This window comes from Oncorhynchus masou, chromosome 10, assembly GCF_036934945.1.
Source record: "Oncorhynchus masou masou isolate Uvic2021 chromosome 10, UVic_Omas_1.1, whole genome shotgun sequence".
Taxonomy (NCBI): Eukaryota; Metazoa; Chordata; class Actinopteri; order Salmoniformes; family Salmonidae; genus Oncorhynchus; species Oncorhynchus masou.
This window is the reverse complement of record NC_088221.1, coordinates 28771230-28915408: the sequence shown is the minus strand read 5'-3', so window position 1 is coordinate 28915408 and position 144179 is coordinate 28771230. Positions and strand designations below refer to the sequence as shown.

At 42.6% G+C, this 144179-nt stretch overlaps 4 protein-coding genes across 9 annotated transcripts in view; 3 read left to right on the top strand and 1 right to left on the bottom strand.

The window, feature by feature from the left end:
* Positions 1–6249, top strand: part of LOC135547479 (macrophage receptor MARCO-like) — an 8170-nt gene extending 1921 nt beyond the window's left edge. For both annotated transcript variants that reach the window (XM_064976526.1, XM_064976525.1), the window contains 12 exons: positions 1–171; positions 760–786; positions 907–960; positions 2265–2345; positions 2564–2608; positions 3976–4053; positions 4510–4554; positions 4726–4815; positions 5056–5100; positions 5234–5308; positions 5620–5784; positions 5966–6249. The exon at positions 1–171 is cut by the window's left edge and continues 120 nt beyond it. In XM_064976526.1, coding sequence (XP_064832598.1) covers positions 1–171; positions 760–786; positions 907–960; positions 2265–2345; positions 2564–2608; positions 3976–4053; positions 4510–4554; positions 4726–4815; positions 5056–5100; positions 5234–5308; positions 5620–5784; positions 5966–6096 — 1007 coding nt within the window. In that variant the 3' untranslated portion in view covers positions 6097–6249. The remainder of the gene's footprint in view (positions 172–759; positions 787–906; positions 961–2264; positions 2346–2563; positions 2609–3975; positions 4054–4509; positions 4555–4725; positions 4816–5055; positions 5101–5233; positions 5309–5619; positions 5785–5965) is intronic.
* Positions 6250–27865: 21616 nt separating this feature from the next.
* Positions 27866–29861, bottom strand: LOC135546969 (complement C1q-like protein 2). The gene is made up of 2 exons (XM_064975530.1): positions 28943–29861; positions 27866–28435 (listed from the first exon to the last, which is right to left on the bottom strand). Exons 1-2 carry the CDS (start codon positions 29549–29551, stop codon positions 28256–28258), a joined length of 789 nt encoding a protein of 262 aa, XP_064831602.1. The 5' UTR covers positions 29552–29861; the 3' UTR covers positions 27866–28255.
* Positions 29862–80179: 50318 nt separating this feature from the next.
* LOC135547478 (acyl-CoA-binding protein-like) lies at positions 80180–84370 on the top strand. Its single transcript, XM_064976524.1, has 4 exons — positions 80180–80308; positions 83347–83464; positions 83564–83626; positions 83834–84370. Exons 1-4 carry the CDS (start codon positions 80300–80302, stop codon positions 83905–83907), a joined length of 264 nt encoding a protein of 87 aa, XP_064832596.1. The 5' UTR covers positions 80180–80299; the 3' UTR covers positions 83908–84370.
* A 17593-nt stretch (positions 84371–101963) lies between these two features.
* LOC135547477 (M-phase phosphoprotein 8-like) lies at positions 101964–143159 on the top strand. 5 transcript variants are annotated; one of them, XM_064976523.1, is made up of 14 exons: positions 101964–102265; positions 111661–111822; positions 112747–113733; positions 113861–113948; positions 115660–115896; positions 118154–118276; positions 120118–120206; positions 138641–138781; positions 138919–139005; positions 139203–139357; positions 141195–141352; positions 141472–141596; positions 141726–141809; positions 141958–143159. In XM_064976523.1, exons 1-14 carry the CDS (start codon positions 102176–102178, stop codon positions 141997–141999), a joined length of 2568 nt encoding a protein of 855 aa, XP_064832595.1. In that variant the 5' UTR covers positions 101964–102175; the 3' UTR covers positions 142000–143159. The 5 variants fall into 5 exon arrangements, 3 of the variants coding, with proteins under 3 accessions (XP_064832595.1, XP_064832593.1, XP_064832592.1); XR_010456720.1 differs by lacking the exon at positions 141958–143159 and having other exon boundaries at positions 139189–139357; XR_010456719.1 differs by lacking the exons at positions 139203–139357; positions 141195–141352; positions 141472–141596; positions 141726–141809; positions 141958–143159 and adding exons at positions 129182–131462; positions 131703–132746.
* Positions 143160–144179: the final 1020 nt, after the last annotated feature.

Here is a 144179-nt window from a genome sequence, read left to right as displayed (position 1 = left end):
CCAGCCTGGAGTCCAACTCTCTCAGAGGAGACCTGGGGAGGTTACAGACCCAGATCAGCAGCCTATGTGGGGAGGATGGACAGCTGGGCCAGCTGAGGACAGACCTGGGTGTGGTCAATGCCAGCACCACTCTCCTTCAGGACACAGTGAAAACACTCAGATTCCTCAAAGGTAGCTACTGTAAGAAATGTCACCATGTCCAGGTTGATAGACTTGATGTTTTATATAAAATATGGTTACACATGGACGTAGGTATACACCCATATTTTGACATTATGCTTTGCAAAGTATAAAATACAAGAGTGTCAGGCTCTGTCGCAGCCGGCCGTGACCGGGAGGTCCATGGGGCGACGCACAATTGGCCTAGCGTCGTCCGGGTTAGGGAGGGCTTGGCCGGTAGAGATGTCCTTGTCTCATCGCGCACCAGCAACTCCTGTGGCGAGCCGGGTGCGGTGCGTGCTAACCAGGTTGCCAGGTGCACTGTGTTTCCTCCGACACATTGGTGCGGCTGGCTTCCGGGCAGGATGCGCACTGTGTTAAGAAGCAGTGCGGCTTGGTTGGGTTGTGTTTCGGAGGACGCAAGTCTTTCAACCTTCGTCTCTCCCGAGCCCGTACGGGAGTTGTAGCGATGAGACAAGATAGTAACTACTAACAATTCGATATCACGAAATTGGGGAGAAAAGGGGGTAAAATTCAAAATAAAAATAAAAATACAAGAGTGTATCTGGTGTAATAATGCAGGTTATTTTTGCACTGCAGCTTCACCAGGCCCACAGGGACCTATTGGTAAGTCCCCTCATCCTTAGTGCAAAATCAACAACCACAGAAGAAAATAAGAGAGCAATCAATGCCCCTTACACCACAAGCTTGTAATTCCCATGTCATTTGATGCTATGGTTTCCCTAGGTCCACCTGGTGCGAGGGGGGCAACTGGTGTGAGGGGGGAGAAGGGAGACACAGGTGAGTCCATCTAAAGCGCTACATTGCTCCATTGTAGTGGCATCACCGTGTCACTGCAACAACCAATGTTAGCTCAGCACCAATCTAACTCTACCACACATCGGAGGGTTGTAGGAGAGGAAATATGCAGCATTAGCATTTAGCTTCTCATCTGTCCAGTAATGATGAACTGATGACCTCCAGTCAGGATCAGAGAAAGTGAAGTTTGAATGATCTGCCTGCCTCTCCATTTCATAATAACCCACTGCTTAGTCAATGCATTTACCCCTGTATGAAGTCTCAATCAGGGATGGACTTTCACACAAGCTAACATATTATCATTAGAGTCTGAGTCAGGCGTTTTCCAATAGGTTGTCCTACCAAAATGCCATCCTTCATCACACTATAAAGTGGATGCTAACTACTCCCGTTTAGTGAGCAGGCAGACAGTTTCAGTCAGCTAACATGGATAAGTGCCTTTTTTTGAGGCAATGATTGTATTTTTCACAATAACCTAATTCATCAAAGAAAAATTAAGAATCCATCAGACTCAATATCAATAATGTTTCATACAGACCTTTCTCTGTCAAGTGATCTGTGACCGTTCTATGTAAAGCTGATTTGATGTAATTCGTAATTCACTCAGTAACATTTAATGTTTGCTTTTGTATATAAGTAGATAGTGAAAGGGTTACTGTGTTCCACGTGAGACAGTAGATAGTGAGAGGGTTACTGTGTTCCAGGTGAGACAGTAGATAGTGAGAGGGTTACTGTGTGTTCCAGGTGAGACAGTAGATAGTGAGAGGGTTACTGTGTGTTCCAGGTGAGACAGTAGATAGTGAGAGGGTTACTGTGTTCCAGGTGAGACAGTAGATAGTGAGAGGGTTACTGTGTTCCAGGTGAGTAGATAGTGAGAGGGTTACTGTGTGTTCCAGGTGAGACAGTAGATAGTGAGAGGGTTACTGTGTGTTCCAGGTGAGACAGTAGATAGTGAGAGGGTTACTGCGTTCCAGGTGAGACAGTAGATAGTGAGAGGGTTACTGTGTTCCAGGTGAGACAGTAGATAGTGAGAGGGTTACTGTGTGTTCCGGGTGAGACAGTAGATAGTGAGAGGGTTACTGTGTGTTCCAGGTGAGACAGTAGATAGTGAGAGGGTTACTGTGTTCCAGGTGAGACAGTAGATAGTGAGAGGGTTACTGTGTGTTCCAGGTGAGACCGTAGATAGTGAGAGGGTTACTGTGTTCCAGGTGAGACAGTAGATAGTGAGAGGGTTACTGTGTTCCAGGTGAGACAGTAGATAGTGAGAGGGTTACTGTGTGTTCCAGGTGAGACAGGACATAAAGGAGACCCTGGAGTTGATGGCCAGACTGGTGCCAAGGGATATCCAGGGGAACCAGGACCCAAAGGTGATTCACCTTACTCCTACTGATATCAAACATTAACCTCAATCTAAACCCCAATAGGAAATGTGACATTATTACTGATCTTTTATGTCATAACAATGCATTTAGTAGTCTGTGGTTCTTAAAGCTCATATCCACCGGCTCATACAGAGTTCACTTGTGGTTATATCACTATTGATCTTCATTCAGTACCTCAACTCTATAACATGTCAATGTTTTAGGTGAAGATGGTGCCACTGGACCACAAGGACCAGCTGGTGCACCCGGTAAGTCCATTATTACTAACATAGAACCAGTCCAGTAGTACTAACATGGTATAGAAGTCAAGCAGTAGAGTTGTGGAGAACATGGTGGATAAGTTGACTGTTTACCACGACAATTACTCATGCATCAACACTATCTTTATACAGCTCCCTAGTGGACAGGCTGGGAATATTTCACCATAGTTTGGTTGAAGTACTGCGGTATTAGTGAGCTCTTTTAGTCTAAGAGACATTCGGAGGCTAGATTAATTATTGACAGTTTCACAGGGGCCGGGTCTGCAGGTGGAGTAGGCAAATTGTGTCAGGAATACTGAATATTCCCCCCTTTTCCTTCTGACTCCACCTCTCTCCCTCGCTCTCACCCCATCTGTCACAGAGTAAATGTGTGTCGTGCACTTGATGTCCCACAGCCCAATCAAAATAAATATGCTCTTGATTCATATTTGATTGGCTGAACTTGCTCCAGGATTTTGCTTTTTTTTATAGCTGAAAAACTAGCTCTGACTCTTCAAAAGCTTTCGAGGGGTGACATTAATGTATTTTAAAAAGTGTAGGTTAGATGGTTAAAGCTACTGCTGCTGCTGCCCAGGCAGATACTATTCTTTCTCTCCATGAAAGGAAATGTATATTTTGACTTAATCGCGATCACTGTTAATAGTCTTAACAGCCTGGTGAGCACAAGGATCTATTTCCTTCCGCCCTTGAATAGGTAGGAGATTGGCTCCTGACAATACACTCAAACTCCACTTTTGGGGTTAACAGTCATAAATATAAATATTCCCCACTAAATGTATCTTTTATATTATCCTATATTATGAGTTATCATAAATATGATGTCATCATGACTTGCTCAAATGAACTTGTGATCTTTTCATCCAGTAGTTCCATTTCCATTTCAGCCTTCTCAGTTTCTGTTCCTGTTGTCACATTAATACGGAAACCATATCAGCAGATAGTTATTGTGAAATCTGTCCATTTTATGTCCTCTGAATTGAAATTAGAAGTGCTGAGTGAATGCATTCTTTAAACAAAGGTAGTTTGGAGTTCTGCTTGCTTCAGCACAAATACAGTACATTTTTCTTAACATAGCCACTTCACAACAAGTAGCCACTGCTGTGGTGCCGGAGAAGATGTATATGATGTATAAAAGGGTTGAAGTTCCCCTGTGTTAAGTGTTTTAATGTGCATGTGTTTGATTACCTTTAGTGGATAGTCTGTTTGTGTGTGTGTGTGTGTGTGTGTGTGTGTGTGTGTGTGTGTGTGTGTGTGTGTGTGTGTGTGTGTGTGTGTGTGTGTGTGTGTGTGTGTGTGTGTGTGTGTGTGTGTGTGTGTGTGTGTGTGTACAGTAACTCTGACTATGTGTCATACAGACAGTGCAGCCACTAATTGTTCAGGACCCCCTGGGCTGCCAGGACCACAGGGACCAAAGGGGGATATGGGACACATTGGTGAGTCTGCATGGGCTTAAATGGATACTTTGGGATTTTTGCAATGAGGCCCTTTATCTACTTCCTCTCTACTTCCTCAGTGTCAGATGAACTTGTGGATACCATTTTTATGTCTCTGTGTCCAGTATGAAGTAAGTTGTGGTAGTTGCGTGAGCCATTGCTAACTAGCGTTAGTGCAATGACTGGAAGTCTATCACAATGGCTGGAATAGCATGCTAGCAGATACCCATAGATTTTCTGTCATTGTGCAAATGCTAGTTATCCTTGGCTCGCAAAACTAACTCTAACTTCCTTCGTACTGTACACAGAGATATACTTCTCTGTGCATATTTGCATATTTGAAGTGCTTACTTCTTAATTAACAACCTATTTTTTACTATTCAACAAAAAGCTGAACCTGGTCTACTCTTTACTCTTGTTGCCACCTCTAACCTTTACCTTCCAACCTCTTCACAGGTTTACCAGGGATATCAGGCCAGAATGGAACCAAAGGGGACACTGGTAAATAACTGTTGATGTTTAACTGTTTCATGAGGCCAAGCTTGAGGTTGCCTTTACATGTTAGCGTGTGTGAAAAAAATCTTTTCAGATTTTTGCATTTTCTTCTTTACTGTACTGTATAGCCTCCACATTGTAGAGCGAGTGTGACATAGTGTGCTGTGAATCTTCCAGGAGTTCAGGGGCGTGATGGAGTAAAAGGGGCCCGTGGTCTGAAGGGTGACACAGGGCCGACAGGAGAGCCTGGACCAATAGGACCTGAAGGTGAATTTCACCCTGTCTCTGAGCTATAGGAGCCTCATAATTTGTGCTGAAGCAAGCAGGGGCGTGATAGAGTAAAATCCCCTCCTTCAAATGACTGATTACAAGAACGACAGGTTATGTAGATTGTCTACATTTTCCCATCTATATTATATTCTCCTAACGTTAGGTGCTATTATAGTCATATGAAGTGTCATGTATGACTTTTTGTACAAATTTGTAGCTCTTGTTCTTCTTCTGCAGGACCAAGAGGACCTGCTGGTGTTAATGGAACAAGAGGACTTGCTGGTGTGTGCGTCTGTGTGTGTGTGTGCGTGCATGCGTGATGGCGTGTGAGTGTGTTTAATTTGTGTGTTTGTGCATCCGTGCGGGATTGCGTGTGAGTGTGTGTATGTTTAATTTTAACTTCTGCATATCCTAGGTCTTCCAGGGTTTCAGGGAAGTCCTGGAATTCAAGGTCCTCGTGGAGAAAAGGGTGAAAGAGCAGCTGGACCGGGTAAGTGTGTGGACCTATGGAGCCATACACACACACACACACACACACACACACACACACACACACACACACACACACACACACACACACACACACACACACACACACACACACACACACACACACACATATATGTGCTGGTGTGCATTTGTTTACGTAAAATATATACTGTATGTAAATATGATATGTATTCATTTAACTGAATATTCATGTGAATAATCATTGGACTATGGGCCTGGAATACAGTACAGTTCATTTTCAATCATTTGCTTGTATAAGGTGTTTTCAAATGTCTCTCTCTCTGGTGACAGCAAATGTGCGTATTGTTGGTGGGGGTACTCGTGGGAGAGTGGAGGTGTTGTGGTTGGGGCAGTGGGGTACGGTGTGTGACGACAGCTTCGACACAGTGGATGGGACGGTGCTCTGCAAGATGCTGGGGTACCAAAGAGCCTCTGCAGTCTTCACGGCAAGCCCTGGTGAGTCCAAGAACCTTATCACTTCCATAGATCCTCCATTTGGTTTTGTCTGTTTGTTCCTACTGAGGATGTATAGAGATCCTTTGCTGGTTGAGTTTTGTTTTACTCTATATATATTCATGAATTGCTCATTGTTGAATCTCCTGGACTTGGCCTGTGGATTCTGTTGTGATTCTTTTAGGAGTGGGTAAGATCTGGTTTGATGACCTGCGCTGCACAGGCACAGAGGCCAGTGTGTTTGACTGCCCCCACAACGGCATGGGCATCAACAATTGTCAACACAATGAGGACGCTGGGGTGCAGTGTGTGTGAGTGTGTCCTGGATCCAAAAGAGAGACTCCTGGACTCCAACAAAAAGACTGGAGGAGAGATGCATAGAGACACACACACACACACACACACACACACACACACACACACACACACACACACACACACACACACACACACACACACACACACACACACACACACACACACACACACACACTTGATGCATCTACTTTGTCTCATCTTATTAAAACAACATTAATAGGCATTTCAATAAACATGGCATTTAACTAACATGAAGCTAACTTATAATAATATAATAGTATCCTGGATGAAAGTTTATACAGAAAACAACATTAATAGGCATTTCAATAAACATGGCATTTAACTAACATGAAGCTAACTTATAATAATATAATAGTACCCTGGATAAAAGTTTATACAGAAAAAACTGAATGGCATTTTGTAAACCAGTTTCATCAGTTTGAAGTAAAACAGTGAAAAATCAGACAAAATGAGTCAGATGCTGTTTGTTTAAATGTTGTGAAATGCTGTGTGACATCTACTTTCGCCTCTTGATCCCAAATCTTCATCCACTCACCATCACCCTCCTACACATACACACATACACACAAACACACCAAGACATCATTCTGCTTAGGCAAGCATGGTTCAAGGTCCGTCTGAAGGACAAGCACTTCCTTCCTGACAGACATACAGATTTGGGGTCAACACCTCTATATGACACAGCCAGTCAGTCATGTTACATTAGATGAAGTGAAGTTAAGGGACCAAAATAACTTGAGTGTAAATATTATCTCAGGCTGGTGTCCAAATGATTAAATAAATGTATCCAAGCACATTTGGGTCCTGTGATCTAGAAAATGGCTAATAGTGTGTGACATAGGGCTTTTCACTTTGCAATAAGAAACTATTCAGTGTGAAACAAAATGTTTCACATTCAACATATGCCAACACTTTCATTTGCTGCCCAGTTAAGCAATGTCTTGTGAAAATGAAATGGTCTGTATTGTAGAATGAGGTGCTCTTAGTGTAAGACAGAAACAGCCACCTGCTTTCAGGGGAGCGACAGAGCATTTGATTCACAGCTCATTCGTCTACGACCATTCTCTTTCAGGGGACGCGAACCTGAGTCACTTCCTTAGGCACCACCATCATCCCTCCTATAAGTGGCTCGCTTCTCTCCTCATCCTTCCATCTCTCCATCCATATGCCGGGGGACCAGGCATATTAAAACACAAAGTGCTGATTATCATTCAGCAGCCTTGTCTCTGTCTCTCCCGGGACTCCTGCTCTCAGCAAAGCTGGGAAATAAACATGAGGGGGTCTGTCTCCCTCGTTCATTAGCCAGTCGAAACCGGGGTCGCCCCAGCCCGTTCCCTGACCCCTGAACCACCGAATGTATTTGAGGTCTGGCGCAGATAAATAAATTATAGGAGCGGAGGGAGGGAGGAAGGAAGGGAGAGGGGGAAAGAGGAGGGGGGCGGGCAGTGACAGAAAGGGTAATGAGCGTGACCTCCCTGTCCTCCTGACCTGTGTGAACTCAGCCACCTCAGAGCAGTCAGAGACTATGAGCAGCACAGACGTTTAGACAAATATTCATAACACATTACTGCCTATTACTACCATGGCCCTACTGTATAGAGATGTCTCAATATGTGCTAATGGAAGAGAAATATGCAGACACATCACATACAATACCGTTCTAAAGTTTGGGGTCACTTAGAAATGTCCTTGTTTTTTAAAGAAAAGTACATTTTTTGTCTATTAAAATAACATCAAATTGATCAGAAATACAGTGTAGACATTGTTAATGTTGTAAAATACTATTTTTTTATGGAATATCTACAGAGGCCCATTATCAGCAACCATCACTCCTGTGTTCCAATGCAACGTTGTGTTAGCTAATCCAAGTTTATCATTTTAAATGGCTAATTGATCATTAGAAAACCCTTTTGCAGTTATGTTAGCACAACTGAAAACTGTTGTCCTGATTAAAGAAGCAATACACCTGGCCTTCTTTAGACTAGTTGAGTATCCGGAGCATCAGCATTTGTGGGTTTGATTACAGGCTCAAAATGGCCAGAAACAAAGACCTTTCTTCTGAAACTTGTCAGGATTTTCTTGTTCTGAGAAATGAAGGCTATTCCATGCGAGAAATTGCCAAGAACCTGAAGATCTCGTACAACGCTGTGTACTACTCCCTTCACAGAACAGCGCAAACTGGCAATACCCAGAATATAAAGAGTGGGAGGCCCCGGTGCACAACTGAGCAAGAGGACAAGTACATTAGAGTGTCTAGTTTGAGAAACAGACGCTTCACAAGTCCTCAACTGGCAGCTTCAATAAATAGTACCTGCAAAACACCCGTCTCAACATCAACAGTGAAGAGGCAACTCTGGGATGCTGGCATTCTAGGCAGAGTTGCAAAGAAAAAGCCATATCTCAGACTAGCCAATAAAAATAAAAGATTAAGTTGGGCAAAAGAACACAGATGCCGGACAGCGATATGGCTTTTTCTTGAGGTCAGGGCTTTGTGATGGCCACCCCAATACCTTGACTTTGTTGTCCTTAAAGCCATTTTGCCACAACTTTGGAAGTATGCTTGGGGTCATTGTCCATTTGGAAGGCCCATTTGCAACCAAGCTTTAACTTCCTGACTGATGTCTTGAGATGTTGCTTCAATATATCCACATAATTTTCCTACCTCATGATGCCATCTATTTTGTGAAGTGCAGCAGTCCCTCCTGCAGCAAAGCACCCCCACATCATGATGCTTCCACCCCCGCGCTTCACGGTTGGGATGGTGTTCTTCAGCTTGCAAGCCTTCCCCTTTTTCCTCCAAACATAACGATGGTCATTATGGCCAAACAGTTCTATTTTTGTTTCATCAGACCAGAGGGCATTTCTCCAAAAAGTACGATCTTTGTCCCCATGTGCTGTTGCAAACCCTAGTCTGTCTTTTTATGGCGGTTTGGGAGCAGTGGCTTCTTCCTTGCTCAGCGGCCTTTCAGGTTATGTCGATATAGGATTTGTTTTACTACATATATAGGTACTTCCTGAGCGGTGTGATGGCTGCCTGGTCCCATGGTGTTTATATTTGCGTACTATTGTTTGTACAGATGAACGTGGTACCTTCAGGCGTTTGGAAATTGCTCCCACGGATGAACCAGACTTGTGGAGGTCTACAATTATTTTTTTTCTGAGGTCTTGGCTGAATTCTTTTGATTTTCCCATGATGTCAAGCAAAGAGGCACTGAGTTTGAAGGTAGGCCTTGAAATACATCCACAAGTACACCTCCAATTGAAACTTCTAAAGCCATGACATAATTTTCTGGAATTTTCCAAGCTGTTTAAAGGCACAGCCAACTTAGTGTATGTAAAGTTCCAACCCACTGGAATTGTGATACAGTGAATTATAAGTGAAATAATCTTTCTGTAAACAATTGTTGGAAAAATTACTTGTGTCATGCATAAAGTAGATGTCCTAACCAACTTGCCAAAACTATAGTCTGTTAACAAGAAGTTTGTGGAGTGCTTGAAAAACGAGATTTAATGACTTCAACCTAAGTGTATGTAAACTTCCGACTTCAACTGTAAATTCCCAGTGTTCGTCATGAGACACATTGTATTCAACAGCAGAAATTCCTGTCAAGGGTTAAGACCATTGTTTGCTGGTCTACCTTGACGTGACATTCTGCCTAAACAGCAGTGAAAAGAAAAGGCTATTATGGTGGTGTGTTTTTAGGTAACCTCTCCTGACAGCTTTTGACCTTGTTTATTATGGGGTGTCAGTGTTTTTCACTAGAGCAGGCAGCACTCCAGTCAAGGCCAGACGCTTCTTTCTGTGTTTTTATTCCATTTAGTGCCTGAAGTGCCCTCGTCATCATTCAATTTGGCACACTGCATGCCAGAGCATTTGATCCACAAATCTGTATTCTTACACCTTTCTCCCTGAGTGCCCTTTAGGAATTTGGTTTCATGCCCATTGGATTGTGTTCCGCTCCAGTATTCTCAGTGAGCATGTTTGGAAAGTCTTTCTTTGTGTTTGCCATTAAAGAACCATTAAAGCCTAACATTTTGTATTATTTCAATGAAAATAGTTTCCTTTATGTGCTAATCGTATGACCGAGTTATCACTGGCAAAGGTCATTTGCAAGAAAATTGGGGAAGTATTTGGTTATAAGACTGCATGAAACTGTAACCCTCCTCAATTTCATAAAAGTGGCAGTTTCCCTCAACTTTTGAACAATAGGCTGTCAGCATGGGGAGTGCTGAGGGGTGATGTTTGCTGTTGGTTACGCTGTCGGTGTGTCCACTCCGTGACAGGACGGCGTCCGTGGATCGAGGCCAGCTGGACGCCCCTGCTGCACCGCAACACAGCGTAGTCCAGACGACAAATCATCGATCATTCTCTTTCTCTGGCCATGGGCCTCGGACAGAAGACAGGGTCAGACCTGCTCCCTGAGACAGACTCTGCCAAGACCACTCAAAAAATTGACAGGCCTTGCCATGCCACACATGCCAAAAGATCTGCCAGCCATAGAGCCAGGGAAAGCAGTGCCACGCTTCATGAGAGAAATATATCTTATTGTATGGATCAACTGAACTTAAATTGGCTTTACTTCATCATGGTATATCACATATATTGTATTAGTTGCTGATAAGTCTATGTTTATTATGTATTCTAATACCCAGTGTTTATAGGCCATGATCTGCTTCCATTTACACAAGACGTGTCTTTTCTATGCATTGTTCAAACAACACGTCTACACTATTTTTGGATTAGTCTGAAAGTGATCAAAATAGGTTGGTCATCCTTAGTACTCGGAGAGCAGAGTAAATTAAGGTTTGCACATTTCCTGTTTATTACTCTTTTCCTGCTGTAGCAAACTGACTCAAATTAAGATCCTACATCTGTTGAAACAGAGAGATCATTTATATGATGGCTGCTGAAGAGAACTGAAGTTCCCCTGTGTTAGGTGTATGCATGTATTTGATTCTCTTTAGTGGATTGTGTGTGTGTGTGTGTGTGTGTGTGTGTGTGTGTGTGTGTGTGTGTGTGTGTGTGTGTGTGTGTGTGTGTGTGTGTGTGTGTGTGTGTGTGTGTGTGTGTGTGTGTGTGTGTGTGTGTGTGTGTGTGTGTGTGTGTGCGTGCGTGCGTGCGTGCGCGTGTGTGTATATACAGTAACTCTGACTATGTGTCATACAGACAGTGCAGCCACTAATTGTTCAGGACCCCCTGGGCTGCCAGGACCACAGGGATCAAAGGGGGATATGGGACACATTGGTGAGTCTGGATGGGCTTAAAGGGATACTTTGGTATTTTGGCAATGAGGCCCTTTATCTACTTCCCCAGAGTCAGATGAACTTGTGGATACCATTTTTATGTTTCTGTGTCCAGTATGAAGTAAGTTGTGGTAGATGCGTGAGCGATTGCTAACTAGCGAGCCATTGCTAGCATGCTTACAGACACCCATAGACTTCCAGTCATTGTGCTAACGCTAGTTAGTATTGACTTGAGAAACTACCTCTAACTTCCTTCATATGGGCACAGAGTTATGCTTCTCTGTGCATATTTGCATATTTGAAGGGCTTACTTGTAAACAACCTATTTTCACCCTCTCTGAGCTAAAGGAGCCTCATAATCACTGAAAATGTAGCTAGCTAGAATCTCTTGCCCATATACATCATGGATGGACGCTTCTCCCTGTCACGGATGTAATGGTTGCCCTTAGTTTGAAGATGTAATCTGGAGACAGGTGTTTTCCCCATCTCCTTAGCTATCATACTCTAATTCCACTGATTTCAAAACTATTCCTCCAGAAAGTGGAGAGCAACATTTATGCAGTTCTACTACGCGATACATAAAAAAATAAAGTCATTTTAGTCAGGATTACCTACACATACTGACCAGCTCAAATAGACAGAAGAATGCTATATGGCAGACCAATCCGAACTCATCTCTCAGCATGTCCAGCCCACTCATTATCTAAGCCAATAATGGCTATTAGGAAGGTTGCTGTCTTTTCTGTGGCTAAACCAACTAGGCTTGTAATTTAACAATTATTTCATATTTACAGATGATACACAATTCTGTTATTAAGGCACATGAAAGTTTACATTTCCTGTGAAGTAGTGACCGCAACATACCCCTAGTTTCCTGAAACGAGTCATATATCCACTCATGTGAGCGTGCATGATTGCTGAGGTGTGGTCCTACCACCCAGCTTTAATATCTACTAAACCTCACCGTTGCTCCTATTGAGCCTTTTTGTTTGTGTACCTGGACAGCTGAGTGGGGTCTAATTCAGCCAACCTAATAAAATGGGCTCATTAAAACGCCTCATCTGCCATGCGGTGTGCAGACGCTAACCTTTGAGAGTGGCCCCATGGGAGACATAGTTTCATTTGTATTCGGTGCGTGTCAGATGAGGTGTTAAAGGGCAAGCAAACAGCACTCTGTGTGGACGGGAGTTTAGTAACAAGGAGTGTCATTATCCATGACTGTTTCCCCTGACTTTCCAAATAGGCCTCTTAGCAGCGTTGGCTCCGACTGTGTAAGTGGTGCCAAGCCTAAATGAATACAGGAACTGTGGCTAGATGTGTGTACTCCAATATGGTAAACTGTCTAACAAATACACTATATCTACATATATATTATGATGTTGTGGATCCCTGGAAATAATCAGAATTCATGTAAACATTACAGTCTCTTGGAGCAACTTAACCCAGTTATGAGGTACAGTGTGTTCAGAAAGTATTCTTACCACTTAACTTTTTCCACATTTTGCTACATTACAGCCTTATTCTAAATTGATTAAATAAAACATTTTCCTCATCAGTCTACACACAATACCCCATAACGATGAAGCGAAACAACTTGATTGGAGTCCACCTGTGGTAAATACAATTGATTGGACATGATTTGGAAAGGCACACACCTGTCTATATAAGGTTCCACAGTTGACAGTGCATGTCAGTGACAAAACTAAGCCATGAGGTCAAAGGAACTGTCCGTTGAGCTTCGATACAGGATTGTGACGAGGCACAGATCTGGGGAAGGGTACAAAAACATTTATGCAGCATTGAAGGTCCCAAAGAGCACAGTGGCCTCCATCATTCTTAAATAGAAGAACTTTGGAACCACCAAGACTCCTCCTAGATCTATACGCCAAGCCAAACTGAGCAATTGGTGGAGAAGGGCCTTCCAGAAGGACAACCATCTCTGCAGCACTCCACCAATCATGTTTTTATGGTATAGCGGCCAAATGGAAGCCACTCCTCAGTAAAAGGCACATGACAGCCCGCTTGGAGTTTGCCAAAAGGCCTTTAAAAGATTAAAAGACTCAAGATTCTCAAGAAAAAAGATTCTCTGGTCTTATGATAACAAGATTGAATGCTTTGGCCTGAATGCCAAGCGTCACGTCTGGAGGAAACCAGGCACCGCTCAACACCTGGCCAATACCATCCCTACGGTGAAGCATGGTGGTGGCAACTGCTGTGGGGACGTTTTTTAGCGTCTGGGACTGAGAGACTAGTCAGGATCGAGGGAAAGGTGCCTGGGCCACTCAAGGACATTCAGAAACTTGTCCCTAAGCCACTCCAGCAATGTCTTGGCTGTCTGCTTAGGGTTGTTGTCCTGTTGGAAGGTAAACCTTCGCCCCAGTCTGAGATCCTGAGCGCTCTGGAGCACATTTTCATCAAGGATCTCTCTGTACTTTGCTCTGTTCATCATTCCCTCGATCCTGACTAGTCTCCCAGTCCCTGCCACTGAAAAACATCCCCACAGCACGATGCTGCCACCACCACACTTCACCATAGGGATGGTGCCAGGTTTCCTCCAGACGTGATGCTTGACATTCAAGCCAAAGAGGTCAATTTTGGTTTCATCAGACCAGAGAATCTTGTTTCTCATGGTCTGAGAGTCCTTTGGGTGCCTTTGGCATACTCCAAGCAGGCTGTCATGTGCCTTTTACTGAAGAGTGGCTTCCGTCTGGTCACTCTACCATAAAAGCCTGATTGGTGGAGTGCTGCAGAGATGGCTGTCCTTCTGGAAGGTTCTCCAATCTCAAAAGAGGAACTCTGGAACTCTGTCAGCGTGATCAAGTTCTTGGTCACCTCCCTGACATGCACTGTCAACTGTGGGACATTATATAGACAGGTGTGTGCCTTTCCAAATCATGTCCAATCAATTGAATTTACCACAGGGGACTCCAATCAAGTTGTAGAAACATCTCAAGTATGATCAATGGAGACAGGATGCACCTGAGGTCAATTTTGTGTCGCACAGCAAACGATCGGAATACTTGTGAAAATTAGGTATTTCTGTTTTCTATTTGTAATAAGTTTGCAAAAATTTCTAAAAACCTGTTTTTGCTTTGTTATTGTGGGGCTTAGTATGTAGATTGATGAGGATATTTTTTTATTTAATCAATTTTAGAATACGGCTGTAACGTAACAAAATGTGGAAAAAGGGAAGTGGTCTGAATGCTTTCCAAATTCATGAGCTCGCCTTAACTGACAGCTCTTTGAAAGGCCCTTGTGGTCGTTGCCAGATAACAAGGTAAACAATGGGCCACATGTCATGGATGACAAGGTAAACAATAGGCCACATGTCGTTCCAAACCTAAATAGTGTTCCTAACCCTATTTTTTCTGCAAAGTGCTCTCATGGTCAACAGAGCTGATCATGGACTGTTGTATATCAGACAAATAGCAGCAATACACAACTGCATTTCTATTGTTTGTAACTAATTACAGAATACTGTTCACTGAGACACTTCTTCACAGGAATTAGTAAAGCCTGAGTCACCTTAGAAGCTTAGACATGAGGGAATGGACATGAAAACAGCGTACAATAAGTGTACAGGACAATTTATTGATGCATCTGCATTATAAATGACAATATGTTCAGAATTGTATGCATTGATCAGACATTTATTTCATCATTCACAATTGGCCATCATAGCCGAAATATTGATCAACATAAACACTAATGAGACATGGGACCGAGAGACTGAAAAACAGCTTCTATCTCAAGGTCATCAGACTGTTAAGTAGCCATCACTAGCCGGCTACGATCCAGCTACTCAACCCTGCACCTTAGAGGCTGCTGCCCCACATACATAGACGTAGAATCACTGGCCACTTTAATAATGGAACACTTGTCACTTTAATAATGTCTACATACTGCTTTACACATCTCATATTTATATACTGTATTCTATTCTACTGTATTGAGTCAACGCAACTCTGACATTGATCATCGTAATATTTCTATATTTCTTAATTCCCTTCTTTTACATTTAGATTTGTGTATTGTTGTGAATTGTTAGATACTACTGCACTGTTGGAGCTCTGAACACAAGCATTTCACTTCACCCACAATAACATCTGCTAAGTATGTGTATGTGACCAATACATTTGATTTGATTTGAACACAATAAATTAATTTGACTTTGTGAAAATCCATTTTTTGGACCTGACTTGCTTACCACTTTTTCCAAGTGGTTTCTTCTTTAACACACTCTATGAAATGATGACCTCTTCCTAAATATTTGGTCAACTTATTAATTTTGTGTAAGGTGTCCCAGGAACAATGAGGGATGAGGTTACCCCTTTGGCTCAACTTACCCCACTCTCCCCTAAATCAAAGGGATATAGTGTTTTCCTCAACACCCCAAAGTCTGGCCATTTTGTAGTTTTTTAGCATTTTAATATATTTATTTAAGATTTTACAACATAATACACAAATGCACATCTTACTGTAGCCTACTCGTGATATTGCCATTGTCCCTCTCCCTTATCTCTCTCTCTCTCTCTTTCTAGAATATTAAGTGGCTGGAGCGATCGTCTGAGTGATGCCACTAAAGTGTTGAATGTCAAGGAGCGATGCTGACGTTAGCCCACTCCAGAGAGAATGATGGGACACTAGCGCTTCCCACCGTCCACTCTGATGCCCTGGGGGTGGCCATGTTGGGTGATGGATTCTCTGCCCTGTGTAGCTTCTGCATTAATCATACAGTCCATGAATAGAGATGTGACACATCTAAGAAACATGCCTGTTTCACAGGATCCTGAGTTGAAAGATATGGGAGCTGAGAAGAGACATAACTCAGCCACTATGGCTCTGTCTCAGTGATGGACACTGCCAGGACACAGTGGATACATCAGTGGATACATCTCACACACAACGCAAACCTTTTGTGTGTGAGATTAAAAGAGCATAATCATCTTTTTGTAGAGTTTGTCATATGGGCTCTGTGGCTACTGTATCAATCCCAGCTGAAGGGTTTCAGGAGATATGTTAGTGAGGTTGGAGATTATAGGACAGTGAGATTTTCATCTCCTTTGCTCACTCCACAGTCCCACATAAATGTCAGAAACTCCTACTCATGTTCTTTTTCCTCTAGGGATTTTACATCCAGCCTTTTCAATGCTGTGTCTGTTTATAGTATCACTCACCACTGAGCTTAATAGAGGACATTTTACAGTGAGGTTGGAGAATATAGGACATGCTGACTCCTATCTCTTATCTCTTCTGCTCCTCTACAGACCCACATTTTAAAGTTCAGGGACTTGAGCCTTTCTCTAGCCGTCACAGCTGATCGTTCCCACAGCGCTTCATTGAGACGACACTGAATCAAAACAGTACAAACTCAAAATAGAGACTCACAGGAGTGGACAAGCTGCCTCAGCACGACTAGTTCCACCACCAAACATGCACTGAGGCAGAATGCCCTGTGATGAACTATTACAGGTTGACCAAATATTTTCTGTGAAAGCATGTAAAGGTGGAAATATTGCATTTTTGGAACTGGGAAGGCATTTCAGCCACTGTTTTGATGCTGTAGGTTTCAAACATTCAGTATGGCCTTATGTCTTTACATTTAGGCAGAATTTGTCAAATTCATTAGAAGACTCTAAAAAATAAATAGTAATTGCCTGTATAAGCTGGTGTCTTTGGGGACTGGTCCTTTGAAAGGGGCTCAAAGCAGGGACAGCAAAGTCCAGTGGAGCCACAAAGAACCTGACAGTCACAGGACGAGGACAGTTACTGATTCCGACCATGTCTACTCTGGCATCGAGAGCAATGACTGCTGGCTTTGTTGTACCATTAGAGACTACTCCCGACCTCCCTCCCAGAAAGTGAGGTGAAAGGTAGATAGAGAACACTCAGGAGGCCAGAGCAACAATAGTTGATAAAACCTACATGAGCTGAATAAGTAATAAATGTCACAGACACAAAATATACAGATCCCACTACCTTTAGTGGTTAGCATACTGTTCATGTCTTTTATTTCCTGTTATTTTTTTGGAGAAGGAAGGATGTGACAGTGGTTGGATCTGAACATTTGTGGTGAGGGGGGAAATGAAATAATAAATGTATCTCCCATAAAATCTCATTGTGGTCTTCTGCTTTCGTAAGAATGGGACTTTTAGCAGCCTTTGAAATAAACATGGTTAACAGATAAGGGTTAAACGTTTGTTTGCTCGGATCTTATCACTCAAGTCGGTTGAGAATGTCAAGTCAGTCAGTATGCACTTAATAAAATGCAAATAGATAAAAGTGTAAGGCATTAAATAGAGATGTCATTGCTTCCAATAGCAACATGGAACCATGTTCCAGTTAGTCTTTGTAGATTCTAAAAGAAAATTAAATCTGAAAAGAGAGAGAAAACAAAAACAAATATGACAGTTCATCTATTTTCGCGATTGTTTCCTGTTATTTTGGTGGTAGAAACCCACAAAATCTACAGTACATTTGTTGCATCTGCATGATGTAGTGTTAGGTGCTCAGTGTGTCCCTCTCAGTAGAGGACATGGTCACAGTGACGGTCCGGGGACCTTGCTCAGGACAGTGATGGCACATTTGTTGCATCAAATGGCCGACAATATGTACAGAATATCCAGGCCATTGTCAGGGTGATGACACATCCCCACGTTGTTGTCGTGACTACTCAGTCACTTGACATATTCACCCATCACTCTGTTTCGAGCACTCTCAGTGAAGGTTGTGAATATTATAGGATGTGAGGTGGTAAATGGTATTGGTTGTTCAACCTTGACGCTTGGAGACATCTGGGCTTTAAGCTTCTTTCTGTTTTACATACAGTGCCTTGCGAAAGTATTCGGCCCCCTTGAACTTTGCGACCTTTTGCCACATTTCAGGATTCAAACATAAAGATTGAAAAACTGTATTTTTTTTGTGAAGAATCAACAACAAGTGGGACACAATCATGAAGTTGAACGACATTTATTGGATATTTCAAACTTTTTTAACAAATCAAAAACTGAAAAATTGGGCGTGCAAAATTATTCAGCCCCCTTACGTTAATACTTTGTAGAGCAACCTTTTGCTGTGATTACAGCTGTAATTCGCTTGGGGTGTCTCTATCAGTTTTGCACATCGAGAGACTGAATTTTTTTCCCATTCCTCCTTGCAAAACAGCTCTAGCACAGTGAGGTTGGATTGAGAGCATTTGTGAACAGCAGTCTTCAGTTCTTTCCACAGATTCTCGATTGGATTCAGGTCTGGACTTTGACTTGGCCATTCTAACACCTGGATATGTTTATTTTTGAACCATTCCATTGTAGATTTTGCTTTATGTTTTGGATCATTGTCTTGTTGGAAGACAAATCTCCGTCCCATTCTCAGGTCTTTTGCAGACTCCATCAGGTTTTCTTCCAGAATGGTCCTGTATTTGGCTCCATCCTTCTTCCCATCAATTTTAACCATCTTCCCTGTCCCTGCTGAAGAAAAGCAGGCCCAAACCATGATGCTGCCACCACCATGTTTGACAGTGGGGATGGTGTGTTCAGGGTGATGAGCTGTGTTGCTTTTACGCAAAACATAACGTTTTGCATTGTTGCCAAAAGGTTCAATTTTGGTTTCATCTGACCAGAGCACCTTCTTCCACATGTTTCGTGTGTCTCCCAGGTGGCTTGTGGCAAACTTTAAACGACACTTTTTTATGGATATCTTTAAGAAATGGCTTTCTTCTTACCACTCTTCCATAAAGGCCAGATTTGTGCAATATACGACTGATTGTTGTCCCATGGACAGAGTCTCCCACCTCAGCTGTAGATCTCTGCAGTTCATCCAGAGTGATCATGGGCCTCTTGGCTGCATCTCTGATCAGTCTTCTCCTTGTATGAGCTGAAAGTTTAGAGTGACGGCCAGGTCTTGGTAGATTTGCAGTGGTCTGATACTCCTTCCATTTCAATATTATCGCTTTCACAGTGCTCCTTGGTATGTTTAAAGCTTGGGAAATATTTTTGTATCCAAATCCGGCTTTAAACTTCTTCACAACAGTATCTCGGACCTGCCTGGTGTGTTCCTTGTTCTTCATGATGCTCTCTGCGCTTTTAACGGACCTCTGAGACTATCACAGTGCAGGTGCATTTATACGGAGACTTGATTACACACAGGTGGATTGTATTTATCATCATTAGTCATTTAGGTCAACATTGGATCATTCAGAGATACTCACTGAACTTCTGGAGAGAGTTTGCTGCACTGAAAGTAAAGGGGCTGAATAATTTTGCACGCCCAGTTTTTCAGTTTTTGATTTGTTAAAAAAGTTTGAAATATCCAATAAATGTCATTCCACTTCATGATTGTGTCCCACTTGTTTTTGATTCTTCACAAAAAAATACAGTTTTATATCTTTATGTTTGAAGCCTGAAATGTGGCAAAAGGTCGCAAAGTTCAAAGGGGCCGAATACTTTCGCAAGGCACTGTATGTACCCTTAGAGCCTGCTCAGAACTGTATTCACTCTGTCTCTTCTCTGTCGGAGATGAGGGAACGGGATGAGAGAAGACAGAGAGCTATCTTTAGTATGCATGGGCAGGAAACCCAGTAGAGCTGACCTTTGACCTCAGAGCCACACAGAGAATGCGGAAATAGGAGAGATATGAGGAAAGAAGACCAGGGAGAGGAAGGATACAGGGGAAGAAGAGGAGAAGATATGAGGACAGAAGAACAGGGAGAGGAAGGATACCGGGGAGGAAGAGGAGAAGATATGAGGACAGAAGAACAGGGAGAGGAAGAGGAGAAGATATGAGGACAAAAGAACAGGGAGAGGAAAGATACAGGGGAGGAAGAGGAGAAGATATGAGGACAGAAGAAAAGGGAGAGGAAAGATACAGGGGAGGAAGAGGAGAAGATATGAGGAAAGAAGAACAGGGAGAAGAAGGATACAGGGGAGGAAGAGGAGAAGATATGAGGACAGAAGAACAGGGAGAGGAAGGATACAGGGGAGGAAGAGGAGAAGATATGAGGACAGAAGAACAGAAGAACAGGGAGAGGAAGGATACAGGGGAGGAAGATGAGAAGATATGAGGACAAAAGAACAGGGAGAGGAAAGATACAGGGGAGGAAGAGGAGAATATATGAGGACAGAAGAACAGGGAGAGGAAAGATACAGGGGAGGAAGAGGAGAAGATATGAGGACAGAAGAACAGGGAGAGGAAAGATACAGGGGAGGAAGAGGAGAAGATATGAGGACAGAAGAACAGGGAGAGGAAAGATACAGGGGAGGAAGAGGAGAAGATATGAGGAAAGAAGAACAGGGAGAGGAAAGATACAGGGGAGGAAGAGGAGAAGATATGAGGACAGAAGAACAGGGAGAGGAAAGATACAGGGGAGGAAGAGGAGAAGATATGAGGACAGAAGAACAGGGAGAGGAAAGATACAGGGGATGAAGAGGAGAAGATATGAGGACAGAAGAACAGGGAGAGGAAGGATACAGGGGAGGAAGAGGAGAAGATATGAGGACAGAAGAACAGGGAGAGGAAAGATACAGGGGAGGAAGAGGAGAAGATATGAGGACAGAAGAACAGGGAGAGGAAGGATACAGGGGAGGAAGAGGAGAAGATATGAGGACAGAAGAACAGGGAGAGGAAAGATACAGGGGAGGAAGAGGAGAAGATAGAATAAAGGACTGTCCAATAGGAGGAAGGGAAAGAGTGAAAAAAATCTGTATTCATTCAGGGGATTTCGTCTATAAGTACAGAGCAATTAGCTAATTAGTTAGTCTGCTAATCATACACACTTGTGATAATTGGAAAAATACAATAAGCAGCTTAAGTCATTCAAGCAGATAGATGGTCAGTGTGTAAACTCACCAGGTACGGAGAAAATAATTTATCCCGGATTATAATCCGTTTATTTAGGATAACCTGATATCATCCTCAAGAGACAACATAAAGTGTAAACATGATTAAATAGATAAGCATTAGGAAGGAGAGACGAGGAGAGAATCTGAATACGTGTTAAAGGTGAGGAAACTATTTTGTGGTCAGACAATTCCAGTACACACCTATCTCTGTTTTTAGCATTTTCTGTAAAATGATTTTCAAGATGTCATGAGTCCCCTTTTCCACTTTAGCCTACTGTTATTTCCAGAAGGAGAACATTTCAGTGGGTGTTTGTGAGTGGCTATATCTGTCTTGCTGGCAGATTTATTAATATAATTGTGTTCATTAGAAGTGGCTCAGAGACAGATGAGACCATGATAAAAAGAGAAGGGTCTTACAGAAGGGACAATAGTTGAAGGGAAGGCCATCTGTTCATTGGCACAGAAAACTAAAAGAGGCATTCTCTGCACTTTCCCTCAGAAAATTATGCTTTTGCATCACACTGGAATGCACTGTGTGACCAATAAGGTAATCAGGCAAACTCTGAATGATTCTGATGAGTCAGACAGTAAGAGGAAATAACTCACTCACAACCCACTGGGCACAGATGTCACTTCAACGTCTATTCCACGTTGGGTTCAACGTAATTTCATCGAAATGATGTGGAAACAACGTTGATTCAACCAGTGTGTGCCCAGTAGGAAATCATTCATTGAGATTCAGCACCCAACTTTTACTTTTACTAGAAATGTAACCATTTTACATAATCAAATGTATGGCTTCTGAATAATCTGAAAACTGTTGAAAAAGTATTTATTGCAGGTATGCTTCTCAATCATCATGCTGCTAATTCTTGCTCTTGTCTAGCTCTGAGAATCCGTATGGCCACTACTACCTTGAACCACATCAGAATGCTGGACTGAGACTGAGATGTAGGTTTTTAATCAGTCAAAGTGACTGGGAAGCATCAGTGGCACGCTTGATGAGAAGGAACACATTCTGTTCGTTTTAGAGGGAAAACGGAGAGCAGTGTCACGCCAACTTGTTGTAAAGGGACAGTCTTTTCACTTCAGTTCACATCCCCCTCACTCTCCCCCTCCCTTTACCTCTCTCTCTCTCTCCCATTCCCTCTGTCCCTCCCATTCCCTCTCTCCCTATATACAGTAGCTCTCTCTCTTTCTTTCTTTGCCTCTCTCTCTCTCGCTCTCTCGCTCTTTCTCTTTGATTCTGTGATAATATCTCCCCACTTCTGCCTCACCCTATAGTCAAACAGCCAAAGTTTCATGCTATCTGATGCATCGCCTTGTGGAGAAACATGTATCCCAAGAACAAATAGAAGCCATGCCCATTACATTAGACTAACAATGATATAACAGCTAATGCATCAACAAGTCAACCATGGACACAGAACGGGGAGCGGTGTAAAGCATATTGTCTGTGTGAAGCAGTCACATACTACAGAATATAACAGAATATATTGTATAGCAGTAGTGTTTTGGTATTGTGTCAGTATTGCGTCAGCATTGTGGCATTGTGGCAGTATTGAGCAGCACTAACAGAAACCATGTAGTTATTTGAAGCTCAGTTAGTAGAGCATGGTGTTTGCAACGCCAGAGTAGTGGGTTCAATTCCCGGGACTACTCATCTGTATAACGTATGCATGCGTGACTCTAAGTCACTTTGGATAAAAGTGTCTGCTCAATGGAATTAACTGTTATTATATTACTATGGTGTCATTGCGCAGACACCATTGAGTCTTGTTAGTGTCTGTGGTTTAGGTGCCCTGTGTTTAAATATAAACGCCTCCTCAGGCCTACAGAAGATCACTGTGGTCTCAGCTGCAGAGCTTTAGGGACAGTCATATCACACACACAGCCAAGCAGCAGCAGACTCCATTCTTCTTTCCCTCACGAGCACAAAACATCCACTCTAACGACTGCCTCTAAACACATCAACAAGACACTCAGACACGAGTCAATAGGCATTAGAGCTTTACCTTTAGGAGTTGAGTTCTTATTTACAGTCCCAAATTAAAGCTGACATTATTCTACAAAGTAGAAATGTGTTGTATTTTAATGTAGCCCTGCATAAGGTCATGTCTAATGAATTCTAAATGAACTCAGAGATGAGCCCTGAAGAACCCTAAGTATGATATGGCACTCCCAGAATCCCATAGTGGAGTCCCCTGATAGAGAGTGTGAGTCATGGGTAAAAGCCCGTCTCTGAGTGTTTAGGACACTCCTGACCCTTCCACAGAGGGGGCTGAGGCCGCCCACAGATATGCCAATCAAACGACTCATTATGCTAATTGTTCACTAGGGAAAACAAGTTTAATCCTTCCACAGATACACAGTGTACTATGAGATATTCTCTCAGACGAAACAAATGAATGCAAAAGGATCAATTGAGATGTCCTAATCTACTATAACGTGCATGCATACATGCACATGCAAAACTATACACACACTCACAAACACAGATAGACATTCACAAACCTACCTTCCACCTTTTTGCATTTAAACTGCCTTGTTGAAGCTGCACACTTTGACTACATCCCTTGAGCACATTCTTTCCATTATTTATCAGCTCTCTGACAAATTGAGGGAGGCTGATTTCGGTTGTGTTTTAAGATGATGCGCAAATGAGAAGAGCCTGTTGCCTGACAAGGTCAGACAAGGAAATAGGAAACTGGACTCGCCTAAATGTAAAGAGACCGACTCCCACCGTTTACTGTTCAGCTGTAACTTTTCCTCTGGGATTTGGATCTTGGCTAAGTGCCGCAGGATTTATGAGTATATCCTCTGAGCTGATGTGTCAATATGGATGTCTTCCATTTTCTGTAATGCTCTAAGGGGCCCAGGGATTGAGACACAGAGATTTCTGAAAGCCATGATCAAATCAAATCAAATTTATTTGTCACATACACATGGTTAGCAGATGTTAATGCGAGTGTAGTGAAATGCTTGTGCTTCTAGTTCCGACAATGCAGTAATAACCAATGAGTAATCTAACCCAACAATTCCAAAACTACTACCTTATACACACAAGTGTAAAGGGATAAAGAATATGTACATAAAGATATATGAATGAGTGATGGTACAGAACGGCATAGGCAAGATGCAGTAGATGGTATCAAGTACAGTATATACATATGAGAAGAGTAATGTAGGGTATGTAAACATTATATTAAGTAGCATTGTTTAAAGTGGCTAGTGATATATTTTACATCAATTCCCATCAATTCCCATTATTAAAGTGTCTGGAGTTGAGTCCGTGTGTTGGCAGCAGCCACTCAATGTTAGTGGTGGCTGTTTAACAGTCTGTTGGCCTTGAGATAGAAGCTGTTTTTCAGTCTCTCGGTCCCTGCTTTGATGCACCTGTACTGACCTCGCCTTCTGGATGATAGCGGGGTGAACAGGCAGTGGCTCGGGTGGTTGTTGTCCTTGATGATCTTTATGGGCTTCCTGTGACATCAGGTGGTGTAGGTGTCCTGGAGGGCAGGTAGTTTGCCCCCAGTGATGCGTTGTGGAGACCTCACTACCCTCTGGAGAGCCTTACGGTTGTGGGCGGAGCAGTTGCCATACCAGGCGGTGATACAGCATGCAACAGGATGCTCTCGATTGTGCATCTGTAGAAGTTTGTGAGTGGTTTTGGTGACAAGCCGAATTTCTTCAGCCTCTTGAGGTTGATGAGGCGCTGCTGCGCCTTCTTCACGATGCTGTCTGTGTGGGTGGACCAATTCAGGTTGTCTGTGATGTGTACCCCGAGGAACTTAAAACTTACTACCCTCTCCACTACTGTCCCATCGATGTGGATAGGGGGGTGCTCCCTCTGCTGTTTCCTGAAGTCCACAATCATCTCATTAGTTTTGCTGACGTTGAGTGTGAGGTTATTTTCCTGACACCACACTCCGAGGGCCCTCTCCTCCTCCCTGTAGGTCGTCTCGTCATTGTTGGTAATCAAGCCTACCACTGTAGTGTCATCCGCAAACTTGATGATTGAGTTGGAGACGTGCATGGCCACACAGTCGTGGGTGAACAGGGAGTACAGGAGAGGGCTCAGAATGCAACCTTGTTGGGCCCCAGTGTTGAGGATCAGCGGGGTGGAGATGTTGTTACCTACCCTCACCACCTGGGGGCGGCCCGTCAGGAAGTCCAGTACCCAGTTGCACAGGGCGGGGTCGAGACCCAGGGTCTCGAGCTTGATGACGAATTTGAAGGGTACTATGGTGTTAAATGCTGAGCTGTAGTCGATGAACAGCATTCTCACTTAGGTATTCCTCTTTTCCAGATGGGTTAGGGCAGTGTGCAGTGTGGTTGAGATTGCATCGTCTGTGGACCTATTTGGGTGGTAAGCAAATTGGAGTGGGTCTAGGGTGTCAGGTAGGGTGGAGGTGATATGGTCCTTGACTAGTCTCTCAAAGCACTTCATGATGACGGAAGTGAGTGCTACAGGGCGGTAGTCGTTTAGCTCAGTTACCTTAGCTTTCTTGGGAACAGGAACAATGGTGGCCCTCTTGAAGCATGTGGGAACATCAGACTGGGATAAGGATTGATTGAATATGTCCGTAAACACACCAGGCAGCTGGTCTGCGCATGCTCTGAGGGCGCGGCTGGGGATGCCGTCTGGGCCTGCAGCCTTGCGAGGGTTAACACATTTAAATGTTTTACTCACGTCGGCTGCAGTGAAAGAGAGTCCGCATGTTTTGGTTGCGGGCCGTGTCAGTGGCACTGTATTGTCCTCAAAGCGGGCAAAAAAGTTATTTAGTCTGCCTGGGAGCAAGACATCCTGGTCCGTGATGGGGCTGGTCTTGATGAGGTTGCCTTCTAAAAGCAGTAGGTATTTGGATCTCATACAGCTTACATTACCATCCTATGGGGGGGGGGGGGGGGGGTTCTTACTGTGATCTGTCATCTTTTATAGGGGACAACCTCATCTCTAGGTTATTATCTAAATTACATCCCAAATTTCCTCCAGCATTTTCCAGATGTTCTCTGTTCCTTGAAAAATTATGTTGATGATTTCAGAACAGTAACCAGCACATGTCAGTATCTCACACAGACCTGGTCCCATCCCATACAACACGTCCAAATGCCAGCCCCTTGCCCCAGCCCCCAGCCTGATTGTGTGGCATGGCTTCTCATCAGACTGCTTTCCAGCTCAGATGGTGAAGGTTCTCTCTCAGCTTAGAGATCCCCCCACCCCAATTTATAACCACAGATTAAACATATTAGCTGCGTCAAACCAGTTAATGTAATCCTGTATGCTGACATTTACTGTAATTAGTACAATATGGCCTTTGAAAGAACACACTGAATCCGTGACAATTGGACTACTCGGCAATTTAACACTCTCAGTTCCTATATTAACTCCCCAACTTCTCTTTTTACAATTGTTCTCCATCATGAAAACAAGAAAACCAAAATTGCGTTGTTGTTTTTTGTTTAAGCATTTCCTGGAATATATTACTCTAGTTTTCTTCCGCAATTATTTCACAGTTCAGAGACAAGGCCACATTGCGCCCCCTAGTGGTAAGAGTAAAATATATTCGCCTTTGCCTAACCTACGCTGTCCATGGTGCTGAACAGACTGGCGCCGTGGTGGTTGCTGTCCTAAGTGCTGAAGCCCTCTAACGCAGCAACATGAATAAACAAATGCACCAGCTTGATTTCGGAAATCAGTAGGCCTATAAAACGATTTTTATCATCTTATATATGATTTAAACGCAAAAATGGGCTCCCAAGTGATCTAAGGCACTGCATCTCAGTGCTAAAGGCGTCACTACAGACACCCTGGTTCGAATCCAGGATGTATCACAACCGGCCGTGATTGGGAATCCCATAGTGCGGCGCACGTTTTTTACACAACATTAACATTAGCCAGTGGATCTTAATCCTTAACAATATCTAATCAGCCTTCTACTAAAACGCATGAAGAACACGCATAAACATATTAAAAGGTGTTTGCGCAAACAACAACGGCATTAAATGCCAAGTGCAAGCACAGAATAAAACAAGATGCTTGATTGAATGACAAATGTTTACCCAGTGGGAGTGAGGAGGCATGCTATAAATATCTTAATATAGGCTTAACATGCAGGTTGCGTCCCTTGAGCATCAGGTCTTTTGTGATATCTGTTTAGCATGGACGGGTACCATAGTGGAGTTTAATTTCTAAGATGTTGACTTATTTAATGGGACATCTTCGTAGAACATGAGGTGCTTACACCAACGTCCTGCCAATATTGCCGGGCCGCTGTTCCCAGTAAGACATCCATCTCCAACCGTCCACGCCACAAACACCTGCAGTGACACCGGCAGTAACACCCCTAAATGGAGAATGAAGGAGGAGTGAGACAGGAATAGAGGTTCCCCTGTCTGGAACAGCCTGTTAGTTCTAATGTGAGGTGGAGCACAGATCCAAACAAAGAACAGCGCTCTGCACGACAGAGTCAGACAAACGCAGCACAATGGCATTCTGAGGTCCTTTAAAAACATGTAGGCCTATTACTCAGCAAAGTCTAGGATAAATCTATTGGAATGGTTAATTTATGGTTAAAATGATATATCTAATCCACAATCTATTTGAAGAAAGAATGTGATCTTAAACATGCCAAAAAAATGTCACAAATAAACGGATATAATAGAAAACATAATTTATTGAAATACTTACTGTAATGGAATAAGCTACTAAGACAAAACATGTTGTAACATTCGGTCCTTGGTGGACCAATAAATATGACATCTTACTCCTTATTTAGATCTTTGTTGCTTATTTTTGATACATAAATATCTTAGAAGGCTATATCTTGAGTGGAAACACAGACAGACGTTCAAACAACAAAATATCACATCACACGGAAATGTCGTCTGTATTTGAGTGGTTGGCAAGTCTTGGCGCCCAAAACCCCCCAAATACAAACAGATGACACACAGCCGCTTACAGTGGCGCCCGGACAATGGGCAACTTGCTCTAGTTATGATAGAGTCTAATAAATTATAGTAGAGTTCACATCCCTGCATGTCTGGGAAGCGGTTTAGTCCGGATACAAAATGAAACCGGAAAAAGTGCTGTACTTGTTGTTGTTTCCCCCATGCGCCTTTCCTCCGTCCAGCTTGATGTAGATCTCGTCCCCGGAGTCTAGGTGAAGCACTACACTGTTGCTGGCATAGTCATAGTTCTGGTCTGCGTCCTGGGCTATCGCACTGGCGCGGACCTGCGGATAAGACAAATGATTAAAGTAGTGAAGGACTTTGCATCATTACTTAATAGGCTATCGAACAACTCGTCCCCACCCTGACCCAATGCTAAAACATTATAGATTCACCACTTTGAACCTATCAAACGAATAATGGCTGTCTTGTTTGTTTATGTTGCCAATGTGTAGACACTGACACAGCTCAAATCGCTCCAGGTAGTTGACCAGTGTAGGGCTGACCGCTACAGTAAACAGAAAAGCCCTTCTTAAACCCACATAATGATTAGTTTGTCTTTGCTGACAAATAAAGTGGCCCGAGCCGAGCATATTAATTAACCTACTGAGCTCACGGTGTGAGATTAAGCGCATAGAGCAGATGCCGTTTACGAGAGATATGCGCTTAATACATCCAATATTGATCTGGGACAATGCACACTGAATGTGGCCGCTCTCCCTCAACCTCAGAGGTGTACAGTAGCATAATAACTTTTAAAATATCATTGCGTAATATCAGGTATAGCATACCTGTCCGTTTCTGCACAAATCTGCCCACATGCTTGTCCCGTCGCCCCCGCGCATTAATACATGGTATGTAAAGTAGTATATCCCGGACACTTGGCACGTGAACTTGCCGGTAGAAGGGTCGTAATGGTTCCCTAGATTTGTTACCACGTCATCGAACCTTAGCACCTCGTATCCCTCGTGGGGGTTTTTAAGACCCACGTAAAAAGCAATTTTTGTGCCGCCAATTGCGGACTCTAGGCCCTCGGCATTTTCGGTCCTGTCACTGCTCACAGTCCCCTCCGCCGTCTCTCCAGTGGTATGCCCGGGATAGCCCGGTTTCCCCGAGTCCCCCCTATCCCCCGGCGGTCCTCTTGGACCTGGTGGACCCGGTTCGCCGGGCGGACCTCTCGGTCCGGGTTTCCCCGGCCGACCCGGCTCGCCTTTAGTCCCATGCGAGAACGCCGGGGGTGGAATGACGCTCAAGTCCTGCATGACTTCCAGAGCATTGGCGCTGGGTTTGGGGTTGTATGGATCACATATCATCCGACAGGTGCCCATCATCTCGTAGTGCGCGTCTGTCTTGGACGCTTGGACCAGAAGCGGTATCGCTATGATAAGAGCTAACACCATGACGATGCCAACCACAGGAGCAACGACACGCTTCCTCTGGAGAGTCCGAGAAACAAGCGCTAAGAAGTCCGTTTTCCTTTGGGAAGCAATGGTGAAAGGTTGCGAGTGCGCTAAAATTCTCTGCAGAAAAAGCGAGTGCACCAAAAGGGAATCACTTTATTCCAGGGTTAGAAAAAATTAAAAACAACAAATATGTTGTAACCTTAATTGAGCGTAGTTCACCTTGGAGCGGTGTGCCAGTATCACTGAACTTCACAAAATTGACAGGGGAAGTATTCGTTTTGGCATGGCTGGACACGCGCTGGATCTCGGAGCTGAACAGAGAAAGCTTCGAGCGATTTCTGTCAGTCTGCAACAACCGAGGGGACGAGAGCGGCGCTGACGTAACAAGTGAGGGCAAAGCCTGTTGCATTTGGATTAATACTGCAACAATAATCATGCCATCTTTATGTATGAATTATAAATCCCCTGCACCTTCGAGGAGAATATTGGATCAGAGAGCATCACTAACACGTAAACCCCATTATGGAAATGTTGACAGCGAGTTGTCTCACCTATATTTCGGCATATTTGAGAGAAGAAATATAAGTGCACGTTTTTGTTATTAATGTGTCCTGTGAAATTACATTATTCGGTTAAAATTTCCGAAATGGTCCCCTACATTCAACGCGAGGAAGATACACATTCCAAAGAACAATCAAAGATTACTGGAGAAAAGAATCCACATCAAGAGCCATATAGGATGTCTGGATTCCAGACTGTAGTCTAATCTTTACCATAAAGCCAAGGCTGAAACAATTCAGTGCCCTGTGCTGATTTTTTCATGTAATGTTGAACACCTCGTCTTAGTTGATCCACAACAGGGGTTTTGGTGTCAAAAAGCAGAGCTCGGTCTGAGATAGGAGTACTCTCTGGGCAGACTGGTCAAAGACATCAACTTTGGGGTAGCTTTGAGACTAATATTCTGGGTCTGAACCCTGGTCTCTTGGGGGTCTTATTACACTGTCATTGTAATAAACCGCTGAGCTAAAGCCCAAACATTTGCTTGGGAGGCTAACTGAAGTCTTTAGGTGTCAGGCTATGTTACAGTACTCATCACAAGAGCATTGCAACAGTGTAAAAGGACCACATCCATTACACTGGCAAACACAAAGTATACCACTAAATACAAGTGGGCCTGCATGCCATTTGTAGCCTGAAGCTCATACATGAGGGATGCAAAGTGGCACCCCCCCTGCTGCTTGCTGGCACTCTCCACTGTAATCTGGTGCAGAGCTCCGGCTTCCCTTCTGTTGTTGGGCTCAGCTAATCCTTATCTCCTAGATCCGGGGTTTAACTTCTCACACCCCTGTCTCAGCAGGCTAAGCTAGCGGCTAACAAGGCGCCAGTGTTTATTCCCCCTCATCCTTGCTGATGAGTTTCTCACAAACACAGGAAGGAACAGGAAGCGGCAGGGAGCCTGCAGTGTCACACCCTCCCCCCAAGTGACGCCCCCTGGGGGAGGTAATGAAGTCATTACACTTTGTGATTAGCATCCTTCATCCTTCTCCTGGATTTTGATAAAGTTTCTCTGCACAAACTCTGAGCTCTTCACTAGTTTTATCAGTGTGATGTAATACACAGTCATTAGAGTATTGTCAGGGTGTGCTGGTCGGTTACATGGCACATTCTAACATTACCAGGCCCATCAGGCTTTTCATCAGTATTGCCTTTGATGGCCTGGTTTGAATCTACATCCATATTCAAAAGGTTTCAGTTTACATCATAGACAGTTTGGTACAACCTGCTTTTCTCTCTATTGGGGTTATAAGGCAAGGCTAATGGGATGTGGAAGCAGCAGCGTCTTTTTACCTCACCTCTACTGTAGAAGAGAGGAGAGACTCCTAAGACAGGGAACATAAATCATCAGATACTGTAGAAGTCATTGTACATGAACAGGAGGATGAAGGGGGACTGTTCAAAGGAAGTATCCTCCATACTCCAATTACTGCATGAAGGCTTTCATTACTGCATGTGTTATTTGTGGACCAGTTAGTCTCTCTCTGTCTCTCTGTCTCTCTGTCTCTCTGTCTCTCTGTCTGTCTGTCTGTCTGTCTGTCTGTCTGTCTGTCTGTCTGTCTGTCTGTCTGTCTCTCTGTCTGTCTGTCTCTCTGTCTGTCTGTCTGTCTGTCTGTCTGTCTGTCTGTCTGTCTGTCTGTCTGTCTGTCTGTCTGTCTGTCATTGCTCATGTGGATGTGTTTTACTCAACACCAGTGATGTCCTAAATATAGTTCACTGTGCCCGAGTCTGAGAGGCATCTACACTTGGGCTCTATAACGAGACTGTTTACCAAGACCTTTTACTCCTATGAATATGTCACCACTGTGTACTACTAATGTGATACAAAGAGAGCAATGAAACTTTTTAAGCTGTCTGATAGTGGGAGTAGATATTTCTCTCTCTTTCTTCTTGTCATGTCTACAATCTCTCACAACAGACTTCCTGACAGATTGGGAGACACTCAAAACTGTTTTGTTCCAATGAGCTCGTAGCGCTGGGGAAAGATAACCACGCAACACAGCACTAAACAGCTCTAAGTGTTTTGCGTCTGAGCCTCTGGAGGCTGTGGGATCACATGTGAAGGCTGGATGACTAACAAACACCCAACATGGAGAATATACACACAGGCCTTGCTGAGGACAGCTGAAGGTGAAATCAAAGATAGTGTGACTGACTGGGTTTAAACCGGGCTGTCTTCATGCCACAAGAGTGTTGGCATTGGCATTCACTTGGGGGGCGCTAATACAAGTCACACAAACATAGACACATACAGTGCAAACAGAAATCACCATGGCTCTCTCTAGACTTTGCAATGATTCACGTCTGTATCATGACTCATTTTCTGCAGTAAAAATACGAGTGGCCAAATCCTACATGTAAACAGTCTCTTACGCCACTCTAGTGTCAGTCTGCCATTTATAGCACACAACGTGTCACAGTGCAGCACAGGACTCCAGGCAGGGGCTGCCCTACACCACTACACTAAGCCACTTGGCAACCTCCTTGAATTCAACAGACCTCCAGGTCACGAGAGAACAAGCTGCCAGCTCTGTGTCACACTAACACCGTGCCACTGCCTGTGACATCTCCACACACTGCTGTGTGTGCTTGATGTACTGGTCAAATCGTCAGCTGTAGCATTTGCTAATAAAGTTCATAAGGTTGTTTAGAGGCACTAGAGCTGGGCAATATGGACAGAAATCCATATCATGCTAAATTGCCAGAATTTTTACGATAATGATAAATAGAACGATTATTTATTGTAATGAACGATATCAGCAAAATGTCCATGACAAGTGGACGGTTTGGCCAGAGGTTTTTTAGGTTTATCATCCCAATTCTAAAAGTCACAAACATTTTTATAATAATATATAAAAAGGAAAAAACTCCCAGCACACTGATGATCTGTGTAATTAATGGATCTTACGAACAATGTTTCTATTTTAATTTAATTGTTTGTGGAGCATCTAAGATATTCATTAATAAATACAGGGGCAGGCTTGCATACAGCCAGGACCATGAGGCTCTGCGGTTCTCAATCTGTGTGCTCAGCTGTAACCCTGCCCAGAGAGCCACAACCACAGCTATTCCCCAAACACCTCCCTAATGATGAACAGCACAATCAGCCACTAACACAGGGCCCATTACAGTTCACTCAAAGGCACTCCAAAGTGTTTTTCCATAGACAATTCTGATGTAATTAAATATACTTTACATGAACGTCTCAAAGCATAACCAGTGTGAGACCCGATGAAGCGTCGTTTCAATTAACCTTTCTCTGAACAAATATTTTGTATACCCAGTGTCCTGCTGAATACACTGGGTATGCTTGCATGTAATCCTTTCTAACACATAACATGCACATCAACCTGGCATGTCACACTGTGTATCATCACCAAAGACAGACATGTTTGGTATGTCACTCTGAACTGCCACTACCCAGGGTCAACATGGAACCTGCTACCAGCCAACATCACTGTTCCATATTATTCAGCCTACAAGTGAACCGTGTTTGTCCCCTTAAGCTGAAGAGAAATTCATGTATTTCCATGTTCCAGTTCTATGTTCAAGCAAATGACACACCAATACCACCGATTCAATACACCAATATATTCCCATTATAAATGTGTGCAGAGTCACAAGAGGAGAAAGTGAGTGAATAAGCTTAGTTAATGTTGAGTGTTGAGACTATAAGACATGGGGACATGGTGAAGAACACAGACCAGTATGTGAGCTGCTGCATAAAACAAGACAAAGGAAAATACATTTAAAAACAAGCCTCCTCAAACAATCTTCTCTGTTCGGCTCTCGATAGCTTTACAAGCTTGCCAGAGAAAAGGGGATTTGCAATTGTACCCTTTAACCCGGTTCCTCCACCTCCCATTGGAGGATAAGATCAAGAGAAATGCCTCTGCCATGTAAATATGAAATGGAAACAACGATCATAAATTCATGAGCTTGGCGGTTGAGAAGCTCAGTTACGTCAAACATGAAGCCTATTTTTATTCCATCATGATAGAAGAGGTTTGAAGGTCAATGTGAGATGAGGGGTTATTTATATTGGATACAATACTATTATAAATGTATTTATGCACTGGATGTTCTTCTCTACCTTGAAAAATAAACGAAAGCTGTAGTTCATCCCTGTCTAATCTGGTTTCAGATCATTCTTATTTCACCCTAAACCATGTTCAGGTATCAGGTATATATTTTGTAAAGTTTGAAGGAAAATTTTGTCTTTCCATTGCTTTGAGCTGATGTTTGTTCTGGTACATATTTGTTTTGTTCTGGGTCAGTATTTGCCGTCTCTTCATGCCTGTATGTGTTTTGTTCCTGTAATTGTTCTACTGCATCAGCATTTCATTGGTTGGAGCTCTCTTTGTGTCAGCTCTTGTCAGAGTTGTACTCCAATCCATTTCAGGCAAGGCTTTGCATTATTCTATTCTGCTCCAGTCTCCCAGCATGGATTTGTCTGTAGTAGTTAACATTGGAGATTACTCTGAGGAAGATCAATTGAAAGGAATGTAAATAAAATCCACCTGAATCACATCTGTCCCCCCTCTCCTCACGTCAGCACTACATCATACTGGAAACATCTGCCTGCCCTCTCCTCACGTCAGCACCACATCATACTGGAAACATCTGCCTCCCCTCTCCTCACTTCAGCACTACATCATACTGGAAACATCTGCCTCCCCTCTCCTCACGTCAGCACTACATCATACTGGAAACATCTGCCTCCCCTCTCCTCACGTCAGCACTACATCATACTGGAAACATCTGCCTCCCCTCTCCTCACGTCAGCACTACATCATACTGGAAACATCTGCCTCCCCTCTCCTCACGTCAGCACTACATCATACTGGAAACATCTGCCTCCCCTCTCCTCACGTCAGCACTACATCATACTGGAAACATCTGCCTCCCCTCTCCTCACATCAGCACTACATCATACTGGAAACATCTGCCTCCCCTCTCCTCACTTCAGCACTACATCATTCTGGAAACATCTGCCTCCCCTCTCCTCACGTCAGCACTACATCATACTGGAAACATCTGCCTCCCCTCTCCTCACGTCAGCACTACATCATACTGGAATCATCTGCCTCCCCTCTCCTCACGTCAGCACTACATCATACTGGAAACATCTGCCTCCCCTCTCCTCACTTCAGCACTACATCATACTGGAAACATCTGCCTCCCCTCTCCTCACGTCAGCACTACATCATACTGGAAACATCTGCCTCCCCTCTCCTCACTTCAGCACTACATCATACTGGAAACATCTGCCTCCCCTCTCCTCACGTCAGCACTACATCATACTGGAAACATCTGCCTCCCCTCTCCTCACGTCAGCACTACATCATACTGGAAACATCTGCCTCCCCTCTCCTCACTTCAGCACTACATCATACTGGAAACATCTGCCTCCCCTCTCCTCACGTCAGCACTACATCATACTGGAAACATCTGCCTCCCCTCTCCTCACTTCATCACTACATCATACTGGAAACATCTGCCTCCCCTCTCCTCACATCAGCACTACATCATACTGGAAACATCTGCCTCCCCTTTCCTCACTTCAGCACTACATCATACTGGAAACATCTGCCTCCCCTCTCCTCACGTCAGCACTACATCATACTGGAAACATCTGCCTCACCTCTCCTCACGTCAGCACTACATCATACTGGAAACATCTGCCTCCCCTCTCCTCACGTCAGCACTACATCATACTGGAAACATCTGCCTCCCCTTTCCTCACTTCAGCACTACATCATACTGGAAACATCTGCCTCCCCTCTCCTCACGTCAGCACTACATCATACTGGAAACATCTAGGTGGGACAGAAAAAAAACGACAGACATGGAAAAGGAGAGTTTTAAAAGAGAGAGTGAGAGAGAAAAAAGAGAGAGAGAGAGAGAAAGAAAGATATAGAAATACGAGAGAGCATTGGACATGCACACCTCTAGCTCAACTTTGATAGGGGTGGGGCCACAAAAAAAACAGAACAGAACTCATCCTGAGGAGCCACAGTTGCTTCCCCCCTTGCAACAGCAAGTTGAGGCCGGAACTGAGTTCCAACATTATTGGAGGGAAATTGATCCGAGGGCCTTGGGCCACCAGTTGCCCATCCCTGCTCTAGCTGAAGGACCAGTTTAATCTCTCTGGTTTGAGACCCAAGGTTGGTTGTCTGCTGTGGTAATATAACACTTCTCTGTTGTTCTGTCTGGCTATAACAGAGTCATGGCCAAATTACAGATGCTATTGGTCTGATATTGGTCTGTTTCCTGATTCGTCATTGTAGAGTTCTTATTAAAGACGGTCAGTGTTGTATGATTGTTGTTTTGTCCACTTTGACCCACAGAGTGTGTATGACTCTGACTATAGGTGTGTCACATTATCACTTGGTCCATTGTAGGCCTTGGAGCCTGTATTGTGATTCTGACCCAGTTCCTGGGCTCTGTTGTGGCTAGAATGAGATGCAGAGGCTGACTCAGAGACATGTGGGATAATGTTGTATGCTCAGGTCTCACAATAGATACCCAGTGCAAGTCATGAGGACCCAGTCACAGGGGTAACACACAGAAAGAGAAAATACACTTGTTTCAAAGCAAGTCCTTAGATGTAGGTTAGTGTAGGCTTGAACTGTGGGGTCATCACTTGAGTAAGTACATTCTATTCTGTTTTATTTTATTGAACCTTTATTTGACTATGCATTGCTAGGAATGGTTCCCTGTTGGTCCACTGGAAAATGTAACTTTCTATTGAACTATGAGGCAACTACTTCGATATGTTCAAGCTTGGGTGTGGTCATTCACAGAGATGTCACTCAACAGGTGCTCCCCCTATCATCGTCCACCACCCTGGCACATCCCCCCTCTCAGCACTGCCTTTAGGGGTAGCAGCAGAGTTCATGTTCATCACACACACACACACACACCAAGTTGTGGACATTCTGATGTGACATTCATGGCCCCATCGCTCAGGGTCCTACAGACACCAGCTGTATGTAAGAAAGAGACTGCTGCCTGAGAAGTCTTTTAAAGAAGTCTGTGACATTTAGAAAGGATAGGGAGCCTGCTAGTCAAGGTACTACTCCGGAGAGAATAATATCTGATAAAGCCCAACAAGTGGTGGAAAAATAACCCAATTGTTATACTTGAGTAAAAGTAAAAAATACCTTAATAGAAAGTGTGAAAGTGTAAGTCACCCAGTAAAATCCTACTTGAGTAAAAGTCTAAAAGTATTTGGTTTTAAATATACTTTAGTATCAAAAGTAAAAGTATAAGTCTAGGAAGATGTTAAATATGCTATTGGACCAAAAACAGATCTGGCTAATTAATCTACAGTGGGGCAAAAAAGTATTTAGTCAGCCACCAATTGTGCATGTTCTCCCACTTAAAAAGATGAGAGGCCTGTAATTTTCATCATAAGTACACTTCAACTATGACAGACAAAATGAGAAAAAAAAATCCAGAAAATCACATTGTAGGATTTTTAATGAATTTATTTGCAAATTATGGTGGAAAATAGGTATTTGGTAACCTACAAACAAGCAAGATTTCTGGCTCTCACAGACCTGTAACTTCTTCTTTAAGAGGCTCTACTGTCCTCCACTCGTTACCTGTATTAATAGCACCTGTTTGAACTTGTTATCAGTATAAAAGACACCTGTCCACAACCTCAAACAGTCACACTCCAAACCCCACTATGGCCAAGATCAAAGAGCTGTCAAAGGACACCAGAAATAAGGATGATCCACACTTTTTCGAAAATATATATAATAATCTATTGAGCTCACAAGCAACAAAATAATCTATTATTATTGTGGAAGATTATAATACGGTTTTAAGTACCTCAAAGGATTGTAAAGGAAATCATTCTACAATATATCACCCTCAAGCACTTAAGGAGCTTACAAAGTTCATGGATACATTAGAACGAGTGGATATATGGAGGTTTAAAAACCTAGACCTGGAGAGATATACATGGAGGAGACTTTATCAAGCTATCCGTCTTGATTACTTCCTCGTCTCGTTCCTGTTGGCATCAAAAGTTTAAAAAGTATTAATATGAGACTGAATGCGATCGTATCACCATCTAATTGGCCTCCATAAAACTCTTACAGAATTTCCACTTGGACGGGGATATTGGAAATTGAAGCAAAGCCTATTGGATGACAAATTATTCTTAACTAAGACAAAATAATTCATAATGGACTTTTTTTGTACAACATAGGTACAGCAGATCCCCTTATTGTATGGGACACTTGCAAATGTACTTTTAGAGGCCATTCAATATAATGCTCATCATTAAAACATAAGCAGTTTAGGTCAAAGGAGATTAGACTAGTAAAGGAAATAGAGGAAGAAACAGTGCAGGTAGATGGTAATGGAAACTGTACTATAGAGACACAAAATTGGTTAGAGGAAAAACAAAAAGAAATGTAATTAGATGGAAAATTGGCAAAAATGCACATTTTCCTTGAATATTTAACATAGAAATTCTACCAAAAAGAATTTACAGAAACCTGTACCAAATGATGGAGTTGTCCATGATTCAACAAATTATATTTTGAAAAAGGAAGCAAAATATTTGAACCATATGTTGTCACGTTGGTATAAAGGGTCGGGAGACAGGCGCAGGAATGCATAATAGTGTAACGACGTTCTTCTGTTGAAGGAGGAGCGGACCAAAATGCAGCGTGGCGGTTACTCATATTTATTGTAGAAAAATGACTAGACATGAAAATACTGAAATGTACAAAAAAAAACAACACGTGAAAAAAAACTATACAGCCTATCTAGTGAAACTAAACACAGAGACAGGAACAATCACCCATGAAACACTCAAAGAATATGGCTGCCTAAATATGGTTCCCAATCAGAGACAACGATATTCACCTGACTCTGATTGAGAACCGCCTCAGGCAGCCATAAACTATGCTATACACCCCACAAAACCCCAGTCACACCCTGGCCTGACCCAATAAATGAAGATAAACATAATAAATTTTGACCAGGGCGTGACAGAACCCCCCCCTAAGGTGCGGACTCCCGGACGCACATCAAAACAATAGGGAGGGTCCGGGTGGGCGTCTGTCCATGGTGGCGGCTCCGGCTCCGGCGCGGGACGTGGAGCCCACTCTATAAATGTCTTAGTTCCCCCTCCTCGCGTCCTAGGATAGTCCACCCTCGCCGCCAACCATGGCCTAGTAGTCCTCACCCAGAACCCCACTAGACTGTGGGGCAGCTCGGAACTGAGGGGCAGCTCGGGACTGAGGGGCAGTTCGGGACTGAGGGGATGCTCGGGACTGAGAGGAAGCCCAGCACTGAGAGAAAGCTCAGCCAGGTAGTTGAATCCGGCAGATCCTGGCTGACTGGCGGATCTGGAAGAGTCTGGCTGACTGGCGGATCTGGAAGAGTCTGGCTGACTGGCGGATCTGGAAGAGTCTGGCTGACTGGTGGATCTGGAAGAGTCTGGCTGACTGGCGGATCTGGAAGAGTCTGGCTGACTGGCGGATCTGGAAGAGTCTGGTTGACTGGCGGATCTGGAAGAGTCTGGTTGACTGGCGGATCTGGAAGAGTCTGGATGCCTGGCGGATCTGGAAGAGTCTGGCTGACTGGCAGATCTGGAAGAGTCTGGCTGACTGGCAGATCCTGGCAGACTGACGGATCTGGCTGCTTCATGCTGACTGGTGGCTCTGGCTGCTCCATGTAGACTGACAGCTCTGGCAGCTTCTTGCAGACTGGCAGCTCCTTGCAGACTGGCAGCTCCATGCAGACTGGCAGCTCCATGCAGACTGGCAGCTCCATGCAGACTGGCAGCTCCGGCTGCTCCATGCAGACTGACAGCTCTGGCTGTTCCATGAAGACTGACAGCTCTGGCTGCTCCATGCAGACTGACAGCTCGGGCTGCGCTAAACAGGCGGGAGACTCCAGCAGCGCTGTAGAGGAGGAAGGCTCTGGCTGCGCTGAACAGGCGGGAGACTCCGACAGCGCAGGAGAGGAGAAAGGCTCGGGCAGCTCTGAACAGGCGGGAGACTCTGGCAGCGCAGGAGAGGAGGAAGGCTCCGGCAGCGCTGGAGAGGCGAGGCGCACTGTAGGCCTGATGCGTGGTGCTGGCACTGGTGGTACTGGGCCGAGGACACGCACAGGAAGCCTGGTGCGGGGAGCTGCCACCGGAGGGCTGGTGTGTGGAGGTGGCACAGGATGGGCTAGACCGTGAAGGCTTACTGGAGATCTTGAGAGCAGTGTTGGCACAGGACGTGCAAGGCTAGGGATGTGCACAGGAGGCCTGGTGCGTGAGGCTGGCACCAACTTCACCAGCCGACTAACATGCACCTCAGGACGAGTATGGAGCGCTGACCCAGGTGCCATCAAATCCCTGACATGTTCCGTTGGGCGAATTCAATGCAAAAAGCACCAACACAGCAACTCCCTCATTTCTCTCTCCTCCAATTTCCCCATTAACTCCTTCACAGTCTCTGCTTCGCTCACCTCCAACACCGGCTCTGGTTCTGGTCTCCTCACAATAAACAGGGAGAGTTGGCTCAGGTCTGACTCCTGACTCTGCCACACTCTCCCTGAGCCCCCCCAAGACATTTTTGGGGCTGACTCTCGGGCTTCCTAGCCAACCGTGTTCCCTCGTATCGCCGGCTCCTCTCTCCGGCTGCCTCTGCTCTCCTAAGTGCCTCCACCTGTTCCCATGGGAGGCGATCTCTTCCAGCCAGTATCTCCTCCCAAGTGTAACAACCCTTGCCTTCCGAAACGTCTTCCCATGTCCATTCCTCCTTTCGCTGCTCCTGCTGCTTGTCACCACGCCGCTTGGTCCTGTTGTGGTGGGTGATTCTGTAATGACGTTTTTCTGTTGAAGGAGGAGCGGACCAAAATGCAGCGTGGTGGTTACTCATATTTATTGTTAAAAAATGACTAGACATGAAAATACTGAAATGTACAAAAAAAACAACAGACGGAAACGTGAAAAAAAACTATACAGCCTATCTAGTGAAACTAAACAGAGACAGGAACAATCACCCACGACACACTCAAAGAATATGGCTGCCTAAATATGGTTCCCAATCAGAGACAACGATAATCACCTGACTCTGATTGAGAACCGCCTCAGGCAGCCATAGACTATGCTATATACCCCACAAAACCCCAAGACCAAACACACCACAATAAACCCATGTCACACCCTGGCCTGACCCAATAAATGAAGATAAACATAATACATTTTGACCAGGGCGTGAGAAATAGGGTTTTTTATTTCCCAAAATAACACAAGCGCACAATGATACCACACGGGTGGCACGAAAGCCAAAAGAACACAGCACAGATACTCACAAGATCAACGGACATTGGAACAATAATCGACAGGACAATGGTAAACAAAGGCACACTTAAACAATTACTAATCAATGGGAATAGGGACCAGGTGTGCGTAATGACAGTTCCAGAGGGATCTAAGACATATGGTTTCTTTTCAGTCTCCTCTATTTCCACTGAAATATGTTTTTTTAATGTTATTTTAACTAGGCAAGTCAGTTAAGAACAAATTCTTATTTACAATGACAGCCTAGGAACTGCCTTGTTCAGCTCAGGGATTCGATCGAGCAACCTTTCGGTTACTGGCCCAATGCTCTAACCACTAGGCTACCTGCCGCCCCATGTTAACTGTAAGGATTTCTTTCCTATTAATAATAATAATAATACTAATGTAAAATTAACAAATTTACAGAAACACCGGTGTGAAGGACAATTTACAGAAGAGGACATTTTTGTGTCAATAAAATCTTTCAGTATGGAAAAACAACAGGGCTTGATGGTATTACAGTAAAGGTATATTAAAACCTTTTTTGATGTACTCAAAGATCCATTATTAGCATGTTTTAATTACTCTTATACAAATGGTAGACTTTCAGGTACTTAACAAGAAGGTCTGATTTCATTACTACTAAAACAGGACCCAGGTGGTAAGTATAAAGATCCAGTCCATTTAAAAAAATTGGAGGCTTCAAACACTTCAATGATGTGATGTGAAAATCCTGGCAAAATGCATAGCATATAAAATAAAAAAGGTTATACCAGATATTGTTCATCCTGATCATACAAGTTTTTTACATGTACAATATATTGGAGATAATATACAACAATTACTTGAAACTATTGAACATTATGAAACACCAGGTCTGGTCTTCATAGCAGATATTGAAAAGACGTTTGAAGTACGATTATAATTGATATATAAATGCCTGGAATACTTTAATTTTGGTGAATCTCTTATACAATGGATTGAAGACATGTACAGCAACCCCAGATGTAAAATAGTAAACAACGGTTACTTTTCAGAAATTATTGAGCTTTTAAGAGGAGTAAAACAAGGCTGTCCATTGTCTCCATATCTATTTATTACGGCCATTGAAATGCTAGCTATTAAAAATAGATCCCAACAAGAACATCAAGAGTTTAGAAATACAGTGGATAAAAACAAAAGTGTCAATGTATACTGATGACTCTAGTTTTTTCTTAAGTCTGTAATCTTATTGAAGATTTTGATCACTTTTCTAGCCTCTCTGGATTAAACCGAATTATGACAAGTGTACCATATTAAGTATTGGATCATTAAAAAATATAGTGTTTACACTACCTTGTAGTTTCCCAAGAAAATGGGCAGATAGTGAAGTAGACATACTTGGTATTCACATCTAAAAAAATATAATGAACTTACCACAATTCATTTTGATAGAAAGTTAGCAAAAATAGTTAAGATATTGCAACCATGAAGAGGTAAATACTTGTCTATTTATGGACAAATTACATTACATTGATTAACTTTTTGGTCCTATCACAGTTTACTTACTTACTAATGGCATTGCCTACTCCGGATGATTGTTTTTTTTTTAAATCATATGAGCAATAGATATTTCATTTTCAGACGAAGCATGTGTTTAGTTAGTCTGCCAGTTCAGAGGCAATAGTGATGAGCAGGGATTTTCTCTTACAGTTTATCTCAATTGCTAAAACACAATTTCTTAATTTTAAACATTGCTCAATTTCCTGAAAATATTAAACACAAAACCTCATCTTCAAGCACTATTTACATAACCTCTGACTCCTCTCGCAAAATGAAACATTCGCCTCAAAACAGTTTTACCTGTGTTCAAAATCAAACACTGCTCTCAAATCATAAACAAAGTGATGAAAATGATATACACTCTCAAGCAGTCAGTAAACAATACACCGAAAAACAGAAAACACATTGTTCAAAACATACAATTCTCAGTACATTTTTAATCTAAAAAAATATTCATATTTTTCCGTCATTGTCTTTTGATGAACGAAAACATGTTCTATCATAGTAGCTCAAAATTTATCAGAAATTACTACTCTGCTTTGCTCTTTGCAATTTTGCTTTTTGTTCTTCCTCCTTCTTGTACCCCTATTTTTACAGTAATGTACCCTGCATCTCACAAACTTGTCCTTTGTCTCTGTGATACTGTAATTCTTGTTCTTTGTTGATATGAACCTGCAACCAGTCAAAATCTATTGAGCAGTCAGTACTGTTAATAAGTGGAAAGCACAATGAATGTTCAGGGCCATACAATTTGTCCATTGTATAGTATACAGCCTACAATGCACTGTACTACAGTATACAATACTAAAAGGGACAAAAATCAAAGGAGTAAACATGTGATCAATGGGCTTCTTCTTGTCTTTGGGCTGGGTCAGGCCTGAGCACTTTGTCGACATCACAAGCAATATTGTCCCTCCTGAGGCAACGGGGGAAGAAGCCTCTTGTGTGCCGTATCCAGCCCTGACATGATTCCTCACCTATATCACCACAGGCTAAATCCATGGCTTGCAGCAGATTTACTCTGGTGTAGGGTTGTCTGTCATACACTTTCCATCTCCAAGAGGAGAAAAACTCCTCAATCGGATTCAGGAAAGGCGAGTATGGAGGGAGGTACAAGTTCATAAACTGCCCATTGATGTTAAACTATTCCCTTACCTGGGCAGCTCGGTGGAAACTGATATTGTCCCACACTATCACATAGGTGGGTATGGGATTCTCATTTAGCTCCTGACCCTGCTGCTCAAATAAAATATCTCTTAGATTGGCAATACATCTTAGAAGGTGCTGGGTGTTACAGTATATGGCCCGAGTGTAACATGGTGATGTAGAGCACCATGGTTGCTGATAGCAGCACAGATTGACATTGCCACCTCGCTGACCAGGGACTTCAACAATGGCTCGCTGTCCAATTATGTTTCGGCCTCTCCTTCTCCTCTTTGTTAGATTGAAGCCTGCTTCATCGACAAAGATGAACTCATGGGGTCTGTCCAAGGATTCCAAGTCAAATATTGTTTGTGTAGAAATACAATATACTGTATGTAGGATTTTGTCGTACAGAGACAGTGCTATACTGTAGAGTACAATTAGGCTTCTGATTCACATACATTGTATGTACTGAAGAGTAATGTCATTCACATAGTATGTGTTAGTACTGTAGACAATCTGGATTACAGTAAATGTTTCTGAATGTACACTTACTTGCACATACTGAGCTCGCAGTTCTTTCACCCTTGGTGAGTTGCGCTCAAAAGGTACTCTGTATACTTGTTTCATTTGCATCCTGTTATGATGGAGGACATGGTCAATTATGGAAATGCTCACACTGTCGATTCCCTGGAAGTGTGTGTTGTCTTGTATCACTCGTTCCTGGATTTCTCTGAGTCGTATTGCATTATCTTGAAGGACCATGCCAACTATAACGGCCTCTTGCGCCTGAGTGAATATAGCTGTCCTTCCACCTGCATGTGGCAGCCTTGCAATTCTACAAAACGTAGTTGTGCAGTTACAAAACATATTCATGCAGTACAATACATACAGTGATTAACTTCACAAATGTCTATTGAAACAGCTGCATATAGTGTAGTACAGTAATTTGCAATTACAAAAATACAGTAGTATACTGTACCTGTTCTCTTCTCTGAATGTCCTTACTATGGTGGACACAGAATCGGGTTGCACTCTAAGTCCTGCTTCCCTCATTGTCGGTCCATGAACAAGAACATGGTCTAACTGTTGCTCGAATTATCAGATATTTCCACTCTGTCTTCCTCTTCGTCCTCCTCTTTCTTGCCCTCCTCCTCCTCGTCACCCACCTCGCAGGCGCACTCGTCCTCGTCCTCTCACACTGTTTCTTCTACCCATTCTCAGACTTTCTCCTTTCCACCTTCAACAACCTGTTTGCTCTCTTAACTGGTTGTGTCACATCTTTTGAAACAGGTTAAATCAATTTTGAGTGGTTGTGTTCAATCAATGACATGTGTTCTCTAATTGTATTTGATTGTTGCCACTTGTGTTTACCAGTATGGATGACATGTGCATTAGAGTGCAGAATGTGTTTTGAGAATGAGAATGTGTATAGTTTTGCTGAAAAGTGAGATCTGCAAATTGTGTTTTACCATGTGAAATGGTTTAAGGTATTGACAACAGACTGCATAATTAGCTAAATGAGTCCAGGCAACTGAGAACTTTGTTCAGCCAATGGGTTTTAGTGTTTTAGCAATTGAGAACAACTGTAATAAGCATGTGAATTAGACCATTTTCCTGTCCTGCTAAGCATTCAAAATGTGTCGGAGAAAATGTATGGAGTAAAAAGTACATCATTTTCATTAGGAATGTAGTGAAATAAAGGTAAAAGTTGTCAAAAATATAAATAGTAAAGTAAAGGACAGATACCCCAAGAAACGACTTAAAATTGGATTTGATTTAAAAGTACTACTTTTACACATATTTAGCTAATGTTATTGCGGGTGTACGGAAACGCTTGTGTTCTTAACTCCAACCGTACAGTAGTATCTAACAATTCACAACAATACACACATCTAAAAGTAAATTGATGGGATTAGGAAATATATAAATATTAGGACGAGCAATGTCTGAGTGGCATTGACTAAAATATTTTTGTTGTTGTATTTTTACTTAAGTACTTTACACCACTGAGCCCAACACATACAAATTAATAAAGGGGGGGCATGTTGGCTGGGTGGTGTTGGGGGAAGGGAGATTAGGGGTGGAGAACCACTTTTTCCCTTTTTTTCTGTTTATACTGAATGTATTATCACTTGCACATAAAAATATTATCAAAATGATCAATATTTTGTAGTTAAGTACACTATATGACCTGGTTGTCGAATATCTCATTCCAAAATCATGGGCATTAATATAGAGTTGGTCCTCCCCTTTGCTGCTTTAACAGCCTCTACTCTTCTGGGAAGGCTTTCCACTAGATGTTGGAACATTGCTGCAGGGACTTCCATTCTGCCACAAGAACATTAAGGTCAGGCACTGATGTTGGACGACTAGGCCTGGCTCGCAGTCGGTGTTCCAATTCATCCCAAATGTGTTTGAGGTCAGGGCTCTGTGCATGCCAGTCAAGTTCTCCAACATCGATCTCGACAAACTATTTCTGTATGGTCCTCACTTTGTGTATGGGGGCATTGTCATGCTAAAACAGGAAAGGGCCTACCCCAAACTGTCACCACAAAGTTGAAAGCATAGAATCCTCTAGAATGTCATTGTATGTTGTAGCATTAAGATGTCCCTTCATTGGAACGAAGGGGCCTAGGCCGAACCATGAAAAACAGCACCAGGCCCTTATTCCTCCTCCATTAAAGTTTACAGTTGGAACTATGCATTAGGGCAGGTAGCGTTCTCCTGGCATCTGCCAAATGGCATCTGCCAGATGATGAAGTGTGATTCATCACTCCAGAGAATGTGTTTCCACTGCTCCAGAGGCCAATGGCGGCGAGCTTTACACCATTCCAGCCGATGCTTGGCACTGCGCATGGTGATCTTAGGCTTGTGTGCAGCTGCTCGGCCATGGAAACCCATTTCATGAAGCTCCCAATGAACAGTTATTGTGCTGACGTTGCTTCCAGAGGCAGTTTAGGACTTGAGGAAAAACATGTTTTTTCACGCGCTACGCGATTCAGCACTCGAAGATGCCATTCTGTGAGCTTGTCTGGCCTATCACATCGAGGCTGAGCCATTGTTGCTCCTAGACGTTTCCACTTTACAATAAATCAAATCAAATGTATTTATATAGATCTTTGTACATCAGCTGATATCTCAAAGTGCTGTACAGAAACCCAGCCTAAAACCCCAAACAGCAAGCAATGCAGGTGTAGAAGCACGGTGGCTAGGAAAAACTCCCTAGAAAGGCCAAAACCTAGGAAGAAACCTAGAGAGGAACCAGGCTATGTGGGGTGGCCAGTCCTCTTCTGGCTGTGCCGGGTGGAGATTATAACAGAACATGGCCAAGATGTTCAAATGTTCATAAATGACCAGCATGGTTCAATAGTAATAAGGCAGAACAGTTGAAACTGGAGCAGCAGCACGGCCAGGTGGACTGGGTACAGCAAGGAGTCATCATGTCAGGTAGTCCTGGGGCATGGTCCTAGGGCTCAAGTCCTCCGAGAGAGAGAAAGAAAGAGAGAGAGAATTAGAGAAAGCACACTTAAATTCACACAGGACACCGAATAGTAAAGGAGTAGTACTCCAGATATAACAAATTGACCCTAGCCCCCCGACACAAACTACTGCAGCATAAATACTGGAGGCTGAGACAGGAGGGGTCAGGAGACACTGTGGCCCCATCCGAGGACACCCCCGGACAGGGCCAAACAGGAAGGATATAACCCCACCCACTTTGCCAAAGCACAGCCTCCACACCACTAGAGGGATATCTTCAACCACCAACTTACCATCCTGAGACAAGGCTGAGTACAACCCACAAAGATCTCCGCCATGGCACAACCCAAGGGGGGGGGGGGGGCGCCAACCCAGACAGGATGACCACATCAGTGAATCAACCCACTCAGGTGACGCACCCCTTCCAGGGACGGCATGCATGAGAGAGCCCCAGTAAGCCAGTGACTCAGCCCCTGTAATAGGGTTAGAGGCAGAGAATCCCAGTGGAAAGAGGGGAACCGGCCAGGCAGAGACAGCAAGGGCGGTTCGTTACTCCTGGGCCAGACTACACTCAATCATATGACCCACTGAAGAGATCAGTCTTCAGTAAAGACTTAAAGGTTGAGACCGAGTTTGCGTCTATGACATGGGTAGGCAGACCATTCCATAAAAATGTAGCTCTATAGGAGAAAGCCCTGCCTCCAGCTGTTTGCTTAGAAATTCTAGGGACAATTAGGAGGCCTGAGTCTTATGACCGTAGCGTACGTGTAGGTATGTACGGCAAGACCAAACCAGAGCGATAGGTAGGAGCAGGCCCATGTAAATGCTTTGTAGGTTAGCAGTAAGACCTTGAAATCAGCCCTTGCCTTGACAGGAAGCCAGTGTAGGAAGGCTAGCACTGGAGTAATATGATCAATTCTTTTGGGTTCTAGTCAGGATTCTAGCAGCCGTATTTAGCACTAACTGAAGTTTATTTAGTGCTTTATCCGGGTAGCCGGAATGTAGAGCATTGCAGTAATCTAACCTTGAAGTGACAAAAGCATGGATTCATTTTTCAACATTATTTTTGGACAAAAAGTTTCTGATTTATGCAATGTTACGTAGATGGAAAAAAGCTGTCCTTGAAATGGTCTTGATATGTACTTCAAAAGAGAGTTCAGGGTCCAGAGTAGCGTCGAGGTCCTTCACAGTTTTATTTGAGACGACTGTACAACCATTAAGATTAATTGTCAGATTCAACAGAAGATATCTTTGTTTCTTGGGACCTAGAACAAGCATCTCTGTTTTGTCCGAGTTTAAAAGTAGAACGTTTGCAGCCATCCACTTCCTTATGTCTGAAACACATGCTTCTAGCGAGGGCAATTTTGGGGCTTCACCATGTTTCATTGAAATGTACAGCTGTGTGTCATCCCCATAGCAGTGAAAGTTAACATTATGTTTTCGAATGACATCCCCAAGAGGTAAAATATATAGTGAAAACAATGGTGGTCCTAAAACGGAACCTTGAGGAACACCGAAATTTACAGTTGATTTGTCAGAGGACAAACCATTCACAGAGACAAACTGATATCTTTCCGACAGATAAGATCTAAACCAGGCCAGAACTTGTCCGTGTAGACCAATTTGGGTTTCCAATCTCACCAAAAGAATGTGGTGATCAATGGTATCAAAAGCAGCACTAAAGTCTAGGAGCACGAGGACAGATGCAGAGCCTCGGTCTGATGCCATTAAAAGGTCATTTACCACCTTCACAAGTGCAGTCTCAGTGCTACGATGGGGTCTAAAACCAGACTGAAGCATTTCGTATACATTGTTTCTCTTCAGGAAGGCATTGAGTTGCTGCGCAACAGCCTTTTCTAAAAATTGAGAGGAATGGAAGATTGGATATAGGCCAATTGTTTTTTTTATATTTTCTGGGTCAAGGTTTGGCTTTTTCAAGAGAGGCTTTATTACTGCCACTTTTAGTGAGTTTGGTACACATCCGGTAGATAGAGAGCCGTTTATTATGTTCAACATAGGAGGGCCAAGCACAGGAAGCAGCTCTTTCAGTAGTTTAGTTGGAATAGGGTCCAGTATACAGCTTGAAGGTTTAGAGGCCATGATTATTTTCATCATTGTGTCAAGAGATATAGTACTAAAACACTTGAGCGTCTCTCTTGATCCTAGGCCCTGGCAGAGTTGTGCAGACTCAGGACAACTGAGCTTTGAAGGAATACGCAGATTCAAAGAGGAGTCTGTAAGGGAGTCTTCTAATAATCATGATCTTTTCCTCAAAGAAGTTAATGAATTTATCACTGCTGAAGTGAAAGCCATCCTCTCTTGGGGAATGCTGCTTTTTAGTTAGCTTTGCGACAGTATCAAAAAGGAATTTCGGATTGTTCTTATTTTCCTCAATTAAGTTAGAAAAATAGGATGATCGAGCAGCAGTAAGGGCTCTTCGGTACTGCACGGTACTGTCTTTCCAAGCTAGTCGGAAGACTTCCAGTTTGGTGTGGCGCCATTTCCGTTCCAATTTTCTGGAAGCTTGCTTCAGAGCTCGGGTATTTTCTGTGTACCAGGGAGCTAGTTTATGATAAACGTTTTTAGTTTTTAGGGGTGCAACTGCATCGAGGGTATTGCGCAAGGTTAAATTGAGTTCCTCAGTTAGGTGGTTATTGTTTGCAATTGCAAACGTAATAAAATGGTGGTCCGATAGTCCAGGATTATGAGGAAAAACATTAAGGTCCACAACATTTATTCCATGGGACAAAACTAGGTCCAGAGTATGACTGTGACAGTGAGTGGGTCCAGAGACATGTTGGACAAAACCCACTGAGTCGATGATCGCTCCGAAAGCCTTTTGGAGTGGGTCTGTGGACTTTTCCATGTGAATATTAAAGTCACCAAAGATTAGAATATTATCTGCTATGACTACAAGGTCCGATAGGAATTCAGGGAACTCAATGAGGAACGCTGTATATGGCCCAGGAGGCCTGTAAACAGTAGCTATAAAAAGTGCATAGATTTCATGACTAGAAGCTCAAAAGACGAAAAAGTCTTCTTTTTTTTGTAAATTGAAATTTGCTATTGTAAAATGTTAGCAACACCTCCGCCTTTGCGGGATGCACAGGGGATATGGTCACTAGTGTAGCCAGGAGGTGAGGCTACACTAGTGACCATATCCCCTGTGCATCCCGCAAAGGCCGGAGGTGTTGCTAACATTCTAAATATATTTTATATTTATTCTTCAAACAGCCATCCTTTGCCTTGATGACAGCTTTGCACACTCTACAGCTTCACCTGGAATGCTTTTCCAACCGTCTTGAAAGAGTTCCCACATATGCTGAGCATTTGTTGGCTGCTTTTCTTTCACTCTGCAGTCCGACTCATCGCAAACAATCTCAATTTGTTTGAGGTCGGGGGATTGTGGAGGCCAGGTCACCTGACGCAGAACTTCATCACTCTCATTCTTGGTAAAATAGCCCTTACACAGCCTGGAGGTGTAATGGATTGTTGTCCTGTTGAAAAACAAATGATAGTCCCACAAAGTCCAAACCAGATGAGATGGCGTATCGCTACAGAATGCTGTGGATGCCATGCTGGTTAAGTGTGCCTTGAATTCTAAATAAATCACAGACCATGTCACCAGCAAAGCACCCCACACCATAACACCTCCTTCATGCTTTATGGTGGGAAATACGCATGCAGAGATCATCTGTTCAGCCACACCACATCTCACATAGACGCGGCGGTTGGAACCAAAAATCTCCAATTTGGACTCCAGACCAAAGGACAGATTTCCAGACCAAAGGACAGACTTTTTTTAAGTCTCTTCTTATTGGTGTTCTTTAGTAGTGGGTTCTTTGCAGCAATTAGACCATGAAGATCTGATTCACACAGTCTCCTCTGAACAGTTGATGTTGAGATGTGCCTGTTACTTAAACTCTGTGAGGCATTTATTTGGGGTGCCGTTTCTGTGGCTGGTAACTCTAATGAACGTATCCTCTGCAGCAGAGGTAACTCTGGGTCTTCCATTCCTGTGACAGTTCTCATGAGAGCCAGTTTCATCATAGCACTTGATGGTTTCTGCGACTGCACTTGAAGAAACTTAGAACGTTTTTTAAATTTTCCATATTGACTGACCTTCATGTCTAAAAGTAAAGACGGACTGTCGTTTCTCTTTGCTTATTTAAGCTGCTCTTGCCATAATATGGACTTGGTCTTTTACCAAATAGGACTATCTTCTGTATATCAAATACATTAAGAAGGAAAGAAATTCCACAAATTAACTTTTAAGAAGCACACCTGTTAATTTAAATGCATTCCAGGTGACTTCCTCATGAAGCTGGTTCAGAGAATGTCAAGAGTGTGCAAAGCTGTCATCAAGGCAAAGGGTGGCTATTTGAAGAATCTCAAATATAACATTTAATTTGATTTGTTTAACACTTTGATTACTACATGATTCCATGTCTGTTATTTCATAGTTTTGATGTCTTCTGTATTATTCTACAATGTAGAAAATAGTAAAAATAAAGAAAAACACTTGAATGAGATTGTGTTCTAAAATTTTTGACCGGTAGTGTAGTTACAATAGAACTGCCCATCAAAGAAGGCTCAAGGTTATTGGCCACAGATAAAATGACATCAAATCACATATCTACAGTAGCTTTGATTGGACTGATCATGTCAACATCATCCTTTGAAAAACTTAGCTAGCAGTCATCATCATGAATCAAGTCGACTATCTACTGGCAAATCCTTTTTAATACTTATCATATGAAGATAAATATTGAAGAGAAATTATAGATAAAACGTATCGGTGCTCCATCGGCCATTGGACTTAAACATTACACGAGATTGGTATGGAACAACTTGACTGACCTGCACAGAGCCCTGACCTCAACTCCATCAAGCACCTTTGGGATGAACTGGAACGTTGACTGCGAGCCAGGCCTAATCGCCTAATCGCCCAACATCAGTTGCCGACCTCACTAATACTCTTGTGGCTGAATGGAAGCAAGTCCCTGCAGCAATGTTCTCTGAAATAAAAATGGATGGCCCTCCCTTTAGTAAAATCATTTTTTACCCAACCCTCCCTGACCGCTTGAAAACAAAACGTGACCATCCCCTATAACCAAAATGTAAATCATTATTTGAATATGTTGGTAACCCGTTGTATAAAAGTTATAATGCCCTTGAAGCCCGTGTTTGGAGGATATATTGGCACAGTTTAACCAGCCTGAGACCAACTAACACCCGTGCCAATATGCAGGGCATTCGGTAAGTTTTCAGACCCCTGGACTTTTTCCACATTTTGTTACGTTACAGCCTTATTCTAAATGTAATTAAATGTTTTTTTCCTCATCAATCTACACACAATACCCCATAATGACAAATGAAAACAGTTTTGTAGAAAAGTTGCACGTTTACTAAAAATAAAAAAACTGAAAAATCACATTTACGTCAGTACTTACTCAGTACTTTGTTGAAGCACCTTTGGCAGTGAGTTCAGCCATGAGTCTTCTTGGGTGTGACGCTACACGCTTGGCACACCTGTATTTGGGGAGTTTCTCACATTCTTCTCAACAGATCCTCTCAAGCTCTGTCAGGTTGGGGAGCGTCAGTGCACAGCTATTTTCAGGTCTCTCCAGAGATGTTCGATCGAGTTCAAGTCCGGGCTTTGGCTGGGTCACTCATGGACATTCAGAGACTTGTCCTGAAGTCACTCCTGAATTGTCTTGGCTATGTGCTTAGAGTCATGTTGGAAGGTGAACCTTCGTCCCAGTCTGAGGTCCTGAGAGCTCTGGAGTAGGTTTTCATCACAGATTTCTCTGTACTTTGTTCTGTTCATCTTTCCCTTGATCCTGACTAGTCTTCCAGTCCCTGCCACTGAAAAACATCCCCACAGCATGATTCTGCCACCACCATGCTTCACCATAGAGATGGTGCCAGGTTTCCTCAAGATGTAACGTTTGGCATTCAGGCCAAAGAGTTCAATCTTGGTTTCATCAGAACAGAGAATCTTGTTTCTCATGGTCTGAGAGTCTTTAGGTGCCCTTTGGGAAACTCCAAGCAGGCTGTCATGTGCCTTTTACTGAAGAGTGGTTTCCGTCTGGACACTTTACCATAAAGCCTGATTGGTGGAGTGCTGCAGAGATGGTTGTCCTTCTGGGACAACCAAGGTTCTCCCATCTCCACAGAGAAACTCTGGAGCTCTGTCAGAGTGGCCATTGGGTTCTTGGTCACCTCCCTGACAAAGGCCCTTCTCCCCTGATTGCTTAGTTTGGCTGGGTGCCCAGCTCTAGGAAGAGTCGTGGTGGTTCCAAACTTCTTCAATTTAAGAATGATGGAGGCCACTGTGTTCAATGCTGCAGAAATGTTTTGGTACCCTTTCCCATATCTCTGCCTCGACACAATCCTGTCTCTTCGCTCTACGGACAATTCTTTCAACATCATGGCTTGTTTTTTGCTCTGACATCCACTGTCAACTGTGGGACCTTATATAGACAGGTGTGTGCCTTCCAAATCATGTCCAATCAATTGAATTGACCACAGGTTGACTCCAATCAAGTTGTAGAAACATCAAGGATGATCAATGGAAACAGGATGCAGCTGAGCTCAATTTCAGGGTCTCATAACAAAGGGTCTGAATACTTATGTAAATAAGTGAGTTCTGTTTTTTTATTTTAATACATTTTCAAAAATGTCGAAAAACCTGTTTTCACTTTGTCATTATGGGGTACTGTGTAAAGATTGATGAGGAAAAGAAATAACGTAATACATTTTAGTATAAGGCTGAAAAAGTCACAAAATGTGGAAAATGCCAAGGGGTCTGAATTCTTTCCGAATGCACTTTATCCTCCAAGCACGTTATCCTTCTCTGGCATTATCTCTTAAATGCACCATCTCAGCAGCGCACAATCTCGGGTAGGAAGTACATTTTCTTAGAAATATAACTTTGCCCTGTCCTTCTGCGAGTGTGCTCTTCATATAGCCTAGGCCTATAACCTATAACCAGCCTTTCTCAAACGTTTTGTGCCAGGGACACCCCAGAGGTGTCAAGGTGTTTTCAACAGTAATATTTAGATATTGTTGCACCAAAAGAAGAGAATCTGGTCTCACTGCCATCTCGCAGAGTTGGGAGTATTCTCCACTACTGAACAGTCAGAATGTGGACAGACGCATCTAATTAAAACGAGTGCCAATCACATCTGGCCGTGATTGGGAGTCCCATAGGGCAGCACACAATTGGCCCAGCATCGTCCGGGTTTGGCCGGGGGGGAGGGGCGTCATTGGAAATAAGAATTTGTTCATAATTAACTTGACTAGTTAAATAATGGTTGGAATTTTTTTTTTTAAAGTAGCAATAGTTTATTATCAAGAACCAATGACAAACTATGAGTCTCCTCAGTGCTGGTGAACTAATTAAGCATCCACTGCTTTCCCAGGCGTGGATCAGTTTGTGAGGGGAAGTAATCCTCGAAAATGAGCAGTTTTGCTCAGATGTTACCCAATCAATTTATGCATGTGATCAACCTGGTCTCAGAGCATTTCGTATTATTCTGGACGTAAATCCTCTGCAAAAGAATTGTCTGGTTTATCCTTGAGATTCTTTGATGCTTTGTTTCTAAATGTCTGCGCATTTTCGATGGCTTCATAGCATCATTGCTGAGGCAAGTCTGACATATTACACAGACCGGTTTTGGCGGGCAGCTGTTATTTGAAACAAATCCAGGGAGAGAGAGAGAGCGTGCAGGCTGCACAGCAGGGCTAGCTAGCTTGTGTGTGTGTGTGTGTGTGTGTGTGTGTGTGTGTGTGTGTGTGTGTGTGTGTGTGTGTGTGTGTGTGTGTGTGTGTGTGTGTGTGTGTAGCTACACTTAGCCATGGCAACACAATTTGTTTACTGCGGAATGCATAGTTCAGCGCATGCCAAAGTTGGCTTATGACCAGTATTTATTTTAGGCAAATATGACGCAGAACACACAAAAAAAACAATCATAATCAAGACAAACAGGCAAGCATTCCTCCATGGACCACAGACCACGGACCGCCCAGCAGAGAACCAGGGAGGAGGGGCATCATCAGGAACACAGGAGATTTCTAACTATTGTGTACATTTCGGCCTCTCCCTAAGTAAATCACATGTAAAAGAACTTGTGGAGGACACTGTTTGGGTCCATTCCCCTCCCAGTTAGGGGGAGTGATGAGCTCTACAGCAGAGTCTCACAACTCAATCGCTGGTTGAAAACTGTTTTCTACCCCTCCCAAAAGATAGAATTTGTAGATAATTGGCCCTCTTTCTGGGACTCACTCAAAAACAGGACCAAGCCTGGCCTGCCGAGGAGTGACGGACTCCATCCTAGCTGGAGGGGTGCTCTCTTCTTGTCTACCGACATAGACAGGGCTCTCTAGCTCCACAATGAAAGAGGGTGCGGGCCAGGCAGCAGGCTGTTAGCCAGCCTGCCAGCTTAGTGGAGTCTGCCACAAGCACAGTCAGTGTGGTCAGCTCAGATATAACCAATAGAGACCGTGTCTGTGCCTTGACCTAGGTTGGGCAAAACTAAACAAGGCGGTGTTCGACTTAGCAATCTCACTGGAATAAAGACCTCCTCCATTCCTGTCATTATTGAAAGAGATTGTGATACCTCACATCTCAAAATAGATCTACTTAATGTTAGATCCCTCACTTCAAAGGCAGTTATAGTCAATGAACTAATCACTGATCATAATATTGATGTGATTGGCCTGACTGAAACATGGCTTAAGCCTGATGAATTTACTTTGTTAAATGAGGCCTCACCTCTTGGTTACACTAGTGACCATATCCCCCGTGCATACAGCAAAGGCGGAGGTGTTGCTAACATTTACGATAGCAAATTTCAATTTACAAAAAAATAAATATATTTTCGTCTTTTGAGCTTCTAGTCATGAAATCTATGCAGCCTACTCAATCACTTTTTATAGCTACTGTTTACAGGCCTCCTGGGCCATATACAGCGTTCCTCATTGAGTTCCCTGAATTCCTATCGGACCTTGTAGTCATAGCAGATAATATTCTAATCTTTGGTGACTTTAATATTCACATGGAAAAGTCCACAGACCCACTCCAAAAGGCTTTCGGAGCCATCAACGACTCAGTGGGTTTTGTCCAACATGTCTCTGGACCCACTCACTGTCACAGTCATACTCTGGACCTAGTTTTGTCCCATGGAATAAATGTTGTGGACCTTAATGTTTTTCCTCATAATCCTGGACTATCGGACCACCATTTTAATATGTTTGCAATTGCAAACAATAACCACCTAACTGAGGAACTCAATTTAACCTTGCGCAATACCCTAGATGCAGTTGCACCCCTAAAAACTAAAAACGTTTATCATAAGAAACTAGCTCCCAGGTACACAGAAAATACCCGAGCTCTGAAGCAAGCTTCCAGAAAATTGGAACGGAAATGGCGCCATCCCAAACTGGAAGTCTTCCGACTAGCTTGGAAAGACAGTACCGTGCAGTACCGAAAATCCTTTACTGCTGCTCGATCATCCTATTTTTCTAACTTAATTGAGGAAAATAAGAACAAGAGAGGATGGCTTTCACTTCAGCAGTGATAAATTCATTAACTTCTTTGAGGAAAAGATCATGATTATTAGAAAGCAAATTACAGACTCCTCTTTAAATCTGCGTATTCCTTCAAAGCTCAGTTGTCCTGAGTCTGCACAACTCTGCCAGGGCCTAGGATCAAGAGAGACGCTCAAGTGTTTTAGTACTATATCTCTTGACACAATGATGAAAATAATCATGGCCTCTAAACCTTCAAGCTGTATACTGGACCCTATTCCAACTAAACTACTGAAAGAGCTGCTTCCTGTGCTTGGCCCTCCTATGTTGAACATAATAAACAGCTCTCTATCCACCGGATGTGTACCAAACTCACTAAAAGTGGTAGTAATAAAGCCTCTCTTGAAAAAGCCAAACCTTGACCCAGAAAATATAAAAAACTATCGGCCTATATCGAATCTTCCATTCCTCTCAAAATTTTTAGAAAAGGCTGTTGCACAGCAACTCACTGCCTTCCTGAAGAGAAACAATGTATACGAAATGCTTCAGTCTGGTTTTAGACCCCATCATAGCACTGAGACTGCACTTGTGAAGGTGGTAAATGACCTTTTAATGGCATCAGACCGAGGCTCTGCATCTGTCCTCGTGCTCCTAGACTTTAGTGCTGCTTTTGATACCATTGATCACCACATTCTTTTGGTGAGATTGGAAACCCAAATTGGTCTACACGGACAAGTTCTGGCCTGGTTTAGATCTTATCTGTCGGAAAGATATCAGTTTGTCTCTGTGAATGGTTTGTCCTCTGACAAATCAACTGTAAATTTTGGTGTTCCTCAAGGTTCCGTTTTGGACCACTATGGTTTTCACTATATATTTTACCTCTTGGGGATGTCATTCGAAAACATAATGTTAACTTTCACTGCTATGGGGATGACACACAGCTGTACATTTCAATGAAACATGGTGAAGCCCCAAAATTGCCCTCGCTAGAAGCATGTGTTTCAGACATAAGGAAGTGGATGGCTGCAAACGTTCTACTTTTAAACTCGGACAAAACAGAGATGCTTGTTCTAGGTCCCAAGAAACAAAGATATCTTCTGTTGAATCTGACAATTAATCTTAATGGTTGTACAGTCGTCTCAAATAAAACTGTGAAGGACCTCGGCGTTACTCTGGACCCTGAACTCTCTTTTGAAGTACATATCAAGACCATTTCAAGGACAGCTTTTTTCCATCTATGTAACATTGCAAAAATCAGAAACTTTCTGTCCAAAAATAATGTTGAAAAATGAATCCATGCTTTTGTCACTTCAAGGTTAGACTACTGCAATGCTCTACTTTCTGGCTACCTGGATAAAGCACTAAATAAACTTCAGTTAGTGCTAAATACGGCTGCTAGAATCCTGACTAGAACCAAAATAATTGATCATATTACTCCAGTGCTAGCCTCCATTCTCCATTCTCACCCAGAGCCCTTTGTCGCACATATATTTGTGTCTGTCACTTTTCCTGAATTTTCCCCTCATTCCCAGCATAAGGCGCTAGTAGTTTCAGGCGCGGCTGGGCATTTCATTGATAAAGTGTTAGCTCATAGTTTAGGGACCCCTATTGTTCCCGTGGATGTGCCTTTCCCCGTTCACTCCTTAGATAGTCGACCATTAGGGTCAGGGTTTATCAGGGAGGCCACCGCTCCTTTGAGTATGTTGATGCAAGGGGGGTCACACGGAAAATAATAGTCTTTTCCTTATTGATTCTCCTGCGTATCCAGTGGAGCTAGGCCTATCCTGGTTAGCTTATCATAACCCCACTCTTTCTTGGCCACAGAGGGCTCTCACAGGGTGGTTGCAAGAGTGCTCAGGTAGGTGTTTAGGGGTTTCCGTTGGCGCTACTATGGTGGAAAGTCCAGACCAGGTCTCCATCGTGCACATTCCCCCAGAATATGCCAATTTGGCTCTCTTCTTCTGTAAATAGAAGGGGGGATTGTGCGATAGATCTCCTGGTAGACGCTGCACTTCCCAGGAGTCACGTGTATCCCCTGTCGCAAGCGGAGACGGTGGCTATGGAGACATATGTCTCCGAATCCCTGCGTCAGGGGTACATTTGGTCCTCCTCTCCTCAAGTTTCTTATTTGTGAAGAAGAAGGAGGGAGGTCTGTGCCCGTGCATTGACTATCGAGGTCTAAATCCAATCACGGTGAGGTACAGTTACCCGCTACCTCTTATCGCCACGGCGATTGAGTCAATGCACAGGGCTTGCTTCTTCACTAATCTGGATCTCCGGAGTGCGTACAACCGGGTGCGTATCCAAGAGGGAGACGAGTGGAAGATGGCATTTAGTACCACCTCAGGGCACTGAGTACCTTGTCATGCCGTACGGGTTGATGAATGCTCCATCAATCTTCCAATCCTTTGTAGACGTGATTTTCAGGGACCTGCACAGGCAGGGTGTAGTGGTGCATATTGATGACATTCTGATATACTCTGCTACACGCGCCGAGCATGTGTCCCTGGTGCGCAAAGTGCTTGGTCGCCTGTTGGAGCATGACCTGTACATCAAGGCTGAGAAATGCCTGTTCTTCCAACAGTCCTTCTCCTTCCTAAGGCATCACATTTCCACGTCAGGAGTGGAGATGGAGAGTGACCACATTGCAGCCGTGCGTAATTGGCCGACTCCCACCACGGTGAAGGAGGTGCAGCGATTCTTAGCGTTTGCTAACTACTACCGGAGGTTTATCTGGGGTTTTGGTCAGGTATCTGATCCCATTACCGCACTGCTGAAGGGGGGCCCGGTGCACTTGCAGTGGTCAGCTGAGGCGGACAGGGCTTTTAGACACCTGAAGGCTCTGTTTACCTCGGCTCCTGTGTTGGCCCATCCGGATCCCTCTCTGGCATTCATAGTGGAGGTGGACACTTCCGAGGCTGGGATAGGAGCTGTGCTCTCTCAGCGCTCGGGTGCGCCACTGAAACTCGAGTGCGCCCCTGTGCCTTCTTCTCTAAGAAGCTCAGCCCAGCAGAGCGAAACTATGATTTAGGGGACCGGGAGCTGTTGGCTGGCGTCAAGGCTTTGAAGGTGTGGAGACATTGGCTTGAGGGGGCTAAACACCCCTTTCTCATCTGGACTGACCACCGCAATCTGGAGTACATCCGGGCGGCGAGGAGAATGAATCCTTGCCAGGCAAGGTGGGCCATGTTTTTCACCCGTTTTGTGTTTACCCTCTCTTACAGACCAGGCTTCCAGAACGTTAAAGCAGACGCACTGTCCTGGCTGTATGACACAGAGGAGCGGTCCATGGATCCCACTCCCATACTCTCAGCCTTTTGTTTGGTGATGCCGGTAGTGTGGGAGCTGGACGCGGACATTGAGCGGGCATCACATGCAGAACCCGTTCCCCCTCAGTGTCCAGCTGGGCGTCTGTACGTTCCGTCTGCTGTCCGCGATCGGCTGATCTATTGGTCCCACACGTCACCCTCCTCTGGTCATCCTGGGATCGGTTGGACGGTGCGCTGTCTTAGTGGGAGGTACTGGTGGCCCACTTTAGGACGTGAGGGTTTATGTTTCCTCCTGCTCAGTGTACGCCCAGTCCAAGACTCCTAGACACCTGCCCAGAGGTAAGTTACAACCCTTATCCGTTCCACAACGGCCGTGGTCGCACCTGTCGGTTGATTTTATAACCGATCTTCCACCTTCACAGGGTAACACCACGATCCTGGTCATTGTGGATCGTTTTTCTAAGTCCTGTTGTCTCCTGCCTTTGCTCGGTCTCCCTATGGCCCTACAACCTGTATACACACGTCTTCTGGCACTATGGGGTGCCTGAGGATATAGTGTCTGATCGGGGTCCCCAATTCACGTCAAGGGTCTCGAAGGCGTTCATGGAACATCTCGGGGTCTCGGTCAGCCTTACCTCAGGTTTTCACCCTGAGTGTAACGGGCAGGTAGAGAGTTAACCAGGATGTGGGTAGGTTTCTGAGGTCTTATTGCAAGGACGGGCCGGCGGAGTGGGCGGAGTTCGTGCCCTGGGCAGAGATGGCCCAGAACTTGCTCTGCCACTCCTCCACTAACCTTTCTCCATTTCAGTGTGTATTGGGGTATCAGCCGGTTCTGGCTCCTTGGCATCAGAGTCAGACAGAGGCTCCTGCGGTAGACGACTGGTTCCAGCGTGCGGAGGAAACATGGGACGCTGCCCACGTCCACCTTCAGCGCGCCGTACTGGGCCAGAAGGTTGGCAGAGACCGTCACTGCAGTGAGGCCCCGGTGTTCTCACTGGGGGACAGGGTCTGGCTCTCGACCCAAAACCTGCCCTTCCACCTGCCCTGCCGGAAGCTGGGGTCCGCGGTTTGTGGGGCCATTTAAAGTTCTGAGGAGAGTGAACGAGGTATGTTATTGGTTACAGCTTCACCCCGATTACCGTATTAACCCCTCGTTCCATGTGTCTCTCCTCAGGCCGGTGGTGGCTGGCCCACTCCAGGAGGCTGAGGTGTGGGAGGTTCCTCTGCCCCCTCTGGACATCGAGGGGGTCCCGGCATACTCCGTTCGATCCATCCTGGATTCGAGACGTCGGGTGAGGGGCCTTCAGTACCTCGTGGACAGGGAGGGGTACGGTCCAGAGGAGAGATGCTGGGTTCCGGTGGAGGACGTTTTAGATCCTTCCCTGCTGCGAGAGTTCCTCCGGCTCCATCCGGATCGCCCTGTGCCTTGTCCTCCAGGTCGTCCCCGAGGCCGGTGTTGACGCGCTGCTGGAGCAGAGATTGTTTGTTGTTATGCTCGTGGTTTATGGATTGGTGTGCAACCGTTTTTGTACCCACGTTTATTTTTATTATGAACTTCGGTTTTTGTTTTTTTGTTTTACATTATTAAATTACTCCATTATACCAAGTTTGATACTCCTGCACCTGACTTCCCTGCCACCTACACACATGACGTGACACCGTGTCATTGGTATATCAGCCTAAACCTCAAATTAATAGAAAAGATAAGCACAGAATAAAATACAGAATTTTGCATGGTGCTTATCTTTACCATTAATTTTAGATTGAGGCAAATAGATCTACATAACAAGTGCCCCGAGAGATTGTCTTATCTCATAAGACCACTCCAGTTGTGAGGTTGAAAACATGTAAGAGTGAGCACCTCCAATTTGTATTTGGCAAAGCACCTCAATCACGTCTCTTTGACTCTCCAAGCACAGTGCAACAGTGACATCTGCCGGTAAAAGTCTGTAATAATGTTCCACAGAAATTGAGTTTTTTGTGTACTTTTCTGCTTTAGTAGTCTGTACGCATAACTGTTCAAACCTCACATGAAACCGCTTTAAGCCAAACGTTTTTATTTAAACTGCTATATATTATAACACAAAAAAAACGAATGATGCGACTGAAAGTCTTTCAATAACAATGCAGTAACATTTCATATCAGACTCATACATACCAGTCAGTGTGTTTTACAAGTCTCATTTTATTATACTGCATATTATGAAACAGCTGTGTTATTATTATCTGTGTAGTCGGATCGCAAGGACCTGCAGGTTGCACGGGTGTTCTATCATGGGTTGGTTCTGCACGACTGTATTTATATTCGGTGCCCAGATGGACCAAGCATCAGCATGTGGGCTGTGTCTTGTTATAACACAGTTCTGCCAAGGATACTACAGTATTTAGAAACTGTGGTTCTGGACAGATTCTGATACATTAACAACACAAGTAAGTTAATTTAATATGCTCATCAAAGAACAAAATATTGTCATACAATTATTATTCTATTCTTCTGTTGTCACTTTGTTGGTTTCATGATTAGCAGAGGAAACTTACATAATGTGATACTTGTTGATCCACAGATCTGTGTTCCACCCACACACTCATCTCACCGTCTTCCATGTTTATGCTTTTATCTGCATCAGGGTATCATATGGTTTTCCAGTAAATGGTGTTTGTGCCCATCCAGGTGAAGACAGATGTAGCGCAATCCTGGGTGGAGCACCAGGCATGAAGGTCGGATCTTTATCTTTCCTCTGGCATTCTAGGACTTGGTGTTCTGATTCTACTGGCCATCACAACCTTACCCTCGGTGGGCAATGCCCTCAACTGGAGAGATTTCACCTGTGTAGAGTTCAGAATACATTTTAAAAAACACACAGCAAAGTAATTCACACTGTTGAATGCACCCAAAGTTAATTGCAAAGTTTGCTTAATTAAATTGTCAAAAGTGTAGCCCAATAAGAACTGAATGGTGAATAAATGTTGTGCCATTTTGGAGTCACTTTCATTCTATTTTTCTTAACCATGGCATTATCAGGATTAATTTAGAAGTTTTCAGAAAACATCTTATCTGCTCACCATGCAGTTACTATTGGGCAAAAAATAACCCAAAACATGCTGTAAATGCATCCAATGAGTTTGTAGAGTCACAAGCTTGATGTAGTCATTGCGTATAAGGAATATGGGACCGAATACCAAACTTTTGACTGCTTTAATACATAGTATTTATCCAAATACTTATGGCTTCATCACATGGCAAAACAGATATGTATGAACATATCCTAAAATAAAAAGGTGCCATTCTGTACTGTTGCCTCATGAAACATTTGAGCTCAAATCCAAAATGCTGGAGTATAGAGCTACATTTGTCTATTTTAGCTTCACTGACCAAATACATATGGAAGGGGGGTGTATATCACATCTTGTGTGCTGAAGACACTTTCCCTTCAGATAATTGTTCATTTCCCAGGTTGACAGCAGCTATGTGTTTTGTGACCATGATGATGTAAGTTTCCTGTCTCCTTGCATAATGATGCTGTTGGGACTGGCGCTCCACACAGATTGTCTGTCTGAGAGCGATAGCAGCAACACACAGCTGAACAGAAAATCCACAGACTGTGCTGTCTCGATCTCTAGCACCATTATAAGGCCGTGCAAAATCGAGGCAGAATCCAGGCACTTTAGGTTGGGAGCTATTGTCAAGTGGTGGTCGACCAAAGAATTGTGACAGTGTCCTGAGGAATGAGTAGATTTTCTATGCCAGGCGAAATCGCACCTCATTAGCTCATTGATATCAAAATAAACATCACTAGAAAACAGCTAAAACAAATGCAAATGCAGCTACCGAGCTGTTATTCTGGCTGCACTTTTTGACATGACTAAGTTAGCCGTAGTTGGCTAGCTAGCAAGCAAGGGATAAGAACGTTGCCAGCCAGTATGGCAATGGAATATTTAGAACGAACGACTGGGTCACATCCATAGAACAAAAAGACTGAACGACTGTCACGACTTCCACCGTATTCGGTCTCTGTCCTTGTTCGGGCGGCGTTCGACGTCACCGACCTTCTCGCCATCGCCGATCCACTTTTAATTTTCCATTAGTTTTGTCTTTGTTTTACACACCTGGTTTCAATTTCACAATTACATGTTCATTATTTAACCCTCTGTTTTCCCCATGGTTTCTGTGCGTGATTGTTTTATGTTTGTTTGGTCCGTCATTGTGGGCTCGGTATTACGACATGTTATTGGAATATTTGAGTAAAGTTACTTGTGTTACTCATCTTTGCTGTCCTGCGCCTGACTCCTCTGCACCAGCTACACCCAGACCACTACATCGACTGGGTCGCATCTCTAGCAACCCTAGATTTGTGTCCCGACTATGTTTTGTGGGAGGATGAAATAGTATGAATACATTAATCAAAATAACATTCTTTATGAAAATATGTCAATCTTTATTTGAATATGTTGGTAACCGTTGTGTAAACGTGATAATACCCTCGAAGGCAGTGTTTGGAGGATGTATTGGCAGAGGTGTTGTTAATGCCCGAGAATTTGTTTCGGGCCTATTGCTTAAATAAGTGAATATGTCCAAACACTTGTGATTTCTAAAATACTTACTTTCATTTCGAAAATGTTAAAACAGATATGTATGAAAATACCCACAAATAAAAGCTGACATTCTGTACTGTTGCTTAATATGAAACATTCTATCTCAAATCAAAAAATCCTGGATTATAGAGCCAAATTAAAAATGTTAGCGTCAGTGTCCAAATACATATGGATATATAAATATAATAATAATAAATACTTATTTTCCACCATAATTTGCAAATAAATTCATTAAAAATCCTACAATGTGATATTCTGGATTTTTTTCCCCTCATTTTGTCTGTCATAGTTGAAGTGTACCTATGATGAAAATTACAGGCCTCTCTCATATTTTTAAGTGGGAGAACTTGCACAATTGGTGGCTGACTAAATACTTTTTTGCCCCATTGTATATCTGTGTTACTTTTTGTGATTCGTTGTCATGTGAGTAATACAGTACCTTTCTGTGTGTAAACTAGACTAAGAAAAGCCAGTGGTCCCTCCTGTGGTAAGAGGCCTTTCTTTTTTGGCAGGGAAACTTTTATTTTTATTGTTATTTTGTTGCATTATTTGAACTTCAAATGTATATATAGGAGAAATTTGTAAGGGAAAATATTTTTGGGGGTTATTTTCAAAAGAGTTTCAATAATATTAATTTCCATGTCTTCTCTATGCCTGGATATGCCCTTGTCGAGAGGATCTACATTTCAAACGGTCCAAAAAAGCTATGGATATTTATATTATGTCATTTCTTGCGATAGCCCTCTGTGACTTTAAATAATATTTCTCTCAAATCTTTGATTCCTAAAAGATGTGTCCAGAGATTTGATCAAAGGTTAGATTAGTCTAAAATCCTAAATTGGATCAGGAATGAGCAGGGTCTGCAATACCTTAAGGACCGCTTATTCATGTCCTCATTACATGTAGTGTAACAAGACCACTTAAGCAGTATTGGTGCATGGGTCAAATCCCTGGGGAAGCCAGAAAAAAATTGCCATATTACATCCTGTGTTGTGATAATTATGTTTTTTGCTTTATAACCTGTTAGTTCATACGCCTTGCCACCTTGATATATAGGCCTAAGGCAGAGATAATAAGAAGAATAAATTCAACCACACCTGTGTTTCATCACGAGTCCACAAAGCATATTGCATGTAACAAACATGACCTACAGCATGGTCAAGCAAGTTAATGTTTCCGACATTTTCGGAACAAGTTGCAAAGAAAACAGAAGCTGCCTCCATTATTCCAGGAACAATCAAATAATATACAGTGCCTTCAGAAAGTATTCACACCCCTTGACTCATTCCACATTTTTTGGTGTTACAGCCTGAATTCTATTTTTTTATTGACACATTTACATACAATACCCCTTAATGACAAAGTGAAAACATGTTTTTAGAAATGTGTGCAAATTTATTGAAAATTAAATGCATAAATATCTCATTCACATAACTATTCACACCCCTGAGTTGATACATGTTAGAGTCACCTTGGGCAGTAATTACAGCTGTGAGTCTTTCTGGGTAAGAGCTTTGCACATCTGGATTGTAAAATATTTGCACATTCTTTTTAAAATTCCTCAAGCTCTGTTAAGTTGGTTATTGATCATTGCTTGACAGCCATTTCCAATTTAAATCAAAACTGTAACTAGGCCACACAGGAATATTCGATGTCATCTTGGTAAGCAACTCCTGCTGAAAGGTGAATTGGTCTCCCAGTGTGTTGGAAACCAGGTTTTCCTCTAGGATTTTGCTTGTGCTTAGCGTTATTCTGCTTCTTTTCACCCTATGACAAGCATAACATCAACATGATGCAGCCGCCACCATCCTTGAAAATATGAAGAGTGGTTAGGTGTTGTGTTGTATTTGCCCCAAGCATACAGTGCCTTCAGAAAGTATTCAGACTTTTTCCAAATGTTATTATGTTACAGCCATGTTAGTTCTTTTTTACCTCAATCTTCACCCCATGATGACAAAGCAAAAAAGTTTTTTAGAAATGTTTGCTAATTTAAACAAAAAACACAGCAATTTCACATTTCCTTAAGTATTCAGGCTTTGATGAAGCACTGTTTGCAGGGATTACGGCCTCCAGTCTTTCTTGGTATGACAAGATTGGCACACCTGTATTCGGGGAGTTTCTCCCATTCTTCACTCTGGAGCAGGTTTTCATCAAGGACGTCTCTGTTCATCTTTCCCTCGGTCCTGAATAGTCTCCCAGTCCCAGAAAACATCTTCCATTTAAGAATGATGGAGGCCACTGTGTTCCCTAGATCTGTGCCTTGACACAATCCTGTCTCAGAGCTCTACAGAAAATTAATTTGATATGTGTGTTAACTGCCTTGTTCAGGGGTAGAACGACAGATTTTTACCTTGTCAGCTCGGGGATTTGATCCAGCAACCTTTCGGTTACTGGCCCAACGCTCTAACCACTAGGCTACCTGCCGACCTCATTGCTTGATTTTTGCTGTGACATGCACTGTCAACTGTGGAACCTTTTATAGACAGTTGAGTGCATTTCCAAATTATGTCCAATCAATTTAATTTACCACAGGTGGACTCCAATCAAGTTGTAGAAATATCTCAAGGATACATCTGAGATCAACATCGAGTCTCATAGGAAAGGGTCTGAATACTTATGGAAATATATATATAAAACAATCCTCAGCCCCTATATTTTTTTATCCATTTTAGAATAATAAAGAGTCAAGGGGTCTGAATACTTTCCGAAGGCACTGTATCGGAGTAATCTAATATTAGAATCTATATTAGAATCTAAAAAAAAAAAACCTTTAATTTACCATTTGGACAATAATTGTAAGTTAGTTGAATTTTAAGAAAAAATGTAATAAATTAGGAGCTTGTTCCTTACATTGGTGTGATAGCTAATACTTTGGACTTTCAAAATATTTATTTCAAACTGTGTTAATATTAAGTCAAATATTTAAGGAACAAAAGTTGATTGTCCAATCTTTCAAGAATCCCTGGGTTCTAAAACAGCAACATTTTCTCTCAGCCTCATGGCAAAATACAAACATAGCTTTAGGGGAGTGGGGTCACAGCACAGCCATAATCATTTTAAACAGTACCCGTTCAAATCAAAGTGCATTTCTGTGAAGGTAAAAAATAAAGGGAGGCAACATGGTTGTAACTACACATGATGACAACGAGGTCCAAAAATATTGATTGGATTTATAAAATACAATTATCTAGAAGAAACAAATGGGCCAGATTTAACATGGTTATTGTGTATATGAATTATGTACGATGTCTAAAAGAGAAGGATACCTTTGCTCCGTGTGCCTGGTGGATGATCTTCATCATGTGGGGCGGCAGGGTAGCCTAGTGTTTAGAGCGTTGGGCTAGTAACCGGACGGTTGCGAGTTCAAACCCCCGAGCTGACAAGGTACAAATCTGTCGTTCTGCCCCTGAATAGGCAGTTAACCCACTGTTCCCAGGCCGTCATTGAAAATAAGAATTTGTTCATAACTGACTTGCCTGGTTAAATAAAGGTAAAATTAAATTTTAAAAAATGTCTTCAAATTATATATTATGTAGAATTTAAGAGATCAAATCAATGTACTGCATTTATCAAGTATGCATGCCAATGGGTGCAACAACGTTTAGTGAAGGATCATTTGGAAATGTGCTGACATCTTTCCCAGACCATAATCGCCTCCTAAACCCTACCATCAATAACAAGTGTCTATGGGCAGGACCATAGGGGCCATGCCAATGGTAGGGGATTCATTGGAAGTTGGCAGAAGCCACTAAAATACAGCCATAACATACCATAGACAAACTTCTTGAAGGGGGTGGTAGACCGGCTCAAGTGGTGACATATTGTGAATTTTTCACAAACTGGATAAATTCCAGCCTCGCTGGGCATAGCTACAGTATCTAAAGTGTCGTTCCATGTCATTTCAACAAGCCATGACACCCACCATCTCAGATAGTTCTCTAATCTTTTCTGTAGTTAGAAACAGATCAAATTAGTATTCCTGAAACATTATTTTGTTGAAATATAATTTGATCTCAGAAATTAATCTAACTGATTGCACCCAAATTGGCCATTTGAAATAATATAATTTATATATTATATTCCATTATTATAGTATATAAATCTTCTTAAGGCTGAAATCCCGTTAACGGGATCGATGTGACAATAGCAAGTGAAAGTGCAGGGCGCAAAATTCAAAACAACAGAAATCATACAAGTATCTAATACCATTTTAAATGGTAATCTTGTTGTTAATCTGATTTCAAATAGGCTTTACAGCGAAAGCACCACAAACGATTATGTTAGGTCAGAGCCAAGTCACAAAAACACACAGCCATTTTTCCAGCCAAAGAGTGGAGACACAAAATGCAGAAATAGAGATATAATTAATCACTAACCTTTGATGATCTTCATCAGATGACACTCACAGGACTTCATGTTACACAATACATGTATGTTTTGTTTGGTAAAGTTCATATTTATATAAAAAATGGCAGTATACATTGGAGTATGAGTAAGACATGAGTATTCTAAAGAAATGAACAAAAGCCACCCACGGACCCCCCACAACAACGACTACACAGTATCAGTCAGTGGGGAACCACCAGCGCCTTCTTGGCCGTCAGAGAAGGCCTAAGGATTCATAAAAATGCATTTATTTATATATATTTTCATCTTTCCCTCAATCCTGACTAGTCTCCCAGTCCCTACCGCTGAAAAACATCCCCACGGCATGATGCTGCCACCACCATGCTTCACCGTAGGGATGGTGCCAGGTTTCCTCCAGACGTGACACTTGGCATTCAGGCCATAGAGTTCAATCTGGGTTTCATTAGAGCAGAGAATCTTGTTTGTCATTTATGATTGATGGAGGTGACTGTGTTCTTGGGGACCTTCAATGCTGCAGAAATGTACCCTTCCCCAGATCTGTGCCTCAACACAATCCTGTCTCAGAGCTCTATGGACAATTCCTTCGACCTCATGGCTTGTTTTTTGCTCTGACATCCACTGTTAACTGTGGGACCTTATATAGACAGGTCTGTGCCTTTCCAAATCATGTCCAATCAATTGAATTTACCACAGGTGGACTCCAATCAGGTTGTAGAAACATCTCAAGGATGATCAATGGAATCAGGATGCACCTGAGCTCAATTTCAAATCTCATAGCAAAGGGTCTGAATACTTATGTAAATAAGGTATCCATTTGAAATGTTTAATAAACGTGCAAAAATATCTAAACCTGTTTTCGCTTTGTTGTTATGGGGTATTGTGTGTCGATTGAGGAGTAAGAACCTTTATTTAATCAATTTTAGAATAAGGCTGTAATGTAACAAAGTATGGATAAAGTCAAGGGGTCTGAATACTTTCCGAATCCACTGTATGTCAGGAGAAGTGCATTATTATCATAAGGAGACGTATACTTGGATTACGGAGGAGGAATGGGGATAAAAGAGAGGCAGAGGAGGTCGAAGAGAGAGAGGGAGGAAGAGGGGGTGATCTTGAATTGGTACAAAATGTAGGGGAAAATGGAGATGGTTTGTTGAAGAATGGTAGAAACTGTAAGCAGAGTGAGCTGTACACCGAATCGAAGACAAGAAGAGAAATGTAAGTGACTGAGGGAGAAGTATCGGAGGTGGTAGGTGTGGTGAAGTTCCTCGGAGTCCGAGGCATGCACTCAGGATAAAGATGAGCCTGACAGTACTAGGAGTGACATTTTTGGCAAAAGTGGACCCTTGCCTTTTGGCTGATCATTTGTGGTTTCAGAGTGGATAAAAATGGAGTTAGGTGCTTTGTAATTTGCCAAACAAAGTGATGTTAGGATATATCAGTTATCCCGTACCAGCTTTTGTACCGAATACATTGTTACAGATGTAAAGTTTATTGCCATGTGGCAGCAGTGTGTAGGAGTGAGGTTCCTAGGTGTGAGAAGTGTGCAGAAGGGCACGAGACAAAGGTACAGTATTTGTAGCATTCGGGAAAGAAGCGGTATGTGTTAATTGTTGGGGTGCACATGAAGTTGTCGTATGCTGAGGCAGTGAAGAAAGTAGAGAAAGATGGGGCAAGGAGGAGGGATCCTGAGAGGAGTGATGTGAGTAGATCTACACCAGTACAGAGGGATAGGCCAACAAGTGATATAAATATTCAATATATTCAAATTTTGCGGGTCAAAAACAATGCAGAAAGGGGGCAGAAAATGTCTACATTTGTGGACAAGATGCTGAGGGAGGTCTTAGAAATCGATAAGGCTACACCTTTGGTCATGTAAAGGGCCCACAGAACGGCAAATGCAGCCCAGAGCAGGCCTGGAGCGAAGGACACAGAGGCCCAGCGCTATCATCGTGCTCCTTCTCAACTTCGAGACGAAACAGGGGATAATGCAGCTGTCGAGAACTATTCTACAAGGACAAGCGCATATCGATCTTCAATGACTATTCTGCAGAGCTGTTGAGGAAGAGAAAAGATTACGACAGGATCAAGAGTGGATTGGCAGCCAAAAACATCACATACTTGATGCCGAGTCCTTCCTGCGCTCCATTGGGATTACAGCACTTTCCAGACCTGAGGACAGGGTCCGAAAAAATATGCAGACTATGTGGCAAATTGTTGGGTCCAGAAGGAGTGAGAGAGAAGGACTCAAGGCACAAGAAGTATCCTAAATCTACTGCAGAACCTTCTCCAATCCACATTGACTACTGAAGTGACCCCTTCTTCTTATTAAGGAATTTAAATTTATTAGCCTACAGTTTGCCGGGATGATAAAGTAATTATTTAATCTGGAAAAAACAGAAATGCCTGCTTTCCTCATTCCCACTTTCTCTTTTAGTAGGATATAGAGTAAGATTATTTATTTTTATACGTTGTTTTATGGCAATTACATACAGGCCACCCAAATGTAGGTTACTGAAAATATTTATCAAAAATTTGCTGATGCTTTATTGATTTAGACAATGCTTTTGGATTACATTTCATTTCCAGCATTTAACCCTTACTGTTTAGGACAGCCTGCTTTGGATTGAGAGACAGTACATTTACCCACCTGGATATGCTTGTATTGTTTTTGCCGTTCTGTTTTCTTATAGCCTAATATTATTTGAGTTGGGAAAACATTTAATAGGCCATGGGGCCATATTCAAGCAATAAGGCACGAGGGGGTGTTTTGAGGAACCCCCCTTGTTTAAATAACACCACCAAGATCTGCCACCAAGGAATGTTGCAGTCATGTGTTCTACTTTTAATTTCACTGTTCGGGATCCCTTCGTTCGAGTGGAGACACTTATTTTTGTGTTGATGATGTTTCTGTGTGCGTTTTGTATTGAAATGAAAAACAAAGAAGCATTTCTGTCTGCAGTTATGGGTACGAGGAAAAGGTCAATTGAAATCAAGGTCTGTAGTGTTTTATATTGACACTTTATACTCATAATGAAATCCCTTAACATTATGATTTATAAAGTGAAGGGCTTAAACGGAAAAAAAATATTGACAGCTAAAACAAATGGATTGTAACATTGCCCTCCTCCAAGAGACATACTTGTCAGACAAGGAGCACAAAATGCTTCAAAAGGAATGGGTAGGTCATACTTTTTTCTCCTCCTCAAAAATAAATGGCGTTTGTATACTGGATAATAAGAGGTTGTCTTTTCCATTGAAAAATAAGGTAACTGATTCAGAGGTCAGTTTGTTATACATTTTACTTTTGCTCAGTTGTATGCACCAAATGATGATTCACCACAATTGATTAGTAGATGTTTCTTAGAGATTGCTAAGCATTCAAATACACAGTGTGTGTTGGAGGTGACTTTAATTGCAAAAAAAAGATTTGTCCATTATCTCCACATTTGGACAAGTCACGACCAGATGGTCCCATATTAAAAATGTCTAGAGCAGTTCAATTTCACTGTGAAGAACAGGGGTTTATTGATATTTGGAGAAAGTCAAAACCAACAACAAAATATTATACTTTCTTTTCAAATCCTCATGGAACTTACTCTAGGATATACTTTCTTATCACTCAGACCTTAAACTCATCAGGTAGAAAACGATATTATTAATAACATCACCATCTCAGATCATAGTCCGGTATCCCTAAAACTAAAGTTAAAAGACAAACCAGATAAACTTATTGCACTGTAACTTAAAAACCTTTTCGTTACAACAAGGAAATTGTCTGTTATTTTCCCTTAGTATAGAACCTCTGGCGGAATCTATTCGAAGTGCCATAAACATTAATGGGCTGCAGGTGGGGCCAAATGAACACAAGATATCTCTGTATGCCGACGATGTCATCATGTACATAAGAGGCTGAGACAACGATTCCAAAAATATTCAAATTAATAGGTGAATATGCTACATCAGGCTATAAAATTAACATTGGAAAACTATTGCAATGATGACATTTGGTGCCGGTCGAGATGGCTGCCGTTTTACGGGCTCCTAACCAACTCTTTTAACTCTTTTATTTAAAACTTATTTTGTACATAATGTTGCTGCTACTGCAATTTATGATCAAAAATACATTCTCTGCTGCCAATGACAGGAACGAATTGCAAAAATCAAAAGTTGCAAAAGTTGGAGACTTACATCTCCCTCACTAACTTTAAACATCAGCTATTTGAGCAGCTTACCGATCGCTGCAGCTGTACACAGCCCATCTGTAAATAGCCCATCCAACTACCTACCTCATCCCCATATTGTTTATATTGACTTGTTTTGCTCTTTTGCACACCAGTATTTCTACTTGCACATCATCATCTGCACATCTATCACTCCAGTGTTAATTTGCTAAATTGTAATTACTTCGCTACTATTGTCCTATTTATTGCCTTACCTCCTTGATATTTGCACACACTTTATATATATTTCTATTGTGTTATTGACTGTACTTTTGCTTATACTCCAGTTCTGTTGGTGGCACTAATGCAACACATTGGATGCCAGCTTCTGTTAAACCCCACCAAAGAAGAACACGGCATCAAAGCCAAAAAAGCTTTCTCATTTTGACAACGGATGCTGGTCCAGCAGGATTAATTCATGAGTGAATATCACAGCCAATCAAAACACTGCTGCTTAAGTAATACTGTGAAACAATTATTCCACTACTATTGCAAATATATTATGGACATTTTCTGAAATGACAATGCAAAAATTATTTAAAAATCCGATGAGAGATATCATAAGGCTGCCCTCACACGGCCGATTTGGAATTACATGATCCATTGCGAACGTGCATAATGATGTTGGAATTCAGATATGACATCATTTTATCACTATACACTGCTCGTCACTAGTTACCACAGCCACAAAGTCATAAACCCCGCCCATTTCTACAAGTTATCTTCAAAATTTGAGTTTAAATACATTCGCCGTTCTAGATGATGGGTCAGAAAGAACAATCATTCTCACAGCGGCCACCCGTCAGCTTAACCTGGAGGGGACCCCCGAGACCCTTAATCTCAGAACGGTGCGACATGATGTTATCCAAATGAAAGGCTCTGCTGTAACCTTTAGCATTTCACCTTCAGGAAACTGGGACGTGGCCTATAACATCACCAATGCCTTCACAGCAGATGGCTTGAATCTCGCAGAGCACTCCTGCCCGGTAAGTGTTCTACAGAAACAATATCCTCATCTATGAGGATTGCCTCTTCCTAACCTGGCCAGAGTAGCGCCACTTATCCTGATTGGGTCAGACCACCCACATCTCGTCACCCCGACTGAGCCTATACGAGCTGGACCAGAAGGAGGGCCCATTGCTGTCCATACATCCTTGGGTTGGGCTGTGCAAGGTCCATCCCATCCCCTTCTCTCCACCCAAGCTGTACAGTCACAGCAAGTCCTCTTCACCAGAAGCAATCCAGATGCAGCCACTGACCTCCTTCAGAATGTTGAGATGCTCTGGAAGATGGACACCTTCTCCAACCGGAAGCTACAGGAGGTCACTCGCTCGAAACATGACTCCTATGCATCTCCTGGGGAAGAGCACCACCACCACTGAAATGGATGGCGTTCGCAGGTATGCAACCCCACTGCTACGGGTGCCCAACCATCTTCCTCTGGAAACCACGACACGGGCTGTACTCCCACTACTGCGTGGAACGGAGCGACGCCTGGTGAAGAAACCTGAGCTTGCAGAAGTTCATAACCGAGAGATTCATAACCTTGTGAAGGCAGGCTATGTCACTGAAGTGACAGCTCATGAAGAGGGAAACGCACTCCGTGAATCCTGGTATCTCCCTCACCATGTTATCCAACAACATGGTGGGAAGTATAGACTTGTCTTCAACTGTTCATTCCAAGCAGCTGGTCAAAGCCTGAATGACTGTCTACTCCCTGGACCAACCTTAGGTCCTTCCTTGCTCGGTGTCCTTCTCCGGTTCCGGTAGCACTCTACAGCCATCAGTGAAGACATCAAAGCCATGTTTCATCAGATTTGTTTACTGCCTTCCGACACCACACTGCTCTGGTTCATATGGCGAGATTTGGAACGAGATGCAGAGCCCACAATCTATGTATGGCAGGTACTCCCATTTGGCACCACCTGCAGTCCTTGCTGTGCCATATACGCTCTGCAGAGACACGCACGGGAGCATCCAGACAGTGACCCAAAAGTATTGGATTCAGTGGAAAATGCCTTCTATGTGGATAACTGCTTACAGAGCATCGCATCCACGGCTAAAGCGAAAGCACTCCTTGATAAAGTACGGAATCTCCTGTCCAAAGGGGGATTTGAGGTCCGACAGTGGGCTAGTAATAGAGCGGAGGTTATCCAGCTCCTCCCGCCACAAGCTAGGTCCAGTAGCAGTGAATTATGGCTAGCGCAGTCTGGTGCTAACCCAGAAGAGCCCACTCTAGGACTGAGGTGGAGCTGCATACCGGATACCCCGGGGTATAAGCCCCGCTCATCCCCGAGTACCGAAACCCCCACTCTGCGCACCATCTATCGGACCCTGGCCAGTCAATACGATCCCCTTGGGTATATCCTGCCATACACAACACGGGCCAAAGTCTTAGTCCAGGACCTGTGGCAGACCAAGAGGGACTGGGATGAACCAAACCACCCGGCTGACCTAGTGGAACGATGGATCTGTTGGGAAATGGAGTTAACGGAGCTCTCTGATGTCCAAATGCCAAGATGTTATGTACCATCCTGTGCTGACCAACTGGGATCATGCCTGGAACTGCATGTGTTCTGTGGCGCTTCGGAGCAAGCTTATGGGGCTGTTTCCTATCTTAGAGTGGAGGATAAGGCAGGCCACACCCATGTCTCCTTTGTCATGGCCAGGTCCAGGGTCACACCCAAGAAGCAGTTGTCAATGCCTAGGCTGGAACTCAGTGCTGCCCTTTCTGGAGCCCAGTTGGCCTCTACTTTGCGAGCCGAACTCACCTTGCCAGTCCAAAGCGTCATCTACTGGAGTGATTCGACCACTGTATTGACCTGGCTCAAGTCGGAGTCCTGCAGGTATAAGGTGTTCGTCGGAACTCGCATTGCGGAAATCCAAGACCTAACAGAAGTCCAGGACTGGAGGTATGTTGATAGCATAAACAATCCTGCTGATGACATTACTAGAGGTAAAACCCTTCAGGAACTGGCACAACCCCATCGCTGGCGCTTGGGACCAACATTCTTGTCCCAACCAGAGAACGAGTGGCCGACAGCCCCCAGGCGTGCGGCCCCTCCGCAACCAACTGAAGCTCATGAGTTAAGGAAGTAAGCCCAATGCTACAGCATCTCTACGGAACCAAAAACTGCTCTCCCTGACCTAACACAATCTCAGACACTGCCGGATCTGATCGCCGCCACAAACCAGACCTCAGATGGGGTGGCTTCTATACCCACCTCCCTCGCGGCAGAGACACTACTCCTCCAGCAAGCACAAGCAGTTAGCTTCCCTGAGGAGTTAAAAGCTCTGAAAGCCGGTAGGGAAGTGGCTAAGGACAGCCGTCTTCTCTCTCTTGCCCCAGAATATGATCCAATCCTTGGAGTGATCAGAGTCGGAGGGAGGCTGCGCCAAGCAGAGGTTTTGGACCCAGATGCTATCCACCCAATTATCCTTGACTCCAGACACCCTCTTACCAGGCTCCTCATCAAGAGTTATGATGAGAGGCTTCTCCACCCAGGGCCAGAGAGGGTCTCTGGGGAGATGAGGCGGAAGTACTGGATAATTGGAGGACGAGGAGCCATTCGTAAGCACCAATACGCCTGCGTAGAATGTCAGAGATGGCGGGCCGGAGCTACGGTGCCCAAAATGGCAGATTTACCCCCTGCTCGCTTGCGCCTCCTTAAACCATCCTTCTGGTCAACAGGAGTAGATTGCTTTGGCCCCTTGATGATCAAGTTAGGTCGTCGTGTGGAAAAGCGCTGGGGCATTCTTTTCAAGTGTTTGACAACCAGATGTGTCCACCTGGACCTACTAGAGAGTTTGGATACTGAAGCCTTCCTCATGGCCCTACGGCGGTTTATCTCCCGACGGGAGAAACCCTACGAGATCCTGGCTGACAGAGGTATGAACTTCAAGGCTGGCGAAGCCAGGTTGGAGGAAGCCTTCCAAGCCATGGAACCCAGCCTCCAGGATCAGCTGATGGACCAACAAATCTCATTCAAATTTAACCCTCCGGGCGCTCCTCATTTTGGAGGAACATGGGAGCGAGAGATCAAATCTGTAAAGACGGCCTTACGAGTCGTCCTGGAGGACCAAACTGTCACTGAAACTGTCTTGAGGACCGTCCTGATAGAGGTGGAAGGGATTCTGAACTGCAAACCCTTGGGATATCTCTCTGCAGACGTCGCTGACCCTGATCCGGTTACACCGAATATGCTCTTGATGGGACGCCGAGATGCGTCACTTCCTCAAGCAATGTATGCTGATACCAACCTCGTAGGCAGATGCCGGTGGCGACACAGCCAAATCTTAGCTGACCATTTTTGGGATTACCTACCAAGTCTACAGCACAGTGGGAAATGGCAGAGAGAAATGACCGGTCTGGAAACTGGCCAAGTAGTAATGATGGTGGACCCTCAGCTGCCTCGAGGCTCCTGGCCGGTGGGCCGTATAACTAAGACCATGCCTGGGACCGATGGTCGTGTTAGATCAGTGGAGATCCAGGTGAAGAACCTGACATATATCCGGCCAGTTGCCCGACTAATTCCTCTCCCTGAGATGACAGAGGACGGGGAGCAATGAGCCTTTTTTGAGGAGTGTGGAATTTAACAAATGTCCAGGGTGGCTGTAGAAAAGGCCCATGGAGTTGGTGGAATAATCGTTTAATGCATTGCCATTTACTCAGCTGGGCCAGGGGCGATTTAATTAGGTCAGGTGGAAATGTCCGATAGATCTCAACTCCATAAAAGGAGGAAATTGCCATCGCCTGATCTCGCTGCTTTCTCTTCCTTAACTCCATCTGATCCAGAAGTTCTGTGCGTCCATGAATCCACGTAAGTCGACCGACTCTTACCTTTCATCTGAATTATCTGTGGCGATCAGGAGAGTGGGCTATTCAGTTATTGTTTATAGTTATTTCCGCGGAGCGTGGCTTGGAGTGCACGCTTCAAACATATTGTGTAATGTGAATTGTCAATGATCACGGCCCTACGGATCCTCATAGGCCAATTATGCAATCGATATGGTTCATATGTATTGAAATTAATTATGTACACTTGAAGACAATGGAAAGAGTGAAATGAGAAACGTCATTGTTTGTTAACTCATTGACTTTGATAATGGGGATTATAGATTGTATAACCATTCACTGTTTGAATTCTTTCATAATTTATGATCACTAGTTATGAGCCTAAATGACTCACGGTTGATTACTATTGACTTCTTAATGAACTGGACTGTTGAACTCCCTAACTTATGTTAATAATGAATGATATGATTTGATTGGATACATGTTATTTGTTTCCTTTGTGATGCAGCACAGACTACTCAGTAAATACACCACTTTATGGTTAAAGGAATTCCTGCCTCAGTGTCATCCATTCCTCTGTCACCTGACACGTGACCACCTGTTCACCTTCACTGTCAGTCATCCTACCTGTCCAGCTACACACACAGATTCCACTAATCTTTCACCTAACCTTAACCACACTGGTAAACGTATGCCTAACTCAAACCTTTCTATTAAAGACTAAAAACCTGCTGTTTGTATATATATATATATATTTTTTAAATCCTCCAATTTTACCTTTGTGGCTCTGGTAATTAGGGAAAACCCTATCCGCTGAATGTTTTAACTACAGCGCGAGACATGGTTCAATGCCCCCCAATAAATCAGCACAATCTACTTTTTCGTTTTTTCTAATTGCTGGCACCTTGAAGCTAAAATTGGCGCAATGTGTATAGTGTGCTTTTGAACATACGAAAAAAGGTAACAAGAGAGCAATGTACAATAAGGCGAATTTAGCAAAAAAAAGGACTTTGTTGTAAGTGTATGTGGGCCGCATCTTCATGCACCTCCCTTATTGATGTTTACTGATCATGAAAAGCATGCAGTTTCTTGTATTAACTTTAATCTAAATGTGCGCAATTGTTTTGCATGGAATATTCGGAAATGTGGTTCTGACCATGCTCTTCAAGTGGTGACGATATTACAACCAAAAAGGTAATTTATTTAACAATCACTTAAAACAGCAGGCAGTGGTCAGTGGTTTTAGCGGAGCTGGTGATCAATCTCCTTTCCGGGAAAGCAGGCAAATCGAACGTTCTTCACCTAATTGTGACGTTTTAATGATAACGACCTATTGGAGATACATATTTAATTGTTGCAGACACACATCCCCATGACCCCGTGCCCTACTTTAGTGGGACCACTCCTCGTGCCAATGAATTGAGGGATTTGATTGGTTACCTTTACTCACCCGAACTAACCGAGATGTTGCGTGAATGTCATTCGTTAAATCTACCAATGGAATTGAGGGGCGGTATCGCCTCGCACAGTAGCGAAACGCTTGGAGGAACAGATCACTGTGTCGTGAGTAAACATTAGCAACAAAAGTCGGCGGTTTGCCTTCAAAATAAAAGTCCCCAATTGATATACCGATGCAAACCGATAACGCTAAACAAGGTTGGAATGTTATATACATTCAACAAAATACAATAAGTAGTTAATTTGACACAATCGCACTGTGAATGTATCGACTTCAGAACGTTGGGCACTTTATCCGTTTGCATGTTTCAATGGGTGACTTTTATTTTAAAGGCGAACCGCCGATTCCACTATTGTTGCTCACGCTGTTGCTCACGATACACACATGAGGAACGATCTACTCTCCTTTCCGTTAGTTCTGGGCTGTGGACGCCAACAGTGTTCTGTGACTGTACTAAGGGCCTTCAAAAGGAATTGAAAATCATGTCTGAGGTTTGGATCGAATTTGTATTTTGTTTTACATTATATTGTGGCTAGTTACCATAACATGCATAGGGAGTTGTATTATTGTAGACACCCGCACAGACAGCGGTTTGATTTCCTGGTCCAAGTGCAGTTTCACTAACATGTCGACTAGGCTTTGTCAGCTAACGGTAAATTAGCTTACTAGCTAGAACACAAGTAAAGAGCGTATCGTTTTTGCCAAACTGGAGTTGGCACTTGACCTGGCACCACTAATTATAGTAACTTGGTTACTAGTTATCCCCGTCGGTCTTGTGGCAATTTTGAATTAAACTTGATTAATGTTATTGCCTTTAAAAAGGCGCAATGCCCTTGCTTCCACCCGATGAAACCACTATTTCATTTGTTTGACAGCTCACTATCTAGCAAGCTAATGTCACTGGCAAACCAGAGTGCCAGAGGATTGCCTGGCTTTGGCACTTCTGTCACCCTGCTTGAAGGGTGTGGTGCGGATTTGACATAGCCCAAGGCACTGATTGTGTGTGGACTTCACACGCGCCTCTGTTGTATATGATTGCTTGCGTAATATCCTGGTGAGAAGAAACATGTGAAAGTAATTATATCTAACGTTGACTAAAGTCTAGCTTGTTCTTATAGGATGAAGGAAGACATTTTGCCGTTTTGCGCAGCTCTTATAATCACATGGTCACTCGAAGGCAAGAAGGTTCGCGCCCGGAACGCAGGGTCATAAACTCTCATTTTCTTAAACCCATTATTGAACAACTTGCAGAAAACAAATGGCAAGCATCTGTGTTTCTGGTTAGAGGAATGAATGTATATATAAATTAGTCACGTTATATCTGTTTACATATACCTAAATATGTATAGGTCCAAGAGGCTTCTAAACAGCTTCTACCCCAAGCCATAAGACTCCAGAACATCTAATCAAATGGCTACCCAGGCTATTTGCATTGCGCCCCCCGCTACTCTGTTTTATCTATGCATACTCACTTTAATAACTTTACCTGCATGTACATATTACCTCAATTACCTCGACTAACCGGTGCCCCCCGCACATTGACTTTGTACTGGTACCCCCTGTATATAACCGTGTTATTGTTCTTTTACTGCTGCTCTTTAATTATATTATTTTTAGGTATTTTTTTCTTAACTGCATTGTTGGTTAAGGGCTTGTAAGTAAGTATTTGATTTTGATTTGAAAAAATTATGCAGTTCTATCAAATTGAAGATAAAAGCACTGTTGGAGTTTCTCACATTTATTTTACCGGTTTGTACTTTGTCCCTTCAGCTCATGCCCTCTGCTTCTCACCTGAGGGCATATTCATTACGCATATTCTGTCGCAAAACATTTCTTAAAACGGAAGCTAACGAAACAGGGCGGGACTTAACTGAATTTGTCAAATAGAAACTCTCGTTTTTACGTTGCTTGCTTCCGTTTGGTTCTTAAAACGGTAAATGTTTCCGTAATGAATACCCCCTTATAAAAGTTCACAGGTGAGTTGTAGCCAGGACGATAGATAATATTTTCATCAGTGAGTTTGGCAACCTGATCTCTGTCCTCCTATTGAAGCAGAGGCCAAAGCATATTGGATATCTGTTTAGCTGAGTAGATTAGATTACATTGGTTTTAGCTGTGTCACATTTTTAGTGTGTTGCCTCACACATATTGCAACATTAAAACTCAAGCCCTTGGCTGTTTATATTTTTTTTTAGTTCAGATAATGTGTTTAGCCATTACCTTCAGGCCAGATTATTTTGTAGTTAGCTGCTAAACTCTCATACATTAACACCATGCCGGGTTGTCTCCTTCCTTCTCTGCATCGACCTAGACTCAAATGAGCATTATATTTGCATTGATACACAATGCTTTTGTATCTGGCAGGACTGTAAATGGTGGGCAATGCAAAGCTTTTTCCCTGGAACTGTTTTGTGTATAACATTTACAATGTCTGAGTGAGCAGCTGCAAAGCTAATAGATGCACAACACCTTTCTGGAAATGTTTTTTATTGAACCCTTATCTAACGAGGCAAGTTAGTTGAGAACAATTTCTTATTTACAATGACTGCCTGCCCCGGCCAAACCCTAACCCGGACGACACTGGGCCAATTGAGCGCCGCCCTATGGGTCTCCCAATCACGGCCAGTTGTGATACAGCCTGGAATCAAACCAGGGTGTGTACTGATGCCTCTAGCACTGAGAAGCAGTGCCTTAGACCGCTGCGCCACTCAGGAACCCCAAAACACTTAATGTGTTGTCTTTTAAAACCTGCCTTGGAGGCTGTACATATAAGGGTTGGGTACTTTCCCCAGGTTATTACCTCTACTTGGACTCTGACCAGGGTGATTTGTAATCCAATCTTGCCTCTGGGTGGGTTGCAAAAGCAACATCTAGGCCATCTGACACCAAACATTTCAGTGACACGAATAATGGCTAAACTATAAGTGGAGGCAACAGACTGCCTATGTTCTTAGGCTATACAAAAGGAAAAGCAACCAGTGTTTTGTGTCTCTTCCCCCTTTGGCACAGTTGGCAGGGTGGCACATAGTGTGGCATTTTGTAGTGTTGCTCAAGCTCAGCCCACTCAGAGGACCATTGTACTGCTGGGGGGCCTGTTTTTTTTCTTTTCTTGGCAGCATAGACCTCCTTTTCAGCAACAATGATTTGTTTCCATACTCAGTAGTTCTGGTTGAGGCAAGTTTCTATGTGCTGCCATTCTGGTCTCCAGTTGCTCACAATGGAATGTCATCTTGACTTTGATGTAGTTTTACTGTCTGTAGGCTAAGCCAAATAGACCTATATGAGATCAAGGTTCAATGTACGCCAGTGCTGACTCAATTGCTATCCGGTGATTATCAGCTTAACCTTTTTCTGACATAGATCTGCTGTAAGGTTGCTGGCATTTTGCAATGAGATTGTACAGGAACCTTTAATGTCTAAAGCCATCATATCTCTCCAATTTCACTTGGAAGCAGCCATTTTCCGGTGTAGGCTTTTCTTTCTCTGTTTAGCTAACTTTAATCGCATATTTTGCTTCTATCCCAATCAGGCAGAATTTGATAAGGCTGCAGAGGAGGTGAAGCAGCTGAAGTCCAAACCAGCAGATGCAGAGATGCTCAGGGTTTATGCTCTGTTTAAACAGGCCAAAGTGGGCGATGTCAACACCGGTAAGCCAGCATCCAGTGCTTTGTGATACCCCTCAAGTGTAGATGGCTCATTGTATTGAGGATAATCTGTTGATTGTGTTTTTTACTTTGTTTCTGAAGCTCGTCCTGGGATGCTTGATTTCACTGGGAAAGCCAAGTGGGACGCCTGGGAGAAGGAGAAAGGTGTGTTTCCTGTAGTCCTGCCCACATTTAGATTGTAGAGGGCATGGTTTGGATGATTTGTAATTCGAATCAGATTTAGACAGCTGTGGATCCCTTCAGCTCAATGCATTTACAGTCATAAGTGTACTGGTTGAGCCAGACAATCTTTGAACAGTAACCTGTTATCAGCATGTTTTATGAATGTGTTTTTCCTTGTGCATCTTATAGGAAAGAACCAAGAGGAAGCCAGGAAGGAGTACATTGCCTTGGTAGAGGAGCTTAAAGGAAAGTACGGAGTCTAAGAACCTACTGACTGGGTTCGACCGCTGGCAGTGTAGAACCATGACCTCTGTGGTCAGCCCACACCTCGTCCCTGTGAGATGCCTTAAATTCCAGTAGTATGCCCTTTGCTACAAGACCTGGGGCAAATGCATATGTAAAATACTTTGTAATTCTAGAGGTGTGCTTGGTTTAGCGGAGTAGCTTGCAGGGTGATTTTAGTTGGCACTTTTTGGACTATTCAAATGGTACAAAACAAGAAATCAAGCCCACCTCGTTTATTTTACGTATGTGTTGGACCCAGGTATGTTTGCGACTGTATTGCATGCGAATGCTGTATGCCTAGTGTGGACCACCTATGGTCAAGCTGAGAATACAGGGCTGACACGCTGCTACGGACCGAGTCAAGCCGTCCTCCACCAGCATTTTCCTAGTGAACTGGTTGTACAGCCCAGGAACGCCATAAAGTCTACATTTGTTTTAACATTTCTGTTGTCATGCTTGGTTATTTCATGTGATGAGATCTTACTATCTTGTCTGACTCCGCACATTTAACTAAATGTGTATATTCAGTAAATATAAAACTAAAATCAAGAAGAATACTTTATTGTCCCTTTACCACCCTGTTTTGTTGCACCATCTCCTTGGGACAAAGGTCTCGTTTCTTGAATAATGCTTCCGACAGCTCCCCAATAGCTTTATACTTCTTGTAGGAATGGTTAGCTTTTATCAGTTAACCAATACAGTAACATAATACCCATAAAACCTAGTGGTCAAACAAGGAAAATAATGGCAATTGTTTTTCCACCAATAGATTTTGCCCAGAGGGAATTTTAGAAACACTTAAGGTCTGTTTCGTGTAGGCTTACCATGGTTATCAAAATGTCACGCTGTGTATATCTCTCTAGGACAAAGTGACTTACAATATATTGGTATTTACCCCAAAAATGAAATGCTAATTAGCTGCTAATGTGGCTATCATAACTACAAATGCCATAATGATCTGGATGAGACTGCTGAATCGAGGTAAAGGTAAAAATGTCTGGATTAACTAATGTTAGCTAAACGTAGTAATAACTAGTCTACATTTCTTTAAAATTGACAATTCTGAATGTCTTGTGTAAGTTTGAAATTGACACTACCTGTTATCTAAGGTGTCAGCTAGATATGACATGCAGGAATTTGTAATCTTGCATGATGTCTACTTTAATGCTAATGAGCATTTTCAAAATCAGTAAATAGGGCCAAATATATTGATAAGTCTCCTTGTCCTAGAGATTGCCATGGTTATCAAAACATCACGCCAGGGTAAGCATAAACGAAACACAGCCCTTATTTTAAATGTTTCTCAAATTCGCTGGTTTTATTGGTATTATGACACCTTCACTGTGGGGATCAAACAGTGGTTCACAGGAGGCAAGTCAAACTTTGCACTGCTTTCTCACAACGTTTCTACTCAGAGTAAAATAATTGCATGAGATTGGGAATCTACAATGGCCATATTCTTGCTGCAAAAATATCTCATGCACTCATGGAAGGACTATTCTTCCTTCATGTCTCCTGGCGATAGCAAAGTATCTCGTGAGCGGACTTCTAATAACTGTAAAAAAAACTAAATCAATCAATTCTGGTTAAATAACTAGAGGAGGGGACTTCTGGGTTTATTCCAGGAGGAGACTTACATTGTTTTATGAATACTGTTTGTTAATCATACATTACCAGTCAAAAGTTTGGACACACCTACTCATTCAATGGTTTTTCTTTATTTTTACTATTTTCCACATTGTAGAATAATAGTGAAGACAAACAATGAACACTTTTGGAATCATGTAGTAACCAAACAAGTGTTAAAACATATTTTATTAACATTTCAAAGTAACCACCCTTTTCTATGATGACAGCTTTGCAAACTCTTGGTATTCTCAACTAGCTTTATGAGGTAGTCACATAGAATTCATTTCAATTAACAGGTGTGCCTTGCTAAAAGTTACATTTTAGTATTTTTTTCCCCCTTAATGCATTTGAGCAAATCAGTTGTGTTGTGACAAGGTAGGAGTGGTATACAGAAGATAACCCTATTTGGTAAAAGACCAAGTCCATATTATAGCAAGAACAGCTCAAATAAGCTAAGAGAAATGCCAGTCCATCATTGACTGACCTTAAAGTAATCTGGAAAATTTCAAGGACTTTGAAAGTTTTTTCAAGTAGTCGCAAAAACCATCAAGCACTATGATGAAACTGGCTCTCATGAGGACCACCACAGGAAGACCCCGAGTTACCTCTGCTGCAGAGGATAAGTTCATTAGAATCACCAGCCTCAGAAATTGCGGCACAAATAAATGCTTCAGAGTTCAAGTAACAGACACATCTCAACATCAACCGTGAAGCTTTGAGAAGGAGGGGGGTGCTTTGCTGGTGACAGTCTGATTTATTTAGAATTCAAGACACACAACCAGCATGACTACCACAGCATTCAGCAGCAATACGCCATCCCATCTGGTTTACACTTAGTCCCACTATCATTTGTTTTTCAACAGGACAATGACCCAACACACCTCCAGGCTGTCTAAGGGCTATTTGACCAAGAAGGAGAGTGATGGAGTTCTGCATCAGATGACCTAGCTTCCACAATCACCTGACCTTCACCCAATTAAGATGGTTTGGACTGCAGGGTGAAGGAAAAGCAGCCAACAATTGTTCAGCATAAGTAGGAACTCATTCAAGACTGTTGGAAAAGCATTACTGGTGAAACTGGTTGAGAGAATGCCAAGTGTTCAAAGCTGTCATCAAGGCAAAGGGGGTCTACTTTGAAGAATCTAAAATATATTTTGATTTGTTTAATACATGATTCCATGTGTTATTTCATAGCTATGTTTTCACTATTATTCCACAATGTAGAAAACAGTAAAGATATAGAAAAACCCTTGAATGAGTAGGTGTGTCTGAACTTTTTACTGGTACTATACACCTAAATTAAACTGCCACTGTACTTTCGATATCCTAAAGACTCATTTCACTGCCGCTTTTGCCTCTCGGGCAAGTGGAGACTGTTGCAGGGAATACAACACCATGACAACTATTCAGATCAAGTTAAATACTTGGGCAATGGATATAGTCCGGGTAGCCATTTGATTAGATGTTCAAGAGTCTAATGGCTTGGGGGTAGAGGCTGTTTAAAAGCCTCTTGGACCTAGACTTGGTGCTCCGGTGGCTGGAGTCTGACCATTTTTAGGGCCTTCCTCTGCCACCACCTGGTATAGAGGTCCTGGATGGCAGGAAGCTTGGCCCCGGTGATGTACTGGGACGGTCGGAGGCTGAGCAGTTGTCATACCAGGCAATGATGCAACCTGTCAGGATGCTCTCAATGGTGCAGCTGTAGAACCTTTTGAGGATCTGAGGACTCATGACAAATCTTTTCAGTCTCCTGAGGGGAACGGGTTTTGTCGTGCCCTCTTCACAACTGTCTAGGTGTGCTTGGATCATGTTAGTTTGTTGGTGATGTGGACACCAAGGAACCTGGAGCTCTCAACCTGCTCCACCACAGCTCCATCGATGAGAATGGGGGCTTGCTTTTCCTCTTTTTCCTGTAGTCCACAATCATCTCCTTTGTTTTGATCACTTTGAGGGAGAGGTTGTTGTCCTTGCACCACACGGTCCTCCCTATAGGCTGGCTCATTGTTGTCGGTGATCAGACCTATCACTGTTGTGTCATCGGCAAACTTAATAATGGTGTTGGAGTCGTGCCTGGCCGTGCAGTCATGGGTGAACAGGGAGTACAGGAGGTGATTGAGCACGCACCCCTGAAGGGCCCCTGTGTTGAGGATCAGCGTGGAATTGAGGAGAAAAAGGGGGTAAAAAAAATTTAATAAATCAATTAAACATTACATTTAAAAATTAAATAAATAAATCAACTTAAATGCCTCATGAGCTTTGTTCAACTGTCGTTCCTCATCAGAACACAAAATATAAAGCTTGTTTTACTAATGTTTGTAAACAAAGTAAATGTAAACACTATAGTCTCAAAACATGGTTAAAACCATCATTTTGATATGCATGGTCAGTCCTTGCAGTCCCCCAGCTATGAATTTGAGTGGTTGGATTGATTGATATGTATCAATAATTAATGAGCATTGAGAATCTTATGAAAAGTACTATATAATTTTTTATTAAGTCTGGTAAGACTTTTTCCATTTGTTTGCTTATGAGCTTTGTTAATATTCTCACAATTTATTACACATATGTGTTTGTAATCAGCAGGGGACTCTCTGGGACTAACTGAGATAACTGTTTGATAGATGGAACTAGGAAGAGCTGAATTGAATGACGCGTTGTCATTTGTGTAAATAGTGCCACTACTTTGTCCCAGAATGTTAAATAGGACACTTTTGGAAAACAATACATTCCTTGTGCTTTTCTCCACGCTAATATTTTAACAGGGTCTAATATTTATTTTTGGGTGATCTCTGTTTTTAGTGATTATTTTTTGTCTGCTGATATTTGCTTCTGGGTTGTTGAGTCTAAGATCTTAGACGGGACACAAGCAGACAACATCCAGTGAAATTGGAGGGCGCGCAATTCAAATAAATAATCGTAATGTTAAAACATTCATGAACATACAAGTGTCTTGTATCATTTAAAAGCTTCACTTCTTGTTAATCTAACTGCGTTGTCAGATTTTTTTAAAGGCTTTACGGCAAAAGCGTACCATGCAATTGTCTGAGGACGGCGCCCCAAATTAACCTACTTTTCAACCAGCACAGGCTTCACAAAATCACAAATAGGGATGAAATAAATAACTTACTTTTGAAGATCTTCCTCGGTTTGCAATCCCAAGGGTCCCAGCTACAACATGGTCGTTTTGTTAGATAAACTGACTTTTTGGGATATAAAGAAGGACTTTAGTTGGCGCCATCGATTTCAGTAATCCACTCGTTCAACATGCAGACAAAGGAGCCCAAAAAACTGTCCAAACAAGTCAAACAATGTTTCTAAGCAATCCTCAGGTACTCTGAATGTAAATGTAAATAAACTATAATATTTCATAAGGAAAGTAGTATGTTCAATAGGATAGGAAAATTCGTAAACTCACGCCCTCTCCCTCGCGTGCCGAAAGACTGATTTTCTCCAGGTGGTCTCATAACAATGTTTTTTTTTTTTTCAAAAAAGAAGCACGAAACCTTGAATAAAGACTGTTGACATCTAGTGGAAGCCATAGGAATTGCATTCTGGGAGATGGATTTACATAGAAACCATAGGTTTCCATAATAAGAGCCCAGGAGCTAAACCCCCCCAATTCTGGTCAGATTTGCGCCTGCCATATCAATTCTGTTATAATCTCAGACATTATTTTAACAGTTTTAGACACTTCAAAGTGTTTTCTATCCAATGCTACCGATTATATGCATATTCTGGCTTCCTGGCCTGAGTCACAGGCAGTTTACTTTGGGCACGTCAGTCATGCGGAAATTCAGGAAACGAGACCCTATCCCAGAGAGGTTTTAAGATCCGTCCAACTGTTGTTTAATTCTGTTTTATATAGATTTTCATAAGCTTTTAAAAATGGTAATTAATTGTGTTGTTGTTTCTAGTTAACGTATTTGTACCCATCTTTTAAAATTATAACTAGTTTGGCGTGTTTTTGTTTAGTGAGGTCTGCGAGATGTTAACCAGTATGCCATTAAATAGTATGATTTATTGAGTTTCACCTGTAGTTGTTGGCTCTTTTCAAAAGTAAAATATTATATTCCTGCTTAATAAGTTCAGAAATTACATTTTTCTTGTTTACCTTTGTTATGGTCTTTTTCTAAAATAGTGATTTATTTTTATTCTCTCTAGTAACCCTATGATTTGTTCCCTCAAATGCCTACGGTCTTATTTCACATGAAAGAATGCACCCAAGGTATTCTACAGAGCTGGATCTGGTATTCAAGTTTCTCCTTCTTAATCACATGATTCAAACTCTGCTGGAGAGTGACATAATCAAGGTTACTGGGATCAGGACTAAGGGGGTGGCGGTGGGCCTGTGTCGCTTGTTGGTTTCCCTGGCCAGTGTGAGAGCCATCTTTGGCCTGGAGTTGCTGGTAATGTCGCAAGTGAGTGACGGCCGAGACTCGGGAACGGTGGTGGGGCCTGGGGTCGGCTCTGGTGCTGGTAGCGGCTATGCTGTCGGCGGGGGATGTGATTGTGTTTGTGGCTCTGCTCTGGCAGCACACCTCTCCTTTGGGCTTCACCCTCACCTTCTGGTGCCAGTTTACCGTAATGTTCCTGCTCTTCCTCAACAGCGGCGGGTCATGTCCATCACACAGCCATGTTGGCGCCTGGCCTCCCAAGGTACACTATATGACCAAAATGATGTGGACACTTACTCGTCGAACATCTCATTCCATATCATGGGCATTAATATGGAGTTGGTCCCCCTTTGCTGCTACAACAGCCTCCACTCTTCTGGGAAGGCTTTCCGCTAGATCGGTGGTGGTTCTAGCCCCTCCTCCCACAAATAAATAGTCATGACATTTAAAACTATATAGATATAAATATACAGAAATAAGACTCACATATCAAAAAGAAGTAACAAAGACAAATAGAAACAAATTGTAGTATATAAATACAAATAAAAAATATAATTAAATTATTACACTATTACCCTATTGCTAACAAAAAACACACAAATAAAACTAACACACAAACACACAGTCTGAACCATGAAAAACTGCCCCAGACCATTATTCCTTTCCACCAAACTTTACAGTTGTCATTATGCATTCGGGCCGGTAGCGTTCTCCTGGCATCTGCCAAACCCAGATTTCTCTGTCGGACTGCCAGATGGTGAATCGAGACTCATCACTCCAGAGAACGCATCTCCACTGCTCCAGAGTCCAATGGGGGTGAGCTTTACATCACTCCAAATGACACTTCGCATTGCGCGGTTTGGAACTCGGTAGTGAGTGTTGCACTTTGAGGTCTCGTTCTGTGAGCTTGTATGGCCTACCAGTTCGCGGCTGAGTCGTTGTTGCTGCTAGACGTTTACACTTCACAATAGCATCACTTACAGCTGACCAGTGAAGCTCTAGCAGGGCTTGCATTTTACAAACTGACTTGTTGGAAAGGTGGCATCCTATGATGGTGCCACGTTGAAAGTTACTGAGCTCTTCAGTAAGGCCATTCTACTGCCAATGTTTGTCTATGGCGATTGCATGGCTGTGTGCTCGATTTTATACAGCTGTCAGCAACAGGTGTGGTTTAAATAGCTCAATCCACTTATTTGAAGGGGTGTCCACATACTTTTGTATATATAGTGTATATACTGCTCCAGTTTCCATCGCTTCCACCTCCTCTGAACCTCATACTGAACCTGGGGAGAGTGTCAAAGTTCAACACCCGGGTTCAGTCAATCCCCTCTCTATTCACTATAACCTAGAACATTAAGTGTGGGTGTCAACTTACCTCTCCATTCAGAAAACAGTATAAAACTGCTACTACAAACCCTTAGAATAGAACAAAGCACAGCCAAATATTGAGGTATACTCAATGTATCCCCAAAAATAGATCCACTGGAAGTTTGTACATGAAATGTACTCTATGTATAGTACAATCACAGAGGTGGGATAAAGGCACTACAGTACCTGAGTGGAGGTCGAAAGCCATCAGTTAAGTTCCATATTTCATTTACTTTATGTGGGAGAAATGCAAAGAGGACGTAGTACAAACCAAAGAGAGATACCAAAAGGAAGGTGGACATAGCAAGCCTGAAAATAAAGATATACAACTACATAAAATATCATCAACATGGCAAAAGTTTTTTTTTTCTGTAGCTGTTAATTGTTTTTGTCAGAATAAAAACGGAATAAAAACACTCACTACCTGTACTGGTTGAACTAATTCACATGCATGTCCTGTATCCGTAACATGGCCACCAGGATTCTTATGACACTCAGGAAAAAACAGAAAGGTAACCTAAATAAGAGACTGATTTTGAGTGAGGTGCTGACTAACAGAAAATCACAAACTTGGTTATGGGGTCAAAGGTTATGTCAGAACTCACAACAATGAAGAGGAGAACAGGAACTCTGAAAATTCACCAGATCCCCTCGTCTCCCAGCACCTTTACAACCGGGGGGAATACACACACTATAGGTGGGGAGCATATAAGCATTCTGACATGAATACTTGAATACAGACATAACCTACTCTTCATTCTCATGGATATATTTTGCCAAGCTCCAGGCTACTATGATGACCATTGGAGAACCTGTAGAGACAATGGAATGGGAGAAGACAGTGATTAGAAGCTCCCAGGCAGAGCTCCCAGACAGGGATAGAAGCACATAGCCAAAATCAACGTAGAAGCTTTTACTTTAGCAAACTTGTACTTCATTCTTGCTAATTCATGGTCACTTAAGTAAAAGCTTCTACTGTTTCTACAGTAAGAAAGGCTTACCCCAGCCCAGGGTGATGTACCACCAGAGGTGCCTCTTCTGGGAGAAGAGGGAGACACTGACCAGGCTGTGTGGGTAGTTTCCCTCGGCCAGCAGCCAGCTGTAGTAGGCCATGATGCAGTAGTTGGATAACATTGTAGCAATCTTACAGCTGACCTGTTGAGGACAGAGACCGACAGGAGAATAAGTCAACTCAACCAGAAGAGAAGGGAGGAAATTAGTCTAGTCTTCTTTTGAGGGTTTTCTAACAATAGATGCATGTTTTATGATTAGTGCATGTACGTAGTAAAATAACGATTGAGAGTGATTGGAAGTCTTTGTATTGAGTAACTGGCTGATTGAACATAATTATAGTCTTATTGTCCTGTTTAGTAATTGGCTGATTGACTGGCTGGTGCGGTCAGTGATTAGGAGACACTGGGTAATAAAGATTATGACTGAAAAGAGAGAGAAATAGAAGAGATGCTTTCATAATTCCATCCCGAGACAATGTACATAGTGAAGACAGCAGATATATTGCAGTATTTGCACAAAACTGAAAGCGTGAACCATCACATTTAACCACAGCAAGGTTACCGGGAATATGGTTGAATACAAACAGTGCAGTTATTCCCTCCGGAAGGCAATCAAACAGGCAAAACATCAGTACAGAGACAAAGTAGAGTCGAAATGCATGTGGCAGGGTTTATAGACAATCACGGATTACAAAGAGCAGCAGAAGCAGCCCGCTCCCAAGGACTGTGGGCTCTCCTTCTCCGTGGCCGAAGTGAATAAGACATTTAAGCGTGTTAACCATTGCAAGGCTGCCAGCCGTGTCCTCTATCTCTCCCTATCCCAGTTTGCTTGCTTCAACATGTCCACCATTGTTCCAGTACCTAAGGTAAATTAACTATCACCCCGTAGCACTCGCTTCTGTCATCATGAAGTGCTTTGAGAAGATAATTAAGGATCATATCACCTCTACCTTTTTTTATTTTACCCCCTCTTTATCCTCAATTTCGTGGTATCCAATTGTTAGTAATTACTATCTTGTCTCATCACTACAACTCCCGTACGGGCTCAGGAGAGACGAAGGTCGAAAGCCATGCGTCCTCCGAAACACAACCCAACCAAGCCGCACTACTTCTTAACACAGCGCGCATCCAACCCGGAAGCCAGCCGCACGGAAACACCGTGCACCTGGCTACCTTGGTTAGCGTGCACTGCGCCCGGCCCACCACAGGAGTCGCTGGTGCGCGATGAGACAGGGATATCCCTACCAGCCAAGCCCTCCCTAACCCGGACGACCGAAATTAAACTCTTTGGCCTGAATGCCAAGCATCACGTCTGGAGGGAACCTGGCACCACCCCCACGGTGAAGCATTGTGGTGGCAGCATCATGCGGTGGGGATGTTTTTCAGCGGCAGGGACTGGGAGACTAGTCCAGATCGAGGTAAAGATGAACGGAGTGTAGTACAGGGAGATCCTTGATGAAAACCTGCTCCAGAGTGCTCAAAACCTCAGACTGGGGCAAAGCTTCACCTTCCAACAGGTCAACACCCCTAAGCACACAGCCAGGCCAACGCAGCTTCGGGACAAGTCTCAAAATGTCCTTGATTAGCCCAGCCAGAGCCTGGACTTGAACCCAATCAATCATCTCTAGAGAGACCTGAAAATAGATGTGCAGCGACACTCCCCATCCAACCTGACAGAGACTGAGAGGATCTGCAGAGAAGAATGAAAGAAACTCCCCAAATACAGGTGTGCCAAGCTTGTAGCTTCATACCCAAGAAGACACTAGGCTGTAAATTTGCAAAAAATTATAAAAAACAGTTTTTGCTTCGTAATTATGGGTTGATGAGGGTGAAAAAAATGTTTCATCATTTTTAGAATAAGGCTGTAACGTAAGAAAATGTAGAAAAAGTCCAGGGGTCTGAATACTTTCCGAATGCACTGTATGAGTTGTGACTCTCAGAGTCAGAGAGCGAGAGTGGACTGTGTTGTTACTATCTGTCTCTTAAATCACTGTAGTTAAGCACTGGTGTCCTCCCAGCATGTAGAATACTCGGAACAGACTGCGAAGAGGAGTTCTGAGCAGAACCAGAACATTTCACACTGTGATTTACTATTTTATTCCACCTGCCCCAAGTCGTAATACCACACTGGGAAATGATCTGTTACTAAAGGACACCAAATTAAAATAGCAGGTTTTACCCCAGGCATTGACATGTTATATCATAGGTTTTATTCTGCCCATATATGTACTTTCTCACCAAGGCTGATGGTATTGCCTATAGGCATACATCACTGTAGAAGTCACAATTTCAGCTTGTCCCAGCTTACTTCCCAAATGTTACAAATGTTTTCACCTATCATGGCGCTGGAGAAGATGGCTGACGTTTTATGTATTCCTAACCAACTGTGTTTTTTGTTCATTTTTTTGCATTGTTTGTAACTTATTTCGTACATAATGTTGCTGCTACAATCTCTTATGACCGAAAATAACTTCTGGAAATCAGAACAGCGATTACTCACCACGAACTGGCAGAAGCTTTTTTTTCCTTTAACAAGTCTGACGAGCTGGACGTGAAGGGCATACTGCTTTCCCGGGAACAGGCCCAAATCCCTGTCATTTGAGTGAAGAGAAGACAGAGAAAAACAGGGCGGAGGTTGGGCTGCCTTCTGAGAAATTGTAGGCAATCGAATAAACCCCCACTGCCTTCCGTTCTACTAGTTAACAACGTGCAATCGTTGGAAAATAAAAATTGACGACCAACAAGGAAGATTAAACTACCAGCGGGACATTGCAAATATCTTATGCTTCACAGATTCGTGGCCGAACGATGACATTATCAACATACAGCTGGCTGGTTATATGCTGTATAGACAGGATAGAACAGCGACATCTGCTAAGACAAGGGGCGAGGGACTCTGTATATTTGTAAACAACAGCTGGTGCACGATATCTAAGGAAGTCTTGATCGCCTGAGGTAGAGTATCTCATGATAAGCTGTTGACCACACTATCTACCTGTATTTTTCGTAGCTGGCTACATACCACCACAGACTGATGCTGGCCCTAAGACCTCACTCAATGAGCTGTATTCCATCATAAGCAAACAGGAAAACGCTCCTAGTGACCGGGGACTTTAATGCAGGGAAGCTTCAATCAATTTGACCAAATTTCTATCAGCATGTTAAAACCTCTTAAGGATTGGCCCCTATTTTTACATTTTTGCCTAAAATGACATACCTAAATCTAATTGACTGTAGCTAAGGCCCTGAAGCAAGGATATGCATATTCAAATCAAAAATCAAATTAAATGTATTTATCACATACACATGGTTAGCAGATGTTAATGCAAGTGTAGTGAAATGCTTGTGCTTCTAGTTCTGACATTTTACATTTACATTTAAGTCATTTGGCAGACGCTCTTATCCAGAGCGACTTACAAATTGGTGAATTCACCTTATGACATCCAGTGGAACAGCCACTTTACAATAGTGCATCTAAATCATTTAAGGGGGGGGGTGAGAAGGATTACTTTATCCTATCCTAGGTATTCCTTAAAGAGGTGGGGTTTCAGGTGTCTCCGGAAGGTGGTGATTGACTCCGCTGTCCTGGCGTCGTGAGGGAGTTTGTTCCACCATTGGGGGGCCAGAGCAGCGAACAGTTTTGACTGGGCTGAGCGGGAACTGTACTTCCTCAGTGGTAGGGAGGCGAGCAGGCCAGAGGTGGATGAACGCAGTGCCCTTGTTTGGGTGTAGGGCCTGATCAGAGCCTGGAGGTACTGCGGTGCCGTTCCCCTCACAGCTCCGTAGGCAAGCACCATGGTCTTGTAGCGGATGCGAGCTTCAACTGGAAGCCAGTGGAGAGAGCGGAGGAGCGGGGTGACGTGAGAGAACTTGGGAAGGTTGAACACCAGACGGGCTGCGGCGTTCTGGATGAGTTGTAGGGGTTTAATGGCACAGGCAGGGAGCCCAGCCAACAGCGAGTTGCAGTAATCCAGACGGGAGATGACAAGTGCCTGGATTAGGACCTGCGTCGCTTCCTGTGTGAGGCAGAACCATCAGCCCTGTAACATTCAGCCTGCTAAGAGAGGTTTCCTAAACCATCAGCCCTGTAACATTCAGCCTGCTAAGAGAGGTTTCCTGAACCATCAGCCCTGTAACATTCAGCCTGCTAAGAGAGGTGTGCGTGCAACAGGTAGGAGCAGGAGAAAACAGGAAATCAGAGCTTCAAATAAACTGGAGAAAGATGCAGAGAGAAGGCTGCAATAAGAATCAGAAGAGTTACAGCCGTTAACAACATTATCGATTACAAATCATTGATTACTTCCAAAGTGGTCATGATTAGACACATGGCAGAAAAGGACAACAGGACTCGTCCCTCTCTGGGCTAGAGGACTCGTCCCTCTCTGGGCCAGACAACAGGACTCGTCCCTCTCTGGGCCAGACTACAGGACTCGTCCCATGCAGTAATATCTAACAAGTAATATAATCTAACAATTTCACAACAACTGCCTTATACACACACAAGTGTAAAGGAATGAATACAATTATGTACAAAATAATATATAAATGAGTGATGGCCGAACGGCATAGGCAAGATGCTACTGCATCTGGATGATACATGGATGGTAGAGTACAGTATATACATATGAGATGAGTAATGTAGGGTATGAAAACATATACATCGGCATTGTTTAAAGTGGCTTGTCAAGATGTGTTTGAAGGCGAAGTCAGGTGCAGGAGAGCAGAGTAAATAAAGCACACTTTATTATAGTTCCAAACCGGTAACACAACAAAACAAACGAGACGACAGGACAGAAAAACGATCTACAACGACCAGGATCGTGGTATTTCCCTGTGAGAGGAAGAGCACAGATGTGACCAAGGTCGTCGTGGAACGGGTAAGGGATGTAATTTACGATCCCCGGATGAGCAGAGGAGGGAGACGTGTGGGACCAAGAGATCAACTGGTCACGGACAGCAGACGGAACGTATTTACGCCCAACGGGACACTGGAGGGGAGCGGGCTCCGTACGCAGTGCCTGCTCAATGTCCGTGTCCAGATCCCACACGACCGGCGCCACCAGGCAGGAGGCCGGTAGTATGGGAGTCTGATCCATGGGCCGCTTCTCTGAGTCATACAGTCTGGATAGTGCGTCTTATTCCGGGAACCTGGTCTGTAGCACCTCCTTTACCTTGGTGGGAGTCGTCCAATTACGCACGACTGAAATGCGGTCACTCTCCATCTCCACCCCTGATGTGGAAATGCGATACCTTAGGAAGGAGACGGCCTGCTGAAAGAACAGGCATTTCTCAGCCTTGACATACAGGTCATGCGCCAACAGTCGTCCAAGTACCTTGCGCACCAAGGACACATGCTCGGCGTGTGTATCGGAGTAAATCAGAATGTCATCGATATACACCACTACACCCTGCCGGTGCAGGTCCCTGAAAATCTCGTCTACAAAGGATTGGAAAACTGATGGAGCATTCATCAACCTGTACGGCATGACAAAGTACTCATAATGCTCTGTGGTGGTACTGAACGGCAGTCTTCCACTCGTCTCCCCCCATTTGAACATCTTGAAGAACAATCTGTCCTTAAATGGCCATGTACTCTTATAATCTCCACCCGGAACAGCCAGAAGAGGACTGGCCACCCTTCAGAGCCTGGTTCCTCTCTAGGTTTGCTTCTAGGTTCCTATAATGACGCAGGATATGACCCAGATGCAGACACAGAAGGTGGATGGTTCAGTTCTCAGATAATTTATTATAACACGGGGAGCAGGCAAAGGGCAGGTAGAGGTTCGTAACCAGATCAGAGTCCAATAGGTACTGGACGGCAGACAGGCTCAGGGTCAGGGCAGACAGAAGTTCATAAACCAGATCAGAATCAGGCAGGTACAGAATGGCAGGCAGAAAAGTTAGAACCGGAAAAGCTATCAAAAAAAACTAGAGAGCATGGAAAACCAGGAATCACGCTGGTGACGACCTAACAATACAAAATGAACTGGCAACAGACAAACAGAAAACGCAGGTATAAATACACATGGCATAATGGGGAAAATGGGAGACACCTGGTGGGGGGTGGAGCTGTAACAGTACAACTTTGGACCGTCCCCTCGCCCATACCTGGGCGCGAACCAGGGACCCTCTGCACACATCAACAACAGCCACCCATGAAGCGTTGTTACCCATCGCTCCACAAAAGCCGTGGCCCTTGCAGAGCAAGGGTAACTACTACTTCAAGGTCTCAGAGCAAGTGACGTCACCGATTGAAACGCTATTTAGCGCGCACCGCTAACTAAGCTAGCCGTTTCACATCCGTTACAGAGACAAGCACAAAGATGGGTGAAACAGATCAGGTGGTGACAGTTCCTGCCTTTCTAGGGAGTTTTTCCTCGCCACGGTGCTTCTACATCTGCAATGCTTGCTGTTTGGGATTTTAGGTTGGGTTTCTGTATAGCACTTTGTGACATCTGCTGATGTAAAAAAGGGCTTTATAAATACATTTGATTGATTGATTAATTGAAGTGGCTCTCCTCATCTTGAAGTAAGAAGTATTTTGCAATTTGTGTGATATGTTACAAATCCAATTTGTGCAATAAATTACAAAGTTGGATCCCGGAGTGCATCCTTAACTGGTTTCGATTTAGAGAAGAAGAAACATGGGCATACGGACCTCCTTTTCTTAAAACACTTATCCCTTTCTTTTACTGCCAACCCACTGCCCGTATTGTGTAATTTTCCATTGTACGATGTAGATCATTAGCAGAGCATCTTTCTAATCCATCTAAATAGGGAGAGTACTACTGGTATGAGGAAGTGGCTGCCTTTGACTTCTCCACCTCCCAGTGGTGTGTAGCACGAGAGTTTGTGTTTGCTCGAAATCACACTGATATAGGGTCACCGGAAGTGTCTGAGCCTAATGGTCAGTGTAAACAGAAGACATTTGCACTCTCTCTGTCCACCAAATGATACATTTCCTGTTGCTTTTCACACTACTCTCACACTAGCTCATAGCCCACTGGCCATCCAATCACAATATCACTTGATTTCGATCGGTGTGTAGGTTCAGTGTCTGGGGGTTTTGTTGAATCTGTGAGCAGATGTCACAAATTCCCTGAGTGATTTTCCACAGTCGGTTTAAATCACTTTATTAAACAGGTTGTTATTTTGCTCCTGCCATATCAGTACAGCTGAGACCAGTTATGGGTGACTTACAGGTGACCTGCCCCTGTAACGGGGTGAGTGACTGGTTGCCGGGAAGTCAGGTGCAGGAGAGCAGAGATGGGTGATAACAGGAGAACTTTAATGTACACCCTGGCCCAAAGGCACAGGCGAGGCAGCACAAAGCACAACCATGGTAACATGAACCGGATAAACAAAACAAACAAACCTAGCGCAAGCCAGCCTGTAGCATAGCACCCTACACAAAGAACAATTCCACACACAGACATAGGGGAAACAGAGTGTAATATACATTTAGTCTGATGAGGGAATGTGTACCAGGTGTGTGGGAAAACAAGACAAAACAAATAGAAAATGAAAGGTGGAGCGGCGATGGCTAGAAGACCGGAGACGTCGACCCCCGAACGCAGCCCGAACAGGAGAGGGACCGACTTCAGCGGAAGTTGTGACAGCCCCAGCCTGACTTGTCAGATGAATTATACAGGTTGAGGAAGTTGTGTAAACCTGCTACTGAATGCTGGTACCACTGGTACTGGCAAATAATCTTCCATCAAAATGGTGTATGGCTTTTAAGCATGACAGAATATTGGTACCATACACACTGAGGAGTGATAAAGAATAGAAAAGGACAAATCTAAGTCTGGTAGGTCTAGTCTGTTGGCCAGTATAGTTAAAAGGCAGGTGTTATTAACAGTGGCCCGTGAAGACAGTGTGGATACCTAAACACAAGAACATGAGTGTAAGACCAGTTCCAGGCTGTGTCACACATCTTGCTTATTTTTAGGTGCAGGTGCAGGGTGCATGTCATGAAACAAAATATTGGTTATGCCACCTAGTGGGTTCAATCATGAATAGCATTACTGTATAATATCTAATCATGATAATACATTAGGTTTTAAAACACTGTGATAGCTGCCAGCAGTTATAGGCCTGGGTTATGCTCATATTTATTGATGATCGATTGATTTAATGAGAATGTTGTATTCTAAAGTAAAAGTACCTTTGGAATAAACAATTCTGGATCTTGAACATCTTTGATATGACCGGCTGATCATCACGTCTGCCAGCCCATGTACCTTTTCCCATTTTTGGAGTAGGTCTATCTGTGGACAGCACACTGGGCAGCGGCGTGTGGGGCGAGGCATGTGTGATCTACTACACACTGTCTGCGCCCACTAAGTAGTGCCATGCGAGAGTTGGGTTCAATAGGATCTGGCTCCAGCAGATATGTGTACTATCAAAAATCTAAATCAAATTGAATTTTATTGGTCGAGTACACATATTTTGCAGATGTTATTGCGGGTGTAGCAAAATGCTTATGTTCCTAGCTCCAACAGTGCAGTAATACATAACAAAACAAAACACACAAATACAAATAATGTAAAGAAAGGAATTAGGAAATATAGAAATACTGTATATGTATATGATTTTTATTTTATTTTATTTAATTTATCCGTAATTTTACCAGGTAAGTTGACTAAGAACACATTCTCATTTACAGCAACGACCTGGGGAATAGTTACAGAGGAGAGGAGGGGGATGAATGAGCCAATTGTAAACTGGGGATTATTAGGTGACCGTGATGGTTTGAGGGCCAGATTGGGAATTTAGCCAGGACACTGGGGTTAACACCGCTACTCTTACGATAAGTGCCATGGGATCTTTAATGACCTCAGAGAGTCAGGACACCCATTTAACGTCCAATCCGAAAGACGGCACCCTACACAGGGCAGTGTCCCCAATCACTGCCCTGGGGCATTGGGATATTTTTTCAGACCAGAGGAAAGAGTGCCTCCTACTTGCCCTCCAACACCACTTCCAGCAGCATCTGGTCTCCCATCTACACATGATGGCGTGTACAGACATTATCGACAGTATATAAATAGAAAAGGTGTGTACCAGGTCTTATCATTGTCTGTGATCAGGCCTACCACCATCGTTTTGTCAGAGAAATAAATTAGGGTGTTTGAGTCGTGCCCGGCCATGCAGTCGTGGGCAAACAGGGAGTATGGGAAGGGACTAAGCACGCACCCCTGAGGGGCGTCAGTGTGGTGCATGTATTGTTCCGTTTATAGCAATGGTTATCAACTGTACTGCAGGGATGGAATGTAAGTTGCAGAACATTGAGGTTGTGGTGGTAGCTGCAGAGAGGTATTTGGGTGTACGAGACTTGACAGAAGAAGAGGTACAGGGTGTGTTGGTTGGTGGTGTACTGTCTTTTCAGGCTGTTGGCCTGAGGCAAGATATATAAATAATAGAGTAGGGTGGTGGGATTTTTGTGAGTGTAGGGTTAGATGGTAGGGTATTGTTTTCTTAATTAAATTTTTTCTTTATCATTATTATTATATTTTTTTCAAGCAAAGTAAGAAGGAGGTATACTCCAGTGTAATAGGTGGCGGTAATACAACATTTATTGGATGCCAACTGCCTCATCGAAGAAGTCAACTACACGAAGAAGACGTATCTCCGCCTACTCAGTCAGCCCGCCTGGTCTATCAGCCCCCCGCTCTTTAATGTTAGTTAACCAGCTAGCCTAACATACAGTTGTTGTGGCTAACAAAGCTAATAAAAATTGCTAGCGTGTACTGTAGATAGTTAGCTATCTCAGGGCTTGGCTTTAATACCGGCGAAGGCATAATAAGATAATTACTGTTGTTTATTCCTGTTACGATAAAATGGCGGAAAAGCCAGAGGCTGGAGACAGCGAAGACGAGGTTGAAGATGTTTACGAAGTGGAGAGGATTATTGACATGCGAACGGAGGAGGTACAGTAACAAAGCAAGCTTGTTGTTAACTTAGCTAACTGAACGTTGCTGCTAGCTAACAAACTACACAATTTGACAATGACAAACACTAGGAACCGTTTTGTATTAAACGAAATAACGTTATATGGCTAGCTAATGCAGAGAAACGCTCAAATGTCCACGCACAGTTCACTGATGTATAAAATGAACAGTTAGCTAACTAGCCAACCGCAAAGGAAATGTCAATGGCTGCACAACTTTGCCCAGGCATCCGACGCCCCCCCTCTTTGCACGAACATTAAAGCTTGGCCAGACAGACTGGTGTTATTCTTTCATCCACTGGACTTCAGCCAGTCCCACTTGCAGAGACTTGCCAAATAGAACAAACCCTCCGTGTTAACGCGTGTACAACCAACTCGTAACTACCTCTGTCTAGTACGCAGCTGCAGAATTCTATCTTCTGCTGTCATCTTTGTTTTTGTTATGTTGGCCATATATATCGACACTGTCTCTAGACATGTTCTATCTTCGAGCTAACTAAATACATTAGCAATGACGCTCCTTTCCCCACGGTAAATAATACAATGGTACAGACCGTTCCTTTTCACGCCTATGAATATAATGAACAGGTGATGGTGTTCTACAATAATGAGTCGGCTTTCTTTGAATTGTGGGTACAGCCAGGTGTCCTTGCAGAACATTACACTGGTCTCTTCTAGCTGGGTTGCACTGGTTATTCAATGCCCGCCGATGAACCATCAATACTGGGTGAACAAATGGGAGTGAACAACAGAGGGAGTGAACAAGTGCACACTTTGGTGAAAAGGGGGTGGGAGGACTGGAGTTTGGCTAGGGTTTGTCTTCCCCTTGTCTGAGAACGGTTTACAAAGTCCCCTGAGAATCAGACAGATGGCAACCACATTTCAGTCTGGTGAGATAACTGTACTACATACAGTACACCAGGGATCATCAACTAGATTCAGCCGCCGGCTGTTTTTTTTATTGGTCAGGGGGCTGGAACATAATTACAAATCATTTGTAGACTGCAAATTGACCACAAGAAGCCCAAACATGTTTGACTAAAACATAATAATTTCTTACCTTTCTTACATTTGTATACCAGCACATTGTGTCTCTCTTATTATGCGTGGGAATACTTGACCTTATGTTCAACAAAAAAAATTACACACATTATTATTTTTTCTCTAAAAACTTGGGGGGCCAAATAAAACCATCCGCAGGCCAGTTGGGGAACCCTGCACGACACCACAGAATAGAGCTGCTGTGTTGCCACACAAGATGGACCAGAAGGCTCCTCTGCAGACAAGTGTGTGTGTGTGAAATGGAGAGAGAACGGGAGAAAGAGAGGCTTGTCTGAGGCTTATGTTTGTGATTTTCGCTCAATAGCGATTCAGTGAAATACCCAGCCCCAGCAAAGGCAAAGTTCCGGAGGGGAGGGCAATATTGGATGAGGAGGAGGGGTCTGTGTGTGTAGGGGGAGGTCTGGTGTCACTCACACAGCCAGTTCCTCTTATGTAACTGCTTTTGAGCTGAGGCATGAGAGGGGGAGAAAGGAAAACAAAGCCTCTGAGGAAGATGGAGTGGGGAGAGAGAAACCTGACTCTTTAAAAAATATATATATATTTATAATCACAACCAGCCATGCACTGTGCTACAGTCACACTTGTACCGCACTTGAACCAGAACACATTATTCACATGATCCAAACAAGCAAAGTCTGTCAAATTGTCAGAGAACTCTGCAGCCCCTGTCCCTTATTCCCTCTGACTGGAGCTCTCTGTTGTCCCAGTTCACTGGATAGGAGGGTGGGGACAGAAAATACTGGCTGTGTGCCACAGTGCTAGACACAGCCTTTCAACTGAATGTGTGTTTGTCTCAGACGGAGAGGTCTATGAGTAGACATGGGTCAAATCAAATGTATTTGTCACTTGCTTTGTAGACAACAGGTGTAGACGAACAGTGCAATGCTAACATACGGGTCCGTTTCCAACAATGCAAAGTTAATACACAAGGAGTACCTGTACAGAGTCTATATGCAGGGGTACAAGGTGAGGTAATATGTACACGTAGCAGGAAAATGTGATGCCGGACATTTGACCGGCAGCGTTTGAATTTAAGAAAGGTACTGGACTCATATGCATTGGTTACATAACCTGATTAGGGCGTGCACCCACGGTTCTCAGAATGACAAATCACATTTAGTTTATGGTAATTCATCGTAACAGAACATGCAACTTGGATACAGCGGCGCGTGTCATTCTTACCGAATTTCGATGAGCAATTTGAAGATGTTAGAAGACATTGGCAGCAAGTCCATAAGGCTAGGGGAAGCTAAGCTTTCCTTAATGTACATTTAATTAAATTGCCAAAATGATATAGCCTAATTAGCTTACTCCTGTTTATACAGAAATAAATACAATTTAAAATAAGCTACTACACCAGAAATCATGATTTGGTCACAGAAGATTATTAGCTTTATTTTAAATCGTATTGCCTACAGTCGGAAGGGCCCGCAGTTTGGGCAGAGCGTGCTGCAAATGCCGTATAGATGATTGTTGAGTTGCGACTGTCAGTGAAAAGTGGAGAGCCAGGCATATTGCAATATTTAAATATACAATCGCAGAAAAACTGTTTGGAAAACAAATGGCTATTGCTTTAAAGAGAAGACAATGAAGACTCCAATCTGTGTTTTAATTATCAAAATAATCAACTTAATTGAGCGAATAGTATTGAATTTTATTAGCACCAGCGGAGAACATCGGCCATATCCCCGGTGAGTGTGCATATTCACTGTCTGGATTATTGTGTCGGTGCCCAATGATAAAGAGGGCATTAATATCCTCGATCAGGTTAGAGGGATGTTATATTGTATTTGTTATAGCCTCGGCCTACTCCAAGCCATTACACACAGCATTGAAGAGTCTTTTTGCCATCAGTGATTGAGTTAGGTTATCTAATCATCATATTAGGAATAGTAGGCTCTTACATAAGTCTGCATTTTTCTGGTGAAAAATTTCTCCAAAGCTTGAAATCCACACACCGCCTATGTTAGAATAACTGCCCATATTTTTGGCTCCCGAGTGGCGCAGCAGTCAAAGGCACTGCATCTCAGTGCTTGAGGCGTCACTGCAGACCCTGGTTCGATCCCTGGCTGTATCACAACCGGCCGTGATTGTAAGTCCCATAGGGCGGAGCACAATTGCTCCAGCGTTATCCGGGTTAGGGGAGGCCAGAGTAGGGAGTAGTGGTCGACCGATTTAATCGGAATGGCCGATTTTAATTAGGGCCGATTTTAAGTTTTCAGAACAATCAGTAATTTGCATTTTTGGACACCGATTACATTGCACTCTGCATATGTGAAAGTGTGTGTGTGTGTGTGGCGCAGGGTTTCCATTAGCCGGTAATAGGTGGTTTTTGTCCGATTAAAATAAATAAATAGAAAAGCCGATAAAATTGTCTCTGGTCAATTGTCCGGGAGAAAAAGAAAAAATCCCATTGCGATAGAATTTAAGCTATAAAGCCTGAGAAGGTGTGGTATATGGCCAATATACCACGGCTGGTTTGAGTCCTGAATGGCTGACAGCCGTGGTATATCAGACCGTATACCACAGATATGACAACATGTTCTTTTACTGCTCTAATTATGTTAGGAACCAGCTTATAATAGCAATAAGGCATTTTGGGGGTTAGCCATGGTATATTGGCCATATACCACTAAGGGCTGTATTCAGGCACTCCGCTTTGCATCTTGTATATTAACAGCCCTTAGCTGTGTTATATTGGTCATATACCACACTCCCTCATGCCTCATTGCTTAATTAACCTATTAATTAATGGATATACCAGTCGATGTAAAAACGTGTGACTGGTAATGCTTATCGGTCTAGGTTAATTTGCATATTCTAGTGGAATTAAATTGCCGTTTGTGTACAGTATTTGTGAATTATCCTATTAATCACACGTGCACAGCATACAGAGTCTTTGAGTGAAAAATCTGCTGCTGCCGCAGCATCTTGTGATGCTTTCAAAGCAACTGGGAACTCGTAAAATACAAGGTGAAATCATGACGTCAGTGATCTTCAGTTCGGAAAGTCGAAGCTTTAGAAAGAGTCCATAGTTGGAATTCCGAGTTGGATGAGCGTTTTAAAATGATTTTCGGAGCTCGTTTTTCCCCAGTTAGTTGTCTTGAAAGCACTGAAGTCAGAAGTCAGAGATTTCTGAGTTCTCAGTTGTTTTGAACAGTGCATCAAATGGCAACGGAAGACAGGCTTCATCAGTACCTCACACATCACTTTGCAATTAGTATGCATTTTGAAAAAGTACGTAATTGTTTGAAACCTGAACATTTTAATACATATGAGGCATGTCTTACCTTGCGTCAAAGTAGCTTATTAGATCTCCTCTTTCATTTTTTAAAATGGATATTTTCATCTCTCACATGAAACTGCTTGCATGTGCAGTGCCTATTTGACAATGATGTTTTCCCGCTAATTGCATTATGGAATGAACATTCTGTATATAATTGTTTTATGCTTATTGCACATTTATAAAGAAGACTACACAGCCAGTATAACAGTCTTTGGCCAAAATTCTGTTAGCTGACAAACTGAATCAATGTTCATTGATACTCCTATTTTAGTAACATCTGCTCTGCGAGAAAATTGAAGAGTTGAGACAAAAAGGGTATCATTAGAAAGGTTAACTTCTCTATTATGGTAAAATAATGTCTCTGTTTCAGTGGCCATATGACTGTTGTCAAATAACCTCACACTCAACGTCAACAAAACTAAGGAGATGATTGTGGACTTCAGGAAACAGCAGAGGGAACACCCCCCTATCCACATCGATGGAACAGTAGTGGAGAGAGTAGCAAGTTTTAAGTTCCTCGGCATACACATCACAGACAAACTGAATTGGTCCACCCACAGACAGCATCGTGAAGAAGGCGCAGCAGTGCCTCTTCAACCTCAGGAGGCTGAAAAAATTTGGCTTGTCACCAAAAGCACTCATAAACTTCTACAGATGCACAATCGAGAGCATCCTGGCGGGCTGTATCACCGCCTGGTACGGCAACTGCTCCGCCCTCAACCGTAAGGCTCTCCAGAGGGTAGTGAGGTCTGCACAACGCATCACCGGGGGCAAACTACCTGCCCTCCAGGACACCTACACCACCCGATGTTACAGGAAGGCCATAAAGATCATCAAGGACAACAACCACCCAAGCCACTGCCTGTTCACCCCGCTATCATCCAGAAGGCGAGGTCAGTACAGGTGCATCAAAGCTGGGACCGAGAGACTGAAAAACAGTTTCTATCTCAAGGCCATCAGACTGTTAAACAGCCACCACTAACATCGAGTGGCTGCTGCCAACACACTGACACTGACTCAACTCCAGCCACTTTAATAATGGGAATTGATGGGAAATGATGTAAATATATCACTAACCACTTTAAACAATGCTACCTTATATAATGTTACTTACCCTACATTATTCATCTCATATGCATACCTATATACTGTACTCTATATCATCGACTGCATCCTTATGTAATACATGTATCACTAGCCACTTTAACTATGCCACTTTGTTTACATACTCATCTCATATGTATATACTGTACTCGATACCATCTACTGTATCTTGCCTATGCTGCTCTGTACCATCACTCATTCATATATCTTTATGTACATATTCTTTACCCCCTTACACTGTGTATAAGACAGTAGTTTAGGAATTGTTAGTTAGATTACTTGTTGGTTATTACTGCATTGTCGGAACTAGAAGCACAAGCATTTCGCTACACTCGCATTAACATCTGCTAACCATGTGTATGTGACAAATAAAATTGGATTTGATTTGTTTCTGTTGGACCAAACTGCTTGTCAGAGAGGAAGAAGTGATCTCTCATATTTGTTGTGACGGGCTTGTTGTGTGTGCGCAAACAGAGAGGATGACTGTTTCACTCCTGCCAAAATCTGTCCAAAATAAGCCCAAGTCATTGGGACAATGACTCCCGTTGTTAGAGCGGAGACATGAGCATGTTGTCGTTACATACAGTGCCTTGCGAAAGTATTCGGCCCCCTTGAACTTTGCGACCTTTTGCCACATTTCAGGCTTCAAACATAAAGATATAAAACTGTATTTTTTTGTGAAGAATCAACAACAAGTGGGACACAATCATGAAGTGGAACGACATTTATTGGATATTTCAAACTTTTTTAACAAATCAAAAACTGAAAAATTGGGCGTGCAAAATTATTCAGCCCCCTTAAGTTAATACTTTGTAGCGCCACCTTTTGCTGCGATTACAGCTGTAAGTCGCTTGGGGTATGTCTCTCAGTTTTGCACATCGAGAGACTGACATTTTTTCCCATTCCTCCTTGCAAAACAGCTCGAGCTCAGTGAGGTTGGATGGAGAGCATTTGTGAACAGCAGTTTTCAGTTCTTTCCACAGATTCTCGATTGGATTCAGGTCTGGACTTTGACTTGGCCATTCTAACACCTGGGTATGTTTATTTTTGAACCATTCCATTGTAGATTTTGCTTTATGTTTTGGATCATTGTCTTGTTGGAAGACAAATCTCCGTCCCAGTCTCAGGTCTTTTGCAGACTCCATCAGGTTTTCTTCCAGAATGGTCCTGTATTTGGCTCCATCCATCTTCCCATCAATTTTAACCATCTTCCCTATCCCTGCTGAAGAAAAGCAGGCCCAAACCATGATGCTGCCACCACCATGTTTGACAGTGGGTATGGTGTGTTCAGGGTGATGAGCTGTGTTGCTTTTACGCCAAACATAACGTTTTGCATTTTTGCCAAAAAGTTCAATTTTGGTTTCATCTGACCAGAGCACCTTCTTCCACATGTTCGGTGTGTCTCCCAGGTGGCTTGTGGCAAACTTTAAACGACACTTTTTATGGATATCTTTAAGAAATGGCTTTCTTCTTGCCACTCTTCCATAAAGGCCAGATTTGTGCAATATACGACTGATTGTTGTCCTATGGACAGAGTCTCCCACCTCAGCTGTAGATCTCTGCAGTTCATCCAGAGTGATCATGGGCCTCTTGGCTGCATCTCTGATCAGTCTTCTCCTTGTATGAGCTGAAAGTTTAGAGGGACGGCCAGGTCTTGGTAGATTTGCAGTGGTCTGATACTCCTTCCATTTCTATATTATCGCTTGCACAGTGCTCCCTGGGATGTTTAAAGCTTGGGAAATCTTTTTGTATCCAAATCCGGCTTTAAACTTCTTCACAACAGCATCTCGGACCTGCCTGGTGTGTTCCTTGTTCTTCATGATGCTCTCTGCGCTTTTAACGGACCTCTGAGACTATCACAGTGCAGGTGCATTTATACGGAGACTTGATTACACACAGTCGGATTGTATTTATCATCAGTCATTTAGGTCAACATTAGATCATTCAGAGATCCTCACTGAACTTCTGGAGAGAGTTTGCTGCACTGAAAGTAAAGGGGCTGAATAATTTTGTACGCCCAATTTTTCAGTTTTTGATTTGTTAAAAAAGTTTGAAATATCCAATAAATGTCGTTCCACTTCATGATTGTGTCCCACTTGTTGTTGATTCTTCACAAAAAAATACAGTTTTATATCTTTATGTTTGAAGCCTGAAATGTGGCAAAAGGTCGCAAAGTTCAAGGGGGCCGAATACTTTCGCAAGGCACTGTATAGATCTTTGGTGTAAATCGTAGGTGCACACAGCATAGATGGAGCGAAGGAAACGAGATCAAAAATACAACATGAGAAGAAGCGGCCATACAGTTGTAGTCGGAAGTTTACATACACTTAGGTTGGAGTAATTTAAAACTTGTTTTTCAACCGCTCCACAAATTTCTTGTTAATTAACAAACTATAGTTTTGGGAAGTCTGTTAGGACATCTACTTTGTGCATGACACAAGTAATGTTTCCAACAATTGTTTACAGACCGATTATTTCACTTATAATTCACTTTATTCCAATTCCAGTGGGTCAGAAGTTTACATACACTGAGTTGACTGTGCCTTTGAACAGCTTGGAAAATTCCAGAAAATTATGCCATGGCGTTAGAAGCTTCTGATAGGCTAATTAACATAATTTGAGTCAATTGGGGGTGTTACCTGTGGGTAACACCTCCAACCTTCAAAGTCATTGCCTCTTTGCTTGACATCATGGGAAAATCAAAAGAAATCAGCCAAGACCTCAGGAAGAAAATTGTAGACCTCCACAAGTCTCGTTCATCCTTGGGAGCAATTTCCAAACAGCTAAAGGTACCACGTTCATCTCTACAAGCAATAGTACGTGAGTATAAACACCATGGGACCACGCAGCCGTCATACCGCTCAGGAAGGAGACGCGTTCTGTCTCCTAGAGATGAACGTACTTTGGTGCGAAAAGTGCAAATCAATCCCGGGAACAACAGCAAAGGACCTTGTGAAGATGCTGTAGGAAACAGGTACAAAAGTATCTATATCCACAGTAAAACGAGTCCTATATTGACATAACCTGAAAGGAAGCAAGGAAGAAGCCACTGCTCCAAAACCGCCATAAACAAGCCAGACTATGGTTTGCAACTGCACATGGGACAAAGATTGTACTTTTTGGAGAAATGTCCTCTGGTCTGATGAAACAAAAATAGAACTGTTTGGCCATAATGACCATCATTATGTTTGGGGGAAAAAGGGGGAGGCTTGCAAGCCGAAGACCCCATCCCAACCGTGAAGCACAGGCTCGCAGCATCATATTGTGGGGGTGCTTTACTGCACAAAATGGATATCATCACGAGGAAAGAAAATTATGTGGATATATTGAAGCAACATCTCAAGACATCAGTCAGACATCAGTCAGGAAGTTAAACCTGACTCAGTTACACAAGCTCTGTCAGGAGGAATGGGCCAAAATTCACCCAACTTATTGTGGGAAGCTTGTGGAAGGCTACCTGAAACTTTGACCCAAGTAAAATCAATTTAAAGGCAATGCTACCAAATACTAATTGAGTGCATGTAAACTTCTGACCCACTGGGAATGCGATGAAAGAAATCAAAGCTGAAATAAATCATTCTCTCTTCTATTATTCTGACATTTTCACATTCTTAAAATAAAATGGTGATCCTAAGACGGGGAATTTTTACTAGGATTGAATGTCAGGAATTGTGAAAAATTAGTTTAAATGTATTTGGTTAAGGTGTATGTAAACTTCCGATTTCAACTGTAAATGCTCACACAAAAAAAGTGTTTTTTGCGATACAGACGTTTTGGAATATCACGTAAATACATAAATCCAAATGAATTTGCTATATCGCCAAACCCTAACAGTCAGTCAGTCTTCATTTTCTGCAATGAAAACATTTCCAGCAAGCATTCTCATATTGCTCTCACCCACATGTATTTGTCCTTGTCTTTAGGGGGAGGTCCTGTACCGCGTTCGCTGGAAGAACTACTCATCTGACGATGACACTTGGGAGCCTGAGGCCCACCTGGAGGATTGCAGGGAGGTGCTGCTGGGCTACAAGAGGGCTCTGGCAGAGGCTAAGGTCAAGAAAGACCAAGATGCTAAGAAGGGCATGGTAAGTCCTATCCAGGAGGATCATAGCCACCATAAGAAAGGCTTGTTGAGTCTAATTGCTGGGATGGAATGTTTTAGATTTTTCTGACTGACTGTTACACTAACTACACTGACAAAAATATAAACGGAAAGTGTTGTTTATAAATGTAAAGTGTTGGTCGGTCTCGTGTTTCCTGAGCTGAAATAAGATCCCAAACATTTTTCAGATGCATTAAAAGATTATTTCTCTCCAATTTTGTGCACCAATTTGTTTCCCTGTTAGTGAGCATTTCTCCTTTGCCAAGATAATCCTTCCACCTGACAGGTGTGGCATACCAAGATTGGCTGATTAAACAGCATGCTCATTACACAGGTGCACCTTGTGTAATGAGGCCACTCTCAAATGTGCAGTTTTGTCACACAACACAATGCCACAGATGTCTCAAGTTTTGAGGGAGCGTTCAATTGGCATGCTGACTGTAGGAATGTCCACCAGAGCTTTTGCCAGAGAATGTACTGTTCATTTCTCTACCATAAGACGCCTAATGTCGTTTTAGAGAATTTGGCAGTATGTCCAACCGGCCAACCGACCACGTCAGCCCAGGACCTGTTGGATCGTCTGAGACCAGCTGTCCGGACAGTTAATGAAACTGAGGAGTATTTCTGTCTCTAGTAAAGCCTTTTTGTGGGGAAAAACTCATTCTGATTGGCTGGGCCTGGCTCCCCAGTGGGTGGGCCTATGCCCTACCAGGCCCAACCATGGCTACGCCCCTGCCCAGTCATGTGAAATCCATATATTAGGGCCTGATGAATGTATTTTAATTGGCGGGACTCAGTAAAATCGTTGAAATTGTTGCATGTTGCGTATATATTTTTGTTCTGTATACATTTGAGTAACTGATATCACTTTCTATTTTCTGATGTGAATGTCCCCTCTTCTCTGTAGAAGCTGCCCATGAAGAGTGACGTGTTCGATGCCGACTCTGACAGTGATAAAGACAAGCCCACAGACCTGCCTGTCAAGAAAAAGAAAAAGAAGAAGCCCCAAGAAGAAGAGGCACTTCCCTCGAAGGAGAAGAGGAAAAAGAAGAAAGACAAGCGCAAGGAGGACTTCAGGCCTCGTCCGGCACCAGAGTCTGATGAAGAGGAGCTTTCCCCTCCCCCAACCCCGGGCCGCAATACCAAGATGTCAGACTCCAAGAAGAGATTTGTTGAATCTGATGAGGAAGAAGCCCCCGTGCCCTCCAAGAAGCACAGGAAGGACAAGTCCAAGGAAGGAGGAAAGCATAGGAAAAAAGATAACATGGAGGAAGGGAAGAAGAAAAAGACAAAGAAGGATCAAAGGGGTGATCTGGAGTCCACTGAAGATGAGGCCACCGCCCCCCTGGAAGAGGAGCTTAGCGAGGGGCCATCTGAGTCCCAGACGGATGATACCACACCAACTGAAAAGTCTCGCAATGATGACAAGCCCAAGATTAAGAAGGGAAAGTCAGACCTGAGGCTGCAGGGCATCAAGGACTTCCTTCAGGACAGGAAAGGCAAGAAGCCGGAAACTACTTCGCCCACGCTCTCCACAAGCGGCCTTGCAAAACTCAAGAGCCTCGCCTCCTTCAAGAGCCAGAGCCGGGATGAGCCCACACCAACCTCTGACTCCAGCGACACCCCAGCCCACGTCCACAAGAAGGCCAAGGGCAAAAGCCAGGAGGCAACTTCTGCACCACCGAAAATCCCCTCGTCCTCCTCTGGTGCAGGGGCCAGCACCAGCAAGGCCCGAGAGGAGGAGTCTAAAGAGGAAGTGGGCGGGGATAAGGAACCAGCCACCTCCACTAACCTGTTTGAGAAGTTCCTGCTGAACTGTGAGGCCAAGGACCGCGTTCCCCGCAAACAGATGGTCCACCAGCCCACCCCTGCAGAGAACACTAAACCACTGAAGGTAAACCAAGCAGCTTTGCACTACATGTAGTGAGGTTAGTAAGCAGCAAGGCCCTCACTGTTAGGCTTTCAGCACATCTTAAGCTGCCTCAAGTAAAATCTTAAATATATTTCTGTAAAAATTCCAGCTCATAGGGAAAGTTGAGAAAAGGACCAAGCCGACAAAGGAGTCACCTGCTCGTAAGCCAGAACCAGACAAGACCAAACATAAAGACGGTAAGAAGAGTTACAAGGTTCCATTGTAGAGGTCGACCGTTTAATTGGAATGGCCGATTTAATTAGGGCCAATTTCATAACAATTGGAAATCGATATTTTTGGGCACCGATTTTTAAAATGTTTTTATACATTTTATTTAACTAGGAAAGTCAGTTAAAAACACATTCTTATTTTCAATGACGGCCTAGGAACGGTGGGTTAAATAAACTTGTTCAGGGGCAGAGCAACAGATTTTCACCTTGTCAGCTCGGGGGATCCAATCTTGCAACCTTACAGTTAACTAGTCCAACGCAATAATGACCTGCCTCTCTCTCGTTGCACTGCACAAGGAGACTGCCTGTTACGCGAATGCAGTAAGCCAAGGTAAGTTGCTAGCTAGCATTAAACTTATCTTATAAAAAACAATCAATCATAATCACTAGTTAACTACAACTATGGTTGATGATATTACTAGATATTAACTAGCGTGTCCTGCGTTGCATATAATCTGACTGAGCATACAAGTATCTAAGTATCTGACCGAGCAGTGGTAGGCAGAAGCAGGCGCGTAAACATTCATTCAAACAGCACTTTCGGGCGTTTTGCAAGCAGCTCTTCGTTGTGCTTCAAGCATTGCGCTGTTTATGACTTCAAGCCTATCAACCCCTGTGATGAGGCTAGTGTAACCGAAGTGAAATGGCTAGCTAGTTAGCGTGCGCTAATAGCGTTTCAAACGTCACTTGCTCTGTGCCTTCTAGTAGTTGTTCCCCTTGCTCTGCATGGGTAATGCTGCTTCGATGGTGGATGTTGTCGTTGTGTTGCTGGTTCGAGCCCGGGGAGGAGCGAGGAGAGGGACGGAATCTATACTGTTACACTGGCAAAACTAAAGTGCCTATAAGAACATCCAATAGTCAAAGGTTAATGAAATACAAATGGTATAGAGGGAAATAGTCCTATAATTCCTATAATAACTACAACCTAAAACTTCTTACCTGGGAATATTGAAGACTCATGTTAAAAGGAACCACCAGCTTTCATATGTTCTCATGTTCTGAGCAAGGAACTGAAACGTTAGCTTTCTTACATAGCACATATTACACTTTCACTTTCTTCTCCAACACTTTGTTTTTGCATTATTTAAACCAAATTGAACATTTTTCATTATTTACTTGAGGCTAAATTGATTTTATTGATGTATTATATTAAGTTAAAATAAGTGTTCAGTATTGTTGTAATTGTCATTATTACAAATACATTTTTTTTTTAAATCGGCCCATTAATCGGTATCGGCTTTTTGGTCCTCCAATACACGGTATCGGTATCAGCGTTGAAAAATCATAATCGGTCGACCTCTATTCCATTGTTAAGCTTACACTATCTGGCAGGGGTGTGAAACGCATTCCATGGATGGCCTAGTGTCTGCTGGTTTAAGTTTTTTCCTTTCAATTAAGACCTAGACAACCAGGTAAGGAGTTCCTTACTAATTAGTGACCCTAATTAATCAATCAAGTACAAGGGAGAAGCAAAAACCCGCAGCATCTCTGCCCTCTGTAGAATGACTTTGACAAGTGCTATAGGGCTTTCATTGAATTACCGATAAATGTAGTGGACGCAGCCACTACATAGTGACTCAACCAAGACGTTTTAACTGACATGATGCCTGTTGCGTATTCCACCTTTTGTTTATTTTCACTTAACTAACATTATTTGTTCCTCTCCTCTAATTAATAGCATTTTGGCCCAGTCAGAGCCCCGCTGCTGTGGAGACTAGTGACAAGGCGGAGGCAGAGGATGAACCCGCCCAGAAGTCAAAGTTTGGTGGAGATGAACGGAGGGAAGAGGCTCAACGCTTGGAGAGGAGGACCCAAGACGATGACAGAAGGAGGAGGAGGAGGGAAGACAGCGAGCCACGCCTCTTCATCGCCTGCGACGACAATCAAGACGCCTTGGAGAGCGCCGACAAGTCTGGTACGCCACAACCATCTCACATGGAAAAGTCAACACACATACACACACTCAGTGTAGATATGCATCAAAAATACCATATTGCTTACACCTATCCTAGGGCTGTTACGTATTACCACCATACCGGCGGTCACGAATCATGACTGCAGCCAAATTCCACATGACTGTTTAGTCACAGTAACTAGGCTTCTCCAAAACTGCTCTGATGCGGCTGTTGGTCGTTAATAGCCCACCGAACTTTCTCACTGCCAGTCACTAATGGCCAGGTACTCAACGCTCTATTGTCCCTCTAATCACTATGACATCAATGTAATTGAAAATCTAATCAAACTCTTTGTGAGAGCCCATGAACTCATGTTGCGACAACATTTCTATAGGCTATGCAATTGTGTGTGAGAACAGAATTGATGGCGGCCTCTATTAAAAAGAGGAGGATCCCACCAGCTTTCTTTAAGCTAGGCCTACTATCTTTATTTTTCTACTTTCCTAATATTAAGCACATTAATTTGCTTTACAACAGGAGTGGCTTGAAAATGAACCATGGGAAAAGCCTCCTCCATTCGCTATTTATGTTCCGACAGGTCCATGATAATTTCACACACAGAATACTTATTATACACTACCGTTCAAAAGTTTGGGGTCACTTAGAAAAGTCCTTGTTTTTTAAAGAAAATCTATTTTTTTGTCCATTAAAATAACATGAAATTGATCAGAAATACAGTGTAGACGTTGTAAATGTCTATTGTAGCAGGAAAAGGCTGATTTTTAATGGATTATCTACGTAGGCGTACAGAGAACCATTATCAGCAAACACCACTCCTGTGTTCCAATGACATGTTGTGTTAGCTAATCCAAGTTTATCATTTTAAAAGGCTAACAGCTGAAAACTGTTGTGCTGATTTAAAGAAGCAATAAAATTGGCCTTCTTTAGACTAGTTGAGTATCTGAGGCATAAGCATTTGTGGGTTTGATTACAGGCTCAAAATGGCCCGAAACAAAGAACTTTCTTTTGAAACTGTATTCTTGTTCTGAGAAATGAAGGCTATTCCATGTGAGAAATTGCCAAGAAACTGAAGATCTCGTACAACGCCATGTACGACTCCCTTCACAGAACAGTGCAAACTGGCTCTATCCAGAATAGAAAGAGGAGTGGGAGACCCAGGTGCACAATTGAGCAAGAGAACAAGTACATTAGAGTGTCTGGTGCCAATAAAATAGGATATACTGTTGTTCACTATATTAAGTTGAGGATTTTGATTACTAAAATGCAATCGTATTTTCATTTTCTTCTCTTTACAGCAATAACTATTTGCTTTCCAAACTATGTTTTCCTGTGATTGTATTTTGAAATATTGCAATGTCTGGTTTGGCCTATTTTCAGACAGTCACAACTCAAACATAATCTGCCCAAATTGCATACTGCCTTTCCTTCCGACTGAAGGAAATACTATTTAAAACACACCTTGTTTAAAAAAAAAGAAGAAGCTAATGATCCAAAATCATGCTTTAGTAGCCTATTTTGAATTATTTTATTTCTGTGTGTAGACAGGAGTAGGCTAATTAGGCTATATAATTTGGGCAATTTACTTCAGGAAAAGCTTCCCCTAGCCTTATGGACATGCTGCCTATGCTTGCATATTAAAACGTAGCCGCATGTAACCTCCATTCGCTATTCGAGTGCAGGCTACTGATGACGTTGTTTTACACACTCCCTCCGAAAACGTTTGGAGAAAATGTCCTATTTTATTTAGCTATGTTCAATTGTATTCTTTGTAGTATAAAATAATGCCACGGAATTCTAAGCAAATCTTGTCTGCTAAATGAGCTCGTGTAGCCCACAGCCATATGGCATAGCCAGATCAGGGCCTAACATCAGGATGACTCAGAATATGCTATTCTGTTCTTCTGAAATAGGCTACATTTTCTTCATATATTTCTTTAGACCCGTCTAAAATAAATAATGGATTTGTTGTGTTGGTGTAGGCTATATTAAATTGATTGATTTGACTTTTTAAAATGTAGATGTTCCAACTGTCTGCATTAGTGGCTTGAAGGCTATGGGTGGAAACCAGGAGTTGCTAAACGTGTTTATTATAATTAACGGTCAATGAGACCCGCAGTTGTTTGCATGACAATCATCATGACCGCCAGAGCACTACACCTATCCAATCCTTTCAGATCTAGGAGTAGGAGCTGTTTCTGGACAGAGGCCCTCCAAATGGCCATGTGAAATAATACTGATGTGGTTTGTGACTAACAGACAAAGGACAAGCATCTCTTAACCTTGGAATGGACCTCAACTTGGACTGGATGACACTGGAGGACTTTCAGAAACATTTGAACGGAGAGGATGAGATTCTCTCTGCTCCACCGCTATCTCCCAGTAAGTGTCTACCATAAAATTAGAACATTAGAATGGGAATAAACATTCAAATGGTGGTATAAAAGGTCAGACATTTTAGTCAGGGAGTTGGTCAACCATGGTTTGCCAGTGCTGTGATAAAAGCTAGCTAACAGACCAGTTTTAGAGGAACGATTACATTAATTTGACAAATTAACTGCCAATATGAAAAACATTCCATTCAAACAATGCAGTCAATCTACAGCCATACACTGACTGAAATCAGTTGATTATACGACTTTGACAAGTTGTAAAAGTACTGATTTATTGTATTTAAAAAAAAAAAATGTAACCTTTAAGTAAGCAAGTCAGTTAAGAACAAATTCTTATTTACAATGACAGCCTACACCGGCCAAACCCGGACGACGCTGAGCCAATTGTGCGCCGCCCTATGGTACTCCCAATCATGGCTGTTTGTGATACCCTGGTTCAATTCCAGGCTGGGTTTCTAGTGACGCCTCTAGCCCTGTTATATAATAGTACTGAGAAATGTATGGTCTGTTTACATATATTTTGGATGCTATTTATACAGAATGTGTATAAAACCCATATAAACTATTTCTAATTATATGACAAAATTTTAGGTTGACACTAATTCTATTACACAATTTCTGATATACATTTGAAGTCGGAAGTTTACATGCACTTTTGCCAAATACATTTAAACTCCGTTTTTCACAATTCCTGACATTGAATCCTAGTAAAAAAATTCCCTGTCTTAGGGCAGTTAGGATCACCACTTTTTTTTAAGAATGTGAAATGTCAGAATAATAGTAGAGTTATTTATATCAGATTTTATTTATTTCATCACATTCCCAGTGGGTCAGAAGTTTACATACACTCCAATTAGTATTTGGTAGCATTGCCTATAAATTGTTTAACTTGGGTCAAACGTTTTTGGGTAGCCTTCCACAAGCTTCCCACAATAAGTTGGGTGAATTTTAGCCCATTCCTCCTGACAGAGCTGGTGTAACTGAGTCAGGTTTGTAGGCCTCCTTGCATAACAATGGTCATTATAGCCAAAACATTCTGTGTTTGTTTCATCAGACCAGAGGACATTTCTCCAAAAACTATGATCTTTGTCCCCATGTGCAGTTACAAACCGTAGTCTGGCTGTTTTATGACGATTCTGGAACTGTGGCTTCTTCCTTGCTGAGCGGCCTTTCAGGTTATGTTGATATAGGGACTCGTTTTACTGTGGATATAGATACTTTTGTACCTGTTTCCTCCAGCATCTTCACAAGGTCCTTTGCTGTCGTTCTGGGATTGATTTGCACTTTTCGCACTGAAGTACGTTAATCTCTAGGAGACAGAACGCGTCTCCTTCCTGAGCGGTATGACAGCTGCGTGGTCCCATGGTGTTTATACTTGCGTACTATTGTTTGTACAGATGAATGTGGTACCTTCAGCCGTTTGGAAAATGCACAAAGTAGATGTCCTATTGCCAAAACTATAGTTTGTTAACAAGACATTTGTGGAGTGGTTGAAAAACTAGTTTTAATGACTCCACCCTAAGTGTATGTAAACTTCTGACTTCAACTGTGTCACATGCCTTTCTTTTATTTTCCTGCATAAATCAAATCTGGATTATTCCTCTACTGCCATTAATTCCAATTAGACTGGTTTGGATTTGCCATTTTCACCCCATTCTGGAACTTTGAGGGTTTATGACACAACCCGTCTAGTAAGTTAGTTTAATATGTTGTCTTACCCTCTCATGTTTTCCCAGATGTCTCAACACCGGTTGTACGTGAACCGCTCGCTTCCACACACTATGTACATAGATGTAGACAACTACTGATGTGAATCTGTGTGTCTCTCAGGTGAGCTGCGGGATGCAGTGAAAAGCGGGGATTACATGTCTGTGAAACTTGCACTCAATTCCAAAGAGGATTACAATCTAGACCAGGAGGTACGTTCCGTGTTCTAAATAATATTTTTAGCCCAATCCCAGAGTACCTGTCACCGGCATTCTCCTCCCCGCTTCCCTCCTGTCTTTGGGGATCCCCAGCTGTTCCACATATTTATTCAGCACTTACTTTTCACAACTAGTCAAATAATGTTTAACTTTTGTTAAAGTAGCCTATGTGTGTGGACATACTTGTGAGTTCATTCAAATGAGGACACTCTTCTCACAAGCTTTAGCCTGGTTCTCGGGTTTTAAAACGTTTACATACATTAACCAACTTGGGTGACAACAGATCCACCTTTAAAGTTTACGTTAACTATTGGATTTACACTACCGGTCAAAAGTTTTAGAACACCTACTCATTCAAGGGTTTTTATTTTATTTTTACTATTTTCTACATTGTAGAGAAATAGTGAAGACGTCAAATGTATGGAATAACACATGGAATCATGTAGTAACCAAAAAAGTGTTAAACAAATCAAAATGGATCTTATATTTGAGATTCTTCAAATAGTCACCCTTTGCCTTGATGACAGGCATTTCAATTAACAGGTGTACCTTCTTAACAGTTAATTTGTGGAATTTCTTTCCTTCTTAATTAAACTTCTTAGGGCTGCAATCCCGTTAACGGGATCGATATGACAACAGCCAGTGAAAGTGCAGGGCGCCAAATTCAAAACAATAAATCTCATAATTAAAATTCCTCGAACATACATGTATCTTATACCATTTTAAAGGTTATCTTGTTGTTAATCCCACAGTGTCCGATTTCAAATAGGCTTTACAGTGAAAGCACCACAAACGATTGTTAGGTCACCACCAACTCACAGAAAAATTCTGCCATTTATCCAGCCAAAGAGAGGAGTCACAAAAAGCACAAAGAGATAAAATTAATCACTAACATTTGATCTTCATTAGATGACACTCATAGGACTTCATGTTACACAATACATATGTTTTGTTTGATAAAGTTCATATTTATATAAAACAATCTCAGTATACATTGGCGCGTTACGTTCACTAGTTCCAAAAACATCCGGTGATATTGCAGAGAGCCACATCATTTTACAGAAATTATAAATGTTGATAAATACAATTGTTAGACATGGAAATATAGATATACCTCTCCTTAACCTTTTTGGGATAGTGGGCAGCATTTTCACTTTTGGATGAATAGCGTGCCCAGAGTGCTAATATATGCATATTATTATTATTATTATTATTATTGGACAGAAAACATTATGAAGTTTCTAAAACTGTTTGAATGATGTCTGAATATATCAGAACTCATATGGCAGACGAAAACCTGAGAAAAATCCAACCAGGAAGTGGGACATCTGAGGTTCGTAGTTTTTCGAAGCTTGGCCTACCGAAAACACATTGAGATATGGATGAGGTTGCACTTCCTAGGGCTTCCACTAGATGTCAACTGTCTTTTGAAACTTGAATGAGGATTCTACTATAAAGGAGGGGCTCATGGGACCTCTTTGAGTCTGTGGTCTGGCAGAGAGCCTTGGTCTCATGACGCGCGCTCCCGACAGAGTTACCTCTCGTTCCAGTGCTTCTCTGAAGCCAAAGGAATTCTCCGGTTAACGTTATTGATGTTTTATGTTAAAAACATCCTAACTATTTATTCCGTACATCGTTTGACATGTTTCTAAAGGGCTGTAACGGAACTTTGAGTTTTTGTCTGGATGAAATGCTCGCGCCTCATGAAGATGGATTTACTGGGCTGAACACTCTAACAACAAGTGGCTATTTGGACATAAATGATGGAACTTTATGGAACAAATCAGTAATTTATTGTCAAACTGGGATTCCTGGGAGTGCTTTCTGATGAAGATCATCAAAGGTAAGTGAATATGAATATTGAGTGAATATTTATGGTGTTGTTTCTAACTTTGTTGTTTCCAAAATGGCGGATATTCCTCTGGCTGTTTTGGGTTCTGAGCGCCGTTCTCAGATTATGCTTTTTCCGTAAAGTTTTTTTGAAATCTGACACAGCGGTTGCATTAACCTCTTGGAACTCTAGGGGCGCAATTTCATTTTTGGAAGAAAAACGTTCCCGTTTTAAACAAGATATTTTGTCACAAAAAGATGCTCGACTATGCATATAATTGCTACTGTTCGAAAGAAAACACTCTGACGTGTCCAGAAATACAAATATCTTCTCTGTCCGTGCCCTTTAACGTGAGCTTCAGGCAAAACCAAGATGACTTGGCATCCAGGAAATGACAAGGATTTTTGAGGCTCTGTCTTTCATGATCTCCTTATATGGCTGTGAACGCAAGAGGAATGAGTCTGCCCTTTCTGTCGTTTCCCCAAGGTGTCTGCAGCATTGTGACGTATTTGTAGGCAGATCGTTGGAAGATTGACCATAAGAGACCACATTTACCACGTGTCCGCCCGGTGTCCTGCGCCGAAATTGGTGCGCAAAAGTCACCTGCCAGTATTTTTCCATGGGGCAGAGAGAGACGCAAGCTTCCAAGAACTGCATGTCAATGAAGAGATATGTGAAAAAACACCTTGAGGATTGATTCCAAACAACGTTTGCCATGTTTCGGTCGATATTATGTAGTTAATCCGGAAAAAGTTTCACGTTGTAGGTGACTGCATTTTCGGTTCGTTTCGGTAGCCAGGCGCAATGTAGAAAACGGAATGATTTCTCCTACACACAGACGCTTTCAGGAAACACTGCGCATTTGGTATGTGGCTGGGAGTCTCCTCATTGAAAACATCAGAAGCTCTTCAAAGGTAAATGATTTTATTTATTTGGTTATCTGGCTTTTGTGAAAATGTTGCGTGCTACATGCTACACAAAATGCTATGCTAGCTTTGCATACTCTTACACAAATTAGTCAATTTCTATGGTTCAAAAGCATATTTTGAAAATCTGAGATGACAGTGTTGTTAAGAAAAGGCTAAGCTTGAGAGTAGGCGCATTATTTTAATTTTATTTGCGATTTTCAGAAATCGTTAACGTTGCGTTATGCTAATGAGCCTGAGGCTTAGTCACAATCCCGGATCCGGGATGGGGAGTTTCAAGAGGTTAAGGAGAAGTCTATCTTTAATTCTGTGAATAACACTAGTATCTTTTATCAATGTTTATTATGAGTATTTCTGTAACATCACCGGACGTTTTGGAATCAAACATTATTGCACGTAAGGCGCCAATGTAAACAGATTTTTTTATATAAATATGCACATTATCGAACAAAACATACAGGTATTGTGTAACATGATGTCCTATGAGTGTCATCTGATGAAGATCAAAGGTTAGTGATTAATTTGATCTATATTTCTGCTTTTTGTTAGTCCTATCTTTGGCTGGAAAAATGGCTGTTTTTTTCGACTTGGCGGTGATCTAACATAATCATATGTTGTGCTTTAGCTGTAAAGCATTTTTGAAATAGGACACGGGTAAATAAACAAGATGTTTATCTTTCATTTCCTGTATTGGACTTGTTAATGTGTGAAAGTTACATATTTCTAAAAAGTATTTTGGAATTTCGCGTGCTGCCTTTTCAGCGGAATTTTGTCGAGGGGTTCCGCTAGAAAGGTTAATGCAACCGCTGTGTCAGATTTCAAAAAAACTTTACGGAAAAAGCAAACCATGCAATAATCTGAGACTGCGCTCAGAAAAAAATAAAATAAATATCCGCCATGTTGGAGTCAACAGAAATCAGAAATAACATTATAAATATTCCCTTTGACGATCTTGCACTCCCAGGGATCCTAGTTCCACAAGAAATGCTTGATTGGTTCGATAATGTCCATTATTTATGTCCAAGTAGCTACTTTTGTTTTACACATATCCAAACGCTTGTGCAGGTTCATCCGAACGTCAGACGAAAAGTTATATTACAGGTCGAAGAAACTTGTCAAACTAAGTATAGAATCAATCTTTAGGATGTTGATATCATAAAAGTTCAATAACGTTCCAACCGGAGAATTCCATTGTCTGTAGGAAAGCCATGGAACGCAGGTCGCTATCATGTGAAATGCGCGTGACCAGGACCTGGCTCTCTGCCAGACCACTGACTCAATGAGCCCCCATCCGGCTCCACAACCCAGTAGAAACCTCATTCAAGTTTCTAAAGACGGTTGACATCTAGTGGAAGCCCAAGGAAGTGCAACTTTATCCATATCCCACTGTGTATTCAATATGAGCTGGGTTGAAAATTGACCAACCTCAGATTTCCCACTTCCTGTTTGGATTTCTTCTCAGGGTTTGTGTCTGCCATATGAGTTATGTTATACTCACAGACATCATTCAAACAGTTCTAGAAACTTCAGTGTTTTCTATCCAATACTAGTAATAATATGCATATGTTAGCAACTGGGATTGAGGAGCAGGCCGTTTACTCTGGGCACCTTTCATCCAAGCTACTCAATACTGCCCCTGCAGCCATAAGAAGTTTTAATGCATTTGAGCCAATCAGTTGTGTTGTGACAAGGTAGGGGGTATACAGAAGATAGCCCTATTTGTTAAAAGACCAAGTCCATATTATGGCAAGAACGGCTCAAATAAGCAAAGAGAAATGACAGTTCATTACTTTCAGACATGAAGGTCAGTCAATACGGAACATTTCAATAACTTTTAATGTTTCTTCAAGTGCAGTCGCAAAACCGATCAAGCGCTGTCATGAAACTGGCTCTCATGAGGACCACCACAGGAATGGAAGACCCAGAGTTACCAGCCTTGGAAATTGCAGCCCAAGTAAATACCTCAACTTCAAGTAACAGACACATCTCAACATCAACTGTTCAGAGGAGACCGTGAATCAGGCCTACATGGTTGAATTGCTGCACAGAAACCACTACTAAAGGACACCAATAAGAAGAGTCTTACTTGGGTCAAGAAACACGGGAAATGGACATTAGACTGGTGGAAATCTGTCCTTTTGGTCTGATGAGTCCAAATTGGAGATATTTTTTGGTTCCAACCGCCGTGTCTTTGTGAGACGTGGTGTGGGTGAACAGATGAACTCTGCATGTGTATTTCCCACTGTTAAGCATGGAGGAGGTGTTATAGTGTGGAGGTGCTTTGCTGTTGACACTGTCTGTGATTTATTTATAATTCAAGGCACACTTAACCAGCATTCTGCAGTAATACACCATCCAATCTGGTGTGGCCTTAGTCCCACTATCATTTGTTTTTCAACAGGACAATGACCCAATACACCTCCAAGCTGTGTAAGGGCTATTTGACCAAGAAGGAAAGTGATGGAGTGTTGCATCAGATGACCTGGCCTCCACAATCCCCTGACCTCAACCAAATTGAGACGGTTTGGGGGTGAGTCGGACCGCAGAGTGAAGGAAAAGCAGCCAACAAGTGCTCAGCATATGCAAGAACTCCTTCAAGACTGTTGGAAAAGCATTCCAGGTGAAGCTGGTTGAGAGTGCCAAGAGTGTGCAATGCTGTCATTCGGGCAAAGGGTTGAAGAATCTCAAATATAAAATATACACTGCTCAAAAAATAACACATCCTAGATCTCAATGAATGAAATATTCTTATTAAATACTTTTTTCTTTACATAGTTGAATGTGCTGACAACAAAATCACACAAAAATTATCAATGGAAATCAAATTTATCAACCCATGGAGGTCTGGATTTGGAGTGACACTCAAAATTAAAGTGGAAAACCACACTACAGGCTGATCCAACTTTGATGTAATGTCCTTAAAACAAGTCAAAATGAGGCTCAGTAGTGTTTGGCCTCCACGTGCCTGTATGACCTCCCTACAACGCCTGGGCATGCTCTTGATCAGGTGGCGGATGGTCTCCTGAGGGATCTCCTCCCAGTCCTGGACTAAAGTATCTGCCAACTCCTGGACAGTCTGTGGTGCAACGTGGCGATGGTGGATGGAGCAAGACATGTTGTCCCAGCATATGGTCTCACAAGGGGTCTGAGGAGCTCATCTCAGTACCTAATGGCAGTCAGGCTACCTCTGGCGAGCACATGAAGTGCTGTGCGGCCCCCCAAAGAAATGCCACCCCACACCATGACTGACCCACCGCCAAACCGGTCATGCTGGAGGATGTTGCAGGCAGCAGAACGTTATCTGCGGCGTCTCCAGACTCTGTCACGTGCTCAGTGTGCACCTGCTTTCATCTGTGATGAGCACAGGGCGCCAGTGGCGAATTTGCCAATCTTGGTGTTCTCTGGCAAATGCCAAACGTCCTGCACGGTATTGGGCTGTAAGCACAACCCCCACCTGTGGACGTTTGAGCAGACACATGCACATTTGTGGCCTGCTGGAGGTCATTTTGTAGGGCTCTGGCAGTGCTCCTCCTTGCACAGTGGCGGAGGTAGCGGTCCTGCTGCTGGGTTGTTGCCCTCCTACGGCCTCCTCCACGTCTCCTGATGTACTGGCCTGTCTCCTGGTAGCGCCTCCATGCTCTGGACACTACGATGACAGACACAGCAAACCTTCTTGCCACAGCTCGCATTGATGTTCCATCCTGGATGAGCTGCACTACCTGAGCCACTTGTGTGGGTTGTAGACTCCGTCTCATGCTACCACTAGAGTGAAAGCACCGCCAGCATTCAAAAGTGACCAAAACATCAGCCAGGAAGCATAGGAACTGAGAAGTGGTCTGTGGTAACCACCTGCAGAACCACTCCTTTATTGGGGGTGTCTTGCTAATTGCCTATAATTTCCACCTGTTGTCTATTCCATTTGCACAACAGCATGTGAAATTTATTGTCAATCGGTGTTGCTTCCTAAGTGGACAGTTTGATTTCACAGAAGTGAGATTGACTTGGAGTTACATTGTTGTTTAAGTGTTCCCTTTATTTTTTTGAGCAGTGTATTTTGATTTGTTTAACACTTTTTTTTTTTTTTTTGGTTACTACATGATTCCATATGTGTTATTTCATAGTTTTGATGTCGTCGCTATTATTCTACAATGTAGAAAATAGTCAAATAAAGAAAAACGCTTGAATGAGTAGGTGTTGTACAACTTTTGACCGGTAGTGTACATAAGTGTCATAATGCATTACTCAATTAAAACCACAATATGTAACTTTTATTCCAGAAATGACTGGAAGGTCTGTAGGAATGACTGGGAATGAAAGTTACAGATTGCTGCTTTTAATTACATTTGTGCATAAGTGTAGAATTTTCTTTTAATTTTGAAAGTCTCGTTCAAACTTGATCAACTTATCCACTCTGATCAAGTTTTATAATGCAGTTTAATAATTAAACATTGCTAAACACGTGAGAGCCAGTAATGGCATGCAGAGGTTGAATACCAGGACATCGATTGCGAGGAGAGAATCCGACTGCTATACCAGCTGACTGCATCCATTGAGGACCAGTGAGCCAACAAAGGTAAGCAGATTATGCCATTAAACTACTCCGTTATTAATTTAGCCTAATGGATCTACAGATGGTTTTGTAAAGATGTTTGAAGCTTGAATAGGAAAATGCAGTTTTAAATTGTTTATTGCATTGGTATAAAAAAAAAATGGCCATCATACTTCATAAATTGTTTTTCCAACTTGATGCCTGGAAATTAATAAATCCGAGATTCACATTGATTTTAATGTTTTTTGAGTGTTTTTTTGCATTTCTAGAGTGATCTAAGGCGGTTATGATCTTCTCATTTACAGACAATGGACATGATGAGCAAAAGGTTAGTTCACAAGAAGCTATAAAATACAACCTTTGCCTCAGGTACAGTAATGCCTTCAGAAAAGTATTCTTGTACCACCGCAGAGCATGTAAAAAATACTGCTGCGTTTCACTCATCATTATCGACAACAACGAATAGCCCCAAGCTAAAAGGAAAAATGGTTCATTGAGTCAATAATTGCAATATTGGTAACACATTTCAGCTTTTGCCATACTGTTGTCTTTGTGTACAATATAAATAATATTAATAGATCAAAGCCTTTGTTCACCGTTTTAACAAACTACTGCCATAAGCATGTATTCTGTGGAAAAGCCTTTTCTTACCGTTTCAAATGTACCACTGTTTAACATCTACCATTTTAACAAAACATTTATTTACAAATGACAGGTTACTAATACTTGCCCAGTTACAGTATGCTTTTGTTTGGGTTGTTAATTATAGTCTTCTTTACTTGATGTGCAATTATAAGTACACAATAGTATTATTACGGTCCAATCAGTGTTTTTAAGGACACTTTCATATAAATGTAGTACCCTCCTGCTTTTAAGAGAATGGAAATAATTATATTTCTCAAACTAACTGCTGCAACTGGTACCTGTTGGGCAAGTACCAGAATTAAGTTGGAAGCTGGGTTTGTTTTTCATTTTCATAGGCTTCCAAACGCTTTAGGGTCTTATTCCGGTCTTATTTGTGAAAACACACACAAATCACCCACCATTTACAAAATACAGAATATATGGAGAATTAGAAAAAAGTCACTGGCTAAATGTAGGCCAAGTTGCATGGCATTTTTCTTTTCTATACCTTCATGGTCTCCATGCAGCATCTCATCTGATATCACAATATTAATTCCTCGTAAGACATATTTACAATGTGAAAACGGTGTAGTTCGCTGCTTAATACAATAAAGCCATAAACTGTTCCTTGAATGAGTCACATGTGGTTTTTATTATGGAAGAATTCAAAGTCTACCCGGTTTGGTGCTGTGTAACCATTGCATTGATTCTCGCTTGCCTGTGATTAAAGTTTGAGAGCATTGTTGAGGTGCTCCTAGGCAATCATTTGAATGACTCACAATGTGTACCGCACGTGTGTTTTTAATGAGCAATACTATGTGGTTTTCACCCATATGAAACGGGTCAGACGACCCCAGATGTCTAGTATGTTAGTATAGTTAACCAAATTTCTCTTTGCCACAAGTTAAATACTAACTTGCTAAAGCTTTGAAGCTACTTGTGCTTTTTCCCCCCAAGTTTTACGTCCCACTTTTCATACATTTTAAACAAAATGCATCATACGGTCTTATGAATCTTACGTTTACTTGTTCTTTTACAGGCATGCACTGTTGAACAGAAGAGTTTAAGTGGCAAAGAGAAGCATTTAAATGAGGAAAAGAAGAGTTTAAGTGATAATGAAGAGAGGCCTTTATGTGCAGCAGATAATCCTCACCGCAGAGGAAATCCTCACCGTGAGAGGAGTCCTCTATACAAAGGGAATCATTTACACAAGCAAGAGAATCCTTCACACAATGAAGAGAATCCTTCACTCGATGAAGAGAATCCTTCACACGATGAAGAGAATCCTTCACGCAATGAAGAGAATACTTCATGTGATGTGGTGAAGACTTTATGTGACATGGAGAGAGCTTTATGTGACATAAAGAATTGTGCTGAAGAGAGCAGTTCAAGTGACGACGAGAACAGTTCAGGTGATGAGGTAGAAGGACAAAGACTGGATTCAAATGTCCCAAGTGGGTCAGATCCTCTTCCATCTAAAGCAGAAAGCACCTGCGATACATTATTATCTGAGCAGTCCCTTCAAAAAACCTCACAAGCTCAAAAACCTTACCGCAAAAAATGTGTGCCACGGAAAGGTACGAGGTCAAACTTACGTTCTAGCACAAAAATGACAGTCAGCACATGTAGTATGACAGATGACGGTAAAAGAAAATGGGACAAAAAGTACTTCTGCCTGTATTGCAATGAACCACACCACAAAATTGCAAGACATTTAGAAAGGATGCACGCAGAAGAAGCAGCTGTCGCTCATGCTATCAGCTTTCCCAAACTCTCCAAAATCAGGTCTCTCTTGCTTGACCAACTCCGTAACAAAGGCAACTATCTACACAACTTGGAAGTTCTTCAAAGTGGAGATGGAGAAATTGTCACAAAGAAAAGACCCTCTTACAATGGTGTTTCTGTGCGTGACTACCTGCCCTGCCAACACTGCTTAGCTTTTTTCAACAAAATAGATTTATGGAAGCATGAGGGCTCATGTAAAGCCAGAAAAGGTCAAGATGAAAAGAGGGGAGGAAAAAGAGTGCGGGTCCAGGCTGCGTCCTCTCGACTTCTTCCACTGCCTGTCTACTCTACTGGAGGGTGTGAAGAAATAATACACAATATGAATCAAGATGACATTCAATGCCACATCAAAAATGATCCCCTGATATGTAAATATGGCAATGCATTATCTGCAAAGCATGGCCATGCCAAGTCACAGTTTACTTATATTAGTTCAAAAATGAGGGAATTGGCTAGATTTGTACTTACTGTAAATGAGATGGACTGTGGTGTCCAATATCTGCATGAGGTATGTGTACCATCCAAATTTAAATTGGCCGTTCATGCTGCCAGGAAAATGAGTGGTCATGACCCTACCTCTGACAGGTACAAGACCCCATCTCTTGCTTTAAAGATTGGCTATTCCTTGAAAAGAGCTACTGAAATAGCTTTTGGGGAGAGTCGTATGACAGAGGACCGTGAGGCAGAGGCACAAGCCAAAAGGTTCATTGAGCTTCTTGAAAACAATTGGAATAACTGTTTTTCCGGTCTGTCCCTGAGTGATGTCCCTCAGTGTGATGAAGTTGATGTGACTTCACTAACTGAGGATTTGATTAAACTTCAGAAGTTTCTCAAGGTTGCAGAGGACACAGCAAAGAGAGAATTGCTCGAGAGCCCCACCAACGCTGTCTGGAAAAAGCTCAATGAAACTCTTCTTGCCGAAATAGCTCTCTTCAACAGAAAAAGGACAGGAGAGGTTGCGAAAATGCTGTTGGAAACGTACACAAACCGAAAGAAATCTCCAGCTAGTGCAGACATTTTCAATAGCCTCTCAAGGCTGGAACAGGAGCTTGGTGACGACAAATTAACCAGGGTGGAAATAGAAGGCAAAAATGGTAGAACAATGCCGGTCCTACTAACTTCGAGGATGATCTCATCTCTTGAGATCCTAATTGCAAACCGAGACAAAGTTGGTGTGTCAAAGGACAACCCTTATGTCTTTGCACGGAGCCCAGATGCAGCAAGCTACGTCAGAGGGTCCGACTGTTTGAGGAAATTTGCACGTGCGTGTAATGCAAAGAATCCTGAAAGTCTGATCCATGCTACAGTGAGGAAAGAGGTTGCTATCCATTGCCAAATTCTGAACTTAAATGAAAGTGAATTGGATCAGGTGGCAGAATTATTGGGACATGACACCCAGGTCCACAAAGAGTACTACAGACTGTCTGAAAACGCAGCACATCTAGCAGAAATCAGCAAATTGCTGCTTGCAATGGATCAGGTTCCAGTGGTAATTCCAGGACCATCTGAGGAAAGGATTGTTTCACCTACATATGGTGAGTATCTGTTGCTTTGGAGAGTATTTGGACAACATTTTCATTTAGTTTCAAGGGTTAAATGTTCAGTCAAAAAATTCAAATTAAAGATGTTGAGTGCCATTTTCCATTTTTGCTAGATCTACATTTTTTGAGAAGCTTGCAACTTATTACCCTATAGTATTTGCTCTGTTCCTCTAAACAATATATAATAATGGCACATTCATGAATCCTTTTCTTCTGTATGTATTAATTTCATAGGGACATATCCAGCAGGGACAGATTCTGCAAGGACATATCCTTCTGGCACATATCCCACTGGGTCATCATATCCTACAGGGACATATTCAGCGAAACCATACACTGTAGGGTCACAGCCTTTAAGGTCATATCATGCTGGGACATATCCTTCAAAGTTATATCCTTCAGGATCACATTCTCCGAGGTCATGTTCTGCAGGGACAGATTCTACGAGGGCATATCCTACCGGGATAAATCCTGCAAGTTCATATCCTACTGTGACACATCCTGCAGAGACCTATCGAGTAGCTTCATATGCTTCAGGGACATACCTAGCAGAGACGCATGATGCAAGGTCATGTACTGAAAAAACACAACTTGCAAATGCATGTCCTGCAAGTCCTTATGACCTCTCATCTCCTGCTAGATCATTTTCTTCAGGGATGAATCCTGTGAGGTCATATCCTGCTGGAACATGTGCTGCGCAGACATTTCCAGCTCAAACACTTCCAGCACGTACAGTTATTATACCAACACTTCATGCGCAGACACTTCCTGCCCAGACGCTTCCAACACAGACACTTCCTGTCGGGGCAGTTCCTGTGGGGACAGGTAAGTTGGGCACAGTGTGGAAACAGAGGATGTGGAGTGATGCAGCAAAGGCTGCGGTGAACCGTCAGATGGGACACTTTATCTCAATGATGGAGGTTCCAGGTAAACGGGACTGTGAAGTTTGCCTGCACAATGAACCAGCTTTAAGAGACAGGACATGGAGGGACATCAAAAACTATGTGCACAACACAGTAAAATCTATAAAACGAAAGAATGGCCTTACAAGAGTGGACCCCAGAAAACAGACAAAGAAAGGATTGGCAAAGAAAGAAAAAGAAACAATAGAGGCTAAGAGTGCTAAGGACTGGGTTGGTGGAACAATGACAGTACCTGAACAGGATCAAGAGGCAGGTCCTGTGGCAACACCAAGGAAACAGAAGATATGGAGTAATGAGGCTCAGGCTGCGGTCAGGCGGCAGCTAGGAGACTTCACTAAACTGATGAAGATTCCAGGTAAAAAGGAATGTGATGCATGTCTTGCAGCTGAACCAGCTCTGCAAGGCAGGACATGGAAAGATGTAAAAAACTATGTGCATAATACATTAAAGACAATGTGCAGGAGGCATAGTTCAGGCAAACAAAACATGGACCATGAAAAACCAAGTCCATATACACAGAATCCAGGGGTGCAACAGAATCCAGGGGTGCATCAGAAATCAGGGGTGCCATTGGGACTTCCAGAAGAGCTTCCTGTTTATCTGTCCTTGTGATAACCTTGAACTAGAACCTCCCAGGGTTCAAGGTAAGCAAGGATGGAGAAAGGAGAAAAGGATTGCTTTTGATTTAATCTGACCATCCTGGCTCGCTCTGATCTCACTTTATGACATAAAGCAAGAATTAAGTAGAATTTGAACCATACCACTACCTACTTTATTCATTGAAGTATCTGTAGCAAATACATAGTGACATTATGCATGAACTTGTTTAGTCGATAAGGGAATTTTCAGAACTTCTTTTGAATTGTAAAATGTCCTTGGCACAGTGTATTATGTGGCGCCAAAACTCAAAGTCCTTTGGTAAAGGTCTCACATTTGCAACCATGGCGAGGGGAGGCAAGTAAAGATGGACTCAAACTAAAAAAGGTATATTTAACAATTCCAATGATCCTTTTATATAAAACCTGTCAAACTGAATCTTCTGGGTCAGCAACAAGGCTCATGGACGCACTTTCGGAATCCAAAACGCACCCCATGTTTCTGTAAGACCCATGTTGCATAAAAATGCCCAAGATAACTGACTGAAATATATGCTCCACATGCATAGATAACATGTACCAAGTACAGTGAATGTTTTGTTTTCTTCATAGAGGGAAAAAGTAGTGCAACCCTAGACAGTTAATCTGATGACCATACTTTTTTGATCACATTACTGTTATCCGTTACTTTCATCAAATGGATCTGGATCCAGATGTATAAAATCTTTTATGTGTATTCTTGCCTGTACCGTTGTATGTGTAGCTAATGTATATGTGTAGGTTAGGTTTTGAGTTAAAGCAACTGACCAGCATACCTGGGAATTTAGCAGGTTATTTTTAGTAGATGTGTGGTATGAACAGGTTTCATGGCTCCAGACTGACCATTTAGTCGCATTTTGCAACCATTTGGCTTGGCTGTGCAAGAAAAAAAACATGATGATCGCATCGGTGCGAGCTGCACATTCTACATTGTCACCTCACTCAAACCTTCCTATTTTTTGGGGCAGCTAAAACCATGATTTGGACAAACCGTAAAGCGCAATATCCTCATGATTCCTGTAATGTAAGCGTCTGTCCCTCTGCCTATTTCACTGGGGACTGCTGATGTGATGAGCAAACCGCTCTTCTCTCTGGGAGAAAAATATTTTCTCATTGTATAACATTTCAAAATGCAATTGCGATAAAAACACAGCATTGGAAGCCACTACCGTAGTCCCTGTCTGTAGGTATCATTTTTATTTCTCAATATTGAGCTCTGGTAGCAACTATTTTACAAACAAGCGATTTGATATGGCTTTGCGATACAGAGTGGTGCACAAAATGAACACTGGTTATTGAGCTGTTTTATTTTATTTAACCTTTATTTAACTGGGCAAGTCTGTTAATAAAGAACAAATTCTTATTTACAATGACGGCCTACCCCGGACGCCGCTGGGCCAATTGTGCGCCGCCCAATGGACTCCCAATCACAGCCGGAAGTGATACAGCCTGGATTCGAACCAGGGTGTCTGTAGTGACACCTCTAGCACTGAGATGCAGTGCCTTAGACCGCTGTGCCACTCGGGAGCCCAGTATTCAGACACCTTGACTTTTTTCCCCCTTTTGTTACGTTACAACCTTTTTCTATGAAACATTTTCCTCATACATCTACGTACCAATACCCCATAATGACAAAGCAAAAACTGTTTTTTAGAAATGTTTTTAAATAGAAGGGAAACAAACAGGAATACCTTATTTACATAACTCGAAATTGAGCTCCGGTGCATCCGGTTTCCATTGATCATCCTTGATGTTTATACAACTTTATTGGAGTCCACCTGTGGTAAATTCAATTGATTGGACATGTTTTGTAAAGGCACACACCTGTCTATATAAGGTCCTACAGTTGAAAGTTAATGTTGGAGTGTTGCCTTTCCAAATCGTGTTCTTAGGGACCTTCAATGCTGCAGACATTGTTTTGGTACCCTTCCCCAGATCTGTGCCCCAACACAATCTTATCTCGGAGCTCTACAGACAATTCCTTCGGCCTCTTGGTTTTTGCTCTGACATGCACTGTCAACTATTGTAGAAACATCTTGAGGATGATCAATGGAAACAGGGTGCACCTGTGCTCAATTTCGTCTCATAGCAAAGGGTCTGAATACTTACGTAAATAAGGTATTTCTGTTTTTAATTTTTAATACATTTACTAACATTTCTAAAAATCTGTTTCCACAATTTTCACTATGGAGTATTGTGTATTGCTGAGTTAAAAAAAATATTTAATCCATTTTAAAATAAGGCTGTAACGTAACAAAATATTGAAAAGGTCAAGGGCCCTGAGTACTTTCCAAATGGACTGTATATCTTGAATAGCATCTCTGTAGTCTTAATACGTCTTAATAAAACACTATGACTGACTTTATAAAATGCATTTTTTCAGGAGGGGGTGTGAGACCAAATTATGGGCTGGTGCCACCAACTGAAAAAGTTAGTGGCACCAGTGCCACCAGTGGACAAATGTTAGTCTGGAGCCCGGGGTTTACATACTACATTTATGCCCAGCTAAGAGTATGGTTTGAGCTGCTTAAAATCCACCAAATACATTACGAATGTTTCTTTGGCTGTTCTTGAATTAGTATCTTCAGATGAAGACCCAGACCACCAGCTCCTTTTGAAAATGTTTTAAGTATTATAAATACATGGCACATACACTATCCACATTCAATTGCTTTTGAAGCATGGTTGAGTTTATCATGGATATTTTACTCGTCATTAACGTTAGTTAGTATTCCTAGCTACCGATATGTATCAGTAGTTATTTTTATATGTCCTGAACGAAGATATAAATGCAACAATTTCAAATATTTCTCAGAGTTATAGTTCATAAAAGGAAATCATTCTATTGAAGTAAATTAATTTGGCCCTTATCTATGGATTTCACACGACTGGGAATACAGATCTGCATCTGTTGGTCACAGATACCTTAAAGAAAAGTAGGGGCGTGGATCAGAAAACCTGTCAGTATATGGTTTGACCACCATGTGCCTCATGCAGCGTGACATGATCTCCTTCCCTACAGTTGATCAGGCTGTTGATTATGGTCTGTGGAATGTGTCCTACTCCTCTTCAATGACTGTACGAAGTTGCAGTATATTGGAGGGAATTGGAACACGCTGTCGTACACGTCAATCCAGAGCATCCCAAACAGGCTCAATTGGAGACATGTCTGAGTATGCAGGCCATGGAGGAACTGGGACATTTTTAGCTTCCAGGAATTGTGTACAGAACCTTGCGACATGGGGCCGTTCATTATCATGCTGAGACCTGAGCTAATGGCAGCGGATGAATGGCACGACAATGTGCCTCAGGATCTCGTCAGGATCTTCACAACATTGACATCAGCAAACCGCTCGCGCACACGACGCCATACACGTTGTTTGCGGGTGTGAGGCTGGTTTGATGTACTGTCAAATTCTCTAAAATGACAGTGAATTTGGCTTATGGTACAGAAATGTATTTTTAATTATCTGTCAACAGCTCTGGTGGGCATTCCTGCAGTCAATATACCAATTGCACGCTCCCTCAAAACTTAATCTGTGACATTGTGTTGTGAAACAAAACTACATTTTAGTGGCCTTTTATTGTCCCCAGCACAAGGTGCACCCGTGTAATGATCATGCTATTTAATCAGATTCCACACCTGTTAGCTGCATGGATTATCATGGCAAATGAGAAATGCTCACTAACAGGGATTTAAACAAATTGGTGCACAATATTGGAGAGAAATAAGCTTTTTGAGCATATTGGAAAATTTCAGGGTTCTTTTATTTCCACTCATGAAACATGGGACCAACAACTTCATGTTTATATTTTTGTTCAGTTTATATTTTTTCCAAGGATTGAGTTTTATCAGTAATTTCAATCTTCCTTGTTTTTGTTTATATTTGCATCTAGATGTTATTTATTTTCTTTACTAAACCAGATTCCCCCAGCTGCATGACCCAGTGAGCCATCTCAGTCCTGGCGAGTTGCTTTGGTGAAAGGGCACTGTTGATGAGGCTTGCCAGGTGGTCAGAGTTTGCGCTTGAGGACCATTTGAAAGGTTCTGAAAGGGTCTGAAAAAATCTGTGCACCAGGGAAGGTCAGTGACGTGTCCTAGCAAACGGCCCAGTTATGACTGCATCCAGATTGTCCACCCTTCTCCCAAAGTGACTGGAAGTGTGCAAATAAAGTCTTTGAAAGAAGTGTGGAGAATCCGGATGCAGCTTGAGTGATGGCTAATTGGTTTGGCAAGGACGGGTAGACTTTTCAATGGCCATCCCTTTTTGTGGAGGCTCTAACATGGTTCCTAAACCAAAGTCTTGTTTACAGTCACTAGTAACTTTACTGTAATGTTCACAAAAGTTAGTTGACTTTTCATCCAATTTGAGTCAGTTTTCGGTTCTCCAATCCACTCAGTTACAATTGATAAGTAACTGAAATGTACTTTGTGGATTGGAAACGGTTCATTCATTCTGCATGTGGAATTGGTTTCAGAGAATCACACAACCTATTCCTCTTGTACTAAATTTGATGTGGTTTATTAGGCTTTAGCTGTCCATCTACTTGTTTTATTACTTCTTGTCAAACGATAAACCTTTCAACGTTTTATATTAATGTTGCTATTATTCACTACTGTCTTAACCATGTTGATTTCACAGCAGTTTTACATTCCTCAACACTAATTTAAACAGACTAAGTTGTATAGGGTTTGATAGCTGTTGCTTCTCTTATTTAATCCACTTGACTACTATTATTATTATATTTCATTACTATTGAAAGTGCTTCTAATTGGACCAAGGTTCATGGAAGAATCATGTAAATAAATTGCTTAGTTTAGTTATCAGTTCATGTTATAACTGCAACAGCTCTGTTAGGTGTTAACTGAAAAATAATCAGGGGTTTCAACCACATCCCACTATTTACTGTCTAAAGATGTTTAAATAGTTTTTTTGTCACCAACATGTATTTGTTATCAAGCTGCCTTTCGTTACCCCTAGGTGCTCATTGTGTGTAATCTAAGATACTATATTTGCTTGGTTAATAAATTGTTACTTGACGTAAACTTCTTAAGCTGCAAGACATGTTCTTTCAGTTCTCAGAATATTTGTAGAGTCTACTTGTCCATTAGTCTTCCAACAGGGATTTAGAACTTTACCATTAACAATTATGGAAAACCGCTTTAAGATTTAATGATGTTTTTATGAACTTAAAACCCTTTTGGATGAAAGGACAACACTCTTAGGTAAGTCGATATGCATAAAGTAGAAGTTAGCTTTTTTTTAGAACCAAATCTCTTGTTTTTTTTTATGTAAATGGAATGTTATAGAAGGTTTGACACTTGCAATTTTTATTTTTTTTATTTTTTACTTTCGAGAGACCTACTCCAACCAACAATTCACTTCCTCATCCTCGTAAAAAAAAAAATAATAATTGGACCCTTCTATAATGTGCCCAAGAAAAGAGAAATTCTCCTTTAACTTTCAATAAAGTGAACTACCTTAATTCTTTAAATAATTACACAGATACATTTGGATTGCTGCCCCCCTCCCCATGGTATTTGCTACCAGAGGCTTTGAAAAGCTTTGGTCCTCAGTAATGAAGGAGTTTGTGTGTCTGTTGCCTCCCACAGGACTCCAGTGGTATGTCCCTGAGTATGTTGGCAGCAGCAGGGGGACAGGATGACATCCTGAGGCTGCTGATAAAGAAGGGGGTGAAGGGGAACGGACGGCAGAAGAACGGCACCACTGCCCTAATGCATGCTGCAGAGAAGGTAACACAGGACAGACTGGTTTAAACCACCTTATTACAAGTACACACGTATACATCCCCCTTGTGTGTATGTTAAATGTCTGTTCTGCAATGTTTACTTACTAACTTAACCCGCTATCCTTTCATTTATCATTTCAGAACTTCCTGACCACAGTTGCTATCCTCCTGGAGGCAGGGTCCTATGTCAACGCTCAGACACTGGGAGGAGAGACGGCCCTGATGAAGGTACGGGGAGGAGAAAAAAATAAGGGGGAAATGGGGGAGGTGAAGATAAATGCTGTGTTTAATTAGAACGCAACATCACCCCTAAAGCACAGAGATGAACCTTGTCAATGACCCCTTTTGTGAATAGCCTCATCTGCTAAAGTCGTATGTGACAGACTTATCGCTATAGTTCATTACCAGTAGCCTTGGTTCTGTAGGCATGCAAGAGGGGTAATGCTGATGTGGTGCGCCTCCTACTGGAGTACGGAGCCGACTGCAACATCCTGTCCAAACACAAGAATACGGCCATGCACTTCGCCAAGGTCAGCAACAACCTGCTGGTGTATGAGCTCATCGAGGACCACATCAGCATGTGAGTGTTACTGCCACGTCACACACACTCTCACTCGCTCTTTGTAAACATATGTGAATTGGTTTGTATAAGGTATATACAGCTAACTGACTCAATGAAGGAAAGGCCAACATTGTGTCTTAATAGGGCTTTGGTCCACCACAAGCTAGAACAGCTTCAATGCACCTTTTCATAGATTCTACTGTCTAAAACAGGGTTAGCAGCAATTGATGGCTTTTGCCCCCCAATAAAAAATGAAAAGCCAATAAATAAAAATGTTGTTAACGAAAATGACAGTGAGAAAAAAAATCCCATTGCAAAATAATGCTTTTTATTTATTGTTGGAAATACCAGTTGATGTAAGTATATTTAACCATCATGCTTATTGGTCTATAGGTTAGTTTGCATAATTTAGTGGAATTAAATTGGCCTGTTAATTTTCATTAGTCATCAAGTACCTTAGTTGTATTGAATAAATATCACAGGCAGTACAGTAACTTTTTTTTTGCCGGGATTTCTTCTGCAGCTCCTCAGCTGGTTGCTGCTGGAGTAAAACGTGCTTTTCATAGTGCAACAATTGTAAATGCAACTGCATGTTAAAAACAGTTTTGTTGCGCGATTAAAAGGAGCTACTATTTTTTTGTTCTCAACTGGTTTTTGATTACGTCCTTCCCATTCACAATTCAAGTACAGGCAACAGGTTTGCCACCCACCACTTTACCATGTGAGCTGGACGCTGTATGCATTTTGAAAAACATTTTTTATTGTTTTGAAACTTGAAAGTTTTATTTCATATTATGAGGCATGTCTTACCTTGCTTCAGTCAGTAGCCTATAGGCAAAATCCGACCATGGAAATGTGGAGGCAATTATTTTATAAAGACTTAGGCAGCACGCGAGTTTCAAGTTTCGGGAAGGTTACAATTTATCCTACCATTTATACCGTTCTGCGTGTCAGACGTGATTTTTGTGAAACAGTTTAATTTCAATAATAACATTTTTGTTTCTCAAAATCATTGTCACATGGTTAATCATAAAAATCTGAATTCATATAATAAAAATCTTAAATTTAAAAGTCAAATAATGTGAGATCAGCAGCCTCTGCCATATGGATACATTGATACACCGTGATCCATTGGCGGCTAAAGCAATTAGCGCATGGAACTCATAGCCTATAGGCAAATACAGCAGTAGGACTATAACTTCCATTGCTCTTGCACACCGAGGAATAGTGATTATCGAGGGAAAGATTGTTGTAAAGATTTTTCAAGTTGCTTGCTGTGAGGTACTATAGTTTTAAAATACCATTTACAATGATGTTAAAAAACACTTTCCTACATTTCAGCGCAGCAGGCCAAGTACTTCGAAGCGTGCTCAGGCGCGCGCACTCCCTCAACAGTCATTAATGGTGGAAAACGCTGTCTCAGTTTCCGCTCCAGAATCTCCTATAAGTGTTCAATTGGGTTGAGATGTGGTGACTGAGATGGCCATGGCATATGGTTTACATAATTTTCATTGTTTCCAATCATACCTTGTGGATGGAGGCATTGTCATCCTATGGGGGCATTGCCATGGTAGCCAAAATAATGACCTGCCCAGCATTTTTACACATACCTAAGCATTATGGGATTAACTCAGGAACTGTGTGTGTGTAAGCACCTGCTTTCAATATACTTTGTGTCCCTCATTTTCTTAAGTGTTTCTATAATTTTGTCAGTTACCTGTATGTAACGGAGTTAAGATCCTATACTGTATCCTCACATACTGTTAGCAGCACAGTGACGCCGGTTACACACACAAATACAAATATTTTTTTCTTTCTCTCACACATTCTCTCCCTCAATCACACACACACTCAGGTTGTCAAATGTGGCAGAGAACACTATCCGGGCGTACTTTGAGACTCGGCTGGCCCTGCTGGAGCCAGTGTTCCCTTTGGCGTGTCACAGACTGTGTGAGGGTCCAGACTTCTCCCTGGAGTTTGCCTACAAACTATCGCCTCACACACCTGGAGAGGGTAGGATACACGCACAAATGGTGCAAATCCCCTCCACACACAGTCTGGGTAGTGTTTAGGGAAAGCATTTCATCCCAACTAAATGTGTGTTTCCTTCTCCTCCCTCTCTCTCCATCCAGGCTCAGGCATCCTGCTCTTCATCTTCCATGCTAACTTCCTGAGTGAGATCACAGCCAGGCTGTGTGGGCCCTGCAGCGTCCACGCAGTGGTACTCAACGACAAGTTCCAGCTGCCTATTTTCCTGGTGAGTGTCACTCCAGATCAGGAATACTCCAGGTCTAGAGATTTGGAGTAAAGGGCTGGTGTTCTGTTCTACCTGGAAGGTGACGGAGTCAGGTCACTCATCTTTTCCTCTTTCAATTACTCCCCACAGGATAGTCACTTCATCTACTCATTCAGCCCAGTGCCAGGCATCAACAAACTCTTCATTCGCCTGGCAGAGTCACCTACAGCCAAGGTACACACACACACACACCCACCAGCAGAGTAACCTATGGCCATGGTGAGAGGGGCTCTAGGCCTAGTTACTGTAAAATACTCTGACAAGTTGTTGATCAATTACATTTTATCAATACATTTGATTGATGGACTCTTTCTCTCCCCAGGTGAAGCTTCTCATCTGTGCATTCCGTGTTCAGCTACAGTGATATGTAGCACCTGCCTAGTTTCAGAGTCCGCAAGCTGTCTGAACCCAAAGCACAGCATGGAAGATTGCGCATGAATCTTGTGTGTGTGTGTGTGTGTGTGTGTGTGTGTGTGTGTGTGTGTGTGTGTGTGTGTGTGTGTGTGTGTGTGTGTGTGTGCAATCACAACACGGAGAACTGTTTGAGCCACTCCAGGCTACCTTCAGATAAAGTTGTTGGACATTCAGCATCCACCCAGAGTTTGAGAGACTGTCTCTCTGGCATAGGATTAAAGGACAAGAACAGCATCTCAACCCTGTTCAATCATGTCTATTTATGTGTTTGCAATTAATAGTCTAACAGGTGTGTGTGTGTGTTTAGGGGGACAATATCCTGATGTTTTGTTTGGGACCTGGGTGCTCTTGATGGCATCACAGGCAAGGAGTGAATGAAGATACTTTGGACCAAGTTAATGCTTTGCTGAATTATACCATTTTAGACATTTTTATATTTTTGAATAGAATTTTTGTAATTTTTGCCTTTCTGGAGATGTCTACATTTTATGGTCTGTACATACACATGTGGGGTGTCATACATTTGAATTATTATTGTTGAATTAGGCACCTTTACCACTGTTGGAGTGGGTTAAATTCTAGTATGTACAGTACAAGACGCTTCAGATGTTAATTTACTAAATGTCTAACATGACTCCTTAAGTGTAGAATCCTGTTTCTTGGGATTAAAGGAAACACATTCTGATGAATTATTTTGTCTAGGACTACATAAGAGCTTTCTAGAATGCATGATTTTAACTACTGGAACAAAATAGACATCCAGATCACTTGTAGTTGAAGTTGTTGCAATGACGATAATGCAGAGCACATGCTGGCTATGCCATGCCATTGTAGACGTATGATAAATATAGGATAAACATCTACTGTAATATGAATAGGAATTGTCGTCCTTGTTTTTATAAGATGTTGGAATTAATTTGAGGATTCCTTCTGCCTTTAACATCCACATCATTGAAATAATTTCCCCTTTTTTGTCAACTGCTGTGCAAACTGTGGCAACAAAGTAAAATGGGGTATAATTCACAGAAGGATAAACATGTCTGTAGTTTTTTCTGTAGATTTGTCCATTTTCTTTATGTAATTGAATTACATTACTGGTCTGTCAACATTTTTCTGACATTGTCTTTGTTTGTCTAATGTTGATACATTCAGTTTTACTTCAAACACTGCCATTTTACAAGAATCTCCATATGAACTCTATAACCCATCCTGGTTACAAGTACCCAAGAACCCTGGCTAACACACACACACACATCTGCTAGTTGGTGTAGTGTCAGTGAGAAGATCAGGAACAGGTTCCAACATTAAATTATGCTGAAGACTAGGCTTAGTTCCAGAAAATAGTGAGATTTTATTTCTGTCTATGGTGTCAACCGGCATGATGTTTTCGCTGACATCTGACACCATGAGTCTGTCTCTATGATAAATGAAATGTACATATGTTTTCATATAATATTCATAAATGACTGTAAACAGAATGGGAATGTAAGGTAATTTGTTGAAGATGTTGCGAAGTCAGCCAACTGCCAGCTGTCAGACAAACGGAACAAGAATGTTCTTTATTTCCTGAATGTCAAGTCGCCAATGGAAAGTCCCTAACATGAGAACAATCGTTTCTGTTTAACCCAAAGGGGAAAGCTCATACATTTACATTTACATTTAAGTCATTTAGCAGACGCTCTTATCCAGAGCGACTTACAAATTGGTGAATTCACCTTCTGACATCCAGTGGAACAGCCACTTTACAATAGTGCATCTAAATCATTTAAGGGGGGTGAGAAGGATTACTTATCCTATCCTAGGTATTCCTTGAAGAGGTGGGGTTTCAGGTGTCTCCGGAAGGTGGTGATTGACTCCGCTGTCCTGGCGTCGTGAGGGAGTTTGTTCCACCATTGGGGGGCCAGAGCAGCGAACAGTTTTGACTGGGCTGAGCGGGAACTGTACTTCCTCAGTGGTAGGGAGGCGAGCAGGCCAGAGGTGGATGAACGCAGTGCCCTTGTTTGGGTGTAGGGCCTGATCAGAGCCTGGAGGTACTGCGGTGCCGTTCCCCTCACAGCTCCGTAGGCAAGCACCATGGTCTTGTAGCGGATGCGAGCTTCAACTGGAAGCCAGTGGAGAGAGCGGAGGAGC

Bases quoted from the DNA above. Each gene is read 5' to 3' on its own strand.
- LOC135546969 (XM_064975530.1), bottom strand. From the start codon at position 29,551: ATGGTGTTAGCTCTTATCATAGCGATACCGCTTCTGGTCCAAGCGTCC. The intron at 28,436-28,942 runs GTATGCTATACC...TCTTATCCGCAG, and splicing joins ATTTGTGCAGAAACGGACAG to GTCCGCGCCAGTGCGATAGC.
- LOC135547478 (XM_064976524.1), top strand. The intron at 83,465-83,563 runs GTAAGCCAGCAT...TTGTTTCTGAAG, and splicing joins AGTGGGCGATGTCAACACCG to CTCGTCCTGGGATGCTTGAT. The intron at 83,627-83,833 runs GTGTGTTTCCTG...TGCATCTTATAG, and splicing joins CGCCTGGGAGAAGGAGAAAG to GAAAGAACCAAGAGGAAGCC.
- LOC135547477 (XM_064976521.1), top strand. From the start codon at position 102,176: ATGGCGGAAAAGCCAGAGGCTGGAGACAGCGAAGACGAGGTTGAAGAT. The intron at 111,823-112,746 runs GTAAGTCCTATC...TCTTCTCTGTAG, and splicing joins AAGATGCTAAGAAGGGCATG to AAGCTGCCCATGAAGAGTGA. The intron at 131,463-131,702 runs GTGAGTATCTGT...TTAATTTCATAG, and splicing joins GATTGTTTCACCTACATATG to GGACATATCCAGCAGGGACA.